The sequence below is a fragment of the Lissotriton helveticus genome, chromosome 8, assembly GCF_964261635.1.
Source record: "Lissotriton helveticus chromosome 8, aLisHel1.1, whole genome shotgun sequence".
Taxonomy (NCBI): domain Eukaryota; kingdom Metazoa; phylum Chordata; class Amphibia; order Caudata; family Salamandridae; genus Lissotriton; species Lissotriton helveticus.
In genome coordinates this window covers 1,704,244,146-1,704,366,041 of record NC_136069.1, presented here as the reverse complement: position 1 = coordinate 1,704,366,041, position 121,896 = coordinate 1,704,244,146, and the positions used below count along the sequence as shown (strand labels likewise).

Genomic DNA, 121,896 nt, shown 5'->3' with positions numbered 1-121,896 from the left:
TGCACTTACTACTTTGGGGATTCACAGAGTGAACTTACTACTTTCGGGATTCCCAGAATTAACTTACTACTTTCGGTATTCACAGAATAGATTTAAGACTACTAACTTTACGTCTGCACTCGGGCTGGAAATTCTGGGCCGGATGCGGAGCTTCTGGGCCGGAGGCGGAGCTTGCGGCTTGGAGGCGGAGCTTCCGTCTCGGAGGTGGGGGATGTAGCCATGGCTGAAATCTTCACCTCTGGGCCGTAAGCTCCGCCTCCAGGCCGCAAGTTTCGCCCCCAAGCCAGAAGCTCTGCCTCCGGTCCGGAATTTCCGGCCCGAGTGCGGACGTAAAGTTAGTAGTCTTAAATCTATTCTGTGAATACCGAAAGTAGTAAGTTCATTCTGTGAATCCAGAAAGTAGTAAGTTCACTCTGTGAATCCCCAAAGTAGTAAGTGCATTCTGTGAATAGCAAATAGTAGTACGTTTAGGATTTAGTCTTAATTTCATTCTGTGAATCGGGCCCTCTGTGTTCTTGTGCTATTTTGGATGAATTGTTTTGTTTAATTTCGTTAATTAATGTTTATGCTTTATATTACATTATTTGTTGATAGTATTTTTTGTTTGCTAATTATTTGATCATTTGAAAGGTATTTAAATTACTTTTTATATGTATTTAGAGGCTATTTTATTGTTATGACATTTAAATATTGTAGCTAGAAGATTTATTGATTTATGTACTCTTTAATTTATGTGTTGTTTCAATTAACATAGTTATTACAATATTTTGTAATATTGTCTTTATTTTGTGCGCTATTAATGTAGACGTTGTTGCGTGTTTTGATACTTTTGATGTTTTGAATATTCATGTATAGGTAAGAATATTTTTGTTAAGGATATTCGTGGTTTCGATATTAGTAGAAATTGATATTTTTAGCTGCAACATTTTAGTCATCTATATATGTGTTGTTGGTAATTAAGTATAGGATGGCAATATTTGTGTAAATTGTATATTTTTTCAGATATTGTTGTGAATCAATATTGTTTTCAACCATTTTGTCATTGATCCCAAATTTGTCACCTACCTCATTGTAAGTCTCTCAGTAGTTTCTTATCCCAATGTTCAAGGTGCCTTAGTTCTGACAATGTGATATAATATACACATGTTCCATTGGAAATGTGCATTTATGGACTAATAGATTAGCCTGCTTCTAAAAGTAGGTTCACGTGCTTCCTAAACTTTATCTGACCCATGCTTTGACAAAAGTGTGCTTGCATCACTAACATTACTTAAAGTTACAGAGATTAGAAGTGTTGAAAATGGTCTCTTATCTTGGCTTTTGAGAAGATTTTTATCTCACATCTCACTCAAACCTTCTTATCAGGCTGTGAAGGTTGTGTGAGGGGCACCCACAGCAGTATATTAGGGACCCTCTTGACTTTGCTCTTCACAGCTGAAAGCCTGAGTCTTAGGTTCATTCTGATACTTTGGACAGAAGTGAGAGCCATGAAGTTGCTGCTGCTCCTGGGGCTGGTGGCCCTCTCTGAGTGTGTAGTCAGGTGAGTAGTTACCAAAAAGCTTATTTTTGCAGAGTATTCTGCGGGAGAAAGATTGAGGTATTCATTCCCAAAGCACAGACTGAAAACTGTGTCACAGAGACTGAAGGACTGACATAGGGGGGGTCTCAGAAGTTGTTCAACTAAGGGCACATTAAAAGGGAGTTTGGCCATGGCTGTGCTGTGACATTTCTGTATTGCTGATCAGATATCCATGACATATGTAGGGTGTAAATACTTATGTTGCATATATGACATATTTTCAGTATATCAATTCATAACATACTTTTTTTGCTACTTCTAAGCAGATTCAGTAGCAAATGCTACTATTTCATTTTAATTGTTGTCATATGATGATTGATCATACTTGGAAGAACATGTGGCATAGTTGGTCCTTTGCATTCAACACATTAGAGCTCAGATTTACTAAAAATCATGCAACTTGGCACAGCAAGTAAAGTTCCTGGACTGCGTTACGCGAACAGGAAACAGCAGAGCTCTTCCATATCTACCAAGATGTGGTGCTGCTCTGCTCTGCACTTTTAGCTGCAGATACAGACACCCTTGCACCACAGTGCAAAGTTGCATGTGTTGTGGTGAGCATTGATTTTGCACAGGAAGGGGTCCCTTCCAGCACAAATGAAAAGTGGAAAAAAAAGATAAATGAAAACATTTCTCCTTGTTACACCTGCATCGGGGAGCACAGGATATTGGCACACACCTCTGTCTGCAATGTTTTTTTACATGAGGATGTGTCAGCACCCATAGTTGGTTGCATGGCAACACTCATGCACCCCCCATGGAATGCCACCTTGACCCAAACTACTTCAAGGAAGTGAAAGGCTCAGCTTTGCGTTACTTTTGATTATCATCCAAAGCAAATCACAATGTGTGTGGAATTGTAAATCCCACACTACACTTTGTGGCAGGTTTGCTTTTTAAAAAATAGCACAAACTAGAACCAGTGCAGTGATACACAGAGTTGGTTGGTTTACAAAAACACTTGATACCCAGAGCCCGACAGCGGAGATAGAGTGTATGGTGATATTTCTTGTGTACTTACCAGGCAGCAATTCATATTGTAGAATATAATTAATGAAAAATGTATATGAATGAAAACTTTGCATTTCTGAAACGTGCCCTAACTAGTGAGTTTTGGGAATAGTGATTATTTGTACAGCTCTGGATTTGGGGTTACCCATATTATCATTATTCTAAATCTGGGCAGAGATGTCGGCCACATGCATGTGTCCCACTGGGTCATCTTGCCAGACCATGATTTATCTGGGAAACATCCTTTACAATGCAACTTTTACCACGCAGTGCCTTTACGACGCAACTATTACAACGCATGTCATTACAAAGCATAGCGCTGGGGGGCGCTCTAGGATAGGGAATAGATTTAATTTACTATCCAACACCTTCCCTACTATCCACGGGGACTGGAGTTGGAATAGTAAATTAAACTATTCACTATCCAGCACCCTTAAGCGCTATGTGTTGTAAAGGCATGCGTTGTAAAAACTGCGTTGTTAAAGGCATGCATTGTAAAAGCATGCGTTGTAATATCATACATCCGATTTATCAGGCACAGAGAGCACCCATTGTGAAATGTGGTGCAGTCCTGCATATGTAGGACCCATGCTTCCCAAACATAGAGCAATTAGATCCTGTTTACTTTATATTTACACCCTTGTGGAGGTCACAGTGCTGTCAGCTTGGTATCAGCTGTCCCAGCAGGTGGTTTATCAACAATCCAGACCTAGTGTGACTTAAAAGAGGTCTGCTTTGATGGCCACCATTGCTGCAAGGCTTGTCTTGCTGACCCTTAAGGAGAACCTTCCCTAGGACTCATATCCCATTAAACACTGGACCGGTGAGTGTAGTGGGAGCTCCAGATCACCCTCTGAAGCAATGAGTGGCTGTTTTCATTACTGAGGCCACTTCCTCCTTCAAGGACATGATGGTCACATATTTAGGGACAGGTCTTCATCTCATGGTTCACATAGTCAGAGGAGGCAGCATCCTCGGCTCCGAGCAGGCACCTCTCCACTGCTGAACGCTCATGGTTGTGAGGGTGAGGGGCGTGGACCTGGCCATGCTAAAGGCTTGGATCATCAATAAATCAATCAATCCGCATTTGTAGAGTGCAGCAAATCACCCGTGAGGGTCGTCAGGCACTCCTATGCTAGCTGCTTCGAGGTGATCTGTTCATTCGAACAGCCATGTCTTGAGTCCTTTCCTGAATTGCTGGAGCGTTGGGGAGGTGCAGGGGAAGGTTGTTCCAGAGATTTGCCACCAGGTGTGAGAAGGAGCGTTCTCTGCTGTTGGCTCGATGAATCTGGGGAAGAAGCGTCCTCCATTGTTGGCTCGTGGATCCGGGGAGTGTCCATGAGGAAGAGGGAGGCGGACTGTAGGTGTCTGTTTTTGTACTGTGGTCCCACGTTGTGCACGGCCTCGTGTGCGTGGATCAGCATCTTGAACCTACACACATCTATATACTTGCTGATGCCCACGAACATACTGTTCCAACTATGGAAACACTTGTGAATTTAAAACTAATAAAGACAGAGAGAGGGTGTGTAGGGAGCACCCCCATATTTCATGTGATGTGGGGGCAGACAGCATCACAAGGGGAAACATTCCGGCTCTTCAGAAACCTTGCACCTGTATGAAGGCATAAACTACATGACTTTACAGGGGCCAGGAGGAGAGTTCCTTGAACCCGAGTCTGACTGACAGTCCCAGGGGTACTCAGAGGATGTTTAAAAATCACCAACCCCCTAAAGTCTATTCTGGATAAAGGAAGAGAGCTACATGAGTAGACTGGAATGCTTCAGCAGTACTTTGAAACAAAGGAACTGATTTACAAAGAAGACACTGTTGAAATACTTTGTGTGGCCCATCGCCCCTGTACCCTGCACTGCTGATCTGAGCTGAGGCAAGGGTTTTGTGTGGCCTCTCGGTCCCTGTACCCCTGTACCCCTGCACTGCTGATCCAAGCTGAGGAAGCTGCTTTGTGTGGCCCATACACTGCATCAAAATATCTATGAATATTTGTCAATGACATGGATGTTTCCACCTCGTGGTTCAAAGTGATACCATCATGAACCCTCACCTCACTCCTGACACCTATCTAATGTCACTTGAAACCCTTGATGGAAAACAACCCTGTTATTAACAGAGATCCTTGCACCTATATATGCCCATCACTTCATAAATACAATCCTGTCCTTCCTCAGGTTGAAGCTCAATGCCTGTTCTGCTCCTGCCCTCTCTGTCTTCCTCTTACTGTGTCTTCCTTCCCCACAGGATCCCTCTGACCAAAGGGAAATCTCTCCGGGATCATCTGAGGGAAGAGGGCAAGCTGAGCGATTACTTGAAGACGTACGAAGAAGAAGTGGCCAGTAAATTCTCACAGACCGAGGACGCTGTGGTCACCTATGAGTCAATGAGGAATTACTTGGATGTGAGTAAAAGAGCCCTTTTCAGCCACAAAAACCCTTCATTATGAGAACTGTCTGCAACATGCCATGATTGCATGCATGTTTTTTTTTCTTGTGGACCCTATGAGCTATAGTGTCTGCCCATGGACAATCAAAGGCCCAGAGGGGCCTAAGAACTTTGGGGAAGAGATGATGGGTAGAGGTGATTTACTTGTGTGCCCATTGTACCCTTGTATTTATAGGAGGCTGTAAAGATAATCACAAGGACTAGGTGGGTGTGTGGTGGGTCTGTGTTTGGTGGGGGTGAGTGTGTTGTGGGTGTGTGTGTGTGTGGTTGTTAATTGGGTATGTGGTGAGTGTGTGGTGGGTGGGTGTGTGTGTGGTGGGGTGTGTTTGTGTGTGATGGGTGTGTGGTGGATGTGTGGTGGGGTGTGGTGGGAGTGTAGTGCGGGTGTGTCTGTGTGTGGTGGGTTGGTGTGGTGGGTGTGTGGGGAGTACGTGGTGGGTGTGTGGTGGGTGGTCAATGAAGGTGCAGACTACACTTCTAACACATCTGCATGAAAAGTGACATAACCTCCATGTCTGGCTGTTCAGTTATGTTATAAAGAGAGAGAGGAACCCCTTGAATTTATCAAGGGAAATGGGGTATTGGACCCGAAAGAATAAACTACTTCCCTTGAGACATATACTACAACAAGCTAAGATATAGCTATAAAACAACCAATGATAGAATCACGAACTCATACAATTCTACACTTAAGATACACATACATTTATTGGAATGACAGAAATAAAAACAATTTACATTTGTACATCATACATTTCATAAAAAACAATTAAAATTTAGACTAATGAAACAATTTCTTGTGACCTGCACAATATGACGGACAGACAAAAGTTTGTTGCAAAACATAAAAATTGTGAAATACAAAGTGTACATTCAATACTGTAATTTCATCACTCCCTAGTCTTATAAACTCAAATTTGTATATCAACATGGGAGGAGGGGGTTTGAATTGTACTGAGATTGGGCGTCCAGAAATTGTTTTATTAGTCTAAATTTTAATTGTTTTTTATGAAATGTATGATGTACAAATGTAAATTGTTTTTATTTCTGTCATTCCAATAAATGTATGTGTATCCTAAGTGTAGAATTGTATGAGTTCGTGATTCTATCATTGGTTGTTTTATAGCTATATCTTAGCTTGTTGTAGTATATGTCTCAAGGGAAGTAGTTTATTCTTTCTGGCTGTTCAGTTATCCATTGGAACACTTTTGGATCATAAGACTAGGGGGCATATTACCAACAACTAGCGATAATTATAGCTATGTTGATTTAGCGGGGATATTTTTATCGCCGAGCTGCGGCGATTTTTATCGCTTAGGAACCTTGCTATTATCAAGGTTTATCTCCTAAGCGATAAAAATCGGCTGCAATGCATGAATATCGCTGAAAAGTCAGCGATATTCTGCATTACCGAGCTAATGCTCTTAGCCATGTTATCCACCTCCCATTGGATAACATGGCTAAGAACTGCTCTGGGCAGGCGTTAGCTTTTGGAGATATTCGCGCTTAGCGCGAATATCTCCAAAAGTTGGTAGTAGGAGATAGCGATGTTAGGGACTGTTTCCAGTCGCTAACATCTTGGCACGCCCACTTTGCATGTCATTAGTGATAAATATCGCTGACATGCAAAGTGGGCCCCAAGATGATTGCCATCTCCTACTACCTGTCGCTAACTGGTGTTAGCGACAGCTAGGTAATAGGGAGATAATGATATCTCCGCTTTCTTGGCTTCTAAAGCCAAAAAAGCGGAGATAAACCCCCTTGATAATATGCCCCCATGTACTTTTATGAATGTAGGGTACCTCTCTGGTATTTTAGCTGATAGGCTTAGAGCACAGAGGTTGAAAAGAGAGGTGATGCAAAAAAAGATGTAAAAAAAGAGATGGGTAGCATTGTTCACATACCCTCCTCCTTTTTACTTATCGTGTCTGACATTGAAACCAAACTGTGGAATCGGCTCTAAGGAAGAGCGTGTGCATGGTATGTTATTCTCTCAAAGAGCATACAATGCTGCCATAGGCGGACCGTGGTGTCGCCAGGCTTCAGTACACTCTATACACAGATGCAGGGGCTCATTTATTGGAAAGTCAACCAGTGAAGTGCAACAAATGACCTTTCTACACTGCCTGACAGTAGAAGGGCAGGTATATTCTGTATTTAAGGCAATGCTGCACATTCCTGTCCTTTCCCTTCCGCTTGCACCCTTTTGGCAGTCTAGTGCCAAAGCAGGCACCCATGCACCATAGTGCCATGGTGCCTGCATTGCATGCAGGATTGTTTCTGGGCAGAAAGGGTCAGTTTGCGGCCTAAAAACAATCCTTCGAGGCAAATTCACATTTCTATGTGTGCTGCAAAATGCAGCACAAATAGAAAGAGGAAGAAACTGGGAGAAACAGAGATATATTTCCTTGTTATTGCTCCCCTGGAAAGATGTGAGAGTTTTGCACATCCCCATGTTTACAAGTTCTTGTAAATCTAGAAATTTGTTAAAATCCTTGGGAAATGTGTGGGAGCACACGCAACACCCATGGAACGCCTCCTGTAGGCAGAGTAATTCAATGCAGTGATTTACGTTTGTTGCATTACTCCAGATTTTTGCAGCCACTCATAGCCACACTAAGTGGCTTTGCATGCCTTCAAAAATCTGTCTTAAATTTTGCATCGCTCTTGCACCACATTACATGGTGCAAGAGCGATGCAAACAGGTTCATAAATAGGCCCGTGTATTCATTTTATTTGCTGTTTTTGTAAAGAGCAACTGCCGGGCCTTAATTTGAATGCATACATTGCATTTATGTCCTTCCTTCATGTTGTCTCTTCTCCGTTTTCAGCAGCCGCCTCTAACAAAATGTAGTGGGCGGTGGGTGGAGCGCGGGAGGTAGGGCAGAGGGGGAATTACGAGTCAATAATAAATGTTTTTAAGTATCTTACTTAAGCTCCTGCTGTCCTCTTCCTGGGTCCCAGCAGCCCCTGGGGCAGACTCCCAGCCAATCCCTGTGCTGCACAGCAGTGCAGGGATTGGTCCGAGTGGGCTGAAAAGACACCCTGCTCACACCAGGGAGTATGTGGGAGTTTCTCCAGCCCGGTTGCAGAATGCAGCCAGGCTGGAGAAACCTAAGTGTGCATGTGTGTTTTGGTTGGCCTGAGACGGCCAGCCAAACAAACATGAGCACTACCGGAGTGAACAAGCCCTCCTCCTCCACCCTCCCATGCCCCTCCCCTCCATGCACATGCTGGTGAACCAAAAATAAAACCATGCTAGAGCATTGTTTTATGTTTCGTTTGCTGGCTCTGCGCCAGGCAGTGGGGCGAAGCTCCAAGGCCAATTGCAGAGGAGCCGCCACTGCTCTTCTCTGCAGTAACCCTCCCTAATGATCCTTAGAGCATCTGTATCAAATCTAATTCTCTTTGTGATGGGGCTATTACTTAAAGATGTATTAAAACATCATTTAAGCCTGAGTGATAACATCACCTCTAGTCATAGTTCAGACTCAGATCTGTGGACATGCCGGCCTGCAGACGAAACTTACCTCAATAGTACATCTTGCAATATTAAGTTTCGGTTTAGAGCGAGGACACTAAACGTTCCAAGGAAAAGGGCAATCTATGCCTTCGGGACCTGAGTAAACCCCCAGTCATTGGTCACTCTCAGGGGGGGCAGGCGGGTACAGAGGGCCTCCACCAGAGAAATAAGAAGCATTTTGATGCACTCATACCTGTTTCCGCTGACCTCACACCTGCAGATTGTCCGCCGCGGAATATGAGGCACAGGGACATCCGCTGGAAATGCACTATCTGCCAGAATTATATGAATGGTGATGGGGATGTTTTGAGCCTCAGAATGTGGAGACTTTACTTAAACCCTTCCCTGCTGATGACGAGGGCACACACTTCTCGTGTGCTGATGACGAGCTCAGCTCGTCATCACACCCACCCCTGGAAATCCCTCTGGTGCGGGCACCAGAGGGATTCCCTCTTCTCCCCCAGAGCCTCGGGAGCTGGGGAAGAGCTTCCACAGCTCCCGAGCCCCCCCCCCCCCGTGGTTTCCCTGAAATGACGATCAGCGTGAACGTCACGCTGACATCATTTCAGTGAAACCGAAACTAAAATGAGCCAGGAGGCTAATTTCAGTTTCCCTTTCTTCGTGCTCAGGGGGCTATCTCAGCCCCTGAGCACATAGAAAGACAGGAGAGGGGTCATTGGAAAGGGGAGAATCTCCCCTTTCCAATTGTACCCTTTCCCAGTGGATCCCTGCTTGGGGATCGCCACAGGAGGGCGATCCCAAGCACGGATCCGCTCACTAGACCCCAGGGAGGGGGGAGCGGCCCCTTGGGCAAGGACCTTTACTCCCCCAATTCTATTTGGCAATGTTTTGTCTTTTTGCCCCCCCTGGGGGGCAGAAAGCCCACTAGACACCAGGGATTTTACAATAAAATTAAAATAAGGATGGGGGCTGCCCAAAACGGGCATGCCCATGCCCCACCCCCCCACAATTGTTACAGTCTTTCTGCCCCCCCCCAGGGGCCAGATGGGGTATTGGCCCCTAATCTGTCCCTTTGGGGGGCGGAAAGCCCACTAGACACCAGGGTTTTCTTAAATAGGAAACGTAAGGGTGGGGGCTGCCCAAAATGTGCATGCCCACCCACTGAATCATTACAGTCTTTCTTGCCACCAGGGGGCAGATGGGGCATTGGCCCCTAATCTGCCCCTTTGGGGGGGGCAGAAAGCCCACTAAAAACCAGGGTTTTGTTTTTTTACTTTTTTAGGGTGGGGGCTGCCCGAAACGGGCACACAAATGCCAAACACCCACCCGCCACCATTACAGCCTTTCTGCCCCCCCCGGATAGTAGATGGGGGCAGTAGCCTCCAATCTGCCACCCCCGGGGGGGCAAAAAGCTCACTAGACACTCGGATTTCTAATTAATATTCGCCCAAAAAACTCCCTGGCATCTAGTGGACTTTCTGACCCCCCTGGGGAGCAGATTGGGGCATTACCCCCCAATCTGCCCAGCCGGGGGTGGCAATAAGCCCACTAGATGCCAGGGATTAATTTTGGGCAAATTTGAAATAGGGTGGGGCTGTCCAAAACGGGCATACCCAGGCCCCCCCACCCCCGCAACAATTACAGCCTTCCTGCCCCCCTGGGGGGCAGATGGGGCAGTAGCTCCCAATCTACCCCCACCCCAGGGAGGGCAAAAAGCCCAGTAGACACTAGGAAGCAGAACAGGCTAAAAATTTATTTTAAAAAAATTGTAGCGTTTGGTATTTACAAAAAAGCACCGAGAATTGTACTGTTTTGGGGTCATCCTAGTCACAGGCCTTTGGCCCACCCACACAAGTGAGGTATCATTTTACTCAGGAGAACAAGGGGAACGTTGGGTGGTAGGACATTTGATCCGGCACGGAGATCCCACGCAAAAATGTATGGAAAAGTGGGTTTTTTACCTAATTTTAAGGTTTGCACGGAATTCTGGGTAGGAAAACATTGGGGGACCCACGCATGCTATACCTCGCTGGACTCCCCCGGGTGTCTAGTTTTCAGAATTGTTTGAGTTTGGTAGTTTCACAAGATGGGCGCCGAGCCCGGGGCAAAAAACGCAGGTGACCCCCACAAAATAAGGTAGTTTTGCTGTAGGTCATTTTTAAGTCTCCACCGTATGATTTGGGCCTTTTCCAGTTGTAGCCACTATGCCTACCCACGCAAGTGAGGTACCATTTTTATTGGGACACCTGGGGGAACGCTGGGTGGGAGTATATTTGACGATCCACGCAGATTCCACAACTTTACCACACAGAAATGTGAGAAAAAAAGCAATTTTATTTGCCAAATTTAAGGTTTGCAGTGGATTCTGGGTAGGAGGATGATGAGGGACCCACGCAAGCCATACCTCGCTGGACTCCTCTGGGTGTGTCTAGTTTCCAGAAATGTATGGGTTAGGTAGGTTTCCCTACATGGCCGCCGAGCCCCGGGCCAAAAACTCATGGGAACCCCCTTGCAAAACCAGGTTGGTTTGTGAAAGGTAATTTTGATGTCGCCTGTTGCGGGTCCTTGAGCCACCCACGCAAGTGAGGTACCTTTTTTCTCAGAAGACTTTGGGGAACGCGGGGTGAGAGGAAATTTGTTTAAGCCACGCAGATTCCAGAACTTTCCACCACAGAAATGTGCGGAACATGCGTTTTTTTGGTAAATGTTTTAGGTTTGCAAGGGATTCTGGGTAACCGAACCTGGTGGGAGGCAGTCGAGTCACCCCACCCTGAATTCCCCTGGGTGTCTAGTTTTTAAAAATGTATAAGTTTGCTAGGTTCCCGTAGGTGCCAGCAGAGTTAGGTTTCAAAAACGACAGGTAGGCCCTTTGCCAAAAAAGGCCCATTTTTCACTGCGAAATTGAGTTGCAACCACGTTGTGTTTTGCTCTTTTTCTTGGCGCAGGGACTAGGCATACCCACGCAAGTGAGGTACCATTTTTCTCAGAAGACTTTGGGGAACGCGGGGTGGGAGGACATTTGTTGATCCACGCAGATTCCAGAACTTTCCACCACAGAAATGTGAGGAAAATGCGTTTCTTTTGTCAATATTTTAGCTTTGCAAGGGATTCTGGGTGACAGAACCTGTTGTGAGGCAGTCGAGTCACCCCATCCTGAAATTCCCTGGGTGTCTAGTTTTCAAAAATGTATAGGTTTGCTAGGTTTCCTTAGGTGCCGGCAGAGCTAGAGTTAAAAAACGACAGGTAGGTACTTTGCCAAAAAAGGCCCATTTTTCATTGCGAAATTGAGGTGCGACCACATTGTGTTTTGTGCGGTTTCCTAACGCAGGCACTAGGCAGACCCACACAAGTGAGGTACCATTTTTCTCAGAAGACATTGGGGAACGCCGGGTGGGTGGAAATGTGTTGATCCACGTAGATTTCAGAACTTTCCACCACAGAAATGTGAGGAAAATGCGTTTTATTTGTCAATTGCCTAGATTTGCAAGGGATTCTGGGTAATAGAACCTGGTGGGAGGCAGTCAAGTCACCCATCCTGAATTTCTCTGGGTGTCTAGCTTTCAAAAATGTATAGGTTTGCTAGGTTTCCCTAGGTGCCGGTAGAGCTAGGGTGCAAAAACTACAGGTAGGCACTTTGCCAAAAAAGGGTACATTTTTAACTCAAAATTGAGGTATGACCACGTTGCATTTTGCCCCGTTTCCTGTCGCAGGCACAAGGCCGACCCACACAAGTGAGGTGCCGTTTTTATCGGGGGTCTTAGGGTAATTCAGATTTGTAATTCAACTGTTATTACCTATTGAGTTTTTATGGATTTTTCCCTTCAAAATGAAAGACATTGTGTAAAAAAAAAATCATTTTGAAAAATGACCAATAATTCTCATGCTAGTATGAGTATTCCCAATTTTAAAAATGTGGAAATATATACTGTTTCTAAACTCTATAATTGGTACCCAATTCATAAATACATAGGTGTCTTTCATACCAATTTTTCCATGTATACATTTTCCCAGAATATTTGCTCTATACCCGGTACATAATAAAATACCATTGCTAGTTGCTGCTCAGTTTTTGGCTCTGGGTTGGTCGGGATCTTAGCGAAACTACAAGTCCTGTATATCCCCATATCCAGGAAGGTCTAACGGATGTAACGGTATATTTTTTTTAAAGAGTACACAACATTACAAAAAGTTACAGGTGAAAACGTTAAGACAAAAGGCTGTTTTTTTCAACTAATTTTCAATTTTTCCAATATTTAACTGTTAGTTTCTATAAAGAAACCTTCATGGATTTAGACAAATGACCCCTTTGTGAATTCAGAATTTTGTCTAATTTTCTAAAATGTATAGCTTTCCAGGATCCATTATTGCTTTCGAACTCATTCCTACCATTAACTGGAAGGAGGTTGAAAGCACTTAAAATAGCAAAAATAGGCTAAGTCCCAGAAAAATGCCAAAACTGTGTGAAAAATGTTGGTACTCTGACAAAAGACAGAGGCTTTCATTTGCAGCCCGTTTTCCACATTTTTCTGAAAAAAACTAAAATTTTACTGTATTTTGCCTAATTTCTGGGACCCCTCCAAGGGAATCCACAAACCCTGGGCACCTTTAGAATCCACATGATGTTGGAAGAAAAGGACGCAGATCTGGCGTGGATACCTTACGTGGTCAAAAAGTTACAGGGGCCTAAGCGCGCACTACCCCAAATCGCCAAAAAAAGGCTTAGCACAGGAGGGGAAAAGGCCTAGCAGCGAAGGGGTTAAGGAGCGAGGAAATCTCATTTGTGTATATTAAAAACTTTTACAACTAAGTGTGCATTGCGGGTGTGAGAGAAGAATATGAAGGTGTCACAGTTGTGCAAATTGTAATTTCTTTTCCCTTCATTCTCCTTCAGGTGGTCTATTATGGCACAATCGCCATTGGGACCCCTCCTCAGGTCTTTAGGGTGATGTTTGACACGGGCTCCTCCAATCTCTGGGTACCGTCCATCCACTGCAACAGTCCTGCCTGCAGTAAGTATGTGTATGAGCATGGAACAGTCAAGGGTCATACCTTCAATCCCTCATTTTATGTCACTCTTTATCAATGCAACTTCTTGAACTGCAGACACAACCACACATGCACACCAGCACATGCCCACACATACACACAATCACACACACAGCCACACACACACTCACACATGGACACACACATGCACACACAAGTGCAAACACACAGAAGCACACACATACACACACCAACACATGCACACACACCCCCACATATGCATGCACACATACACACACAAGTTCACACACACATGCACACCCATGCATACACGCACACACCCACACATGCATACACACACAAACACAGACACATGAACATATATTTCATGCAACAGAATTAAAAACAAGTTAAGCTGTGGTGCGTGCTTTCTTCTGCCTGGCAGCTGGCCCAAAAATGAAACATACACACATGAATGCATGCATGCACACATGCATACACAGAAACACACATATACATTATATGTAACAAAATGAAAACCAATTTAAGCTTTATTGTGTGCTTTCTTCTACCCAGCATCAGGCTTAACAATACGATGCAACACACATACACACACACGCACACATGCATGCATACACACACACACTCGCGCAGACATTCTATGCAACAGAATTAAAAACAATACATACTAGCAGATCAATGGGGAGGAAAAATACCATTTAGCAATTACACAAGAATTGTTGTTCAATAGGGGTCCACTAGAAGGTACGCGTGCATCAACAAGATTCACTTGAAGGCCTTGGAGCGAAGGGCGCTTACGGAGCCTGGTGGGGATGGAGCCAGGTCTGTTACCTTGAAGGGTGAATGCTCTACTAAGTTTTTCCAGTTGCATTAGCAATACTAGCTAGCTGATGTTTGATGTGTAATCACAAGAATGTTCTCACAAACAAAATATGGGGACAGAACTCATATTCAAACAATTTTCAAAGGGTCTAAGGGTCAGACTGGGATTCTGCCACAACCCAACCTGTATTTAGGACTGTACATTAATAACTTAGTAGTCACTTTAGAAGAAGCAGCATCCTCAGGAGTGCTACTAGAGACAGTATTGATTAGTACCTGCTCTACACAGATGGTCTTTCCCACTCACATAAAGCTCTTGAAAAGAGATGCCTATTACACAGAGCTGGAGCATAAAGTGCTGAAAATAAGTAAAACTACTACCAATCCAAAGCAATGGTCTTTAGTAAAATCCTAGGTAAAAGAACAAGCAAAACCAGTTTCTGCTTAAGGAGGACATCTGATCAATGAAACCTGGGGCCAGATTTATCAGGGTTGTGATCATAATCTTAGGCAGAACACAAAGGGGCATAAACAGAAAAGACAAATACATAACAACATTTTTGTAATTATCCGATACAGATACCGTTGTGATAAATGGAAACAATTGTATAGTGAAGAAGATTAAGAATTACGGAAAGAAAAATACTTTGAATTCTCAATCCCATTGGAGGCTAGACCATATCCTTATAAATTTAAGCCAAGACCTGGGGCCTCTAACTTTAGCTAATGCCATCTCCATTTCATAAATTTCCCTTAATAAGGCCCAAAATTCATTAATACTTGGACTCCTACTCTGGATCCAAGAACGAGCGATACATACACGAGCACAGGCTAATATAATAGAAGCCAAGGATTTATTAAAACAGCCTAGCTCTGAGAATATTCTCAACGCCAGCTCTTTGTCAGTGACCGGATTATCGTACTGCCCAGATGCGAGGACGAGGGTAATGCTAGACCAAAATTTTTTGGGACATGGAAAAAACATATGACGTAAGTCAGCGACAAATTCCTGACATTTCCGACAGTATGATTTAGTATTACTTAAATTAGTAGTCCATTTAGAAATTCACTCTGGAGTATAACAAAGCATAAATGTTAATCTAATTTGCTGAAGCTTCAAATTGACTGATGTTACTGCTGAATAAAATGTTTCTAAAGATTCATTCATCTCCTCCTCAGTTACATTGTAATTAAAGATCTGACTTAGTTTAGCTGCTATCTGTACACCATCATCAGTAACCCTCCCGATGAGTTTCTGATAGGTTTTGCCTATAAGTTCTCGTCTAGTAATGCCAAAGAATGCAGACAGAACCTCAGAGGGGCTAGGTAACTCTGTCAAACCTCGCCCCCGAATAAAATAATCCCTGGTCAGATGATTAAATACACAGAACCGAATCCACAAGTCAAGTGGTATGAAAGCCTGCTAGCACCAATTTCAGGTCCTTTGACTAAGCTCTGTATTCGCCCGGCAAATGCAGCCCAAAAATATAATTTAAAGTCTGGAAGTTTGAAACCACCCTGGGAAAGAACCAAATAGCTGTTCTTCAAAAGTTATAGCGGTCAAAGTGTTTACCGACATACTTGAAAAAGCAGCAATATCGTCCGCGTATGTGGTTAGTTTGAGATCCATCCCATTTAAAGTAACCGGGATTATATCAGCACTGGATAATAAATCCTTAATAAATGGCTCAATATAAATGGCGAATAGTAAAGGGGACAGCAGACAGCCCTTTGCACTACAAAACAAGCAGATGATTGGCCGTTTAGTTTGATTGCAGCTGTTGTGCTCCTATATAGCGTTCGTGCTGCCGAGATGAACCTTTGACCGAGACCTCTAAAAGACATTGTTGCCCAGAAAGCTCCCCAACTTACTCAGTCAAAGGCCTTCTCGGCATCCAGCATCAACATCCCCAACTGCTTGCCTAGTTGTCCTGAGACATTGAATGCCGCAATCAAAGTATTAATATGTGCAGCTGTGTCTCTTCCAGGAACAAAACCATGTTGCTGCTCTGAGATTAACCCGTTAGCCGCGGACCTTTTTTCGCGGCAGTGCGGCAGTTTGAAAGAGTGGGCGGGGCTGCGTCAGCCGTTGGACGTTCGCAGCACCAGCAAGTTAGTGCTCGTGGCGTCCAAAGGCCGACAGCAGCAGGGAAGGGGTTAATAAATGAATAATGGGGGGCAAAACTGTAGCAAGAATTTTAGAACAAAGTTTTGCATCGGCATTTAACAGTGCTATTGGCCGGTAAGAGCTCATATCATCTTCAGGCTTCCCCTTTTTAGGAAAAACAACAATATTCGTAACGTTCCTTGAAGGGGGAACTTGCTCACCTTGCATAACTGCATTACGTAGCTCGATGTAGGTTGGGGTTAATGTACTTTTGAAAACATTATAACATTCCAGCTGGATCTTATTCTCACTGACTGCCTTGCCAGTGGGCAAAGCTTTAATTGCTTCCTCGACCACCCTCACCCAACATCTTTTTGCAGAGGCTCGGATTGGAGAGAGTCCAAAACTGGCATTGCATCCTCTTTTATGTAAGCTGAAGCAATTTGTTGATCAAAGCAAGCAAAATCACTGAACAAGTCCGCATAAAATAGCCTAAATTGTTCTACATAATTCGTAGATCTAGTGTAATTCTAACCGTCCACCACTTTGATTGATTTGACACATAATTTAGCTCTATGATCTGCTATTTGATTAGCCAACAGGCGACCCACTCTTTCGCCGTATTCATACTGTTTAGTTCTAAATTTGAAGTATCTATTTGCAACATTATCCCTTTGCCTTCTCTTTATCTTGGCTCTGGCGTCAATAACCTGCTGATAGATCAGTTATTCAGTGACATCTTTTAAAGCAATAGCTGTAGCGTGTTGACGCTCCAGTTCTAAACAGCGCTTTTGTTCTTGCTCCAGCTGAAAGAAGTCCTGTCGATTTTGCTTATAATGTATTGCAACGTAGAGCCTCTTAGACAGGATTTTAGACAGTCCCTTACTATTGCAATAGGAGCCGTGCCCCTGATTATTATCAATGTACTGCTCAAGTGTGATTCTCATAAAATCAACATATTCCAATTTACTGAGGAGATGTCCAGGAAAGGTAAATTCCCTAATTGGTTCCTGAGCATTAGACTGCAACTTCACTGTTAACATGACTGGATTGTGATCAGATGTAATTTTGGGACATACCGTGACAAATGCATTTTTCCAAAATAGCCCTATTAGCAAATATGTCAATCTTTGAATAGTGCTTGTGTGGTGCGGGGTAAAAAGTATGACCTGGTATGTTTGGAAATAACCTCCTCCATGAATCTTCCAACTGATGTAGATGGAGCAGTTCTAGGACAGCCACCCTGGTTCTACACATTCTAACACGTGCAGTAGTGTTAGTAGTATCAATCTTTCAATCCAAAATACAATTAAAATCTCCCGTCACAATCTTTTCGCCAGGCCACTCGAGTAGCTCAGAACTTAAATGAAATATAACATCCCGGCAGTCAATATTCGGGCCAAATACCATACATATTGTAAACTTACGATCATAAATCATCATTTGCCAGACAACCATCTCCCGTTGGACTCAGCAAGTGATTGAAGAACAACAGCCCTGCATCTCCTGGACTTTAATAAAGCCACCTCTCGAATAGAAATACTTTGCGACGCACAGACAATAACGTCATATCCATTGTTTTAACAGAGCTTTATCCTTGTATGCAATATGCGTTTCCGCCAACCCTAACATATGGGGCTTAAATACATGCAGCTCTTTTTTTACTAGCCATCTCTTTCCAGCTTGATTAAGTCCTGCTACGTTCCAGCCCATGCATTTAATTTCCATACCCCAATTACATGCCCCTTTCCCCAGTGCTCTGCCGGTGTGAGATCCATTCAACTGTGGATTTTTAAATCCCCCTTCCCAAGACCCCTCCCACTTTCCCCTCCCACCCTACTCCTTCCCCATCCCTGTACCTACAAAAAGGAGTCGCCCCTTCCTTGCTGTCCCATGTTGACAGCATGCCGAAGACATCCTCTCAATCCCCCCACCACTGACCCCGTGACCACACCATACCCGACCCAGCACAGCCTATCAATATTATTATGGTGTGTCTTTTGACAAAAGAACCAATTAGAGTATCAATCAATCAATCAATCATTTGTAAAGCGCACTACATACCCGCGAGCGTCTCAAGGCGCTGGGGGTGGGTCGCTATTGATGGAACAGCCAGGTCTTGAGTATCCTCCTGAAGGTCAGCAGGTCTTGGGTCTGTCTTAGGCTAGGTGGGTGGGTGTTCAATGTCTTGGCGGCGAGGTGGGAGAAGGATCTCCCACCGGTGGTTGTTCTTCAGATGCGAGGGTCGGTGGCGAGTGAGAGGTCGGCGGAGCGTAGCTGGCGGTTGGGGATGTAGAAGGAGAGCCGTCTGTTGAGGTAGACTGGGCCGGTCTTGTGGAGTGCCTTGTGTGCAATGGTGAGGAGCTTGAAGGATATCTTCTTGTTGACGGGGAGCCAGTCCAGGTTTCTCAGGTGGGGGGTCATGTGGCCATGGCGTGGTACGTCGAGGATCAGTCATGCCAAGGTGTTTTGGATGCGTTGTAGTCTTTTGATGAGTATCATTTTAGAGTCTTGACTTTTGAGTCTTGAATCTGCAAAAAAAAATAGGAAAAAGGGGACCTCTCTTATAACACAATGATCACCAAATTAAGACTTGAAATCATTCCCTGCTGATAACTTGCCATCTTAACAAGGTTTGTTTAGTGTCCTGCTCATTAAAGAAGAAGTGTTGTCGACTGTCTTTTATAATCTTGAGACGAGCCGGTTCTAGCAGGAACACTTGTGAACACACCGTTTCGAGAGATCCATTAATTTGCAAAGCTTCCATCGTTTGTCCATTGTTACCTTACACAGGTCAGACTGTACAAAAATGGACATTGCATTTACCTTGACTGGAGACGATGGGCGCGCCGTAAAGTATATAGCTTGGCGTAGCAAAAAATTGCCCAGAGACACAAGAATAGGTCTAGCAAAGATTTAGCCTGACGATGGCAATCTGTGAGCCCGTTGAACTTGAGTCCATATCCCAGTCTGCAAGATCCGGAAAGACCCCTTGTAGAAGTGTAACCATAAAAGTCCATGGATCGTTGCCTTCATTGCCTTCTGGAATACCGAAAATCCGTAGGTTATGGCGCCTCTGCCGATTTTCAAGATCTTCGACCTTAGATTGCATTAGCATGATTTGGGAATCCTGTGTCTTCACCAGATTGAATGTATATGTGTTGGATTCTACCACGGTGGCTACTAGCTGCAGTAGATCTGTGGTAAATAAATAAATAATACCCTATTTTTGACTAGATTTATAACATAACAGGTAGCTCAATAAATAAGAGTCAAGATTCGAGGTAGTAGGAGTTTCTGCAGGTTTATTACAGCATAAGGACAGGATCAGGACAACCTGCATGGGAATAGGACAATAAGGCCCGGCAGCTGCCGGGGCTGGGTCTGGGATGAGCGCGCTAGCATTCAATAACAAAACACAGGCATATATACATAGCGCGAACACATAGCATTACATTGCAGTAGGCGTAGCAGTGGGTGGAGCAGTAGGCATGACGCGTAGCAGTCGCGAAAGATAACAGTAAAAAGAGGTGTAACTGGGAGTATACATAGACATGTGATGAAAAACGTAACAGAATATGTCATGAATGGGCGGAAACATAGGAGGGGGCTACCTAAGGAGCCGGGACCTCTAACCTAATGGTGCGCGAAAACTGGCAATGACGTGTTACTAGGAGAAGCTGGGGGCTACGAACTCTGTGTTAGGAGCAGAGACTAGAGTCTGGAGGGTCGGAGCGACATGTACCTAAACCCTATCTAGTATCTGATGTTTAGGGAACATGTTGATATGAACTAGAAGTCATGAGGGGAAAAGCTAACTTGATTCTAAGACTGGACCATGCATTATTCTACATGTAGTGCGTGATGAGGAATACTAAATGACCATTAAATACAGTATTTCTCTAACATGGGGACGAGAAGGCTAGACAATGACGGAAACTATTGATGCAGTTCAGTAGCTTAGGAATGCAGAGGAGGAGTACTGAACTGATAACTGGAACTATAACATACTTTTGGCAGACTCAGAGGCAGAGCCAAGCTGCACCGGGCACTGCGAGGCAGGAAGTAAGTGAAGGGTCGAGGATACAGGTGGGGGCTGTATCGCTCCTCAGCGAGGCTTTCAGGAAACAGAAGCTGAATCTGTGGTCCGGGCCCTTTCGAGGCCTGGAAACGAGGACTTTATTATGGAATAACGTGCACACTAAGAAACGTGGCAACATAACTTTACCTAGGCCTGATATTCGTAGTATTCACGAGGACTGGAAACTAACATACTAAAGGTGGACACAACTGGAATTGCGTCATTAATCGGACATGGGGAATAACATATGCATATTAGTCATGCACACATAACATATGATGGATGAGGCGTAGGGACACAGAACATGGCAAAATTTACTTTTCCACATTCCCTCCTTGTCACTACGTTTCCATCAGGAAACATCAATATTCATGATACCGTCTATCATTTCATACAGTACCATTTGCTCGTCTCGAATTGTCTTGGAACGGGATTTAGAACGGGGCTTGGGACTAGGAATACAAGAGGTAGCACACATGCTGCAAATCGCAGGGCCACATTGTATACAGAGGCAGCAGCTAAATATGATCGCTACTGCAATACCTAGAAAGGACAGGACTTTCCATCCCCAGGCGGAAATTATATTCCAGAACCAACCTGACCATGTCCAGGTGCCTGGATCTTGATGTAACAGATGGGCAATTTTATGGAGTCTGGTTATAGCTGAATAAACAGACGGCGCGTTATTTGGAATGAAAATGCAGCAACTAGATCCGATGACTCTACAGGCCCCGCCCCTATCGGCCAGTATGACGTCAAGGACGAGACGATTTTGCAAAACGACAAATCTCATAGCAGATTGTTCTTCGGTTAGGTTACCTAGAGCAGAGGCAGTCTCATTAACTACAGCTTCAAGGGTTCTTGTTAACCTACGGATCAGTTTACTATTCTGGACAGGTCCTACAAAGAAGAAGAAACCTTTATTGAAATCTGTATACTGTTCTAGAGTAGTTTCAGTATAATCGACAATTGGGGACTCCCTTCTATGTCTAATGTGTACTAGATGTGTGTTTCTGTGATAATCAGATGGGGCTAGGAAAACAGGTGGCAGTAGGAAGGCAATGTAACAGGTTCCCTCCCAATCGAGGGGCAGACGAACATATGCGGTTTGACCACAAACAAAATAAGAATGACGTGAAGCTTTGAAAACTGATTTCCCACTGTCACTATACTTGATAACAGTAGTACATTCACTATGTCCTACATGTACAGAACCATAATTACGGACACATAATTCGCCTTTGACTGGTAGTACTGAAATAGCAGGTAAGTCTGGAGTAGTATCAGACTGAACATTCAGGACCATGAAATTCGACGAATAATTACCTAAATTATATACTTCATTTTCTAGATCTAAACCTGTTCTGTGGGGGAGACCTTGCTTGTCTGGAAAACATGTACTGTTAAGAAAAGACATATCTGTTGAGGATGACGTTAACGTGGACCATGCTCCACACGAACCATTGTGTGAGAATGGATAAGGAAACAGTGGCAGAACTCCCTTCGGTGTCTGAAAAGGGGGGAGTCGACCACACACCCAACAATTAGTGGCATTGCTGGTCTGGTGTGAATAATGTAACATACGGATAAATGTGTTGTTGCGCATAGCGAGGCGGTAAGAATATTCGTGAGGAGGCAGATCACTAAACGTGTGCTCTACTGTAGCATTAGCAGACATATTTACATGAGGAACTAGTAAATACAGATAGAACGCATAGCTGGTGCAGGAAATCATTATGCTGAGAAATAATATGAAACTCAGAAAAACGATACATTTGATTGAACTTTGACTGACTCTCTCACTATGGGGGTCTATTTTATACATGTCAGAAACAATTTAACCGTTTCACCTAGGGGAGGACTTATACAATCAAACTGACTGACTTATTTTACTAGACCTTAATTTGAGCTTATACTCCTGTTGCGGAGTTTTCTCTAACAAGGGAGGGGTTGTAATAATGTCTTGTGCGGGACAGTCCTTTAAAACAATGTTCTGGCAATCTTTCGAATCCTGGAAATCCTTGGAAATGTTTCTGGAGACGGATTTCAATCCATTGAAAAGTTTTACATGAGAAAGATGGACCCACCCCTTCCTGCCTTCCAACTTGACGGCAGTTCGGGTGGTCAAGAGGACCTGACGTGGCTCCTTCCAACGTGGTTCCAGCGGACTTGATCTGTCGAAATTCCGGACCATCACAAGGGAGCCTGGAACGATCTCGTGCGGTGCCACCTCGGTATTGTCTGGAAAGGCGGCAGCAACCTGTGAACGACATGAGTTGAGGGCAGACATCAAGGAAGCTAGGTAATCTGTCAGCATATTACATGAAACATCGGTAATACTTCGGGGTCTAGGAGTACCCCACATGTTAGGGGGGCGGCCGAATACGACCTCATACGGGGACAGACCTGATCTGGAATGTGCGACCATGCGCATATAAAACAAAGCGACTGGCAGAGCTACTAGCCAGTCTACACCTTTGTCCTTACAGACTTTTGCAATGCGGATTTTCAGAGTCTGATTATGTCTCTCTACGAGACCGGCTGCTTCAGGATGGCGTACACAATGGAACTTCCACTGGTACCCTAACAAAAGGGAAACGTGCTTCATTAACTCTGAGGAGAATGGCTGACCGTTATCAGAATATACGACTCTAGGGAGTCCGTATCTAGGGAAAAATTCACGAACCAACTGCTTGGCAGTGGTCGCGGCTGTGTAATCTGGGACTGGATATGCTTCTGTCCACCTGGACAAAGCGCATACAACTACAAGGACATACTTGAAACCTCGACATCGCTCCATCTGAATATAATCCATCTGGAGGACCTCAAAAGGGTGGTCAGGGGGCTGGAAACCACCTTGTTCCACCGGGACACTTTTACCTGGATTAAACTGACAACATATCATACAGGTACGGACTTTCTGCTTGGCTGCAGCTCGTAAATGCTTGTTGAACCAAATGTTCTGGATACTGTCTAACATAGCTTTTTCTCCTAAATGTGCTGGACTATGTGCGGTATTGATAATGACTTGAACCATAGAATCGGGGAGAAACCATGTGGCTCTACCCTTCGTTAACCATCCTTGATCTGTCTGGACCCCTCCTTGTTCGGACCATTTCTTGATTTCATCGGGAGTAGCATGTAACTGAATATCTATGACATCTTGAGTAGGGTCCTTAACTGTCATGCATATAATCGGATCTGGAGTATGTGTCAGGTTAACTGGAATGGCTGGAGTCTGTGCTGTAAGCTTGGCTGTGCGGTCTGCTAGATCATTACCTTGAGAAATAATGTCTGTAACTTTCGTATGTGCTTTGCATTTCATGATAGCAATGGATGTCGGTAAATGTATGGCATCTAACAGGGCTTGAATAAGGAGACCATGCTGAATCTTGGTTCCATGAGAAGTCATGAAACCTCTCTCCTGCCAGAGCACTCCGAAGTCGTGTACAACTCCGAATGCGTAACGTGAATCTGTGTAAACATTAACTTTCAGGTTCTTGGCGTGTATACAGGCTTGTGTCAGAGCGACTAGCTCTGCTGCTTGAGCGGACAGGGTGTCAATACGGTGTGTCTCAATAACTTCAGTGTCAGTAGTCACTGCATACGCGGCGACTAGTTCTCCTGTACTAGTTCTCATACATGAACCATCTACATAAAGTGTCAGGTCGGGATCTGATAACGGAATGTCTGTCAGGTCTTGTCTTGGCTTTGTCGTAATGTTAACTACTTCCACACAGTCATGTGTGTCTGGATTTGAATTAACTGATGGCAACAGTGTAGCAGGATTCAGGACGTTGCAGCGTCTAATTTCTGTGTGTGGCTGGAACAGTGTCAATTCATAACCTGTTAAACGTGCAATTGTCAAGTGCTGAGTTTGTGTTCGGTTTAGAAGAACTTCTACTGAATGCGGGACTTGTACGGTCAGGGAATGCCCTAAAACTATGGAATCACTTTGTCTGATAGCTAGTGCTGTGGCTGCAACCGACTTGAGGCACGCAGGCAACGCCTGGGCGACTGGATCTAATGTGCTCGAGAAATAAGCACAGGGCTTGTATTGTCCTGCTTGATCTTGTGTGAGAACAGATAATGCTGTACCTTCGCGTTCAGTAACGAAAAGTGTAAAAGGCTTACTGTAGTTCGGTGTAGCTAGAACTGGAGCTTGACATAGGGCTTTCTTTAACTCATTGAAACTAAGTGTATGGTCAGATGTCCAAGGGAGGACAGTCGATACGGCTGCCTCCTGTGTTGTTAACTGTATCAGTGGCTTGGCTAGAAAGGCATACTGGGGAATCCATTGTCTACAATAAGAAGTAAGGCCGATAAAGGCACGTACCTCCTTCTGGGTTCTGGGCTGGGGAAGACTCGCTATTAACTGGATACGGTCGGGTGTCAACTGCCTACCCCTCTTGGACAGCAAGTGTCCTAAGTATACCACTTGCTGGACACAGAATTGAAGCTTCGAAGGTGACACCTTGTGCCCCATCTCGGCCAGAAAATACAGGACTGTAAGTGATGCTCGCTCGCAAGCACGTTCAGAACGGGCTGTGATCAGGAGATCATCGACATACTGGAGTAGGGCAGTGTCAGTTGGCATGTGAATGTTGTCTAGTTGTCTCTTGAGTGCCTGACTGTAAATACTAGGACTTTCCGTGAAACCTTGAGGAGCGCGTGTAAACATATAGCTCCTTCCATTTAAACAAAATCCGAAAAGAAACTGGCTGTCTGGATGAATTGGAACACTGAAAAATGCATTCTTGAGGTCAATAACAGTGAAGAACATGGCTTCGGAATCAATGGCTGTTAACAGGGAAGAAATGTCTGGAACAACTGGATACTGAGGAATAATACATTTATTAAGCTCTCGTAAATCAATCACTAATCGATATACTGGGGGTGCATTCGGATCAGTACGTTTCATGACTGGAATGATCGGAGAATTGCATACATTGGAGTCAGTTTCTACAACTACTCCTTGAGCCATGAGCTCGTCAATAATTTTGGATAAGGCTGCTACAGCCTCAGGTGGCAATCTGTACTGTCTGATTCGGGGTAACACTACACCTGGTTTGAGAGTCACACGATGGGGTGTGATTTGCATGTAACCTACATCAGTTGGACCTTGCGCCCATAAATGCTGTGGAACATTAGACAATCTTGAATCAAAATCTCGTAATACATAGTGACCCTTAAAGTCACGTAGGAACAGTCGTATTCCCTCTGGGGAACAGCAAATAACTGCACCTAACTCTTTCAGTGTCTTAATGCCTAATAGGTTTTCTGGACATGACTTAGTAAGTAACAGATCAGTAGTACGGGACAATGGACCTACTTCTAGAGTGACTGGCTTTGATATCTCGTTAACGATGGGTTTTCCTGAAAATCCAAGGGAAACATTTCTTGAGCCTGAGAGCGGAGCCCCTGGAACTTCGGCATGACTAATTGTGGTCCTACTTGCCCCTGTATCGATCAAAAACTTTCTGTCTTTCCCTAATACTTGACTGTGAACATAAGGACCTTCTTGATCTACAGGTATCTCGATGAGAGGCAAGCCTACCTCCCTCTCTAGGCTGTTTCATGAATATGACTGGTACTCTGGATACTCGGACTGTGCATACTGGTACATCTGCGATGTAACATGCTGTGTTGCAGCAATAGGCTGTGGTACTGTAACTGTCTGTTGTGCATTCTGTGACTGAGGAGTCTGTGAAACTTGTTCTTGTCTCGGCGGACGTGGTCTTTCTTTAGTCTTACCAGTAGCTATGTTGTGTTTCAGAACTGCACACTCGTTTATAAAATGACCTGGCTGTTTACAATAATTGCAGTTCCCTTTAACGGGAGCTGCAGGATGACTGGCTTGATTCGGACCCCTCTTCTGACTGTCTTGAGGAATAGATTGTGCAACTAGCACTTTCATTTTCGTGTCTTTCATACGTTTTCTCTCGTGTTCTTGCTCTTCTCTGATTCTATTCTGGTGATACTGGAGCATCTGGAGCATCTGGGACGGAGTATTTGCTTGCCAGGTGCTTTCGACTTTCAAAACTCGGTTTTTAATTTGTGGACTTGAATTCTCGACTAATTTGGTAACGAAAAGATGAGGGTATGACTCACTACTTGTCTTGAGACCACTGTTAATACTGAAACATTTTTCGAATCTAGAATAAAAATCACTAATATCTTCATCTTGTTTCTGTTTACAGGCTGAGATTGCATCCCAGTCTTCTTTCCTAGTTGTCAATAATCTGGGTAAAACTTGAATCAATAATTCTGGTAATTCTTTACATTTATCTCCAAGACCGGTACCTGGTACTCGTGCCTTGTCTTCAGCTTCTAGAGCTGTCCAATCGATCTTTTTCTCTCCCACCTCCCATTCTTTTTCTTTTAACTTTTCATACACCCCTGCGGGTAACAGGACCTTTAACATTTTAATGATATCTGGGTAAGTGTATTCTCCCATACGGAGCATGTCTTTTAATTCTCTATGGAACCCTGCTGGATCTTTGTCATGACAGGGAATTAATTTCTTCATTTCAAGAAGTTCCATCTTTGATATTGGAGTGTATACAAACACTCGTTGCATTACGCCACCCGCCCCTTGGACTGGGTGGACTTCTCGTAACGGATTCTGTCTGTCTATGTAGAATGGCTTATTTTCTGGGGGTGAGACATGAACGAAATGCGGGTTCAGGAACGTTCTATATTTGTGGCGCTGTTCTAGAATGACACTTATTAAATCGGTACCTAGACCTCTCCATTTATACTGGAGTAACTCGTTCAGGATATCGTGTAACGGGCCTGGATCAGAATGTTGACCCTCATACAGAGTAATGAGGTGCTGGATCATATACATACCCACCAGTCGTTGCTCGGCTGGGGGCAGTTTCAGAAACATTTGTGCCACTATTTCGTCTGGAAAAGTGGTAGAATCAGTAATCCATCGGACTGCTGATCGGGCTAGTTCTTGTTCATGCATGGTACTTAACTCACTATAACCGACTCGTGATTTCAGAATGTGATCGGTAGCTTGAAATACTTGTTCTAGAGAACCTTGTTCTGGTGCTGGATGATGAAAAACAGACTTGGGTTCTAGGCGTAAATGGCGATCTGGAAATCTGGATTTTCCTACATACGCTATTCTGGCGGGATTCTCGTTCTCTTCCTCTTCAGGATCAGAGATACTTTCTTTCTCGCTTACTTGTGCTGCTTTACGCTGTTCGTGTAACCTTACTATTTCTTTACGAATTTTCTTGTACATACTCTCCATGGCACTGACGGTCTTGTGCTTACCCTCGGCTATATTATCACTCCACCTTGTCAGGATTCTCATTTCGGCGGGATCTTTAGACGGGTAATCTTGTTCTCTTATTAGACAATTGATCAGGAACTTTAGTATCATGAGCTGAATCTCGGCTTTCCTTTGAGACATAATCTCGCCAATACTTTCTGGATCATCCCCTGTACGGATGAAACGATATATTCTGTCTAGATCTTCTTTCATATTCGGCAAGGTGACTAGATACTCGGTCACTCTCCTTACACGTAAAGAATATAAAACCATAGTATATTCGCCTGGAACTGGATCATAGACACATTCGTTAAGGGCTTGCCTGATTTCTGTGACAGACTTATTACTTTTAGGAGTACGCTGTGATGCTTGAGCATGTAATTCGAGTGCTGATAAACGCTTGTGTGGCGGCGGGAAATTACTGGATGCCTCTGGGGTCGCTTTTGGCAGGCCCTCGGCAAGAAGAGGATACATACCCTTAATGAGGGCATGCCTCTGTCTGTCTGACTGTTCGGCTTTGACTTGTTCACCTATCTCGATTAACTCTCTTTCTTGGGCTCGTTCTTGGGATTCTCTACTTAACTCTGACTTTCTGACTTCCTTTTCCGTTCTTTTATGAGCTTCCTTACGCCATAACTCGATGGCATCTTTCTGTGACTGTCTGGCTTTCTTTTTCCATAATGCTTCTTCTACTCTCATGATACATTCGGCATCCCATGTACCCGATACGGGCCATCTATACTTTTCTTCTAACTGTTTGGTATACTCTACCCATAAATCTAGATACATTATGGCGCTTATGCCATGTTTCTGATACATAAAGTGACCTGGACTGTCCCTAGGCGGGACAGGAACTGCTTCCTCTAACAGACCCTTTCTAGTTTTTAACTGACGTAACTTGGAAAAGAGCGGCATTCTAAACTTGAATCGGAACACAATACAATACACGAAAAACAATAACAATTGGGAAAACAATTCAGGCATACCACGACATTGGAAATACATTAAACAATATCATAACATAACAGTTCGAACAGAATACTACCTGAAAATACTGAAAACAGAAACAGAACAGAATTCTCGAGAACGGAACAGACTAGAGTTACTGGATGCACTGCTGTAACAGTACGGAACATACCGGTCCCATAAAGGAACGCATCAAGACCCGTATCCACCTAGGTGAACACTTCGTTTGTGGGCTTGGGTACCACCAACCCACAGACCAGGAGTCAATTTAGACTGACCCTGTCTAGATACTACCCCAGCAATGGTACTCACCGGGCAGCACGGAACGGAAAGCCTCGGACGGGACTGGACTACGACGGACTTCGGACTTCGGACTTCAGTTACGGGTGGGCCTCCGGATACCTCGGACCTTGGACTCTCGGCTTGGGCTCTGGTCGGGACTCGCCGCGTTCCTCCACCGTCTCGTTCGGATGCTGGACCGCCTCCTCCGTCTCCTCCGTGGGCCTGAGGGATACTTGAAGCAGAAATATCTGCACTTGGCCGGTATGGTTCCGTCACGGCTGCAGAGGGTCAGGGGGTCGGCGTGGCTTCACCGACGCGTGGGGAAAGGGCAAGTCCCTATTCGGGCGCCATTATGTGGTAAATAAATAAATAATACCCTATTTTTGACTAGATTTATAACATAACAGGTAGCTCAATAAATAAGAGTCAAGATTCGAGGTAGTAGGAGTTTCTGCAGGTTTATTACAGCATAAGGACAGGATCAGGACAACCTGCATGGGAATAGGACAATAAGGCCCGGCAGCTGCCGGGGCTGGGTCTGGGATGAGCGCGCTAGCATTCAATAACAAAACACAGGCATATATACATAGCGCGAACACATAGCATTACATTGCAGTAGGCGTAGCAGTGGGTGGAGCAGTAGGCATGACGCGTAGCAGTCGCGAAAGATAACAGTAAAAAGAGGTGTAACTGGGAGTATACATAGACATGTGATGAAAAACGTAACAGAATATGTCATGAATGGGCGGAAACATAGGAGGGGGCTACCTAAGGAGCCGGGACCTCTAACCTAATGGTGCGCGAAAACTGGCAATGACGTGTTACTAGGAGAAGCTGGGGGCTACGAACTCTGTGTTAGGAGCAGAGACTAGAGTCTGGAGGGTCGGAGCGACATGTACCTAAACCCTATCTAGTATCTGATGTTTAGGGAACATGTTGATATGAACTAGAAGTCATGAGGGGAAAAGCTAACTTGATTCTAAGACTGGACCATGCATTATTCTACATGTAGTGCGTGATGAGGAATACTAAATGACCATTAAATACAGTATTTCTCTAACATGGGGACGAGAAGGCTAGACAATGACGGAAACTATTGATGCAGTTCAGTAGCTTAGGAATGCAGAGGAGGAGTACTGAACTGATAACTGGAACTATAACATACTTTTGGCAGACTCAGAGGCAGAGCCAAGCTGCACCGGGCACTGCGAGGCAGGAAGTAAGTGAAGGGTCGAGGATACAGGTGGGGGCTGTATCGCTCCTCAGCGAGGCTTTCAGGAAACAGAAGCTGAATCTGTGGTCCGGGCCCTTTCGAGGCCTGGAAACGAGGACTTTATTATGGAATAACGTGCACACTAAGAAACGTGGCAACATAACTTTACCTAGGCCTGATATTCGTAGTATTCACGAGGACTGGAAACTAACATACTAAAGGTGGACACAACTGGAATTGCGTCATTAATCGGACATGGGGAATAACATATGCATATTAGTCATGCACACATAACATATGATGGATGAGGCGTAGGGACACAGAACATGGCAAAATTTACTTTTCCACAGATCCGTGACGTCAAAGAAAGCAGACTGACCTTGAATGTTACCTCTGCCAAGGCTTGCTTAATTTCCCTGCTCTCAGTGGGCCTGGACCTCTACCCTCTGAGCATACAGTACTTGCATAGTATTAGATAGCTACAGCTCCTCTCCTGTCTGCTCCTGATTTTTGACTATAGGATCTGGTTCTGACACAGTTAACGGTGATGGTGACACTGCGGAGTTTGATATTGGGGAGAAAACTGAAGATGTTGGAAGATCGCAGCTAATAGCAGATGCAGATTTTTCTAGGGCGTCTGCCTGGCCGATGTCAACTCTAACTCCCTCTGATAGTTCTGTTGGGGTGGTTGCCATACTGCTGGCATTAGATAGCCTAGAAATTATGTTTTTCACTTCACCTTTTGGAGAAACCCATTTACGCAAGGGACTAACCCCTGAGACGGTCTTGGCAGTACTAGTTGAAGCCTCCTTAAGTCACCCCTTTGCATCAATCACTTGTTGCTTTACTCCCCAGCTGCGGCCTTTACCACCTTTGCCACCTTTGAATGTCTCAGTAGTTTTGGGGCTTTTGACTCCTGCATTTTTCACCCCCCCCTGCCAACGGTGCTGTCTTTGCTATTCTCCCAGCTTTGAGCCATGTTAAACCACTCGGTATCGGGAGCCATGCGAGAAACATTGTAGTACAGCTTGAGCCAACCGCCCCTGCATTAGACACAGTGGCCCACATGCATCAAAGCAAAAAACGGCCGCAACCGGGCAGATTCTCAGAATCTGCCCCTTTGTGGCCGGTATTTTTGCATTTGGGATGCATCATCCCAAATGCAAAATGGGTTCTAACATTCGCAAAGTGATTAGGCCATTACTTAAAGTGTTAAACATGAAATTGGTTCCATATCGACTGTATGCATCTCCCACAAAGAATCACAAGGTAATTTCCATTCTTGATAAAAATGTATGCAGCTTGTACATAATTAATTACATCTATGTACAGCAACTCCACACTGTATTATAAGACTGGAATTAGGAGTCAAATCTTTAACATCACTCCACTATAGAAGCATTGTGAATTACTTCTGCGTATGTACAAAAGCAGACCCAACATCACTAAAACATCTAATATACCAAGAACTGTTAAATCTATATACAAGGATATGGAGTTGCACATCTTACTAGTGGGCTTAGAATCGTATGACCCACCTGATCTACAGACACTGGGGCAAATTAATTGATCAGCCACAAAATCCTCCTCCGTGATACCTTTACTGTTGAATAGCTGAACATAGAAGCATATAGACCCAGTATCCTTTACCTACTCTGTTCAGAGACTAGAATTTTTAGGGTACAATTTTCCCAGCTATGATAAAAAGAAATTTTTCAGGTTTAGTTTGTTTAACATTCCGATTATTGAGTTTGAAGGGAAATGGAACCCAGCTTTTAAAGGTAAAACAGCCTGTCATCTCTATGGTTTTGCAACTGATACCCTTTTACATATCAAATGTATCGGTTCTAAATTGATGTATTTAAGGAAAAAAATATTTACGCTCCATGTTTAATTAGATCAGGCCTACAAAGCCCTAGCTGTATGATTTTATCATCTATACTGATGCATTTAAAGATAAAGATTTAAAAGTGTATTATCTATTTGACATCCCGATTTTCCTTCAGCGATAATCAATCTGTTACAGAAAACCTGGGATCTTGCACATTTTGTCTTATTAGCACTTAATTGGACCAGGTAAGAAAAGTCAGTAGGACAAGTAAGATCAAAGGAAGAGGCCAACAATTGTGTGGTGGTCAACAGTAAAAATAGCAAGGCCAGTGCTTCAAAAGTTCACTCATGCTTCTTTATAAGTCATGTGAGTAAAATGATTATGTATGGATTAAGTTGCATGCAAACTGCTCTTAAAGTTTGAGTATAAATATATGTCTTATAAGGCGAGTGCATTTTAGAAATTGTATTTAAGAAACTAGTTTTTTAAGTAAATTTTAGATTAGATGGACTCATTGATTATGACCTAAAGGTAACTCTCATTCTTGAAATTGTACGCCCGCAGTTTAGATGCATTGAAAATGGCTACTTCTATGTCGCTGTTTAGAATCCTATCATTTTAGAACTTATTTACACCGTGTGTGATGTTTTATATCTATTATTGCAATCTTTGATTAATACAATAAACTCTACCTACTACTACACTGTGGTTAGTGCAAAATCAGGAGACCCGCTTCAGAGCTATGGTAAACAAGCTCCGTACAAGGCTAATAGGTTGGTAACTGTTATAGCAAAAGCGCACAGCGAGTAAGGGAAATAGTAACATCCACAGTAAATTCGGTGCTCCAGACAAAAATAGGTCGGTTACCACGACCTGTATATAAGCTCACAGAAGCTTAAGCAAAACCAAAAGAATTTATCGAGCACTCAAAAGTCCAATCAAATACTCAGTCTTGTATTATCTTGCAAAGACAGAAAAGTTTTATTCCCGAATCATTCCAATTATCGTCTTCATTGGATACATCCTTTACATCCTTCTGAGTAGTACAATCTTCATATAACATGTAGCCACGCAATCTTGCAGCCAACACGTGTTTCGTCTGGTCTATATATGACCTTAACTTCCTCAGGGCTGCAACCCAAACATAATGCAATAATTCCAGATTATTAAAAGGTATAATCGTAAATTCATAGTATTCAAGACATATTTACAATTAATACGGGAGAACATCCCAAACCTCGAAAGGTGCTCCATAGTATCAATGTACAAATCAGGAAGGGCCAGCCACCAAGCGAAGAACTAGCTAGAGGCACCACAGTGTAGTGGAATCTCAGTAGACCAAACAAATGAAATAATATCAGACTTAAATAAAGTCTAAAGGTGTGAAAAAGAAACATAGTAGTCAGATTAAGTCAAAAGAAAAAGAAAAACATGCTAGGGGGTCTCATACCTAATTTCTTCACGTGTAGATTGAAAGAGTATCAGTTCTAAAGTATCCTTTACGATGCAACACAAGGTAAAAGGTAAAAGTTATCTCGATATTTATTCGCATAGTAGTAACCTCTTTATACTCAAAATTCCACTCGTATCCTCTTACCTAATGTCCAAGGGACTTCACATAGTTTCTGAAGTCCGCCCTGCTCTCAATGTGCCAGGTGTCCGAGTTCGTCAGCTGCAAAACCGAGATGCCATATTAGCGTGTTACGCAAATAATCTAAGTTAATCTAAGCTAATGTCTATATTGACTAGTTTAAGAAGCGCGGCATCTTACCTATCGTACTATGTGTTGTACGTCGGTACGCGGTATCCCTTTCTGGCGTCCTAGTTCGGAGCCATCTTGCGTTTCTTGTTTATGTATAGTGAGACTAGCGGCCGCCATATTAGTGTAACCCGATCAATCACAAACAGTAGTTTGTGTAAATTAAATAGAGCAAATACATAATAAGTATTTATTCCTCATTAAACAGATTAACTGTATCATTTGTCGTGTTCGAAAATCAGTAATAAGGTAAATATATATTTATATAGTAAGTAGAAGCCACTGTATTAATATCAAGGTGGCGCTATATAGTTCGCGTAATTGAAAAGTAATTCTAAAGACACCGTTCGCAATAATGTAAATCTCTAATTTAATCGTATATTTGATACTAGCGCTCTGAAGGCATATTAAATTCGTCACCGCCATCTTGAGATGGTCTAAATTCGATTACATACAATATTAGTGAAGCGTATCTAAACAAGTATATCTCTATTTTTATTTTATGGTGCTACATAGTTCACGTAATTAAGAAATGATTCTTAAGACACCATTCTCAATGATTATAAAGCTTTGGCATCATCGTCTATTTAAGAGTAGCACTCAGAAAACATGAGAAATTGTCACCGCCATCTTGAAGTGGTCAAGGTACGAGTACATACGATAATGGTAAACTATGTCTAAGCAGATATATCTCTATTTTTAACAATTAGCGCGATCATAAGATAGCAAACGCAAGGATGAATATCTCGGGACCAAAGTCTCACATAAAGGGGACATATTTGAAGAAATTTAATATATGAGCCCCACTAGCATGCCATCAAAGGTGTAAATGAAAGCACAGCAAGAGAGTGGTTGAATAGGAGAGGTCATGGTTACATTCTAAAATGATTGACCATATATCAGTACATCCTTTTTCTTAGGGATCTAATGCATTCTCATAATTCAACATAATTATTGACAGATATCTGATTGAAATCGCCAGGTTCCTCATGACAGTAATATTTAGTACGGTATCCTTATTTGTCAGAATGTACATACAAAAGTATAATACATTAAACATTCGATTTGAGTACAACAGTTGAAGCAAGAATACATAGTTATAGTTTATAGCTGAACAGATTGGTATAAAGACACATTTTACTCATTACCAAGGAAGAATTCATATTCATGATCGACATTTAAACCCATTTCCACAGCTCTCAATTTTATCAACCAAGTTACTTCCTTCCTCCTCAGGGTTAATAGCCTGTTCCCACCTCGGGGGTCTGATTCAATATGATCTATACCATGATAGGAGAAGTTATGTTTATGGCTATCTGATTGATTTCTAATTAAATGGGCTGAGGTTGGGTACCGGGTATCCCCTTGTTTAATGGCTCTAAAGTGTTCTGACATTCTATCTCTAAGCCGTCTTTTGGTACTACCAACATATATCTTCCCACAGCTGCATGCAATAACATACACAACAAACGTTGTGTCACAATTTATAAAGTGTTCTATTCTATTTTCACCTGTATCATTGTAATTGAAGGTTACCACTTTTTTCCTAGCCCATCTACATGAAGGGCATTTCCCACATTTGTAGAACCCTTTAAATTTAGATAGCCAGTCTTTGTTAACAGCTCTTTTTGGGTAGCTAGGGCTCAACATACTGGCAAGTGTCAATCCTTTCCTGTACAGATGGCTTACTGGAGATATATGGTGTAATATCCTGATCAAGCTTAAGTAAGGGACAGTGTTTTTTGAGAATAGTATACAGTTTGGTACTTTCGGACGAAACACGTGTTGGCTGCAAGATTGCGTGGCTACATGTTATATGAAGATTGTACTACTCAGAAGGATGTAAAGGATGTATCCAATGAAGACGATAATTGGAATGATTCGGGAATAAAACTTTTCTGTCTTTGCAAGATAATACAAGACTGAGTATTTGATTGGACTTTTAAGTGCTCGATAAATTCTTTTGGTTTTGCTTAAGCTTCTGTGAGCTTATATACAGGTCGTGGTAACCAACCTATTTTTGTCTGGAGCACCGAATTTACTGTGGATGTTACTATTTCCCTTACTCGCTGTGCGCTTTTGCTATAACAGTTACCAACCTATTAGCATTGTATTGTGTTAAGAGTGAGCTGCCGCGAGGGAAACATGAATAGAGACAAGGAAGCAGAGGAACTATTTAGCAGCCTAATGGCAGGCGGATCTATAGGAGCTGCAGTTAGACCGCCTAGTACTTCTAAGAAGGAGGGTTTAAGTGCCAAGTTCAGAAAGCTAGAGTCACTCAAACGACAGGAGTTAAACAAATGGTGGGATGCTGCCACCCTGAAACAGTACCTTACAATGAATAGGATACCTAGGGGGCTACGCTCCCAGATAATACCAGCATACGAAGACCTTGAACCTGACTTATACAAGATTTGGGAGAAAGAATTAAATGATAGTTCACGCAATCTCATGAAAATACTAATAGATAATGCTGACCGGAAAATGGCAAAACTTTTGATTGAAATACAAAAAATAGAAGATGAGATTAAACTCATGAACCTTCCAGAAGCTACGATTAAAAACTACACAATAATGGATGAGATTCTATCTGAAGTTCAACTTGATATCAAAAGAAGGAAGGCTCGTAAGATTAAACGAGATGAAAGTGATTACCGGGCAGGGAGAGTATATACTTATGCCAAAAGATTTGATTATTTAATGACCAAAACGACTAATGTGAGACAAACAGGCAGCACCACACCATTAAGTGAGACAGAAGCTTCATCTAGTAATGTATCGAGTGATGAGAATGAGGATTTACCGGCTACTTCAACCTCAACAACAGAAACTAATTTTTTAGAAGAGGTTCAACGGTTACGAAGGGGGAACCGAGATACAGACAGGAACAGAAATACATCAGCAAGAGGACAAGGAGAGGTAGGAGAGGAAATGGGAGATCCAGGATCTCGAACAAAGAGAAGTCTAAGATCCTGGAAACAACAGAACTAGGAGACAAGAATGAAGTAAGTGATATTGAGGTCATCAACCTATCAGATATGCAACTTTCTAATGATATGATTTGTATCCTTAAAAAGGGTTTGGGATTCTGTCCAGCTAGGAGGCAAGATTGGGTAATGACTAAAATTGATCTATATAAATTTACTAGAAGACTGAAACTTAAAACATTATTTTCCAATATTTCTGAGAAACATTCAACTTCAACAAGGAAAGGGCTTAGTAATCTTACTATCCAATTAAAAGAGAGAGTGGCAAATGGTCACTGTGGTATCATTCAAGTGTTCTTAGCTGATACATGATCTTGTCCTCCTTGTAGTTAAGCATTAAACACTTGTGTATCCGCAGGAAATCACTGGAGTTTCGATCCCGCCAGTTCTTCAACTTTCAAGTCCAACAATGTAACGAGTGTCCTTCCTTATGGCATGGGAAGCGTGTCCGGAGTCCTGGGCAATGACACTGTCCAGGTAAGTGGACTGGAGATTGTGCATTAGTTTTGCAGAATATTACATGAGAAAGAGAACAGAAACCAGGGTATTGCCAGGAGGAGGGGCTGGGCCTATAAAATTGTCATAGTACTAAATGTATAAATATTCACATTACACATAGATAAAAATCAGGAAAAAAGACATGAAATAATTTGCACAGAATAACATGGTTTTACTTCAATTAAAAATTTTAGTTTAGAAACCTTGGGGCATATTTACAAGCGCCTTGCACCGCCGGTGCATCACTTTTTGTGACGCACTATCGTCACAGTGTGATGCTCCATATTTACAAGGACACATAAACTCACCCTGCGTACCTTTTCATGTCCTTGTAAATATGGCCCCTTTCGGGCATCAATTTGCCTGAAAAGAGTGTTCCATGGGTGTTCCCGTGGGTGTTCCCACGCAACACCCGTGGATTCTGCCGCATTCACAAATTTGCAACATTTTGTAAACTTGGGAATGTGTCAGAATCCTATGCCTCACCAAGGGAGGTGCAAGGAGCCACAGTGAGGAGTAATACTTTTATTTCCCCTTATTTTTTCTCCTTTCTATGCGTGCTGCATTCCAAAAACAATTATCGCTGCATTGGCGCATGGCATCTATTTGTGCACCAGCGCAGGGAGAGTTTGGGAATATGTCATATTCTTGTAAATATGACGTATCCCTTTGCCTGGAAGTAATGCAGTGTGGCCCTTCCAAATGGCTTGCAACACTGTGCTGCGTTACTTCCTTGTAAATATGGCCCCTAGTCTCTACTTTAATGGATACCTCAATGAGAATACAGTTATCATTTAAGGTTCTCGAAGGAGACTCTTAATCTCCAAACCTGACACTTTGCATCATCTACCTTTCTGCCATTTTATACCCAACCCAAGTAAGCGAAGGGGATGGGATCAAATATTCCTGTTTTCAATGACTGTGATGCCCCATGGCTGGGGGCTTCATCAAGCCGTGTGTTAGAAGGGATGTCCTGTCTGTCTCACTGAGTTACATTTCATGTACCTTCATCTTCTTTTCTTGAAGTAAGGTATTCACATATTTAAATTACAAAGATAAAGCTGAACTTTTTCTGACCTCTTTCTCCTTTGAGGTTGGAAGTCTTGTGGTCACCAACCAGGCCTTTACTTTGACCTCTGCTGAAGACAACGTTTTTGCCAATTTTCCTTTTGATGGCTTCCTGGGACTGTCATATCCCGATATGGTTGATGATGGAACGACCACCGTGTTCGACACCATGTGGAACCAGGGTTTGATTCCCGATGACCTATTCTCTATCTACCTGAGCAGGTAGGTGAAATTTCATCTGGTAATAGAAAAATAAGGTACAGTGTGAGATATCAATAAAAAAAAAGCATTTCCATTTAGAAATTGAGAAAAGAGTGACATTTTTTGCTTGAAAACTAGAATCCTGTCACTGAAATAAGACTACAAATAGGAAGTATATTACTGTTTAACACTTTGCGGTCACCACATTCTCTGCTATGCGGTGGCCACCAGTATGTTACTAGTGGGGGAAGCAGATACTAGTGCAATTCATTTTCAGAAGCTGAACATGTACTCAGAATACTCTAATTGAAGGCACATAAAAGGTACAAAACAAAAGAAGTATAATCAACTGGATAGACCTAGAGCATTGTTAAATTTGCTTGGAAACCGCATCTCCAGTTTAATAACCCAGAATGCTTCATGCAATAACCATCTCCTATGGCTTTCACCTCTCCTTGGGCCTTCGGTCATATGCTTAATCTTTATAGATACAAGCTGGCACTTGTCTAATTTCACCAAAGTGCTGCAGAGTCATCACAGTTCCTCACCATTTTGGAATATTGTTTTTGGTTTTATGAGCTTGCATTATTACATTGTGTTTTCTGGCCCTAACCAGCAAATCACAATCCACAAATATGTGTCTAGATAAGCTACCTACTCTCTCCCTTTTTGCCTTCACCCTACTTCAAAATTTCAGAGCAACCCACTTCCAGGACATGCCCAGCAAAGGGAAGACACAGACAAGGGCATTGCCTGTTTGAGCTTCATATGGCCTTGGGCCAGAACCCCTGTTCCTCTGAAACATATAAGGTATGATACAATCATGTGTCTTACCCTGAAGCCCATACTGCCAAGCCCCACAATCACACACATACCAAAAGCACTCAAACACTTACATAACATTCCCATAAAACAAAGAGCCAAACTCTTCCCTTTCTCCTCTCCTTTTTAATTTATACATTTTCCCTCTCATTTTTGCTTTACAGCAGATGGAGGTCACGGTTTTCAACTATACCGATGACCTCCAGCTTATTTTTAATCTTTCGCCCTCCCCGGAGTCCATTCACAATTTCCAATTGGTTATGACCTTCATCAGGGACTGGATGAGCTGTAACCACCTTAATTAAACCCAGATAAAACCGAACTGGTACTCACAGGTGGCGGCTCCAGTCCCTGGACCCCATTGTTTTGGCCCCTTTCCCTGGGTACCCCTCCTTCACCCTCTCCTTCAGTCAAGACACTAGGGATGACACTCAATAAATGTGTTTTCATCTTGTTTTCTGACTCTCCGCACTATTCGCAAGATATCCTGGTTTTTCTCCTTTTCTGCTCTCAAACTGATTCTTTTGGCCATGGTCTTGTCTCGCCTGGACTATGGCAACATTCTGTACAATGGGGTTCCTGCTTATGATCTTCGGCGCCTTCAGCTAGTCCAAAACCAAGCTGCCCGTCTTATTTTTGGTCTTTCTAAATCCCATCATGTCACTCCCCTACTTAAAGGCTTGCATTGGCTTCCCATCCGGGAACGCGCCCTCTTCAAGATTGGCTGTACGACCTTCCAGGCTCGTGCCGGAACCGCTCCAGCTTTCATCAATTCTGAAATCAAAATCTACACTCCTAGTAGAGAGCTGCGCTCCTCCACCCAGTCCCTCCTTTCTGTTCCTCGTTTTAGGAAGAAAAAATCCGGGGGCGTGAAGTTGTCTGTCCTTGCTCCCACCTTCTGGAACGCCCTCCCCTTCACCATCAGGTCTTCTGCCTCATATTTTGAGTTTCGCAAAGCGTTGAAGACCCTACTTGTTTCACAAGCCTTCCCACTCTAATGCCTTCCTCCTGCCTTCCTGGGTCTGCATCCCTAGCGCCAAGGATCCGCCGGGTAATTGTGCGCTTAATAAGTATTTTAACTTCAAATTCAACTTCTTACACATCTCTCTAACTACGACGCACCCTCAAACTACAGAACACCCACTCCAACTCATGTTTGTTAATGCTCCCTCTGCAGTACTCCATAGACCAGATATCACAGACCTCATCACTTCTCACAAGGTTGATACCTTCTTCAGAATCATGGTTCAATCTAACATCCCTGCACACCTTAGGTGTCCTTCTTCCCACAGGCTACATCACCCATCATGTGGACTGCACACTAAAGAAGGGAAGAGTCGTAGCTGTCATTCAAGAGTCATCCTAGTTCTTCACCCTAGGCTGTCGAGTGACACTCAAATCCATGGAGTTGCTGCTAAGAAATTTCCCACTCTCTGCAACTGCAGACTTCACCTACCATCTCTCCTAAAGGCCTCCTACGCAGAACAAGGCCTTCATTGATGAATTCCCACATCTCTTCACCACCACACCCATCCAATATGCACGTACCACCTCCCAGACAACATCAGATCAAAGCAAACAAGAGACACACTCTTCAGACTCATTGACATACTAAATGTGGCACAGCATGTTACACAATCAAGACACTCAAAGACCATATCTTCAACCTTGTCTTCTCAACATCCCCAATTGTCCAATACAAATTGCCCATACCCCTGAGTTTGTCCGACAACTTTGCCATGCCTATTTCTATTGTCAGCATCCTACCAACAAACTAAGCTCAATACAAAAGATAAGACCAAACTGTCTGATCCTTCAAAGACATCTCCACAGACAAGCTAATATTTGAACTCATCTCTCACCCTATCAATTCTGCGTCTGGGGCCACCACCCGTCTAAACAACTTCAACACTTTTTTGCAAAAGTGTGTGAACATCCAAGCCCCATTTAAAACCTTCAAGTGCAAGTCAGAGCCTTCAGCACCCTGATACTATAAACGCCTTTCTGGCAATAAATAATCCATCTGTCAACAGGAAAGAAAATGGAAGAGAGACAGAATCTCAGATGACCTCATGGTACTAAAGTCCCTCCGTGCACACACAGATGGCTCATCACATCAGTCAAAGCATGGTACTATGCCACCACCATCACTGACGCCACCAACAGGAGCAGAACTATTTTCAAAACAATCAAGCATTGATAAACCCCCTGCTGGACCTACCTATTCACCACTCCATGGAAAAGTGGAATGCCATCAACCTATCCTCCAGTGTAAAGTACAAAAGATCAAACAGCACATCAATGACACCAAGCCTGCTTCAACTCTTATATCTGGTCCCATCACGCATATAGTGTTCATCAGCAAGATCCTTGTAAAAACAGTATCAGGCACATGCATCAACTATTTTTGCCAGCGCAAACAGTGCGATTCGCAAAAATCATCAGTTTGTGCTCGCAAATAGGGCTTCTGCGATGCATTAACCTGTCAGGCTCTTGCAATATAAGAAATTGCAAATTATTGAGATTTCTTAATTTTCAATTGCATTTAAGGAATTGCAAATTGCGTTTCCTTAAATGCAAGGCATGATGGAATCGCAAATTGTGATTTTTCTAATAGGAGGCGCAAATTACCATCAATTTCTATTTGATGGTAATTTGTAAAAACTTTGAAAGATGCACTAACGTGCATTTTTCAAAGTTGTAGGTTCCACACACACATGCCCTTGGGCATGTGTGTGCGCAACATGTGTGCACAGATCAATTTCGGTGGTGCAACAGGGTATCCTTTTGACACCCTTGCACCCTTGAAATTGCATGCGCAATTTGGAGTACCTATTGGTACTCCCAAATTGCGCTTGCAATCTCCCATTCATTCCTATGGGCCTTCAGGCACCTAAGAAATGAAATGAGAAGGCATTCCTTAATTGTGACTCGCAATTTGCGACTCGCAATTAAGGAATGTTTGGGAATCGCTAATTTTATAGCGCTTCCTACATGCATAGGCTTTTGCAATTCCTTAATTGCGATTCCTTAATAATCACAATGAAGGAATCGCAAAAGCCTGCATTGAGGTATTTGCCTGTATATGTTCAACTCCAATATCACATTAATGGTAACAATCTCCTGCATTGCTGTTGGAAATTACCATCATTTGTACAGTATTTCCTCAGATTTTTCCCATACATGTTTTTGTTAGCCGTAGAACTCTGTGCACTTTACCCCTGCTAAACTGAGGTAAAGTGTTGTGCTCCACTCCCCCTTAAACATGAAGAAATTGGCATCTCCGATTAGTATATATAACTACGTTAGTATATAAAAACAGGGTGCAACCGGGGCTTGTAGGTTAAATGTCACAATTGCCTGCAGCACCCATTGTACCATCCACTACAGTGAAAATATATGACCCCCCATCTACTAGACCATCACTCAAATAGTGTTCATCTGCAAGATCATTGTAAAAACAGTATCAGGCACAAGCATCAACCATTTTTGCAAGCGCAAACGGTGCGATTCGCAACAATCGGCAGTTTGCTCCCGCAAAAAGGTATCCTGCGATGCATTATCCTGTCAGCCTCTCGCAATTTAAAAAATCGCAAATTATTGAGATTTCTTAATTTGTAAATGCATTTAAGGAATTGCAAATTGCGATTCCTTAAATGCAATCATGATGGAATCGCAAATTGTGATTTTGCTAATAGGGGGCGCAAATTACCATCAATTTCTACTTAATGGTAATTCGCAAAAACTTTGAAAAGTGCACTACAGTGCATTTTTCAAAGTTGTAGGTTACACACACTTGCCCTTGAGGCATGTGTATGCACAACATATGTGCACAGATCAATTTCATGGGTGCAACAGGGTGTCCTTTTGGTACTCGCAAATTACTCATGCAATCTTCGATTCATTCCTATGGTCCTACAGGCCCATAGGAATGAATGGGAAGGCATTCCTTAATTGCGACTCGAAATTTGCGACTTGCAATTAAGGAATGTTTGGGAATCGCTAATTGTAGAGGGGGTTGATAGCAATGGCAGACTTGTGCAGCATAGTGAGATGTCTCCTATGCGTTGCATACGTAGCTGAAATATGAGTTGTGTTTATCAAAGATGGTGCTGATGTGTTTACAGGGGTGATATACTGGGATGAATCGTGCCCCAAGTTTTGAGTGTTGATTAGGTCTCTTTAAAGGAAAAGAGGGACTGGAGGTGCAGTTGTGATGTTTCTTGGTTCTTCGCGTGGTGGTGTGGATGTGCACATGTGAGGTACATGAAAGGACCATGTCTACATGCAAGGTAACTCTGGAAACGTCATCAGTTGATTGTCTTATTGAGAAATGTTCTCTAATTTATCTTCACAGCTATGGAGAAAGTGGAAGTATGGTGATCTTTGGGGCCATTGACCCTTCATACTACTTTGGAAACATCTACTGGGTGCCAGTCTCCAAGGAGGGATACTGGCAGATCACTATGGAAAGGTACTCACATAAAAGCATAAATGAATGAATGGATGCTTTATCCTGCTGTTAGTTAAGAATACAAAATAAACCAAACTGCAAAAAAGTTATATTTTAAATTATGAAACACAAACAGCGGGATCTCGAGAAAATGTTAACTTAGTATGGCACTGGCCCAACACATTACAGACAACACATTGGGTGTATTGAATTAACTTAAAAAGATTCAAATACTAGTAAATATAACTCCTTCCTGGAAGTAGCCCAGAACTGCCCTATTGAACTAAAAAACCTAGGGCCTCATTTATGAGAAATGACGCACCGCTGTGTGAAAGCAGCGATGCGTCCTCCTTGTGACATGATTGATGCGTCACATTTACAGTATGACGCATCATGTTGCGAGGCGTTACAGATACATCAGTATTTCTGACGTATCTGTAAGCGCAAAAGTCATGCATTGCTGGGGTGTGTCACAAAAGTGACGCAACTCCAGCAATGCGTCCTTTCACATGGGGAAAGCCCCATGTGAAAGGGCTTGCGTCAGTCTTACGCCTGCTGTGAGGCAGGTGCAAGATTTTGACGCAACAGTGTCCTAAAAGTGACGCAGTGAAATCTCATAGATTTCACTGCGTCACTATAACGAGGCTTTTTGCGGGGGAGCGCCCTGGGGGGTTTCGCCCTAGCTGCATAGGCTACATTCGCATTATTAAAGTTTGAGCTATTGGTGTTGCTGTTTTTTTAGCAATGCCAATAGCTCAAACTTTAATAATGTGAGACCTATTGCATTGCAAATGCTTGTTTTCTGTGTAAACGCCAAGACAGGAGAGAAGCTCCTGTCTTGCCCGGGTAAAATTAGTAGTGAATTTAGATACTTAGGAATAGCGATAGTAAAAAACTTAGAAGATATCCCGAGGATCAATCTTAAGAGGATATCTAAGGAGATCGACCGATTGTTTTTAAGATGGGCAAATCTGCCTCTTACAATATATGGTAGGGTCAATCTAGTAAAAATGGTTATTTTGCCAAAGCTGACCTACCTTTTTAGCACAATTCCCCTTGAGTTTCCACATAAAGATGTAAGTCGAATACAAAGTGCAATAGGAGGTTTCATTTGATCTAACAAAACGGCTCAGCTTTCATGGAAAAAATAAAAGCGCAAGCTTCAGAAAGGGGGTCTGGCACTTCCTGATATACTTTGGTATTCCTTTGCTTTTCAGTTTAAAAACCTTTGGGCATTACTTTATAAGGCAGGGGATCTAACTGGGGGCGGATTTTAAGTGAGATGGTTGCTTTTGAAGGGGGTGGAGAGGGATTTTTGTATAAGTTTGGTGCGCCCAGATTTTTTAAAAAGGTTTGTTTGAAGTTTTTGACAGCTTTATTGAACCTGTGGTATAGGGTCAGGAAAATATGGGGGATAGGCTACTATTCTGATTTTGCTCCCATTTGGGATTTACCGAATTTACCCGATTGCAAAAAGGATAGCCTAGTACTCCCCATTAAGAAAGCTGGTCTTCGGATCTGGTCTGATCTGGTATCCGTCGATGGCATTCATCCCTAGGAGGTCTTAAGGCTAAAATAGGAGACTCTCTCTCAAGATTTAAATATTTACAACTGGCCTCCTGGTTCACTGCGGAGAAATCCAACATAGGTGAAAATTGGGAAATCGAGCTTCAATGCCAGAATACTCACCTCATAAAAAAGGAAGTTGGCTTCTGGTATAGGAAGATTCTGGAAGCGGATGAAACAGCTGTCCCACTACAACACGCAGTTTGGAACTCGTCAGCCTTGGAGACCCTGGCTGCCGAACTGTTTGAACCCTCTCTGCAGATGTTATACAAAAAGTGGTTAAACCCGCATCCTTACCCGCATGCGCGCTAGCGGTTTTCCCGCTGTGTGCGGCGTTTTTTAAAAACGCGGGTTACATGACGAGCTGAGCTCGTCATGAGCGTACGAGAGGCGTAACTCATGACGAGCTCAGCTCGTCATCAGCGTCGAAGGGGTTAAAAAAGATCCACTTTTACGTAATTAATAGGCTATATTACACCCCCAAGAAAATCGCTAAATTTGCTCTTCTTACATCCTCGAAATGCCCTAAATCCGATTCTACCCAAGCCGATGATACATATATTCTTTGAATGTGGGGCTTTAAAGGGGTTTTGGCAGAATGTGGACTGTGCGCTTGATGCTATTTTTTAGGCCAATTTTAAGCTGAATTTATCCATGATAATATTCGGTGATGATAACAATCCCCCAACCATATTGTCTGTAGCACAAAAAGGTTTACTAATGTATCTGATTCTTATTGCCCGGAGAGAGATCTGTAGACTATGGAAGGATCCATCCTCCCCGCATCACGAGAATTGGCTGCGGGATGCCCTGGCTATGGCTCAGCTGGACTTGGGGCATGGGCGTAACATCTGGGTCCAGCTTCTAGACTGGGGCAAAGAGATGAGGCTGATTTAAGATCTAAGCCCAATGATTATACCAAGCTTTGTACAAAGAAGCAGGCCTGGTAGGCCTATATCTAATGCAATAGCAGGAACCCTGGGTGTTTAAGATAGAAGGTCAGTTTCTTGTTTATATTTGCAGATGATTTATGGTGAGATGAGGATTAAAACAAATATAAAAAAATAAAGACAGCAGAGAAGCTAATAAATGCCTATGCGTGTGTTACTGAGTGGTAATAAGTCATCAGCGTAGAGAATACTTGACAGTTGTTGTCCACCCAAGCTCGAGCATGTGCTGTCAACTCATCTAACTCTGTGGAGAGATCTGCACTATATAAACAAGAGGGGTTCAACGCGCAGACTTGCTTTAAGCCCGTTGATGATCGAACTTTCTCTGATACATGAGTACCATCCCAATCTTTATCTTAACCCACATGTCAAGTATAGTATATAGTTAGCTGTAGATTTTTGGCCCTAGATAAGGCATGGTTCTCATGTGGTGTTCTTACCCAGAAGAGCTTGCAAACATCAAACTTTGGCTAAAAACACACATTCTCCTCTCATTTCTGGAAGGCAATCTTCTGGCATCTGAGGGGATCCACAAACTTCCTACACTTATCATTCCTCCAAGTCTCCAAATCAAAATGATACATCCCTTATGTGGCTCGGCTTAGTGCCAATGGCAGGAAAGGGCCCAAAATGTTACATGACTACTCTAAATTTTCCAGTGAAAAGTAAAACCAACCCATTTTATTTTACGATTTGGGTGGGTGTAGGTTTTCGGCCCTAGCTCAGCCGGCACCTAGTGAAACCAGCCGAAGCAGTCTGGATACAAGACACCCATGGAATTCCACCGTGGCATGACTTGCGTGGCTCACACCAGGTTTTTTCACCCAGAAGCCCTTTGGCTAAAAACATATATTTTCCCCACATTTCCGTAACTGACCGCATTGGAATCTGCGGGGATTCATACATTTCCTACCATCCGGCGTCCCCCACATCACCCAATAAAAAATGTACCTCACTTCTGTGGGTGGGTCTAGCGCCGACATTGGGAAAGGGTCCAAACCACAACTTGGACACCTCACATTTTTTAATGAAAACCAACCCTCTTTAGCAATCTGGGCAGCTGTGGATTCTGGGAAGTAGTTCAGCCAGTCTTTTCATGTATCCAAGTTTTCTCTTTTTTTTTTTTAAGTCTCTTGTTGCCACCTTTCAAAGCTAATATTCAGTAGAAATACTTTTTAGGACAGTGTCTGCTTGTTAATTCCTCGGGCCACAGGCAGCTATGGATGACGAAGGGGAACCATGTGAAATAGTGGCCAAGCTTAAAGACACACATGTATGTATGATCACACAAGAGTGCTGTGTACACAGATGATCTATTTATAGTAACATGTTAAACTTCCCAGTGAAAACCTAGTGACCTAGCAGAGTTTGTTTCTGTATCCGATTAGTAGGGAATGCAGTGTAGGGGAAGGGTTAACATTCTCAAATATGAATTGTAGGCTTGAGACCTTTTCATCAGATCTCATACCCTACAGAAGATCAATGCTTGAGGTTAGAATATAAAACAAATCTGGAGATAGTCTGAGGCACACTGAAATCATTACTAAGAATTACAACTAGACAACAAAACAGTATATAACAGGTTCTGCCAGGACTCCTGTTACTGGATGAGTTGATGATATATATATGATACTGTTTGAAATGTGTATGTACATGAGGTGTTTTATTATGTGACTTTATGTTCAGTGAGAAGCCCAGATCAGGTGATGGTGTCTCCCATACGAAGATGAGAAGCTCTGAAGATGGTAGATCTGTTTCTCACAATTGAGACTTGAGAGCATTTGAGTTCATATTTAATTTCCTCTTGAGAGCCTCCATTGATATTAGTCTCTTGCTTCCAACCTCAGTGTCTCCGTGAATGGAAACATTATCGCCTGCGACGGAGGATGTCAAGCTATGGTGGACTCGGGAACAACTATGATAGGTGGTCCCAGATCTGGAATTATAAATATCCTCAATGTTATTGGAGCATACTTGGACTCTAATCGGGAGGTAAGTGACAGTAGCTTCCTCTTTCAGGTGTAGGACCAAAGAATTAACAAACTTTTCAGCTGGAAGCCATTGTTTTATACAATGATGGCCAGCCCCTAAATTTAAACAGATTAACAATCAATCAGTCAATGAAAACAGATAAATCAATCAGAAAACCTCACTATAACATTGATTTTTTAATACAGTTAAACTGACCTGTTAAAAGCCAAATTCCATCTATATATAACAAGTTCATTTCTACTAAATTGCAAAGCTGATCTAGCGATTTAGTATTCAACTATATTATTGTTATATAGTCCCTGATGTCCATAAAAGCTAAACGTTTATGCAGAAAATGGCATTTGCATCAAGCATTTTGTTAATGAGAGCTCTAGACAGATTCTAAGTCTAATTATTTCTCAATAAATGTTTCATACTGCAAAACAATCTAGGGCACAACAATTTCACTAGAAATGTCCCACAATTCCTAGATCCCAGTAGCTGTATGGAAGAGCACAAACATTTCCAACTTGATATTTAATGCATTCAGGAAATCACAAAGGTATAGCCAATTTATGCCCGGCTGAAATTCAGAAAAGGATTCCTTACAGGTACAATGACTACAGAGAAATCAGCAGTCTTAAACCTTCTCAAAACATAGGAAGCGAACTTTCCAAAGCATGGTTTGCCTGGGAAGTTGGGGAAAACCTCGCTGCATGTTGGTCTGTGGAAATTCACAAACTCTTATCCATTACCCTACTATCCAGCAAATGGTTAGAGAATATAGCAGAATATGGTTTGCTTACTATTGTTACCCTCACTTTTTGCTGGTGTTGCGCTGGTTCTTGACTTTACTCTGGCTGTGGCCCTGCTAATCAGGACCCCAGCCAAGCTGCTTCCTCTCTAAATTAATTGCATGTACTTTAGGTACACTCCAGATTGATTACTGGATTATCCTTGTGAGTACTTAGTATATGGTACCCTAGGTACCAAGGGCATAGGTACCCCAGAGGTCTACCAGGTGCAGCAGCATGTATTGTGCCACCCCTGGGAAGCCTTCCAAAATGACACCACAGGTCTGCTACTGCAGCCTGGGTATGGTGGTGCATGCACCCCTTACTAAGATATAGGTTACCTATATCTACCTTTAATCACTGACACATATAATTCAGTCACTCTTATGGCAGGCCTTATCAATCCTGAAGGCAGAGTGCTTGGTTTTGTGTTAGAGGGTGCCCATGCACGAGCAGGACCCCTCTGCAGCTTTCTGAATCTTTTCTCTGAGGCTGTTCTGTGATTCAGTCACACCATATACTCTTAAGTGCATTATAACCTCGCTGTAAATATTAACTTTGGACTTGCTGCATGGAAACATGTCGTGTTTGGAGTAAAACACTTTGGAATCCTACCCCCGCCAGTCCTGGTGGCGGGGGTAGAATTCCACCCTTCTAGAGGGAGAGACATGTACACACTAGTCTGACCAGTAATAGTTTAAAAGAACCCTAGCATCACAAAATGGATGCTGCTGCCACAGACACAGGTCTGACCTCCTGCTGCTGGACGAAACTCTGGCAGGGGAGACCTGGACAATGAGTTTCCTGTCACAAGGAGGTGTAACCACTTCCCAGACAGGCTTTATTATAATGGGGGTGGGTGGGTGCATTCAGAGAAAGCTTTTCAGACAATGCTGGAGGCACACATGTTGTCCTTGTACATACCCCAGTTCAAACCGGATGCAGGGGCATGGTGCGAAACTGGATAAAGGGAAAAAGGTGTAACCGCCCCTCTCCCTAGACCCTCCCATAGGTGGGTCCCCAGAGTATGTCCAACCCCCTATCTTAGTATAAGTATGGGACCCCAGTCCTTAGGACTTCAGATTACACCCGAATGAAACTCTGCAACATATATCCTGGTACTTCGACATTCTACTCGACTAGGAGATGGGGTCAAGGAGTGACTCCCCTGTTCAAACAGGCACCAATGAAGCATTTGCCGGTCTGCATCTTCAAAGCTCCCGCTGCCCGAACGAGGGATGTGGAACCGGTACTCCTGACACCGTGCATATTTGCTAAGTGCATTGACTTTCTGAGTTTTTCTGAAGTTGTGCTTTGGGTTACTTGTAGCCCAAGCTCCAAGCATCATTTGCACTGAAGATTGTAGGCCTACACTCAACAAGTGTTCTGTGGGCCTGCTTCTTGCATTTCTGCTTGAGGATCCGTCGTGATCCCTAGTCCGTTGACTGGTGGTTACCCTCGAAGATAACTCTACTTTTCATTGGGCTTCCCTAGTTTCTCCAGGTGTGCCCTGACGCCCTACCAAGTGGTGAGTCACTCAGACCTTGCTGGTCTGCACCGTAGCCTATCTCTGCTTTATGTGCGGGTTGCTGTTGCCAAGGCTTTTTGGGTCCAATCCAGGCACCAACACCGCAGCACTCGACATCCTTCATGGGACAGCTCAAATCCACCTCCTGGTCATCGTCAACATCCCTAGGACCTCGTGGCTGAAGACTCAACCTTCACCTTCTTCACCTGCAAGCACCCAACATCGGTGGGCATCCGCTCATCGCCTTCGTGGTCACTGGCTAGTGAACCAGACTCTGTCCCCTCTGCTTTCAGGTTCTTCACATCTCCGATCCAGGCTTTAATCCCTTCGGACACTTTCCTCTTGGATGCCAGCAGCACTTTGCAGCAGATCACCATTGATAACGAAAACGAAACCTGACACGAAAATACATCTATGCACTCGGCTTCTCTTCGTGAGGTAACTTAAGTATTCCGGTGCTCCCGTGGGTGCTGACTGTAGAATCTCCTAGTTCTAAAGGGGTTTGCTCCAAGTCCTTTTCTAAGTGTCCTTTAGAAGTTAATGGTGATTCGTGTCTGTGTTCACACTTTGCATGCGTCAACCGTGGGGCCCCTGTGTCTCTACCTTGGGTGGTTCCTGGTGGCCCCAGTGGTTCTAGAGGCTCTAGTCCTTGTATCTATGCAAATCGTGGTTCTTATACCACTTTATTGATATATGGTTTGGTACTCCCCTAGGGTTCAACGTATATTGTGCTAATTTACTGTGTGCTAAATACGTTTAACTGATGTACTTTTGCCTCTAGCCTCATAAAGGGCCATATGTATCAAGCCCAAATGCGTTCGGGCGTTTGCGAATGCATTTTCGGTAAATGGTATGTATCACACAAATCTTCATGCAAAATAAGGAATCGCAAAATTTGCGATTCCTTATTTTGCAATTGCATTTAAGGAATCGCAAATTTTGCGATTCCTTAAATGCAATGTATGAAGCCCAAAAAATGTGCAAAATGCCCTTAAGGAATCGCAAATTACCACCAACTTCTAGTTGGTGGTAAGTTGCGAATTCCTTGAAAAATGCACATTTTTGCATTTTTCAAAGTGCCATGTGACGCACATACATGCCCTTAGGGCATGTATGTGCACCACATGTGCACCTATGCTTATTTCAGGGGTGCAGCACGGTGTCCTTTGGACACCCCTGCACCCTTGAAATTATTCTCAATTTGCGATTAGCAAATTGCGAATGGAAAAAAATTGAGAAAAAATTCCCATTCCTTCCTATGGGCCTCCTGGCCCATAGAAATGAATGGGAAAGTATTCCTTAATTGCGAATTTGAAATTTGCGAATTCGCAATTAAGGAATATCAAGAAATCTCTAAACAAATGCCTTTTTCTTGATACATACCATTTTGCGATTCTGAAATAGCGATTTCTTAAAAATCGCTATTTCAGAATCGCAAAATGGTTCCTTGATACTTATGGCCCAAAGAGACTAGAGGGATGTGTTTAGAATAAATACATATCTATATATATAAAAACAAATGTATGTCTGTCTGTCTGTCCTTTATGCATTACTACACCATTCATCCGATCGCCATGAAACTTTGGGAAGTTGTTGAGTACACTCCCATGAAGGTTCCTGGCATATGCATTACTACACCATTAATCCGATCGCCATGAAACTTTGGTCCAATCCCACAGAAATCAGACTCCGATGCTGACCAGGTAGGTGACGCTGACCTTGACCTGAATAATGTAGCTCCTACTGGAGATGGAGATGGAGGCCCTGTGGGTCCCTTCTTTGTCCCCCCAGGAAGAGTTGGAGGTGTGCCTAGAAGGCCAAGATCTCCATCACAGGAATCTAACCATGTTGACACATCTGTAGGGACATCTGTCTCTTCTCTTAGGAGGACACCTCCCAGGAGAAGAGGTAGCATCAGATGAGACTTGCAGAAGCTCAGCTGAGGATAAGGAGACAAAGAATAGCCTTAGAAAGGGAGTTCCTGTAGCTTGAAAAAGCGAGAAAAAAGATGGGACTAGAGTCCCATGGTGGCAGCAATTTCCCTAGTGGTAGGGAAATGTCTTATGACCATAGAAACAAGATTTTCCCTCCCAACCAGAGTGGGGATGACATCCACAAATGGATAACTGCCCTGGAAAGGGCCTGCAGAGTACAGAAGGTCCCCCAGGAGCAGTGGGCAGCAAACTTGTGGCTCTCCTTTGCAGAAAAAGGTAGAGACAAGCTCCTCACTGTCAGAAAAGAGGATGCTGATGATTACAAAGTCCTGAAGAGTGCTCTCATAGATGGGTTTGGCCTAACCACTGAGCAGTATAGAATACAGTTCAGAGATAGCCAGAAGATACAGACTCAGGATCGGATTGACTTTGTAGATTGTGGTACTAAGGCTCTGGAGCGCTGGTTACTGGGCAGTAAAGTGTGTGATTATACAGGATTATACAACTTGATTATGACGAAGCAGATCCTTAATAACTGTCAGAATCAGCAGTTGCATCAGCACCTGGTAGACTCAAGTCTGACCTCTCCCCAAGAATTTGGAAAGAAGGCAGACAAATGGGTCAGAACCAGGGTGAAGCAGAAGGTACAGAACCAAGGTGGTGACCATAAGAAGCAAGATCCTAATAAGGGTGGGGAGAAGGGTAACGACCAGAAGTCTTCACAAGGCCCCCAAAAAACATCTAATGGTGGGGATTCCCATTCTTCCAAGAAGAAAGGCCAAAAGAAACCATGGTGTAAAGTCTGCAAGCAGAACAGCCATTGGACTAGTGATTGCACTAGAAATAAAGATTCAACTCAAGCCACCACTGCCTCTAAGGCAACAGTTAACCCTAGTTCAGCTCCAGTTGGTGGTACTCAGCAGAAGGGTGTAGTAGGGTTAACCCTGGGTTCTGAGATAGACTCTGGCCTAGTCAGAGTTCCAACTCGGGCTGTACTGATCTGTGATGGAGGCATGGACATCACCTCCTTTGTGAGTCCCAGTAACGTGGGCAAATACAGACAGCAGCCTTTGATAAATGGAAAAGAGGATATGGCCTACAGGGACACAGGGGCAAGTGTCACAATGGTGACACACTACCTTGTGGACCCTGGACAGATCATACTTGGTGAACTTTACCAAGTGACCAATGCTAGCAATGTCAGGACCAACCATGACCTGGCAGTTGTTAATTTCTCCTGGGGAGGAGTAACTGGCCTCAAGAAAGTTGTGGTAAGTTCAGACCTCCCTGTTGAATGCTTGCTTGGCAATGATTTAGAGACTTCAGCCTAGTCTGAATCGGAGTTAAGGACCTATGCAGAAATGTTAGAAATATCAGCACATGTGTTTGCTGTGACTAGGTTACAGCCCAAAATGTCTAAAACTGAACAGGCCCTGGAATCTGAAATAATGGACCAGGTGCCTTACAAGAAAAGGAGCAGTAGGGTAAAGTGCCTTCCCCCTGACTCAGAGTGAGGATCAGTCTCTTGAGGGAGATGATTGTACTCCTGAAGAAGGAACTGTCCCAGATGAGCTTGAGCCTGATTAGGTTGAGTTCTTGGGGACAGGGGGCCCTTCCAGGGTAGATCAGATTCAGGAGCAGCTGAGCTGCCCTTCTCTTGAATCCCTCAGATAGCAGGCTGCTGCTGAGGCTGCTGGGAATGCTAGTGGCACTCATAACATTTATTGGGATGATGGACTCCTGTATTCAGAGACTAGAGATCCCAAGCCTGGTGCAGCCAGGAGGTTGGTTATACCTTTGAAATAATTCAGGGGCTTCCTATTGACACTAACCCATGATATTCCTCTAGCAGGACACCTGGACCAAAACAAGACTTGGGACAGAATTGTCCCTCACTTCCATTGACCCCACATGTCTGAAGACACAGAGGAGTTTTGTCGCTCCTGTGTCACCTGTCAAGCCAGTGGCAAGGCAGGTAGTACTAAAAAGGCCCCCCTGATACCACTAACTCTGGAGGGGGTTTCCTTTGAGAGGGTAGGGATTGGCATTTTTGGTCCCATGGATCCTCAGATAGCATCTGGGCACAGATTTATCCTGGTGGTAGTGGACCAAGCCACTAGGTACCCAGAGGCACCTGTAGTGGCAAGAGCCCTCTTTGGAGTGTTCTCAAGAGTGGGCTTCCCTAAGGATGTAGTTTCTGACAGAGGTGCAAACTTTATGTCTAGCTACTTGACTGCAATGTAGAAGGAGTGTAGAGTGAATTACAAATTCACCACACCCTATCACCCACAATGCAATGGTTTAATTAAGAGGTTCACAAAACCTTAAAGTGTATGTTCAAGTGTCTCCCAGAAAAGCTTAGGCGGAGATGGGACATCCTCCTACCCTGCCTTTTATTTGCATACAGGGAGGTTCCTCAGAAGAGGGTTGGTTACAGCCCTTTTGAACTTCTGTTTGGGCATCCTGTCAGAGGTACATTGTGTCTGGCGAAGGAACCTCTCAAACCCCCTAGTGGACTATGTACTTGGTCTCCGTTCCATGATGGCTGAGTATATGAAAAAGGCAACCAAAAACCTTGAGGCTAGCTAGGAATTACAAAAAGTCTTGTGTGACCAAAAGGCTGTACTGTCCGTTTACCAGCCAGGACAGAAAGTGTGGGTGTTGGAGCCTGTGGCCCCAGCAGCTCTCCAAGACAAGTGGAGTGGCCCCCATACAATTATTGAACAGAAGGGAGAGGATACCTATTTGGTAGACCTTGGAACTCCCAGGAGTCCCCATAGGGTGCTTCATGTCAACAGACTGAAACCTTATGTTGACAGGGCAGACATGGGCTTGCTCATGGCTACTGATGAAGGACAGGAGGAAGAGTGTGACCCTCTCCTAGACCTGTTCTCACAGAACCCTGATGATGGGTCAGTTGATGCTGTAGCCTTGGCAGGCAGCCTCACTGCTCAGCAACAAGCTGATTGTAGACAGTTGCGCAATCAGTATAGGAACATGTTCTCTCTGGCTCCAAGTCAGACTACCTGGTGCACTCATGAAGTGGACACTGGGGACAGTCTGCCTGTTAAAAAGAAGATATACAGGGAACCTGATCATGTGAAGGACTGTATCAGGACTGAAGTCCAGAAAATGCTAGATTTGGAAGTTATTCAACCCTCTCATAGCCCTTGGGCTACTTCAGTGGTCTTGGTACCAAAACCTCACACCCAGGGTGGTAAGAGAAAGATGAGGTTTTGTGTTGACTACAGGGGTCTCAATGCAGTCACTAGGACTGATGCCCATCCAATCCCAAGAGCAGATGAGCTTATAGATTTGTTGGCCTCAGCCAAATTTCTGAGCACATTTGATCTTACAGCTGGCTACAGGCAGATCAGATTAGCTGATGATGCAAAAGCCAAGACAGAATTTGTCTACCCCTAGTGGACACTATCAGTTTGTTGTAATGCCCTTTGATTTGAAAATGCACCTGCCACTTTTCAAAGGTTGGTGAAAAAAGTCCTAACAGGCCTGGAAGGCTATAGTGCAGCCTATCAAGATGATATTGCTGTCTTGTTTTGTTTTGGAGGCGCTGTAGAAAGCAGTCCTAACTATCAAGGCTACTAATGCCAGATAGGGCAGAGTCAGGTTGTGTACCTTGACAACTTTGTAGGTGGAGGCCAGGCTCAACCATTGCAGAGCAAAATCCAAACCATCATGGACTGGGTTGATCCAACTTCCCAGACTCTGATCAGAGGTTTCTTGGGCCTGACTGGGTACTACAGAAGGTTTGTCAAGGGGTATAGTTCCATTTTGACACCCCTGAATGACTTAACATCTATAAGAATGCCAAAGAAAGTTCAGTGGACAGTTAGCTGTCAAAAGGCATTTGATGTCCTGAAGCAGGCCATGTGCACTGCACCAATTCTGCAAAGTCCTAACTACTCCAAAGAATTCATTGTCCAAACAGATGCATCTGAGTTGGGGGAAGGGGCTGTGCTATCACAATTGAATGATGAAGGTCAGGACCAGCCAGTAGCTTTTATTAGCAGAAGGCTGACCCCTAGAGAGAAACGTTGGTCAGCTATTGAGAGGGAGGCCTTTGCTGTGGTTTGGGCTCTGAAGAAGCTGAGGCCATACTTGTTCGGCACTCACTTCACTGTTCAAACTGACCTTAAGCCCCTCTTATGGCTAAAACAGATGAAGGGTGAAAACCCCAAACTTTTGAGGTGGTCCATTTCCCTACAGGGGATGGACTATACAGTGGAACATAGACCTGAGAGTAACCATGCCAATGCAGATGGACTCTCCATATATTTCCACTTAGACCGTGAAGAATCAACTGGTCAAGGTTAGTTTAGTGTCCCTGCGTTTGGGGGGGGTGGTTGTGTAGGAGAGTAGGATCTGTTTTCTAAGGCTACCTCCACTTTTTGCTGGTGTTTCACTGTTTTTTTACTTTAATCTGGCTGGTGCCCTGCTATCCAAGACCCCAGCCTAGCTGCTTCCTCTCTAAATTGATTGCATGTACTTTAGGTACACCCCAGTTTGGTTACTGAGGTACCCTTGTGAGTCCCTAGTATATGGTACACTAGGAACTAAGGGGATAGTTACCCCCGAGGACTACCAGGGGCTGAAGCATGTATTAAGACACCTCTGAGAACCCTTCCAAAATGGCACCAGAGGACTGCTACTGCAGCCAGGGTAAGGTGGTGCATGTACCCCTTAGTAAGTTATAGGTTACCTATATCTACCTTTAATCACTGACACATATAAACCTATCAGTCACTCCTATGGCAGGCCTTATCAATCCTGAAGGCAGAGTGCTTTTTTTGTTTGAGAGGGTGCCCATGCATGAGCAGGACCCCTCTGCAGCTTTCGGATCTATTCTCTGAAGCTGTTCTGTGATTCAGCCAGACCATATACTCTTAAGTGCATTATAACCTTGCGGTAAATGCTAACTTTCGAATAGCTGCATGGAAACATGTTGTGTTTGGTATCAAACACTTTGGAATCCTACCCCCCGCCAGTCCTGGGGCGGGGGAAGAATTCCACCCTTCTAGAGGGAGAAGACATATACATACTGGTCTGCCCGGTAATAGTTTAAACAAGCCCCAGCATCACAAAATGGATGCTGCAGCCACAGACACGCATTTGACATCGCGCTGCTGGACGAAACTCCGGCAGGGGAGGCCTGAACAATAGGTTTCCTGTCACAGGGAGGTGTAACCACCTCCCAGACAGGCTTTAGTGTATTGGGGCTGGGTTGGTGCACTCTGAGAGTGCCAGAAAGTCTGCACTGGGGGCACATTTGGTGTCCCTGTGCATAGTCCAGTTCAAACCGGTAGCAGCACTCAGCCCTTATTCTGGCGCGAAACTGGACAAAGGAAATGGGTGTAGCCACCCCTCTTTCCAGACCCTCCCATAGGTGGGTCCCCAGAGTATGTTCAACCCCTTTTCTTAGTATAAGTAAGGGACCCCTGGCAACAGGACTTTAGATTACACCTGGCAAAACTCTGAAACAGAATCCTGGAACTTTGACGCTCTACTAACGATTAGAGGACAGAAGAATCTCCTTTGGGGTCAAGAAGTGACTCCCCTGTTTAAACAGGTACCAATGAAGCATTTGCCAGTCTGCATCTTCAAAGCTCCTTCCGGACTCCGAAGTACCTGCAGCCCAGGAATTGGATTTCTAGACTTCGCTAAGGCCGAACTGAGTCCCCAGCAAAGCTGAAACCCTCAGCCCTCATGAGTGGCGTGGATCCAGAATACTGGACACCGTGCACATTTGCTAAGTGCATTGACTTTCTGAGCTTTGTTGAAGTTGTGCTTTAGGTTACATGTAGCCCAAGCCCCGAACATCATCTGAACTGAAGATTGTGGGCTAACAGTCTACAAGTGTTCCGTGAGCCCGCTTCTTGCATTTCCTCTTGAGGCGCCTTTGCGATCTCCAGTCTTTCAACTGGTGGGTCCCCTCGAAGGTAACTCTGATTTTCCTTGGGCTACCCTTGGGTTGCTCCAGACATGCCCTGACGCCATACGAAGTGGTGAGTCACTCAGACCTTGCTGGTCTGCACCGTAGCCTATCTCTGCTTTCTACGTGGGTTGCTGTTGTCAAGGCTTTTGGGTCCAATCCGGGCACCGACACCACAGTACTCGAATCCAGCTCCTGGTTGTCGTCGACATTGCCGGGACCTGGTGGCTAAAGAGTCAAGCTTCACCTTCTTCACCTCAAATCACCCAACATCGGTGGGCATCCGCCTATCGTCCTCCTGGTCACTGCTAAGTGACCCCGACTCTGTTCCCTCTGCTTCCAGGCTCCTCTCATCTTCGATTCAGGCTTGGATCACACCGGACACTTTCCACATGGACACCAGCAGTACTTTGCAGCAGATCGCCATTGAAAGCAACAACAAAACCCGACACGAAAAGACACCTATGCACCCGGATTACCTGGGTGAGGTGACTCGAGTACTCTGGTGCTCCTGTGGGTGTTGACTCTAGAACCTCCTAGTTCTAAAGGGGTTTGCTCCAAGTCTTCTTCTAAGTGTCTTTTATCCTTAACCTCTTCAGCGCGGCGCGAATTTTCACGCTATGCTGAAGGTTCTAATGAGCCTATGGGCTCATGACGGAACCGTTCCGTCATGAGCACAGCTCAACCGACGCTCATGACGGAACCGTTCTGTCATGAGCGTCAAAGGGGTTAAAATTCCAACTGCGACTTTGCCCATAGAAGTTAATGGTGATTCGCAGCTGTGTTCACACACTGCACGCGTCCCCCGTGGGACCCCTGTATGACTTCCTTGGGTGGTTCCTGGTGGCCCCAGCGGTTCTAAAGGCTCTAGGCCATGTGTCTATGCAAGTTGTGGTTCTTTTACCACTGTCTTAATAAATGGTTTGGTACTCCTCTAGGGCTCAACGTATATTGTGCTAATTTATTGTATGCAATTAAGTTTACTGAATGTACTGTTACCTCTTATACGAGACTAGAGGGATGTGTTTAGAATAAATACTGTGCTGTTAAAAGCACTTGCTGCACTTTTTGGCTATGAAGCATAACACAATACAATGCTACACTCAGTACACAGTGCACTTCTGCACCTCACAACGTGCAGGATACATGGAAGATAATAAAGGGAGCTTTACAACACTGGCTTTTTGGTGACTCTAATGTCTTTTCGTGTTTCTTGAGACATTGCCAGTTACCTTGGCATTTTTTTATCTTTCCAGTTCCTCCCTGTTATTTTCCAACATTATTTATCAATATATAGTTAAAGAAATCATTATATTCCAATTGTACTTGAGTTGAAAAGCACAAATTAAACTACACCGGGGGCTAACAAGCCCCTTGCGCTGCTGGCGTGTCACTTATTCCCATGTTAAAAGTGACGTGCCGGCAGCGAGAGGGGCTTGTAATTAAGCCCCTGGATCTGTTCCATTCACTGAACAGTAAACCCTAAGCCAACTATAAAGGACTTTTGGACATATTATCAAGGACCGGTGTTAAAATTATCACCGTTTTATCGGCAGAAAACTGCAGATAAAACCGCGATAATGGGCTTGATAATACGCCCTTGTTAATTCCCATAGAAGCACATGTTAACATCAGAACCTGAGCTTCTATGGGAATTAACAAGGCCTATTATCAAGCCCATTATCGCGATAATTTTAACACCGGTCCTTGATAATATGCCCCTTTGTTCTCTGAAAATCACACACTTTCGAGAACACTTGATATTCCGCAGCAGGCTCTTCTCTGTCTCACACTAAGGAGACAGCATCATTCTTTGTATCTGGATTATGGAATTATCCTTTGTCTTTCAGATTTGTAAGTTTGCAAAAAATGTGACATGACAAAGATCCAGGCGTTCCCATGGTGGACATTACTTGGTTTGGTCACATAGGGATGAAATGGCATCAACTGCTGTCGGTGGTGAAAAGCAATTCGGATTATGAGCACCTTGATGCTATGATAATTCTCAGAGACTATTGGATAGGGTTCATCTGCCACAGTAATATCCGCTTTGACATGCCTGATACCTGCAGAAGAGGCAAATTGTATTTGACAGCAGAAGGGAATAGGATTTTTCTAAACAACTTAAAGGAATATATCCAGGTCTACCACTAAGTGTGAACAATGCACTAAGAACAAAAAGGCTCTTTTCAGAGCCATCTCATTCTCACAAGTATACATCTTATTTTTATTAAAATCGTTCCACAAAGTTTTTGGGGTACTGCGTTACTCTCACAGTACTGTGACACCACGGCAGAGTTTATTTGGCCATGCACAGCTTGGGTGTTGACCTCGGGGCTTGGCTTGCCCAACCCAGCCATGGGCGCCCAACACCCTACTGTGCATAAAAGAGACCCCCATTCAGCTTTACTGATTTTGAGACAATCTGACAGCATGTCAATTCAGAAGATGTAACCAACTTGCTGTCACTGGTCCAGATCCTATTTCTGTCTAATAGTTTCCCACTGGTACATATTGATGAATTCAGAAGCCACTACTTTTCATTCAAGGCAGACAGAGCTTCATGTGTTTTCACCAGTGACAGACTATTCCCAGGGCCCCCAGGGCCCGATGGAACCACCTGCTCGCTATAGCAACTGAATCTGAATCTAGGATTTAAAAGCAAAGAGGCTATCATACTAGAAACCGACCCTTGTTTCATGATGGCCAGCACATTTTTCAATTCCAGGTTTGATGCCAGCAGTTATATACATTTTAATTGCATCTGACTTGCCATTTCTAAACAACTTCAAATTATTAACATTACCTTTCTGTTGCCACAAGATATCTATGATATTTGCATCTTACTTATGATAAAATGTTCTCTCTTCTTCTTAAACTTTAGTTTAGTGTTGACTGTTACACTATTAGTGATTTACCAGACTTGTATTTCACTATCAACGGGAAGCCATTCAACGTGCCTGCCAGAGCCTACATCAACCAGGTAGGAGACAGTCAAGCCCTTTCCATCCTTTCAATCTCCTTACACCACTCTCCTCTCAGACAGGCTGGTCCACAGCTCACATTACATGGCTGCTTTCTCCCAAATCTATCCAAAGTTGTTACTATCTTTGTCTCTTTTCATTGCTCTTTGGTTAATCCACTCACACATTCCTGTTCTTTCTCCTGCTTGCTAATTTCTGTTTCTCCTTTTTCACATATACTTCTATCTATGGTGTCTCACCTTACCTCTCTCTTCTGTTTAGTAAATCTGTGTTCTGTGTCATCTTACAACTATGCTGCGTCTCCTCCATCTCTTTCCATTCTGCCCTCTCCCACACCTTTGTTCTCTGTTAATTGTCATTTCTCACTCTTCTGGTTTGGGTTTTCCCATGTCTTTCTGTGCTGTCCCCTCCAATCTCTGTTTGTGTCTCTCCTTTCTCCTTCTATCTTAATGCTCTATTTTTCCTATATCTATATTCCTTTTCCTTACATTTCTGTTTTTCATCTCATCCCTCTATTCTTTCTCTACTTTCTCTATTTTCTGCTCTTTCTATATCTTTGTTTTTGTTTGTTTCCTTCTATACCTCAGTTCTTTCACTCTTCTCATTGCATTATTAGTGAAATCTCTCTGTATCTTGTCTGGATCCTCCTATCTCACTGGTCTGTCTCTACACATATCCCTGTTTTCTCTGCTTCATCTCTGTGTTGTCATCACCCTGTGTTCAATATCATCCTATCTCTGTGTTCTTTTAGTTACCATCTCTGCACTGTCTTCTTCCAATGCTCTCTGTTTTGCCCCATCCTACATCTTAGTTCTTTCTTCTCTTTTGTGTCTTCTCTATCATTGTTTACCTCTGCTCTATCTCAACACTCTGTTTTGTCTCGTCTCATAACTGTGCTATCTTCTGTCACTGTCCTCTGTTATGTATGTTTTCATCTTTATTTTATTATTGTTCCCATGTCTGTGCTCTGTACTTCCAGTTCTGTTTGCCTGGTCCCCTCATCTATGCTTGTTCATTTTCCTGTCATCTCTATGTTCTGTATCCTGCTATCTCTTTTATGCCTACTCCCTTCTCTGTCTCATTATTTCATTCTTCTCTGTGTAATCTCTCTTTCAGCTATATTGTTTTATACCTCTATTTCATCGTCTTAAATATTTTTCTGTGCTGCTCCCTTCTGTGCCTTTGTTCTTCCTTCTAGCTCCCAGTTTTGTTCACCCTGACATCACTTCTTCCTCCTACCATAATTCTACACTTTCTTCTAATTCCCTATTCTTTTCCCCATCTCAATTGTTTTCTCGTGTGTGTGTTTTATTTCTCCTCATGTTTCTTCATTACATCTCTTCCTGAGTCTAAATTGTGTTTCCTCTAAGGTCAGTTTTTTCTCCTAGATCCATGTACTATCACCTCATAACTCTTTACTCTGTCTCCCACAACCTCTTTGTTTTGCCTCTGCAAATCTATCTCTTCTGCCTTTCAGCATCACTGCAGTCTCTCACCCCCCTCTGGTTCACAGCATCTATCTCTTCTGCCTTTCAGCATCACTGCAGCCTCTCACCCCCCTCTGGTTCACAGCATCTATCTGTTCTTGTGTTACCTTCTCTGTGCTGTTTCTTTCCATCACTCCATGTGTGGTCCATTCATATCTCTCTTTTCTTTATCCTCCTATGTCAGTGTTCTGCCTTCTTCCATCTTTCTGTCCTCTCTATCTTATTCTATCTCCTCTCCTTCCTTCCTCTCTGTGCTGTCTGCTGTTACATCTATTTTTTCTTCTTCTATCTCTCTGTGCTGAGTCTGCTGTGCCTTCTATCTCCGTTTGGCCCTCTCATTAACTGTACAATAAACTTACTACTTATCTCCTTTCTCTGTTGTTCTGTTCTATCGTGATTCCATCTCCTTAAAACTCCTATATTTGATATACTTTCTTTCTGTCCTATCTAGTCATCTATTTCTGAGATCTGATTCAATCTCTCCCCTGTATCTATTTCTCTGATCTGTCTCACCCTATTTCTCTTTTCTATTTTCTCACATCTCTTCGATCTGTTTGCTCCAATCTTTCTGTTCTCTCTTACAATCTTTCTGCTGCCCCCATCCATCTCTCACTTGTTTCTCACCCCTTTCCAGACATCTGTCTGCTCCTATCTCACTGTTCTGTTTTCAGGCATCTATCTCTGCTTTGTCTTACTACCTCTCTGCGCCTCATCTATGTGTTGTCATCTCTTATCTTTCTATTATGTGCCCACTTTCTCTGTATTCATCGTTTTGCTTCTCTCATTCATTTCTACTCTTTTACCTGTTGTACATTTTATCTGCGTTCAACCTCTTCAATTCTCTCTTCTCTGGCCCCTCCCACATCTTTGTTGTGTTTCCTTCTAGCTCTTTGATTTTACCTGCATACATCTGCCTCTCTCTCTCTCTCTCTCTCTCTCTCTCTCTCTCTCTCTCTCTCTCTCTCCCTCTCTCTCTCTCTCGCACATGAACAAATTCTAAATACACAAGTTTGATTTTGTAAAAGATTTTTAAGACCTTGAAAGTTTTTCCAAAGAGTAAAAAGCGTACATCAGACTGTAAATGGGGGGATGGTCTCATGTACTTACACAAATGGCCCCAAGTTTGTTGGGACATCAGGGCGAGATTTCAGCCAGCAGAACGGGCGGGGGAAGACAGTGCAACATGATCGTCTGCCCACCCTCAATGGAGAGGGTCGGCCATCGGCATGTTGGAGAGATGATTCTATTTTTGTGGTGGAGTACCCTGTCTGTCAAATTCTAAATAAGACCCACAGTCTGATCCAAACGAGGCATAAGAGGGACAAAATGCCTAAGCAGCCTTTTTGGACAATGGTTACTATATCTTGACAATAGTTTGTACAGAGCACCCTGCTTGAATCAATGTGAAATTGTCCATTTAAAGAGTTCTACACAAATGCCTGGCCCTGACACTGACACATTCAAGAACAGATTTTGTGCATGAGCATGGAAAAGTAAATATCACTTGATATCCTGCATGACAGCAACACACATGACAGGGAGTAAATCAGCTGTAAATAATCAATGTATTAAATCATGAAGTTGATCTTGCTAATAGATCACGCTCTTTCTGTCCTCCAATAGAAAACCTGCACCGCCAACTTCATAGTGACCCCTTCCAACATGCCTGAACTCTGGATCCTTGGAGATGTCTTCATGAGGGGGTACTACACCGTCTTTGACAGAGCTAACAACAATGTTGGCTTTGCCACCTCCGCCTGAATATAGCACCTCTTCAAGGACGGAGACTATGGAGTAGACAGCATTGTAATTTTAAAAAGTATCACTGTGTATAGTTAATATGGTCTCAAATGAATAAACAGCCATTTTGAAGCATAAATTCCTTCTTCATTTGTTGCGTCTGTTGAAAGATGGTGGTTGAACTTAACCCAGAAATGCACAAAGATGCAGCAATGAAACTCCACTCTCGACGGTGCTGAAGATGCCCACAGTATGACATGTTTGATCATCATCAGGCCAGGCCAGTATCATGTCACAAGTGCCTGCAGTATACCCAAGATGTGCAGGGTTACACTGGGATCAGCTGCAGACATCCACTGTATGACTACAGATGTCCACAGTATGACTGGAGATTTTTACAGACAGCACAGCATGACTGCAGATCACTGTAGATGTCCAGAGTATGACTACAGACGTCCACTCTATGACTAAAGACGCCCACAGTATGACTACAGACATCTACAGCATTACTACAGATGTCTACGTTATGACTACAGATGTCCACGTTATCACTACAGATGTCAACAGTAGGACTGCTGATGTCCTCAGTATGACTACAGATGTCAGGAGTATGGCTACAGATGTCAGGAGTATGACTACAGATTTATACAGATGTTCATAGTATGTATGAATACAGATTTCTACAGTATGAGTACAGATCATTGCAGATGTCCACAGTATGACTACGGATGTCCAGAGTATGACTTAAGATTTCTACAGGCATTCAAATTCAAATTCAAAAAGCTTTATTCGGTACATTTCACATGACTATAAAAGCATACTAAAAACATATATAAAAAAGAAATATATATTATTTGCACAGTCACTATTAATTTACAAATACAGTCCATGTTTCTATAAGGAACCGAGAAAACAATTATTTCATTCAAATCTTATGAATTCATAAATCTTAAAAAATCATCTTGCATGGTACATAAAGTGCATTCAATTATAAATATCACACATTATAAATATTGTGCATTATGTTATCCATCTTCAGTTCTCATAATTTTCATAGGTTAAAGCCTCCAGTTGGGAATAAGTCTTTCTTTTCTTGATAGACATTTGAATGAAATTACAAGCAGCATTCAAAACATTTTCATCCTCCAAGCTACATATAATATTAAAAGCTTGTTTATAATGATAATATGTATCTGCTTTAAAAAGCGGTTTTAACGCGAGTTTACAAAAGTCCCGATAAAAATCATAAATTAGTAAAAAATGCAGCGTGGTTTGGGGAGATTTCCCATCACATGGACAATTTGGTAATACACGGTACCTTCTCCTGGTCTTTGGGAACACAACTAAGTAATGGAGGGTGCCAAGTCTTAATCCGGTCAGAAAGAACCAATGCTGGACATTTCTTACTGTAATAAAGTAGGATTGTATGCTCATAAAAAAGGGCTTTCATGATAAGAGATAATACTTTGTTTTGTACTATGTTCACCCTCCCTTACTAGTTCCATAGCAGTAATAAGCATTGTATTCAGTTCTTTCTTGCCATATTCTGAATAGACATAGGTTCCTTTGGCTCTAGGTTTAGATTGCAGCTTTTTAGTAAAGCTTGTATATGATTAAGCCACAAAATGTTCCTACTATTATCTAGGGCCAAGCAATCAAGTATTATACGCTTAGTGAACCTAGCTTCTTCTCGTGCCCAAATCCAATGCCATAATGTTAACCCAGCTGTTTTTATAAAATCGCTACTATAAGGGACCGACACTTCTCTATGAACTAGACAATGTGATGTAGAACTTGGGATTGCTAACAAACAATTTAAAAACAAATTCTCTTGTGTTTGGAGAATGGCAATATTAGCTCTCCCCCATAATGCTGCACCGTAGCATGCACTAGAATTTTCTTCACTTCTATATAGGGTGAGCATTACCCTTATGGGTTTATTTCCTATTTTTTCCTAAGAATCTTAGAATGCCCTCTGTACTTCGTGTGAATTTCAAATTTGATAAGTTAATATGTGAGCCCCATGTATCATTTTATTAAACAATAAACCCGAATAAGTGAAACTTAAAACTCTCTCAAACGCAGTGCCATCCACATAGTGCTTTTTAATCCTTTTTCTAATTTTGCCACAAGTCATGACAAAGGTTTTGGCTAAATTCAGTTGTAGATCCTTTTTCATAAAATGGGCACATTTTTCAATCAGGCATTGCAAACCGTTTGCCGTCCTTGAAATAAGGACAGCATCGTTTGCATAGAGGCGCACTGGAGTGGGGCGGGGTCCTACTTTCGGTGCATCAGCTTTAAGATTCTGTAGGCGGCAATCAACATTATTTATATATAGTGGGAATAAAAGGGGTGCTAAAACGCACCCCTGTCTTATCCCACATGTTACCCTAAAATCAGGCGTGCAGGCTCCCTTTAAACCGAATCGGACTCTGGTCAAGAAAAAAGTGTAAATCTGGGATAAATAAACATCAATATCCTTGGGGGCACCTATCTCAACCAGTGTTTGCCACAATTTTTCTTGATTTACCAGGTCCAACAAACAAAAGGTGTAAGGACCCCCCTTTTGCTAGGGTGTATTTACCCACCAAAAGATCCAAGTTTACACATTGTTCTATTGTCCTGATACCTTTCCTAAACCCATACTGGGCCTCTCAGAGAATGTTTTTCTCAGTGGCCCAGGTCTCTAGTCTTCCCAGCAAAACTCTCCGCATTAGTTTCGATGTAGAGTCAAGGAGCGATATGGAACAATAACACTTGGCATTTCCTCTATCCCCTTTTTTAGAAATGGGGACTATAATACTTTCAACCCAAGATGTAGGCAGTTTTCCATCGAGGGTTGCATTAAAAAAATTCAAGAGGATAGGTGACCAGAATTCAATGTCATGCTTAAATACATCAATAGGGAACCCATCAGGGCCAGCGGCTTTACCACTGGCACTTTTGTTAAGCGCTTCTTTAATTTCTTCTAGAGTTATCAGGGATATCCCTATGTGTTCAACTGTTGTACAATTTTTCTCCACCTTTTGAGGGGTATTTATCCCTCCTGGATTAAAAATGCCTCCGAAAAGAGTTGTCCAATCCTCCATTGGCACTAGGACATCTATCTTTACCACTGCAGCATCTCTAAAGAAAGGATAATTAATTGTTTTCCAAAATAAAGTAGTATCTCGAGTTGCTGCAGCTTGAATGAATTTGTCCCAGGCATCTTCTCGGATCTCTGTATTCCTGGCATTCAAAGCTAGATTATACTTTCTCCTTAATTCTCTTATTTCGGAATTATTCCTATGTTTAATTTTTAAAGTGCTTTTCAATTCCCTGATCAGCCTTGAGCATTCCTGATTAAACCATCTGGGTTCTTGGTTATGCACTTTGTTCTTCTGTTTTATTTTTAGGTCATCAGCTATTTCAGTGATGATGTTAGAAAAAACACCAATAATATCTGAGTTAGTTGATGAGCTATCTAAACAGGTGTCAATGTCATGTTGTTTTTTCCCTGTAAGATTTTCCATAAACAGAGGGATTCACTCCTGACCATTTTAATGAGACTCCATTGTTACCTTGGGACACAATATGTTCTTTCTTCAGCTACCTTCCCTCTTTTAGCCCTCAATGTATATATCTTTAGAGTCAGGACTAAAGGGTGGTGATCGCTAAATAAGCTTGCAGAAACTATAAGGGAGCCCACTAAATCCTTATGTTGTTCTGTAACAATGAAATGGTTGATGGTTGAAGATGATCTAGCCCCTACAAATGTATAGGTGGGCGATTGCTCATCTACATCCTATGATTCCAAGATTACTAAATCATATTTATGGATGGTAGAATTTATAGCTTCTCCATAATTATCATGGGGAAAATGCAAGATTTGATCTCCATAATCACTTAAGTGTCCACATTGATCCCCAACCATGACTCCGCATTTTTCAATGTTAAAGTCTCCGGCCCATATAAGCATTCAATCACCCCCTGTCCCTGTCAGAAAACCATCAAGATCCTTTTCTAGAGAATTGATTACTTTGGATCATGTGTTATCGAAAATGTTGTTATAGAAATGTATTACAACAATGGACTGTTTCCCTTTTACTTTAAAATAAAATACTTTATAAAATTGCGATACAGTAAATGATTTTGTTTAAACGAGGGAAGAAGATAGCGAAATTGCGACTGCAAGGCCATCTTTTGCACGTCCCATTCTAGATGGTGTGGCAATAGTGCATATAGTTTGGTAGCAATTTATAAAAAATTATTCAGTATGCCATGTTTCTTGAAACATAATTAGAGCACCGTTCTCAAATCTTTTTGGCCATTCTTCATCGTTTAATTTAGTTTTTACCCCTGCCACATTCCATGACATTATATTTAAATTGTCTTGCAAAAGTTGACAAACACCAACCGCTTGTCTAGTACTCGTCACTTCCCTTTTACAAGCTAATGACCATTGTTCCCGGGGTATCTTTCCTACACAATCCTCTTTGGCGGACAACCTACTCTCTCTTTCATGAAGTGTCTTGTTATACTTAAAATTGGCTTCTTGGTCATCAGATTTCAACTCAGTGACTTCCATTTCTTGTCAATCTATATCACTACAGAGACTTAGTGGCATAAATCTGTTTGGTGTGGGGGTAATCCCCCTTACTTCAGACATTCCTAAAGTGTTGATTTCACTATGGCAATGTTCATTTTTTGGCCTTGAAAAATATCCAAGAGGGACTGCGGTAACACAATCGCCTGAACATATAAAGGGTTCTGCTATATGATTGTAAAGCACATTTAACAAGTTACCAACCAAATCCCTGCTACAAAAGTTCACCACCACACAGTCTCCTTGACAAGTTTTCCTTGAATTCCCTACCCAGCTTACACTTCTCAGCATTATAATGTTTTGCTGTAGTAGGTTAGTATTAAATTTAGACGTCTTAGAGATCCAGTGCACCACCTGGCTTTTTAGTGTATCATATGATTCTTTCTGAGCCCCCCTCACTGTGGGAAAAATTTTCAAAATTATCACATAGGGGGTTGCCAGTGGGGGTAAATGTAATACTTCAGCTGAGTTATTAGTTAATAATTTTTGCCCATCTGTCATTTCCGAATTATTTACTTTAACTGTGGTTTTGAAGCCATCTTTGTCCATTCTTGATCTTTGACCTAGTGGAATGTCGTTTTGATATGGTGGTACTAGAGCTATAGATCTTAACTGATTTTTCTCCCTGCAATTTGAGTCCCAGTTTGTATCCCAGAGCAATCTTTACGTGTCTCAGCAGATGGCTTTGTTGTCAATGTTTTTTCCGATATATTTAGCAACGATAAATCTGCGACCAATTCCAGGAGATACGTGACATCCTTCCTCACTAGATCTATTTCTGACGTCGGCATTCAATACTGTCCATTTTCCCATGGAGTTTTTCGAAGAGGTTTTCTGAATTTAATGATTTTTTTGGCCTAATTATCATTTAGTATACACCCTTCATGTTTTGCTCCTTTTTGACTTTTGATTTGGACTTAACATTTTTTTGCTGATTTGATGTCTATATTTATTTTGCTTTAGACGGTTGTTGTTTCAGTTTTTTGGCCGGTGGAGAGACCATTTCCAAGGAGTCGGACAGTACAGAAATTTCTAGTTGGGTTGTCATAATGCAGGCATTTGCCATAACTCTAGTGTTCACTATAGAACTTTCACAATGGCTAGAGGATATAGATTCAGCCAAGGAAACCTTTTCGCTTCCCTTATCAACATCCTTTGACGTAGAGCGGGCCGAGACATGTTGTGTTCTTTCTGCCTCTAGGTACGACTTTTTCATTACTGCATCTAGGGCATCTTTTGTGGCTGTAAGTTTTTCTTCAACCTGGCTTATTTCATTATTAATTACCCCCACAGCACTTTTCAAAAAGTTTGTTATAAGGACATTTTTAGTACTAGTCTTCCCTTTATTTGGCACTAATTTGCCGACCATTCCTTGTCTGAAATGTCCTGCCCCAGAAGCTCCTCCCATTGCCCCATGTATCGGGGACGAGGCGACACCGCCGAGGTAAGTAGAAGCTGGTAAAGGAAGGAGACGACACCCTTCATGGCGGAGGTCCGAAGGATGAAAGCCTCAAAGGGTGAGGGAGGTCTCGTAGCTGCTTTGAGGACCTCGGGTGACATGGCCCAATGTAGCAGCTGGACATGGTGGAATCTTTCCGACGGTGGGACACCATAGTCCCTCATACAGTTAGCAAAGGACAGTGGAGTGTAGCCGTGAAATAGGTGGGTCAGAGCCCTACATCCCCCCTCCCTCCACACCCTGAAAGGCCCCTCCTGGAGCGCCGGCCGGAATGCCGGATTAAAGTGTATAGGCGTGAACGGAGATGGAAATGTGGTCCAACGGTCATCAGCGGCCAACGTATCCCAGACCTTCAGAGTGGTACTGGTGGGAGTACTAATGTAAGCGTTTTGGGGCCTGTCTTTCTTGGGCTTCCAGGCAAGGTCCCAGATTGATCTACCTGCGACACTCCTGTCCATGTGCAACCAGTGTTTCTCCGAGGCTTGTTGGGACCATTCTACCAGTACTCGTAATTGTGCTGCTTTGTAATACAGATGCATATCGGGAAGACCCACACCTCCTTCCCCCCGTGGTCGACGCAAAACCGTGAAAGAGAATCGCGCTCGACCCCCTTGCCAGACAAACCGGAGCATTTGAGTTTTAAGGCGTCGAAAGAAGTCTATGTCCATAGGAATAGGGAGCGCCTGGGAGAGGTACAGATATTTGGGGAGGAGGATCATCTTAATGGCGTGAATTCTGCCTAGCCATGATAAGTATTTGGGCTTCCACCGATCCAAATTCTCCCGGGTCTTTGCCAAGAGCGGAGGAAAGTTCACTGAGTACAATTTCCCAATCGTGGGCGTCAAATGAACCCCCAGATATACGATGGAGCCGGAGGCCCAAGCCAACGGGGTGAGAGGCCGCACTTGATCCACCTCCGCCGGTGAAAGCGGGAGGTTTAACACATATGATTTGTCATAATTGACCTTGAAGCCGGCCACCTCCTCAAAGCGCAATAACACTTCTCGGACATGTGGTAGCGAGCGTGCCGGGTCCATAATAGAGAGCAGGACATCATCCGCAAATAGGGTGATTTTGTGCTGCTCGCCGGTAAAGGGAAGACCCTGTAGCTCCTCGCGTTCCCGCACCGCTAATGCTAATGGTTCAATGCTCAGGGCAAAGAGTAGGGGGGAGAGAGGACAGCCCTGTCTGGTGCCGCGGGAATGTGAGAAAAAGGCAGATAGATGACCGTTCACTGCTACTCTAGAGCGGGGGCTGCAATAGTTCGCCTTCACCATCGAGATGAATTTGTCCGAGAAACCAAAGGCAGCTAGAGTGTGGAACAAAAAGCCCCAATTCACACGGTCGAAAGCTTTTTCAGCATCCAGGCCTACTAATACCGCCGTTATCCGGAACCTATTACCTTTTTCTATCAAGTGGACAATCCGCCTTGTATTATCATGGGTCTGACTCCCCTTAATAAATCCAGATTGTTCCGGATGTATAAGTGCCGGCATCAGATCTTGGAGCCGGCCTGCAACGATCGAGGAGTATAGCTTGGCGTCGATATTGAGGAGGGCTATCGGGCGATACGAAGAGCACTGAGTGGGGTCTTTCCCGGGTTTAGGTATAATGGAAATTACGGCCTCAGCGAGCGAGCCGGTTGTAATGCCAGAGTCAGCCATGTCATTAAAAAGGGAGACCAGACAGTCGCACACTTCTGTGGCATACGTCTTGTAAAAGAGGGCGGTGTAGCCATCTGGTCCCGGAGCCTTATGGAGTTTCAGGTTTTTAATGGCATCGAGCACCTCTCTACTAGTGAACGGGGCAGTTAGTAGCTTGTTCCATTCTTTAGATACCTGCGGTATGGGCAGACCCCTTAGGTATTCCCGCTGGTCATTGGAATCGAGCGCGTCACCCGAATAGAGTTCCGCATAGAAGCGGCCAAAGAGAGCAGCCTTCGCCTAATCACGGTGCTGCAGCTCACCCATCGCGTCCTGAACCCCTCCTATATAATCCCGATCCCTCTTGTCTCGAAGTTGGCGAGCCAGGTGTCTCACCACCTTATTCCCGTGAGAGTAGGAGAGGCGCCGCAATCTCAACAAAGTGATTTCCGCTCTATTGTTGTAGTGTGCCCTCAATTTCCCCCTAACCGCCGTCAAGGGGCGAAGGGTCAATCTAGAAGGATTTAATTTGTGGGCATGCTAAAGGGCTGCAAGTTCTAACTCCAACTCCTCTCGGTCCTTTCGCCGCCTCAGATTGAGGTTAGCATTAAGAGCTAGGCAGGTGCCCCTAATGGACGCCTTAAAGGAGTCCCAGATGGTGGCTATGGACGTATCGGATACAGGATTGAGAACAAAAAATTCCCTGCTAGCCTTCCGTTACTCCTTGCTTGAGGTGTCGTCCCTGACTACAGAGGCCGGGAAATTCCACTTTCGTTGTCCGTCACCTGCAGGCGAACAGCGCAGTCCTAGCACAAGTAAACTATGATCTGAAACTGATAGCGGGAATATACTAGAGTCGAGGACATCTCCCCTGAGGGCTTGACTTAGAAAAATGTGGTCCAGGCGGGAGTAGGAGTGGTGGACATGGGAGAAAAAGGTGTAATCTCGGGACAGGGGGTGCATGGAGCGCCAACCATCGAGTAAGCCCATTTCACCAATAAGCCGTTGTCTCTCAGCAGAAAACAGGCCTGCATCAGCCCTTTGTGTACCGGAGCTATCCATTTCTCTACTCCACACTAAATTAAAGTCCCCCAACAGAAACAAGTGTCCCTCAGCAAAGTCTCCCACCCTCCGCAGCAGGCCCTGAAGAAAGCCATTCTGACCCGTATTGGATGCATACATCACCACAAAGGTGCTCAGTCTAAGATGGACTAGGCCCTTCACCATCAGCCAACGGCCCTCCTTATCACTATGTACATCCATAGGCTGAAAGTGCAGGGCCCCATGAAAGAGAAGAGCTACTCCCCTATGTTTCGTGGAGGCAGACGACCTATATATGAGGGGGAAAAGTTTGTGCCGGAGACGCATCTCATCCCTACGGGCTAAGTGGGTCTCCTGGAGACCCACGATATCAAGCTGATGGTCAATCGCGTACTTCCATACCTTCTGACGTTTTTGCGGTGAGTTCAGGCCTTTGACATGTCCCAATACTAAGAGGCATCATTAGATAACAGACCCATTCCCTCTACATCTGCACCACCCCTCTCCTCCCCATCTCCCCATCTTCCCCACCATTTGTAAACACAGGTAATGCAATACAGCCTCCCAGATATCCCCCCAGCACCCCGCAGTCAAAGAGTACATGTCTGGAGCCGGAGCCCCGGGAGCCAAACGCACCCCGTCTGCAGATACAACAGTCACATGCCCTAGCACAAAATACACAGCCAACCATACATTCCAGTCACCACCACTACCCCCGCCGCACCCCCGCTTCCCCATAGCCCCAACAACCCCCTGGAATACCACCACCTCCCCCCAAAGGAACCCCAGTTCGGCCCCAAAAACAGTAGAACAATAGGAGAAAAAAGGAACATGGAGGAACAATGTTCTGAACATTTCCAGTACATAGAGGAAAGTTCCTCCAGGGGGCGAGGACGGGACGCCACAGGGAGCGCCCCGTAGGCCACAGACTGGGGTGTCTTCTCAAAAAGTACAAATTTACCCATGGTACCTGCAGATCCGTGTCCCTCCGGCGCCAAACGACTGTTGTCTCAGGACTCAAGCCGCCCCGGAGCCATGCTGGGATGTCGCCACCGAGGCCGAGGCCACAAAAGCCACCGCTGCCCCCCTCTCCTGTAGACTGGTTGCACGATCAGGTCGCCTCCGATCCGACTCCCGTCCCACTCTATGCCATGAGGAGGACCGCCGTTGTCTCCGCGATGGTGAGCTTCCGCTCTCTGAGGGGGGGGGGGCCGCGTCATCAAGGCCCAGGAGGTCCTTCGCCGCCTGAAGAGATCGGATCTGTGCCAATCTATTCTGCCATCTAAAAATGATGCGGAAGGGGTGGCCCCAGGAGTAGGACACATTATGCTCCCGCAGAAAGGTGGTCAAAGGACGAAACTCACGCCTCTTCTGAAGTGTCGACGCCACTAGGTCCTGATACAATTGTGGGTGGTGGTCTCGGAACTGTAACGATGGAAGCTCCCGTGCCTTCCGAAGAATGCGTTCTTTCAACTGGAAATCATGAACAGAGACCAGGATGTCGGGTGGGGGACCCCCTCCACATCTAGGCAGACCAACCCTGTGGACCCTGTCCATCTTGATGTCATGTAGGTCCTCATCATCCAGGATCTGCAAGAAGAGTGCCAGAACATAGCCCCGGAGATCACCCGATTCTCCGTCCCAGGGCACTGCACGTATGCGAATGTTGTTCCGGCGGGAACGATTCTCCAAGTCTTCCGCATGTGCTTGAAGGTCCAAATTCTGCTCCGTGAGCCGAATCACATTCTGTTGCAATTGGTGGACATCGTTCGCCACACTGAGGTCATGATCTTCCAAAGTAGCCACCCGCTCTCCGATACCGTCCACGTCTCTCCTCACCTCACGAAGGTCCGAAGCCAGTTGAGAACGAAGTTCAGAGATGTGTTCCTTAATGGAGGCAAAAAGCTCCATCATAAAGGCTTTGGTGGCGGGAGCTTTGTCGTCCCTCGGTTTAGGCGAGACGCTAGGCCCAGGGGACACCGGCTGCTGGGATCCTTTGGAAGGGCCATCTTTACCAGGCTTCCCTTTTCGCTGCGAGGAGGACATCGCGGCACCGTCGCTCGCACGGGTATGCAAGGCGAGGGGTCACTGTCCGCCACCCCCGCAGCCCACAGGCCGGATGTCACACCGAGACTGTCCAGAACCCCGGTCCAGGAGCAAGAGGTAAGGTCCGGCGGTCCACCCGGTCCGCACCAGCAGGAGGGACCCAACTCCAGCCACTCAGGAACTCCAAGCGCCACATGTACACCGATCCTCAGTTCGGACCCACCACTCCGTGTTCCCAGTAGACGCCTCACTCCAGGCTACTGGGAGAGGGCCCTCTCCTGGCCGATGAATTATGCCGGGCCCCTAGTCAGGGGCGCCACCCAAAGCGTCGGGCCGTCTCCGCCGCCTGCTGCCTCCAAAGCGTTGACCACCATCCAGCCACTGCCCTGCCCCACAGACAGCAGATCCGCCGCTCCTCCCCTCCTCTCACCGCCAAAGTGCCCACCAGGCAGGCCGCGTATGGTCGACTCCCTCCGGTCAGGTTAGGCCCAAGCGCTCTCGTCGGGCAAGTCGAAACTCCTGCAGCACTAGCCCCCGGCCGCCGATGTTCACCCGCAACTGGGCGTAGTGGTCCCGCTATTGGGTCGCAGCAACAGACCTCAATGCGACGGGCAGCGGCCTGGTCCGCGAGGGCGGGCCCACCAGGCCCCAAAGCCCCGGCCTCCAGCAGTCAGCGGTGCCGCGCCTCCGCGCTCCCGGGGCCGGCAGCCGTTGCCAACGAGTCTCCCCCTCCAGCTAAATACAGGCGGCCCGTAATTCGATCTCCACGATGTCCGGCTGAATCCGCTACCAGCCCCAGCACGTAGCGTCACTCGGAATGTCAGCTCCGGCCCGGGGAGCAGCTGCGACGATCCGCACTCTCCAAGGCACGCCCGTCAGCCTCCCGGCCCTCCGGCAGCTCCGCAGGCCGCTTCGCCGGGCGCGATGATTCCTGACTCGGTGGGTCAGCTGAAACCACCGGTCGGCTAGGCGCCGCCGCGGGAAGCTTACAGGCGGGCAGCCACGGGTGTGCGACGGCCCGGGGAGGATGCTATACAAAGCTGTAGTTGTCGTGGTGCCAGAAGGACTCTGAGACACGTCCTACTCCGCCGCCATCTTGGCCACGCCCCCCCGACCATATACTCTTAAGTGCATTATAACCTCTTGGTAAATGCTAACTTTCGAATGGCTGCATCAAAACATGTCGTGTTTGGTGTCAAACACTTTGGAATCCAACCCCCCGCTAGTCCTGGTGGTGGGGGTAGAATTCCACCCTTCTCGAGGGAGAACACATGTACACACGTACCTGACCAGTAATAGTTTAAAAGAGCCCCAGCATCACAAAATGGATGCTGCAGCCACAGACATGAGTCGGACCTCTTGCTGCTGAATGAAACTCCGTCAGGTGAGACCTAGACAATACGTTTCCTGTCACAGGGAGGTGTAACCACCTCCCAGACAGGCTTTAGTGCATTGGGGCTGGGTGGGTACATTCATTGAATGCTTTTCAGACAGTGCTGGGGGCACACCTGGTGTCCCTGTGCATACCCCAGTTCAAACCGGTTGCTTGGGGCACTCAGCCCCTGCTCTGGCGTGAAACTGGACAAAGGGAAAGGGGTGTAACCACCCCCTCCCTGGGTCCTCCCATTGGTGGGACCCTAGAGTAAGTCCAACCCCTAAACTTAGTATAAGTGTGGGAACCCAGTTCTTAGGACTTTAGATTATACCTGGACAAAACTCTGCAACAAAGATCCTGGAACTTCGACATTCTATTTCGACTAGAAGATGGAAGAATCTCCCTTGGGGTCAAGGAGTGACTACCCTGTTCAAAGGCATGAAGAAGCATCTTGCCAGTCTGCATTTCCGAGGCTCCTGCCAGACCCCAAGTATCTGCAACTCAGGACATGGACTTCCAGATTTCTCAGAGGAGGACATGAGATCCCAGCAAAGCTGAGACCTATAGCCCTCACGAGTGACGTGGAACCGGAACTCCTGGACAACGTGCACATTTGCTAGTGCATCCACTTTTCAAGTTTTTTTGAAGTTGTGCATTGAGCTACTTGTAGTCCATGCCCGAGCACCATCTGCACCAAAGATTGTGGGCCTACACTCCACGAGTATTCCGTCAGCCCGCTTCTAGCATTTCTGCTCAAGGCCCCTTCGCGATCCCTTGTCCGTCGACTGGTGGGTGTCCACGAAGGTGACTCTTATTTTCTTTGGGCTTTCCAGGTTGCTCCAGGTTGCTTCCAGGTTGCTCCAGACATGCCCTGACTCCCTACCAAGAGGTCTCCTTTCATTTGGCCATTCACAAGATTATACACTGGTAAAACAAGCTGCTTTACATTCTTTCAAGACTTAGCCTGAAGGCTGCTCTCCACAGCTACCACTAGGATAGCTTTCTATAAGGTTGTCTTTAACCTACCATGAATAAGAGTCGTTTGGACAGGTGCAAGGTTCCCACTAGAATAGTGGACAGCATAAGCCAGGCCAACTTCTAACATTGGTGTGCAGGGTGTGGGATTCCAGTTTGCCATTGTTTTACCAGCTAATCTCAAGTGTTTGATCATTTTAAAATCACTAAAGGTACCAGAGGGACATATAATACAAGCTTAAATACAGTAAGTTCTACTGAACTTATAGTTGTGTGTCAAGGGATTAAGCACAACCTTTCTACAACTCAAGAGAGTTTAGTAGGTACCCAACTAGAGTAGGTAGTGCATACACCACACCTCACTAGTTATGTCCTCAGGACCTAGTGTCTCCTTGCCAGATGGCAGTAATTTACTGACATCTAAGTATGACACATTCCCTTTCTCTGAGTTAAGGGCTCTGTGCACAATGAGACAATTGAAGTGTGGTAAATAAATAAATAATACCCTATTTTTGAATGTATAAATGAATAACAGATAGCTCAATAAATAAGAGTCAAAATTCGAGGTAGTAGGAGTTTCGCAGGTTTATTACAGCATAAAGGACAGGAACAGGACAACCTGCATAGGAATAGGATGGCAGGGCCCAGCAGCGCTGCTGGTGTCAGGATCGGGACAAGGGGAACGGATGACTTCTTTTAATAACAGTGCATTAGCATATATACATAACGCAAACACATAGCATTACATTGCAGTAGGCGTAGCAGTGGGTGGAGCAGAAGGTGTGACGCGTAGCAGTCGCGAAAGATAAGGGTGAAAAGAGGTGTAACAGGGCGTATACATAGACATGTGATGCAAACGTAACAGAATATGTCATGAATGGGGCGGAAACCATGGAGGGGGCTACCTGAGGAGCCGGGACCTCTAACCTGGCGGTAAGAGAGTTCATGAGGAGGCAGATCACTAAACGTGTGCTCTACTGTAGCATTAGCAGACATATTTACATGAAGAACTGGGAAATACAAGAAAAATGCATAACTGGTGCAGGAAATCATAATGCTGAGAAACAATATGAAACATAGAAAAACGATACATCGAATTGAGTTTTGACTAACTCTCTCACTATGGGGGTCTATTTTATACATGTCAGAAACAGTCTAACCGTTTCACCTAGGGGAGGACTTAGACAATCAAACTGACTGACTTATGTTACTAGACCGGAGTTTTAGCTTGTACTCCTGTTGCGGAGTTTTCTCTAACAGGGGAGGGTTTGTAGCAATGTCTTTTGCGGGACAGTCCTTGAGAACAATATTTTGGCAATCCTTCAAATCCCGGGAAATGTTCTTTAAGACGGGTTTCAGTCCATTAAATTGTTTTACATGAGAAAGGTGCACCCAGCCTTTGCGACCTTCCAACTTCACGGCTGTACGGGTGGTGAGGAGGACCTGTCGGGGCTCTTTCCAGCGAGGCTCCAGCGGACTTGATCTGTCGAAATTCCTCACCAACACCATGGATCCTGGAACGATTTCATGCGGTGCCACCTCGGTGTTGTCTGGAAATGCGGCGGCAACCTGTGAACGACATGAGTTGAGGGCAGACATCAAGGAAGCTAGGTAATCTGTCAGCATATTACTTGAAACATCGGTAATACTTCGGGATCTAGGAGTACCCCACATGTTAGGGGGGCGGCCGAATACGACCTCGTACGGGGACAGACCTAATCTGGAATGTGCGACCATGCGCATATAAAATAAAGCGACTGGCAGAGCTACTAGCCAGTCCACACCTTTCTCTTTACACACTTTGGCAATTCGGATTTTCAGGGTCTGGTTATGTCTCTCTACGAGACCGGCTGCTTCTGGATGGCGTACACAATGGAACTTCCACTGGTACCCTAACAACAGGGAAACATGTTTCATCAACTCAGATGAGAATGGCTGACCGTTATCAGAATATACGACTCTAGGGAGTCCATAACGAGGGAAAAACTCACGAACCAACTGCTTGGCAGTGGTCGCGGCTGTGTAATCTGGGACTGGATATGCTTCTGTCCACCTGGACAAAGCGCATACAACTACAAGAACATACTTGAAACCTCGACATCGCTCCATCTGAATATAATCCATCTGGAGGACTTCAAAAGGGTGGTCAGGGGGCTGGAATCCACCTTGTTCTACCGGGACACTTTTACCTGGATTAAACTGACAACATATCATACAGGTACGGACTTTCTGCTTGGCTGCAGCTCGTAAATGCTTGTTGAACCAAATGTTCTGGATACTGTCTAACATAGCTTTTTCTCCTAAATGTGCTGGACTATGTGCGGTATTAATAATGACTTGAACCATAGAGTCGGGGAGAAACCATGTGGCTCTACCCTTTGTTAACCATCCTTGATCTGTCTGGACCCCTCCTTGTTCGGACCATTTCTTGATTTCTTCGGGAGTAGCATGTAACTGGATATCTATGACATCTTGTGTAGGGTCCTTAACTGTCATGCATGTAATCGGATCTGGAGTGTGTGTCATGTTAACTGGAATGTCTAGAGTCTGTGCTGTAAGCTTGGCGGTGCGATCTGCTAGATCATTACCCTGGGAAATAATGTCAGTAACTTTCGTATGTGCTTTGCATTTCATGATAGCGATAGATGTCGGTAAATGTATGGCATCTAACAGAGCTTGAATAAGGAGACCATGCTGAATCTTGGTTCCATGTGAAGTCATGAAACCTCTCTCCTGCCAGAGCACTCCGAAGTCGTGTACAACTCCAAATGCGTAGCGTGAATCTGTGTAAACATTAACTTTCAAGTTCTTGGCGTGTATACAGGCTTGTGTCAGAGCAACTAGCTCTGCTGCTTGAGCGGACAGGGTATCAATACGGTGTGTTTCAATAACTTCAGTGTCAGTAGTCACTGCATACGCGGCGACTAGTTCTCCTGTACTAGTTCTCAGGCATGAACCATCCACATAAAGTGTCAGGTCGGGATCTGGTAACGGAGTATCTGTCAGATCTTGTCTTGGCTTTGTCGTAATGTTAACTACTTCCACACAGTCATGTGTGGCAGAATTCGAAGTAACTGATGGTAACAATGTAGCAGGATTTAAAATGTTGCAGCGTCTGATTTCTATGTGTGGCTGGAACAGTGTCAATTCATAACCTGTTAAACGTGCAATTGTCAAGTGCTGAGTTTGTGTTCGGTTTAAAAGAACTTCCACGGAATGTGGAACTTGTACTGTCAAGGAGTGTCCTAAGACTATGGAATCACTTTGTCTGATAGCTAGTGCTGTGGCTGCAACTGACTTGAGGCACGCAGGCAGAGCCTGGGCTACAGGATCTAATGTGCTCGAAAAATAAGCACAGGGCTTGTATTGTCCTGCTTGATCTTGTGTGAGAACAGATAATGCTGTACCTTCGCGTTCAGTAACGAAAAGTGTAAAAGGCTTACTGTAGTTCGGTGTAGCTAGAACTGGAGCTTGGCATAGGGCTTTCTTTAACTCATTGAAACTAAGTGTATGTTCAGATGTCCAAGGGAGGACAGTCGATACGGCTGCCTCCTGTGTCGTTAACTGTATCAGTGGCTTGGCTAGAAATGCATACTGAGGAATCCATTGTCTGCAATAAGAAGTAAGGCCAATAAAAGCACGTACCTCCTTCTGGGTCTTGGGCTGAGGAAGACCCGCTATTAACTGGATACGGTCTGGTGTCAACTGTCTACCCCTCTTGGACAGTAAGTGTCCTAAGTAGACCACTTGCTGGACACAGAATTGAAGCTTAGAAGGGGACACCTTGTGCCCCATCTCGGCTAGGAAATACAGAACTGTCAGTGATGCTCGCTCGCAAGCACGTTCAGAACGGGCTGTGATCAGTAGATCATCGACATACTGGAGCAGGGCAGTGTCAGTTGGCATGTGAATGTTGTCTAGTTGTCTCTTGAGTGCTTGACTGTAAATACTAGGACTTTCTGTGAAACCTTGAGGAGCGCGTGTGAACATATAGCTCCTTCCATTTAAACAAAATCCGAAAAGGAACTGGCTGTCTGGATGAATAGGAACACTGAAAAATGCATTCTTAAGGTCAATTACAGTGAAGAACGTGTCTTCGGAGTCAATGGCTGTTAATAGGGAAGAGATGTCTGGGACAACTGGATACTGAGGAATAATACATTTATTAAGTTCTCGTAGGTCAATCACTAATCGATATACCGGGGGTGCATTTGGATCAGTACGTTTCATGACTGGAATGATCGGAGAATTGCATACATTGGAGTCAGTTTCTACAACTACTCCATGAGCGATGAACTCGTCAATAATTTTGGATAAGGCTGCTACAGCCTCAGGTGGCAATCTGTACTGTCTGATCCGTGGTAACACTACACCTGGCTTGAGAGTCACACGATAGGGTGTGATTTGCATGTAACCTACATCAGTTGGACCTTGCGCCCATAGATGCTGCGGAACATTAGACAATCTGGGATCAAAATCTCGTAATACATAGTGACCCTTAAAGTCACGTAGGAACAATCGTATTCCCTCTGGGGAACAGCATATAACTGCACCTAACTCTTTCAGTGTTTTAATGCCTAATAGATTTTCTGGACATGACTTAGTAAGTAACAGATCAGTAGTGCGGGACAATGGACCTACTTCTAGAGAAACTGGCTTTGAAATCTCATTTACGATAGGTTTTCCTGAAAATCCAAGGGAAACATTTCTTGAGCCTGAGAGCGGAGCCCCTGGAACTTCGGCGTGACTAATTGTGGTCCTACTTGCCCCTGTATCAATCAAAAACTTTCTGTCTTTCCCTAATACTTGACTGTGAACATAGGGACCTTCTTGATCTACAGGTATCTCGATGAGAGGCAAGCCTACCTCCCTCTCTAGGCTGTTTCATGAATACTGCTGGTACTCTGGATACTCAGACTGTGCATACTGGTACATCTGCTGTGTGACATGCTGTGTTGCAGCAATAGGCTGCGGTGCTGTAACTGTCTGTTGTGCATTCTGTGGCTGAGAAATCTGTGAAACTTGTTCTTGTCTAGGCGGACGTGATCTTTCTTTAGTCTTACCAGTAGCTATGTTGTGTTTCAGAACTGCACACTCATTTATAAAATGACCTGGTTGTTTACAATAATTGCAGTTCCCTTTAACGGGAGCTGCAGGATGACTGGCTTGATTCGGACCCCTCTTCTGACTGTCTTGAGGAACAGATTGTGCAACTAGTACTTTCATCTTCGTGTCTTTCATACGTTTTCTTTCGTGTTCTTGTTCTTCCCTGATTCTATTCTGGTGGTATTGGAGCATCTGCAACATCTGGGACGGGGTATTAGCTTGCCAGGTACTTTCGACTTTCAAAACTCAATTTTTAATTTGTGGGCTTGAATTCTCGACTAATTTAGTAACAAAAAGGTGAGGGTATGACTCACTACTTGTCTTGAGGCCACTGTTGATGCTAAAACATTTTTCAAATCTAGAATAAAAATCACTAATATCTTCGTCTTGTTTCTGTTTACAGGCTGAGATTGCATCCCAGTCTTCTTTTCTAGTTGTCAATAATCTGGGTAAAACTTGTATTAATAATTCCGGTAATTCTTTACATTTATCTCCAAGACCGGTACCTGGTACTCGTGCCTTGTCTTCAGCTTCTAGAACTGCCCAATCGATCTTTTTCTCTCCCACCTCCCAGTCTTTTTCCTTGAGCTTTTCATACACCCCTGCGGGCAGCAGAACCTTTAACATTTTAATTATATCTGGATACGTGTATTCTCCCATACGGAGCATGTCTTTTAATTCTCTATGGAACCCTGCTGGATCTTTGTCATGACAGGGAATTAATTTCTTCATCTCGAGGAGTTCCATCTTTGTAATCGGAGTGTAAACAAACACTCGTTCTAGTTCGCCACCCGTTCCTCTGACTGGGTGGACTTCTCGTAACGGATTCTGTCTCTCCATGTAAAATGGTTTACCTTCTGGGGGTGAGGCAGGAACAAAATGCGGGTTCAGAAACGTTCTATATTTGTGACGCTGTTCTAGGATGACACTAATTAAGTCGGTACCTAAACCTTTCCATCTATACTGGAGTAACTCGTTCAGGACATCATGTAACGGACCTGGATCAGAGTGTTGACCCTCATACAAAGTAATGAGGTGCTGAATCATATACATACCCACCAGTCGTTGTTCGGCTGGGGGCATTTTCAGGAACATTTGTGCCACTATTTCGTCTGGAAAAGTGATAGAATCAGTAATCCATCGGACTGCTGATCGGGCTAGTTCTTGTTCATGCATAGTACCTAACTCACTGTAACCGATTCGTGATTTCAGAATGTGATCGGTAGCTTGAAACACTTGTTCTAGTGAACCTTGTTCTGGTGCTGGAGAATGAAAAATAGACTTGTGTTCTAGGCGTAAATGGCGATCTGGAAATCTAGATTTTCCTACATACGCTATTCTGTCAGGATTCTCGTCGTCTATCTCTTCAGTATCAGAATTACTTTCTTTCTCGCTTACTTGTGCTGCTTTACGTTGTTCGTGTATCTTTATTATTTCTCTACGGATTTTCTTGTACATACTCTCCATAGCACCGACGGTCTTGTGCTTACCCTCGGCTATATTATCACTCCACATGCCACCCAGTCGGGTTTTCGTCCCCATCTCAGCACAGAGACTGCGCTCCTTGAGGTTTCAGAGACTGTTAAAGGTGTTCTGGACTCGGGGGGCAAAGCCATGCTGGTGATGTTGGACTTGTCGGCGGCTTTCGACACCGTCCCCCATGACGGCCTTCTCGTGAGACTTTATGAGATAGGTCTGAGGGGGACGGTGTTCAGCTGGTTTTCCTCCTTTCTAGCTGGCCGCCGGCAAACGGTCTGGGCCTCGCCAGATTCCGCCGCGATGCCGCCTTTGGGAGTTGGGGTCCCTCAGGGCTCGATTCTGAGCCCGACCCTATTTAATATCTTTATGACTCCTTTGGCGGCGTTGGCGGAGTCGTTTGGGGCCCGGATCGTATCCTACGCGGACGACACCCAGCTCCTCTTCTCATGTAAGAGAGGAGGAGATTTTGACGGGGAGAGTATCCGGGATTGCCTTGGGGCTGTTTTTCAGTGGTTCCAACTGAACAGCCTCAAGTGCAATTCCGAGAAATCGGAGGTACTCTTCTTTGGGTGTGATACTGATATCGAGCCCAATTGGCAGGCCTGGTGGCCCATTGACATGTTTCCTCCGTCCTGTTCCTCCAAAATGGCCAAAAATTTGGGGGTCAAGATGGACAATGGGCTTTCTTTAAAATCTCAGATTTTAGGGGTGTCGGGCACCTGTTTTGGCCTCCTCAGGATGCTGCGGAGGTTTCTTCCCCTGTTGTCGGAGGAGCACAGGAGGCTGACGGTACAGGCTCTTATTGGATCCAGGTTAGATTATTCTAACATCCTCTACTTGGGCCTACCAGAATACTTGCTGCAGCGGCTCCAAGTGGTGCAGAACGCGGCCGCAAGAGCCATTTTTGGCTTAAATAGGCGGGCAAGTGCAACGGGGCTGTTGAAGACCTTGCACTGGCTTCCAGTCCGGAAACGGATTGCCTTTAAGGCTCTGACCCTGGCCTATAAGGCCCTCCATGTGGTGGGGGCAAAATATCTTCAAAAGAGAGTGACTTTTTATCATCCAACTCGCTCCTTGAGGTCTGAGTCTCTATTCTTGGCGGTCGTCCCGCGAGTGAAGAGAGCACGCGTGGGTGGCCGCTCTTTTGGTTTGCTTGCACCGCAGCTGTGGAACTCCCTGCCGCTCTCTCTGCGGGGAGCAACCAGCTTACTGGCCTTCAGAAAGGATCTTAAGATGTGGCTGTTCACTCAGTAGACCTTTCCTTTCTGGTCTTCATTGTTTTGTCCCCCTCTTTTAACGTGTTATGTTATTATGATGCAGCTCTCCTTTACCAAAAGCGCCGGGATACTCTTTTTGAGTCGCCGCGCGCTATACAAAAAAATTAAATAACATAACATAACATAACATAACTCCACCTTGTCAGGATTTTCATTTCGGCCGGATCTTTAGACGGGTAATCTTGTTCTCTTATTAGACAGTTAATCAGAAACTTTAATATCATGAGCTGGATCTCGGCTTTCCTTTGAGACATGGCCTCGCTAATGCTTTCTGGATCATCCCCTGTACGGATGAAACGATATATTCTGTCTAGATCTTCTTTCATATTCGGTAAGGTGACTAGATACTCGGCCACCTTTCTTACGCGGAATGAATATAAAACCATATTATCCTCGCCTGGGACTGGATCATAGCCGCATTCGGCAAGGGATTTTCTTATTTCTGCTACAGTCTGATGTCTGGGCGTACGCTGTGACGCTTGTGCATGTAATTCGGCTGTCGTTAAACGCTTGTGTGGCGGCGGGGTTTGAGGAGTACCTCCCCCTGCGGCCCCTAAACTAGAGTCGTCTACTGGGGCTCTTCGTCCTGGCAGAGTGGGAAATGGAAATGCAGGCTGGACTTGTATGGCGGGCTGGACCGGGGGTACCGTAACAGGTACTCCGGTGTCTGGAGGAGCGGGAAGTGCCTGATTTACAGGGACTGGCGGAGCGCGAACAGGATTTGCATATTCTGGGACTGTGTCGTCCAAATAGGACGAAATAAAAATATCAGCTGCGGTCTGTTTGTGACGTAGCTTGGTCGGAACTAATGGTGGCGGGAAATTACTGGATGCCTCTGGGGTCGCTTTTGGCAAGCCCTCGGCAAAGAGAGGATACATACCCCTATTAAGGGCATGCCTCTGTCTGTCTGACTGTTCGGCTTTGACTTGTTCACCTATCTCGATTAGTTCTTTTTCTTGTGCTCGTTCTAAGGATTCTCTACTTAATTCTGACTTTCTGATTTCCTTTTCAGTTCTTTTATGAGCTTCTTTGCGCCATAACTCGATGGCATCTTTCTGTGACTGTCTGGCTTTCTTTTTCCATAATGCTTCTTCTACTCGCATGATGCATTCGGCATCCCATGTACCCGATACGGGCCATCTATACTTTTCTTCTAACCGTTTGGTATACTCTACCCATAAATCTAGATACAATATGGCGCTTATGCCATGCTTCTGATACATAAAATGACCTGGACTGTCCCTAGGCGGAACTGGAACTGCTGCTTCCAGCAGACCCTTTCTGGTTTTTAACTGACGTAATTTCGAAAAGAGCGGCATGACTGAACTATAATCTAGACACAATACAATACACAATAAACACGATACTTATTCCCCATTCATACCACGACATTAAAATACATGAAGAACATTTAAAAATAACGGTTCGAACAGAGTACTACCTGGAATACGGAACACAGAATACATGAATTTTCTCGAGAACAGAACTGACTAGAACAGGAACTAGATGCACTGCTGAAACAGTACGAAACTTACCGGTCTCATAAAGAGACACGTCAGGACCCGCATCCACCGAAGTGGATACTTCGTTTGTGGGTCTGTGTACCACCAACCCACGGACCAGAGTCAATTAAATTGACCCTGTCTAGATACCACCCCAGTAACGGTACTCACCGGGCAGCAAGAACGGAAGGCCTCGGACTGGACTGGACTGCTACGACGACGGACGACGAACTTCGGACTTCTGTTACGGGTGGGCCTCCGGATACCTCGGACCTTGGACTCTCGGCTTGGGCTCTGGTCGGGACTCGCCGCGTTCCTCCACCGTCTCGTTTGGATGCTGGACCGCCTCCTCCGTCTCCTCCGTGGGCCTGAGGGATACTTGAAGCAGAAATATCTGCCGGTGCGCAGAAGAGTTCCGTCACGACTGCAGAGGGTCAGGGGGTCGGCGTGGCTTCACCGACGCGTGGGGAAAGGGCAAGTCCCTGTTCGGGCGCCATTATGTGGTAAATAAATAAATAATACCCTATTTTTGAATGTATAAATGAATAACAGATAGCTCAATAAATAAGAGTCAAAATTCGAGGTAGTAGGAGTTTCGCAGGTTTATTACAGCATAAAGGACAGGAACAGGACAACCTGCATAGGAATAGGATGGCAGGGCCCAGCAGCGCTGCTGGTGTCAGGATCGGGACAAGGGGAACGGATGACTTCTTTTAATAACAGTGCATTAGCATATATACATAACGCAAACACATAGCATTACATTGCAGTAGGCGTAGCAGTGGGTGGAGCAGAAGGTGTGACGCGTAGCAGTCGCGAAAGATAAGGGTGAAAAGAGGTGTAACAGGGCGTATACATAGACATGTGATGCAAACGTAACAGAATATGTCATGAATGGGGCGGAAACCATGGAGGGGGCTACCTGAGGAGCCGGGACCTCTAACCTGATGGTGCGCGCAAACTAGCAATGACGTATCACTAGGAGAAGCTGGGGGCTATAAACTCTGTGCTAGGAGCAGAGACTGAAGTCTGGAGAGTCAGGGCGACATGTACCTAAACAGTATCTAGTATCTGATGTTTAGAGAACATGTTGATATAAACTAGAAGTCAGGAGGGGAAAGGCTAACAGACACTAAGACTGGACCATGCATTATTCTACATGTAGTGCGTGATGAAGAATATTAAATGACCATTAAATGCACTATTTCTCTAACGTGGAGACGTGAAGGCTAGACAATGACGGAAACTATTGATGCGGTTCAGTAGCTTAGGAATGCAGAGAAGGAGGACTGAACTGATAACTGGAACTATAACATACTTTTAGCAGACTCAGAGGCAGAGCCAGGCTGAACCGGGCACGGCGTGGCAGGAAGTAAGTGAAGGGTCGAGGATACAGGTGGGGGCTGTATCGCTCCTCAGCGAAGTTTCAGGAGACAGGAGCTGAAAACTGGTGTCCGGGCCCTTTTGAGGCCTAGAAACGGGGACTTTACAATGAAATAACGTGCACACTGAGAAACGTGGCAACGTAGCTTTACATAGGCCTGATATTCGTAGTATTCACGAGGACTGGAAACTGGCCTATTAGAGGTGGACACAACTATAATTGTGTCTTGATCGAACATAGGGAATACATATGCATATTTAATCATGCACACATAACATATGATGGATGACTCGTAGGGACACAGAACATGGCAAAATTTACTTTTCCACAGAAGACTGGCAAAGGTGCCAACACCCAACGCCTCAGAGACGTATTGCTGTTAGATGACCAGAAGAAGGCTTCAGAGCCTGAAAGGGTAGGCAATGGGTTGGGAGCAGCAGATGAGGAAATTCCCAGTGGTCCAATGGCACAGGAATCAGACTCTGATTCTGACCAGGCAGGTGAGGTATACAACCTTTACCACGCATTTTTTACCACGCACTACCATTACAACGCGGTTTTTACCACGCATACCATTACAACGCATTGCGCTGGGGGGCGCTCTAGGATAGGGAATAGGTTAATTTACTATCCAATAACCTTCCCTAGTGTCCACGGGGACTGGAGTTGGAATAGTAAATTAAACTATTCACTATCCAGCACCCCAAAGCGCTATGCGTTGTAATGGTATGCGTGGTAAAAACCGCGTTGTAATGGTATGCGTGGTAAAAGTATGCGTTGTAATGTCATACATCCGGCAGGTGACAAAGTCCTAGACCTAGACAATCCAGCTCCTACTGGAGATGGGAATGGAGGCCCAGTGGGTCCCTTCTTTGTCCCCCCAGGAAGAGTTGGGGGTGTGCCTAGAAGGACAAGATCACCTTCAGTAGAATCTAGCCATTCTGACACATCTGTAGGGACCTCTGTCTCTTCTCATAGGAGTGACAAGAGAAGAGAGAGCATCAGATGAGACTTGAAGAAGCTCAGCTGAGGATAAGGAGACAAAGAGTAGCCTTAGAAAGCGGAGTCCCTTGAGCTTGATACAGCTAGAAAAAAGATTGGACCAGACAGCTGAGCACTAGGACCCACGGGTCAAAGACACTGGGGACAGGACACCGGACACCACATCCGGTCAAGGGGGCAGGGGGCAGGGGGCAGAACACCGGAAGCGGGGACAGGAGAAGGACGAAGTACATGAGGCTGTAACAAGATAAGAATGAAGGTACCTGCCTGAAGACATCGAGTGTCGCGTGATCATTAAGGGGAATCCCCAGGGATATTACAACTGGCGACGAAGGTTCGAAGAGGCCACGTGTGTTGTTTACTTCAGATCGCCCGCATCGCGATCAAACCAGGAGCCCACCCTGGATCGCGTCCGTCATGCCCAAAGTGAAGAAGATTTGGCGCTGTGAGGAAGAGCAGCGGCGTGGGTGCCCACCCCGACCGCTGCGAAAAGAAGATCGCCTGTGCCCGGTAAGCACTGTGTGAAAGAGCGCGAAATAAAAGAGAGTCTCGACGGCCATTTTTAAGTCTGGCGGAATCAATGAATCAGCGCGCAGGAAAGACGGGCGGCCATTTTGAGGTCAGGCGGAGCCCGATTGGTCGCGAAGTCTCACGAGAGTCTCAGCGGCCATCTTGAGGTCAGGCGAAGGAGCCAATCAGAAGACAGAAAGAGCCGGCGGCCATTTTGAAGTCAGGCAAAAGCGAAAAAGGTTGCAAAAAGGCCGAAAGAGCCCCAAAAGTAAAGAAAAAGGTTGCAACGGGAGCTAATAACAAAACAAAGAGCAAGGAAGAGCTCCAGATGGAAAAAAAGGATGAAAAAGGGCCTGAAAGAGCGTAAAAGAAACAAGTGCCATAAAGAGCACCACGAGGCGGAAACAAAGACAAGAAGCAACAAAGAGAAAGACATAAAATACAGATATGGCATATCCAAGACAGAGTGCCCAATATCGCAGACCCCTCCCATTCAATATATCAGAACCACAAGTAGGTATAAGATGGGAGCAATGGATCGCAAGATTTAAAAGATAAATGGAGGCTGCTGACGTAGTAGAAGCCAAGAAACTGGGCCTGTTTCTAAACTTAGTGGGTGATGAAGTGGATGAACTGTGGATGAACTGTTAGTAACATTACCAGCAAGTGAGACATCAACATACAAAAAGCCTGACAGAGAAATTTAAGCCTCAAAGAAACATTGATTTCGAAAGATACACCTTCACCATAGCTTTCCTACATACAGATGAGTCGCTGGATGACTTTGCGACGCGACTAAGGAAGCTAGTGATGCACTGCGAGTTCGACAAGTATGACAATGAGCAAGCAATTCGCCTGCGAATCATCGAAAGGTGTCGTGACACCGAGTTCCGCACACCAATCTTGAAATAACCAACATCCTGTCGCTAGCAAGAGCAGAAGCAAGGGCAAAACTACAATCAAAGCAAATGAAAAGGCGAATTGAACAGGCGCACCGCATGACAGACAACAACCACGCCGGAAACTGGAAGAAAGGACAAAATGAACATACAACAAAGAAACAACAAGAGTCACAGTGTTACCGATGAGGCTTGGAATTTCCACATAGAGGCACATGCCCAGCGTTTGGTCAAACTTGCAGAAAAAGCAAACGGAGCAACCATTTTGCCAGTGTGTGCCAAGGAATGCAGTTCAGAAATGAAAGAGGAAGACCAGGAAAACCGCGGATGGCGACAAGCAGGCATGTCAGGCACATCGAAACAGCAAACAGAAGCTCATCAGTAGAGTCAGTAGAGTCAGGAGAGGAAGAAGAAGAATAAAAAGTGGAGCGACTTTACCTCATGTCCACAGATGAAGGCACAACTGAGGAAAGCATTCGCCTGGTGGATAAGAAAACAATCAAAAAGACGGAATCTGTGACAATAGGCGTCGGACCACACAATGGAAAATGGATGGAAATAAAACCGGCGCTATAACCATCAAGAGTTGAGGTGTTCACCTGGGGTTCAAGGAAACCAGTAACAAACCTAGGGAAGTTCACAGAAAACATAACATACAAGAACCAAACGCTAAAAGAGGAGATTCATGTGCTGAGAGGGGACATTTCAGCACCATGCCTACTGAGCAATGTCACAGCACAAGTGATGAGTCTGCTCGAGATGACCTACAACATGTCAGAAAAAGGAAGCATTCTAAAAGAATATCCAAAATTACTGAAAGGACTAGGAAAACTAAAAGGGCGACAAATTACGCTACATATCGACAAAATGAAAACAACGGTAGCTTAACACCACCAGCGAGTACCAATGCACCTACAACCACAGGTGGAGGAAGAAATAGAATCACTATTGAAACAGGACATCATAGAGTCAGCAGAAGGGCCAACGCCCTGGGTGTCGCCAATAGTGGCCGTACCAAAGGAAAACACATCAAAGATCAGGATCTGTGTCGACATGAGGATACCGAACATGGCAATTGAAAGAGAAAGACAGCCTGGAACGCACCTTGATGACATGATCAGCTGCCTGACAGGAACAAGACGATTCTCGAAATTGGACTTGTGCAAGGGAAATCACCAGCTAGAGCTGGATCCGCAATCAAGATACATAACAACAATCTCGACACACCTAGGTTTGTTCCGCTATAAACGTCTGAGCTTTGGGATATCGTCAGCAGCAGAAATATTCCAAGAAACCATCAGACAAGTAATAAGATCAGTAAAAAACAGTCTGAACTACAGCGATGACATCCTGGTGTTCGGCAAGACAGATGAAGAGCACAACGAGGCGTTGCGAGGAGTATGCCCCCAACTAGAACAGGCTGGCCTCACACTAAATGAAGACAAGTGTGAACTAGGACGAGATGAACTGGTGTTCTTTGGACACATTTTTTCAAAAAAAGGAATGCAGCCAGATCGCAGCAAGGTAGACACGTTGGAAAAAGCGAAGCCACCAAGCGATGTCGCTGAAGTCCGGTCATTCCTTGGTCTTGCCATCTACTGTGCAAGATATATCAAAGACTTTGCGACAGTAAGTGCACCTCTTCAGGAACTGATAAAACAAGGACAGATTTTTACATGGACAACAGAGTGCAGCAAGGCCTTTGAAGAAATAAGAGAGGCCGTGACTGCCGTAGATCATCTAGCATATTTTGATCTACTGTTGTGTACCGAACTAACAGTAGACACAAGCCCAGTAGGATTGGGGGCAATACTGGCGCAACACAGACCAGGAAAGGACTCGCCAAGATGCGTAGTGGCCTATGGAAGCAAAAGCCTGTCAGACATTGAGAGAGCATACTCTCAACCGGAGAAAGAGAGCCTGGCAGTTGTGTGGGCCTGCAAACATTATCACATGTTTATATATGGGAAACCATTCACGATAGTAACGGACCACCAAGCTCTAATCACAATCTATGGAAACCCAAACGCCAAGATACCGCCAAGAATAGAGAGGTGTGGAATAAGGCTAATGGACCATAATTTCAAAATAATACACAAGCCTGGCAAAGAACACAACCCAGCTGACTATATGTCCAGACATCCATTGCCACACAAAGCCGAGGCCAAGACAATGGCAGAGGAATATCTAAATTTCATCTTGAAGCACAACACGCCAGCCTCCATAACAATGTCAGAGTTGGAACAGGAGACGAAATGAGACCCCACCATGCAAGCCATCCAGAAAGTGACCAGACAACATAGGTGGAGGCACATAAACAACAACAGCATTCTGGATGAAGGGGTGATAAAGGAGGAACTGCCAGCATTCAAGAAGATTAATGAAGAGCTCTCAGAGACCGAAAATGGCATGCTGATGAGAGGAACAAGGATAGTAATGCCCAGCACGCTGAGAAAGCAAACAATTGAATTGGCACACGAATCACACAGAGGAATAGTGGCAACTAAGAAAATGCTGAGAGAAAAAGTGTGGTTCCCGGGGCTAGACAGCATGGTTGAAGCGATTGTCATGCGCTGCCACATCTGCCAGGTGATGGGGCCACCACCAAAACCGGAGCCACTTCAAATGTCTGAACTACCAAAGGCGGTGTGGACCGAACTAGCGGCAGATTTCTATTAAGCATGGGCTGAAAATTTGTTCCGCTCGCGGAATTTGCAGATTTTCCGCGATTTCGCAATCCGCGAATCTCGCGAAATCGCGGTAAAATCCGCGAATCAGCGGGGACGAATTTTCAGCCAAGCACTTACAGGGTTACAGCAGCAGGTGCAAAAGTTGAAGCTAATTTTTTGAACCTTTTACAAATGGGTTACAAAGAAATTAACTTCAACTTGGGCACCTGCTGCTGTAAGCCAGTAAGTGCTTCCTGGTGCCTCGTTGCCTACTTGCAACTATTCTCTGACCCTGCTCTGACCCTTGAAGCAGGGTCAGAGAATAGTTACAATTAGGCAATGAGGCGCCTGTCACGAACATTAAACCTCAACAGGAAGAACTGACAGATATAAAAACAAGCATTTGCAATGCAATAGGTCTCGCATTAGGAAAGTTTGAGCTATTGGTCTTGTAAATGACAATTTCTTTTATTTATTTGTTGGTTTTGAAAATAGCTAAATTAATAGCTGTGTCATTTTCAATGCCAATAGTTATAACTTCCGCAAATGTGACACCTATAGCATTTGTAATGCAACATGTTTTGTATTTACATGACTTAGCTGTATTGATATTACAAATTACAATGGCTTTTAATTTTTTTAAATAATTAATACTTAAATAAAAGTGATTTTAATTTATAATGGCAATAGCTTAAACTTTTGTAAATAACTTTGTGAAGATTATGTTCAGTGTATTTTATTGTGACGAAAATCCAAGAACAGAAGTGAAATATTAACATCATTTTGTGACATTTGTAATAAAGTTTGAAACGTTGAGAGAACATATTTGAACCAGTTGTTGTTGAATGGTTGCGCAGATTGATGCTGGGGTGGCGCTGAGTGGTGCTGTGGTGATGCTGTGTGGTGCTGTGGTGGTGCTGAGTGATACTGGGATGGTGCTGAGTGATGCTGGGGTGGTGCTGAGTGTGATGTGGTGGTGCTGAGTGATGCTGTGGTGGTGCTGAGTGATGCTGTGGTGGTGCTGAGTAGTGCTGTGGTGGTGCTGAGTGATAATGTGGTGGTGCTGAGTGATTCTGTGGTGGTGATGAGTGATGCTGTGGTGGCGCTGAGTGGTGCTGTGGTGGTGCTGATTGGTGCTGTGGTAGTGCTGAGTGATGCTGTGGTGGTACTGAGTGATGCTGTGGTGGTGCTGAGTGGTGCTGTGGTGGTGCTGAGTGATAATGTGGTGGCGCTGAGTGATGCTGTGGTGGCGCTGAGTGATGCTGTGGTGGCGCTGAGTGGTGCTGTGGTGGTGCTGAGTGGTGCTGTGGTGGTGCTGAGTGATGCTGTGGTGGTGCTGAGTGATGCTGTGGTGGTGCTGAGTGGTGCTGTGGTGGTGCTGAGTGATAATGTGGTGGTGCTGAGTGATGCTGTGGTGGTGCTGAGTGATGCTGTGGTGGCAATGAGTGGTGCTGTGGTGGTGCCGAGTGGTGCTGTGGTGGTGCTGAGTGATGCTGTTGTGGTGCCCGTGGTGGTGCTGAGTGGTGCTGTGGTGGTGCTGAGTGATAATGTGGTGGTGCTGAGTGATGCTGTGGTGGTGCTGAGTGATGCTGGGGTAGCGCTGAGTGATGATGTGGTGATGCAGAGGGCAGAAAGGCACAAAAAGCAGTCTAACAGAGGACAGAAGGGCAGAAAAACAAGGGAAAAACAAGACTAACAGAGGGCAGAAGGGCACAAAAAAGGAGTCTAACGGGGCAGAAAGGCACAAAAACTAGTCTAACAGAGGGCAGAAGGGCACAAAAAACGAGTCTAACAGAGGGCAGAAGGGCACAAAAACAAGGGAATAACAGAGGGCAGAAGAGCACAAAAAACGAGTCTAACAGAGGGCAGAAGGGCAGAAAAACAAGGGAAAAATGAGTCCAACAGAGGTCAGAAGGGCACAAAAAACAAGTCTAACAGGGGGCAGAAGGGCAGAAAAACAAGGGAAAAACGAGTCTAACAGAGGGCAGAAGGGCAGAAAAACAAGGGAAAAACAAGTCTAACAGAGGGCAGAAAGGCACAAAAAACGAGTCTAACAGGGGGCAGAATGAATCCCGTCCTGCGTGTTTGTCCACGAAGATGCCACCTTTTTGTGCAATACCTCTACTCAACTGGAGTACTTTCTACTGTCTAATCAGTAAGTGCTCCCTCGTTGGCTAAATGTATAGGGGCAGATTTACAATAACTGGCGCATCCCCAGGGATACGCCAGTTCTTGTGCGCCGCAGCTCCGCCACCCATGGTGTGCCGCATTTACAATGCGGCGCACCATGTGGCAAAAACGGCACAGATGCGTCACGCATCTGTGCCGTAAAAGCACCGCATTGCCGGAGCTGCGTCACGCTTGCGACGCAGCTCCAGCACTGCGCTAGGGGGCCCTATCTCCCCAATGCTGCATCAAACCTTGCGCCTGCTTCAAGCAGGCGCAGGGTTTTGACGCAGCATTGGCCTAAAAGTGACTAGGTGAAATCTTGTAGATTTCACTCAGCCACTTTTAGGAGGCGTTCCTGCGCAGGAACGCCCTCCCCTGCGCCGGAACGTCTCCTGATGGCGCAGGGCTTTACAACGTGACGCATCTCTCAGGTGAGTCACGTTGTTAATACCCAGCACCATGGCTCATCGTTTGTGCTGCCGCTGCGTCACAAAAGGTCTCGGTAGAGGGTGGCAGTGGTGAACCAGAGGGTGGCAGTGATGAACCAGAGGGTGACAGTGATGAACCAGAGGGTGGCAGGGGTGAACCAGAGGGTGACAGTGCTGAACCAGAGGGTGGCTGTGCTGAACCAGAGGGTTGCAGGGGTGAACCGGAGGGTGGCAGTGGTGAACAAGAGGGTGGCATGGGTGAACCAGAGGGTGGCAGTGGTGAACCAGGGAGTGGCAGTGGTGAACCAGAGGGTGGCAGTGCTGAACTAGAGGGTGACAGTGGTTAACCAGAGGGTGGCAGTGGTGAACCAGAGGTCCTGTGATGAACCAGAGGGTGGCAGTTGTGAACCAGAGGGTGGAAGTGGTGAACCAGAGGGTGACAGTGCTGAACCAGAGGGTGGCAGGGGTGAACCAGAGGGTGCTGTGATGAACCAGAGGGTGGCAGTGGTGAACCAGAGGGTGGCAGGGGTGAACCAGAGGGTGGCAGTGGTGAACCAGAGGGTGGCAGTGCTGAACTAAAGGGTGACAGTCAATCAATCAATCAATCAATCAAGGCATTTGTATTGCGCGCTACTCACCCGGAGGGTCTCAAGGCGCTTGGGGGGGTCCGCTACTGCTCGAACAGCCAGGTCTTGAGTTGCTTCCTGAAGGAGAGGTGGTCTTGGGTCAGGCGGAGGTGGATGGGGAGGGAGTTCCACGTCTTGGCCACCAGGTAGGAGAAGGATCTTCCTCCCGCTGTGGCTCTTCAGATGCGGGGAACGGCGGCGAGGGCGTGGCTGGTCGATCGTAGCTGGCGGGTTGGAGTGTAGAAGGTCAGGCGGTCGTTGAGGTATCTGGGGCCTTGGTTGTGGAGAGATTTGTGTGCGTGGGTGAGGAGTCGGAACGTGATTCTCTTGCTGACGGGGAGCCAGTGCAGGTCTCTCAGGTGTTCGGAGATGTGACTGTGTCGGGGGATGTCCAGGATGAGTCGTGCAGAGGCGTTCTGAATGCGCTGGAGTCTTTTCTGAAGTTTGGCTGTAGTTCCGGCGTAGAGGGAGTTCCCGTAGTCCAGTCGGCTGGTGACGAGCGCCTGGATGACCGTCTTCCTGGTTTCAGTGGGGATCCACCGGAAGATCTTCCGTAGCATGCGTAGGATGTTGAAGCATGACGAGGAGACGGCGTTGACTTGTCTGGTTATTGAGAGGGAGGAGTCCAGGATGAAGCCCAGGTTGCGTGCGTGGTCCGTTGGTTTGGGTGCACTGCCCAGGGCAGGGGGCCACCAGGAGTCGTCCCAGGCGGAGGGTGATGATCCCAGGATGAGGACTTCCGTCTTATCTGAGTTCAGTTTCAGGCGGCTGTTCATCATCCACTCGGCTACGTCTTTGATCCCTTCGTGTAGGTTGGTTCTGGTGGTTGCTGGGTCGTTGGTGAGGGAGAGGATCAGCTGGGTGTCGTCGGCGTAGGAGATGATGTTGAGGTTCTGTTGGCGTGCGATGGCCGCGAGGGGGCTCATGTAGATGTTGAACAGCGTGAGGCTGAGCGATGATCCTGTGGTACGCCGCAGATGAATTCGGTGGCCTCTGATCTGAACGGGGGGGAGGCGGACTCTCTGGGTTCTTCCGGAGAGGAAGGAGATGATCCACTCCAGTTCCTTTTCCTGGATTCCGATGTTGCTGAGGCGCTGCACTAGGGTGCGGTGGCAGACCGTGTCAAACACCGCGGAGAGGTCCAGGAGGATGAGTGCCGCTGTTTCCCCGTTGTCGAGCAGGGCTCGGATGTCGTCTGTGGCTGCGAGGAGGGCGGTCTCGGTGCTGTGGTTGGCTCTGACACCGGACTGCGAGTGGTCGAGGGATCCATTCATCTCGAGGAAGGCGGCCAGCTGTCTGTTGACGGTCTTCTCGATGACTTTGGCAGGAAAAGGAAGGAGCGAGATGGGGCGGTAGTTTTTGAGGTCGGTGGGGTCCGCTGATGGTTTCTTCAGTAGGGCACTGAGTCCGGCCTGCTTCCAGCTCTCTGGGAAGGTGGCGGTGTCGAAGGAGGTGTTGATGATGTCCCGGAGATGGGATGCGATGATGGAGTCGGCATTGTTGAAGACGTGGTGAGGGCAGGGGTCGGTTGGTGATCCGGAGTGGATGGAGTTCATTGTGCGGATGGTGTCTTCGGTGTTGATCGGGGTCCAGGCGCGGGGGTGGTGGTGGGGGGCGTTGGTGTGGTCGTAGGGTGCGTCGGCTGTGTGCTGAAACTGTTGTGTATATCTGCGATCTTGCTGTGGAAGAACGAGGCGAGCGAGTTGCAGAGGTCTTGCGATGGGGTGATGTCGTTGTTTCCGGCGCTAGGGTTCGAGAGCTCTTTGACGATGTTGAAGAGTTCCTTGCTGTTGTGGGCGTTGTTGTCTAGTCGTTCCTTGAATGCGTTTTTCTTGGTGGTGTGGATCAGCTAGTGGTGTTTTCGAGTGGCGAGCTTGAGGGTGGTCATGTTGTCTGGTGTCGAGTCTCTGCGCCAAGACGGGGGGGCTTCAGTGGAGCGAGGTCGTCTGCGCAGTTGCTGATCCACCTTGAGAGGTTGTTGGCAGCTTGGTTGGGGTTCGCTGAGCTGGCGGGAGGCTTTTGGCTCAGGGATGTGGCAAACTGGTCGGCTGTGATCTTGTTCCAGCTTCTGCGGGGAACCTGTTGCGGGTGGTGGTGGAGCGTGGTCCTTCTGAAGCTGAAGTGGACGCAGCTGTGGTCTGTCCAGGGGAGTCCGGTGGCGTGGCTGAAGGAGATGTCCTTGCTGGAGAAGAAGACGGGGTCAAGCGTGTGGCTGGCGTAGTGGGTGGGGGTGGTCACCAGTTGCTTGAGTCCGAGGTTGTCGAGGTTGTCCAGCAGGGTGGTGGTGTTGCGGTCGTTGTTGTTCTCTAGGTGTTGAGGTACCCAAGGAGGATGTAGTCAGCGGAGGTGAGGGCGTGCGGGCTGATGAAGTCGGCGATGTCTTCGCTGAATTGTGTGTGTGGTCCCGGGGGTCTGTAGATGAGGGTGCCTCTGAGGTGGTCTTGGGGTCGGTGTGTATCTGGAAGTGCAGGTGTTCGGCGGCGGTGAAGGTGTCGTCGGGGTTGGTCGTGATGCGGATGGTGTTCTTGTGGACGATGGCGATGCCTCCTCCGGTCTGGTTGACGCGGTCCCTCCGGGTGATCGTGTATCTGTCCGGGATGGCGATGGCGATGTCGGGTGCTGAGGAGGCGTTCATCCAGGTTTCCGTGAGGAGGGCGACGTCTGGGGATGTGGAGTCGAGGAGGTTCCAGAGTTCGACGGCGTGTCTGTGGACGGAGCGGGTGTTGAGCAGGATGCACTTCAGGTAGTTGCTGCTGGTGCTCAGCTTGGCGGTTGCGGTGCAGGTCCGGATGCAGGAGAACTTGCAGGATTGGCAGGTGAAGGGTCCGTGGGTGTGTCCTGGGGTGGCTCGGTGGCAGCCGGGGGTCCGCCCGGTGTTGAGTGCGTTGAGGGTGGCTGCGTCGTAGGTCCGACGGGTGGGCTGGCATCTGCGGGGACAGGGGTTCTGGCGCTGGGCGCGGTCCAGGCACGGACAGGCACAGACGGGCTTACCTTTGGCGCGCCTTCGGTGCACAATCGGCGCGCCCGCTGCGCAACAATGCTGCGCGTACGCATGCCCTCTGCCATAAATGGAGAGTGGGGGGGCTGGGCGAGGGAGGAGCAGCTGGGAGGCGGGAGCGGGGTGGCGAGTGGGGGGGGCGTGCGGAGATGCTGGAGGGAGCGGGGGTGGGGCCGCGGGGGAGCAGCGGCAGGGAGAGGGGTTGGGCAGGGAACAACGATGGACAATGGGACAAAAAGTTACAGGGCAAACACGAGAAAAACGAGAAAACTGCAGCAAAATAATACAGCTTACAACGAGAAAAACAAGCAGGACAGTGGTTAACCAGAGGGTGACAGTGATGAACCAGAGGTGCTGTGATGAACCAGAGGGTGGCAGTCGTGAACCAGAGGGTGGCAGTGCTGAACCAGAGGGTGGCAGGGGTGAATCAGAGAGTGGCAGTGCTGAACCAGAGGGTGGCAGTGGTGAACCAGTAGGTGGCAGGGGTGAACCAGAGGGTGGCAGTGGTGAACCAGAGGGTGTCAGTGATGAACCAGAGGGTGGCAGTCGTGAACCAGAGGGTGCTATGCCCATACACGACCGCATGGGTAACTTCGCCGTGCAAGCGGCCTGCAAACACACAAAAAGCCCCGCGAACACGCAAAAAAACAAAAATCCGCAAATTCGCACAAAATTGCGGATTTTGCAGATTGCGGATTTGATTTCGCGTGAATTTGCGGAACGCGAATTCGCAAATTTCACCCATACTTAATTTCTATGGACCACTAGAGACAGGGAACTATCTACTGGTCATCATTGATGAGTTCTCCCGGTTCCCAATATTGAGACAAGTAGCATCAACGTCAGCAAATGCAACACTACCAGTGATGGATGATGTGTTTGCCGCATGGGGCTCACCCCAAACACTAAAGACTGACAATGGCCCGCAATTCTCAGGAGAAGAATTCCGAAAATTCATGGAATACCTTGGAATCAGACACCGGAAGATAACGCCTCTGTGGCCACAAGCAAATGGAATGGCGGAACGATTCATGGGGACCATCAAGAAGGCAGTCCAAAGACCAAAATTAACACAAATATCAATAGGACAGGCACTATGCCAGGTACTGAGGGACTACCGGACAGCCCTCACAGTTCCACAGGCCGATGCCCGGCCCAACTAGTTCTAGGACACTCGAGCAACACCAGGCTACCACAAATGGAAGCAACGATGAACGCAGACCGAAGCGACATAGCTATCAAAGATGGAGAAGCGAAGGCAAAAATGAAGGCCTACGCAGATCAACGGAGGCATGCCGCCAAACCAAAAATAAAAGAAGGCGACACAGTAGTAGTGCGGCAACGACAACAGAGGAAATCAGACAGCACATTCTCGAAAGACCCGCTAACTGTGATGGAAGTAAAAGGACCGATGATAACGGCGGCAGCGGGGTGGTACAACATCACGAGGAACAGTTCGCATTTCAGAGAATTGAAGACCGAAGAAGAAGAACCTTTAAAAACAACCACAACGGCAGCGAAGGAAGAAGACAATGAACCAGGGAATGAAAATGACACAAGACCGAGAAGAACGTGCAAGAGACCGCAGAGACTTATTGAAGAGATGTAATGTGACCAGATCTCTCTCTCTCTCTCTCTCTCTCTCTCTCTCTCCTCTCTCCATCTCTCTCTCTCTCTATCTCTAGCTCTCTCTCTATCAGCACTCACTAGCAGTGACCGCAGACTACGTTATGGAAAATAATTGTTTGCAACAAAGGGGGAGATGTTGTGACCAGACAGCTGGGCACTAAGACCCACGGGTAAAAGACACTGGGGACAGGACACCGGACACCACATCTGGTCAAGGGGGCAGGGGGCAGAACACTGGGAGCGGGGACAGGGGAAGGACGAAGTACATGAGGCTGTAACAAGATAAGAATAAAGGTACCTGGCTGAAGACTTCGAGTGTCGCGTGATCATTAAGGGGGATCCTCAGGGACATTACAGTCCCATGGTGGCAGCAACTTTCCTAGTGTTAGGGAAAGGTCTCATGAACATAGCAACTTAAATAAGATTGTCCCTCCCTATCAGAATGGGGATGATATCCACAAATGGATAACTGCACTGGAGAGGCCCTGCAAAGTACAGAAGGTCACTCAGGAGCAGTGGGCAGCAAATTTGTGGCTCTCCTTTCCAGACAAAGGTAGAGACAAGCTCCTCACTGTAAGAGAAGAGGATGCTGATGATTACAAAGTCCTGAAGAGTGCTCTCATAGATGGGTTTGGCTTAACCACTGAGCAGTATAGAATACAATTCAGAGACACCCAAAAAGCGCACACTAAGGATGGGGTTGACTTTGTAGATTGTGCTACTAAGGCTCTGGGGGGCTGGTTACTGGGCAGTAAAGTATGTGATTATACACGGTCGTATAACTTGATCATGATGGAGCAGATCCTTAATAACTGTCAGAGTCAGCTGTTGCATCAGCACCTGGTAGACTCTGATCTGACCTCTCCCCAAGAAGGCAGACAAATGGGTCAGATCCAGGGTGAAGCAGAAGGTACAGATCCAAGGTGGTGACCAAATGAAGCAACATCAAAAAGGTGGGGAGAAGGGTAAAGACCAGAAGTCTTCACAAGATCCCCAAAAAGCTTCTAATGGTGGGAATTTCCAATCCTGCAAAAAGAAAGAAGGCCCAAGAAAACCATGGTGTAAAGTCTGTAAACAGAATAGTCATTAGACTAGTGATTGCACCAAGAAAGATGCAACTCCAGCCACCATTGCCCCTAAGTCAACTGTTTCCCCTAGTTCAGCTCCAAGTGGTGGTACTCAGCAGAAGGGTGTAGTAGGGTTAACCCTGGGAACTGAGATGGGCTCTGGCCTAGTCAGAGTTCCAACTTAGGCTATGTTAGTCTGTGATTGAGGCATGGATATGTCCTCCTCTGTGAGTCCCAGTAACCTGGGCAAGTACAGACAACCGCCTTTAATAAATGGAAAAGAGGCTTTGGCCTACAGGGACACAGGAGCAAGTGTCACCATGGTGACACAAGACCTTGTGGACCCTGGACACATCATACTTGGTAAACTTTACCAAGTGACCAATGCTATCAATGTCAGGACCAACCTGGGGAGGGGTAACTGGCCTTAAGAAAGTTTAATGCTTGCTTGGCAATGATCTAGAGACTTTAGCCTGGTCTGAAGTGGAGTTAAGCAACCATGCAGAAATTTTAGGGATCTGACTAGGTCACAGGTAAAAAAGACTAACACTGAACAGGCCCTGGATTCTGGAAAAGTGGACCAGGTGCTTTCCAAGAAAAGGAGCAGTAGGGTTAAGGCAGTGCCTTCCCCCTGACTCAGAGTGAGGATCAGTCTCTTGAGGGAGATGATTGTGCTCCTGAAGAAGGAACTGTCCCAGAGGAGCTGGAGCTTGAGACTGATCAGGTTCAATTCTTGGGGACTGGGGGCCCATCCAGGGCAGATCTGAGTCAGGAGCAGCTGTGCTGCCCTTCTCTCGAACCCCAAAGACAGCAGGCTGCTGCGGAGGCTGCTGGGAATGCTAGTGGCACCCATAAGATGTATTGGGATGATGGACTCCTGTACTCAGAGCAGTAGAGACACCAAGCCTGGTACAGCCAGGAGGTTGGTTATACCTCTGAAGTTCAGGGGCTTCCTATTGACATTAGAACATCATATTCCCTAAGCAGGACACCTGGGCCAAAACAAGACTTGGGACAGAATTGTCCCTCATTTTCACTGGCCCCATATGTCTGAAGTTTTGTCGCTCCTGTGTCACCTGTCAAGCCAGTGGTAAAGCAGGTGGCACCACAAAGGCCCCCCTGATATGACTACCTTTCGTGGGGGTTCCCTTCGAGAAAGTGGGGTTTGACATTGTTGGTCCAACGGATCCTCAGACAGCATCTGGGCAGAGGTATATCCTGGTGGTGTTGGACCATGCCACTAGGTACCCAGAAGCAATTCCCCTTAGGACCACTACAGCACCTGTTGTGGCAAGAGCCCTCTTGGGAGTGTACTCAAGAGTGGGTTTCCCTAAGGAGGTAGTATCTGACAGAGATGCAAACTTTATGTCTAGCTACTTGACTGCAATGTGGAAGGAGTGTGGAGTGAACTACAATTTCAATACACCCTATCACCCACAATGCAATTGTTTAGTTGAAAGATTCAACAAAACCTTATAGGGTATGATCAAGGGTCTCCCAGAAAAGCTCAGGAGGAGATGGGACATCCTACTACCCTGCCTTTTATTTGCATGCATGGAGGTTCCTCAGAAGGGGGTTGGCTGCAGCCCTTTTGAACTTCTGTTTGGGCATCCTGTAAGAGCCCATTGTGTCTGGTGAAGGAGGGATGGGAGTTACCTCTCAAACCCCCTAAACATGACATAGGGGAAAATGTACTTGGTCTCCGCTCCAGGATGGCTGAGTACATAAAAAAGGCAACTAAAAACCTTGAGGCTAGCCAGGAATTACAGAAAGCCTTGCATTAACAAAAGGCTGTACTGCCTGTTTACCTTCCAGGGCAGAAAGTGTTGGTGTTGGAGCCTTTAACCCAAGCAGCTCTCCAAGACAAGTGGAGTGGACCCCACACTATTGTTCAACAAAAGGGAGAGGTTACCTATTTAGTAGATCTTGGAACTCCCAGGAGCCCCCATAGGGTGCTTCATGTCAGACTGAAACCATATGTTGACAGGGCAGACATGGCTTGCTCATGGCTACTGATGACGGACAGGAGGAAGAGAGTGATCCACTCCCTGACCTGCTCTCACAGAACCCTGATGATGGATCAGTAGATGGAGTAGCCTTGCAGGCAGCCTCACTGATCAGCAGCAAACTGATTGCAGACAGGTTCTCAATCAGTTCAGACATATGTTTTCTCTGACACCAAGTCAGACCACCTGGTGCACTCATGAAGTGGACACTGGGGACACTCTGCCTGCAAAAAATTAGATTTACATGCAACCTGATTATGTCAGGGACAGTATCAGGACAGAAGTCCAGAAAATGTTAGATTTGGGAGTGATTGAACCCTCAGATAGCCCTTGGGCTAGTCCAGTAATCTTGGTACCAAAACCTCACACCCAGGGTGGTAAGAGAGAGATGAGATTTTGTGTTGACTACAGGGGTCTCAATGCAGTCACTAGGACTGATGCCCATCCAATCCCAAGAGCAGATGAGCTGATAGATATGTTGGTCTCAGTCAAATTTCTAAGCACATTTGATCTTACAGCTGGCTACTGGCAGATCAGATTAGCTGATGATGCAAAGACAGCATTCTCAACCCCTAGTGGGCATTATCAATTTGTGGTAATGCCCTTTGGTCTGAAGAATGAACCTGCCACTTTTCAAAGGTTGGTGAATAAAGTCCTAACAGGCCTGCAAGACTATTGTGCAGCATGTCTAGATTATATTGCTGTCTTTAGCTCCACCTGGGGGGATCACCTGGTACACCTGAGAAATGTTTTGGAGGCCCTGCAAAAGGCAGGCCTAACTATCAAGGCTACTAAGTGCCAGATAGGGCAGAGTCAGGTTGTGCACTTGGGCCACCTTTTAGGTGGAGGCCAGGTTCAACCATTGCAGAGCAAAATCCAGACCATTATGGACTGTGTTGCTCCAACTACCCAGCCTCAGGTAAGAGTTTTACTGGGTCTGACTGGGTACTATAGAAGATTTGTCAAGGGGTACGGGTCCATTGTGTCACCCCTGAATGACTTAACTTCTAAAAGAATGCTTAAGAAAGTTCAGTGGACAGTCAGCTGTCAAAAGGCATTTGATGACCTGAAGCAGGCCATGTGCACTTCATCAATTCTGCAAAGTCTTAACTACTCCAAAGAATTCATTGTCCATACAGATGCATGTACACACATACCTGACCGGTAATAGTTTAAAAGACCCCCTGCATCACAAAATGGATGCTGCAGCCACAGACACAAGTCTGACCTCTTGCTGCTGGACGAAACTCCGGCTGGGGAGGCCTGGACAATAGGTTTCCTGTCACAGGGAGGTGTAACCACCTCCCAGATAGGCTTTAGTGTATTGGGGCTGGGTGGGTACATTCATAGAATGCTTTTCAGACAGTGCTGGGGGCACACCTGGTGTCCCTGTGTATACCCCAGATCAAACCAGTTGCATGGGGCACTCAGACACCTGCTCTGGCGTGAAACTGGACAAAGGGAAATGGGTGCCCTCCCTGGGTCCTCCCATAGGTGGGACCCTAGAGTAAGTCGAACCCCTAAACTTAGTATAAGTATAGGAACCCAGTCCTTAGGACTTTAGATTATACCTGGACAAAAAATCTGCAACATATACCCTGGAACTTTGACATTCTATTTCGACTAGAAGACGGAAGAATCTCCCTTGGCGTCAAGGAGTGACTCCCCTGTTCAAACAGGCACGAAGAAGCATCTAGCCGGTCTGGATTTCCAAGGCTCCTGCCAGACCCCTAAGTATCTGTGACTCAGGACACAGACTTCCAGACTTCTCAAAGGCCGACACGAGATCCCAGCAAAGCTGAGACCGGCACCCCTCACGAGTGACGTGGAACCGGAACTCCTGGACAGCGTGCACATTTGCTAGTGCATCCACTTCCCATGCTTTTCCGAAGTTGTGCATTGAGCTACTTGTACTGCACGCCCGAGCATCATTTGCACCAAAGATTGTGGGCCTACACTCCACGAGTGTTCCATCAGCCCACTTCTAGCATTTCTGATCGAGTCACCTTCACGATCCCTGGTCCGTCAACTGGTGGGTCCCCACAAAGGTAACTCTTCTTTCCTTTGGGCTTTCCTGGTTGCTCCTGATGTGCCCTGACTGCCTACCAAGAGGTGAGTCTCCCAGACCTTGCTGGTCTGCACTGAAGCCAATCTCTGCTTTCAGCATGGGTTTCTGTTGCCAAGGCTTGTTGGGTCCCATCCAGAATCAGACACCGCAGCACTCAACATCCGTTGTGGGACAGCTCGAATCCAGCACCTGGTCATCGTCGATGCCTCCTGGTCCTCGTGGCTGAAGAGTCAATCTTCACCTTCTTCACCTGCAAGCACCCGACATCGGTGAGCATCCGCTCATCGCCTTCCTGGTCACTGGCTAGTGACACAGAGTCTGTCCCCTCAGCTTTCAGGTTCTTCACTTCTCCGATCCAGGCTTGGATCCACCCGGATGCCAGCAGCATTTTGCAGCAGCTTTCCATTGAAAATGACGACAAAACCTGACACGAAAAGACACCTATGCACCCGGCTACCCTCAGTGAGGTAACTCGAGTACTCCGGTGCTCCTGTGGGTGTTGACTCTAGAACCTCCTAGTTCTAAAGGTGATTGCTCCAAGTCCTCTTCTAAGTGTCCTCTTTCTTTAAAATTCCAACTGTGACTTTCCCCTTAGAAGTTAATGGTGATTTGCCGCTGTATTCAGATACTGCACACGTCCCCCGTGGGTCCCCTGTGTCACTACCTTGGGTGGTTCCTGGTGGCCCTAGCGGTTCTAAATGCTCTAGGCCATGTATCTATGTCAGTCGTGGTTCTTATACCACTTACCTAATATATGGTTTGGTACGCCCCTGGGGCGTAACGTATATTGTGCTAATTTACTGTGTGCTAAATAAGTTTACAGAATGTACTTTTGCCTCTAGCCCCATAAAGAGACTAGAGGGATGTGTTTAGAATAAATACATATATTTTATATATATACCTGTTGTGGTTCTCCTTTCATTTGGTCATTCACTAGATTATTGACTGGTAAAACAAGCTGCTTTACATTCCTTCAAGACTTAGCCTGAAGGCTGCTCTCCACAGCTACCACTAGGATAGCTTTCAATAAGGTTGTCTTTAACCTACCATCAATAAGGGTCATTTGGACGTGTGCAAGGTGTCCACTAGAATAGTGGACAGCATATGCCTGGCCAACTTCTCACAATCACCAGTCGGTGGATTCAATAATGGATTAGTAACTGCCTTCATCTCAATGGCAATGTCAGGCCTGTTGGTGTTAGCTGGGGCCAAAACAGAATTTCTCAGCATTGCTGAACAAGGGACCGCTGGAGTCATACTAAGAAGAATCGGCCACTCATAATTTGACATTGTCAATGGAGATGTACCTGTTATCCTTGCAACCAGGAAGTGGAGGTAAAATGACTGTTCTTATACCCTGCACGCCAAGCACTGGAACCAGTGCACGATAAGAGGGGCCGAGCTTCTTCTTGTTCTCCACCTTCTCAGGGACCAGGTCACCGACTCGAGGTAGCTAGCCAACTACCGGAATCTGAAGTGTGCCGTCAGTTGTGGAGGGCAAGTGTTCCTTTGCAAGACTGTCTCGAGTCTCTTGTAGGTTCTGTAATACAGCAGAATAATCATCCACGTCAAAGAGTGTGGCAGAAGCCGCCATGTCTAGACCCTCATGGTCCGGGACACACATTTTTATGCCAAAGAGCATTTCGTATGGGGTCCGCCCACTCAGAGACCTTCTAGGGAGATTATTAATTGCACATTGTAGGCTATACAAATGGGTGAACCAGTTCCTGCCAGTACCTAAAACCCTAGCTATCAAGGATTGCTTTAAGCCACAGTTCATCTGATCCACAACAGAACTGCCCCAAGGTCGGTATGGAGACGAAAATTTTACCTGCACCCCCAAAGACCGCATGGCTTCTTTGTACGCCTTAGAAGCGAAAGCAGGACCTTGGTCAGAATGGACGGTGCCACAGGCAAAAATTCCCACAAAGACACACAAATGCCTGATGACAGTTCGAGCATCAGTGGAGTGGTGTGGCTCACTGGTTAGAGGCGGCAGACCCGGAAGCAGAGGACGGCCCGGGACCAGGGTTCAATTCCCGACGCGGCAGGGTCGTGGACCAGTGTCAGCGGACTCGATAATTCTCGCCTCGGTGCCTACTCTAACCAGGGATCACACTCGGCAACTCTGGGCATTAGCTTGCCTCATCTCCACAATGGCCCCCCACAAACGCCGGGGATGCCGGGTTTCACCTTGGAGATACCCAGTTGGGACCATCTCACAGGGAAAGCCAGGACGGGTTCCCCAGCGGTCTATAGCGCAGAGATACTCCTTCGGGAGTCGATTCTAGCGCTTTAGAAACCCACAATTAATTAATTAATACAATTAATCAGCGCTGCGTTGTGGCCAGACCCATAAAAAGCGTGTGCACGAATCCTCTGCAACTAAGATAAACGTATACGCAGTATTAGAAGAGAAAGGACCACAGTGATCTAAATAAACACACCCAAGTGGTTTATTAGATATGTACAACTGTGTTTGTGGTGGACGCGTAGCAGTTGAAGGTTTATTCTGCTGGCAAATGTCACAAGTAAGGACATAATTGCGAGTCTGTTTGTACAATCTGCGCCACCAGTAACATTGCTGCAAGATAGAGACAGTCGCCGAAATGCCAGCATGAGCCAAGACAATGCCCTCGTGAGCGGCTGTTATCAAAGAAAGCCTATGGTCCGCGTTGGGAATCAATCTGTCACCAATATTGTTAATTCTCACATGGGGAACTTTATCAGAACTTAAAGTATTTAGAAGAGAAACCACTAGTGTAATCACTTCCCTTCTCTGTTGCGGCAATAGCTGCCAAGATATCATCATCAATCTTCATTTTGGATCTTGTAACTGTATGAATTACATTTATGAGAGGGTGACGCTCTTTAAGTTCTGCAACTCTAACCCAAAGCATTTTGTGTTTGATTGTGCTACCTTTGGAATCACAGTAGTCATTCTGAGTCCAAAAGAATAAATTGTCATCGAAAGACTGAACACAGTAGTAAGAGTCACCTACAAAAAGAGTAGTCACACGGTGATCAGCAACCTCTAGTACAAGGACACAGGAGCAGGATGAACAAACTCATACTGTAAGAACTCCTGAGTCTGCAATGAGGGATCAAAAATAAACGTGACATCCGGAGACGTCTGTGAAGTAGCCCATTGTCTCCAACAAGGATGAAAAGCTTTTGAATTTGGCACACTGGCTTTCGACACTGCCTCAGGGGCAGGATATGGGGTAACAACCAACATGCATTTTCCTTGTGACAGCGCTCTCTCTTTAAGAATCGCTATCTGCACTGCCGTCAAAACTTTCTTGCCAGTAGCAAATCGGACTTCAGCCGATGTGTACATGTGTTACTTGGAAGCAATAGGGACTGTGTCTCCTTCATTAAATGTCAAAGTATGTGAAACCCACTGCGCCTGGCACAATTCTTATGTAAATGTACATGTATTTATATAGCGCAAATCACCGACACGGTATCTAAGCGCTTGCTTAGGGAACCTGTCCTGGTATTCCCCTGTGAGATACCCCGGCAGGGTATCCACAAGGTGAAAGCCAGGCATCCCGCCGCGAGGGGCCGTAGTGGAGATTAAGCAAGCTATTGCCCAGAGTCGCAGAGTGTGACCCCGTGACTCGAGTAGGCACCGGAGCGAGAATTGTCGAGTGTGTGGAATTTTTTGAGCCCGAGACCCGCCGAGGCGGGGAATCGAACTCTGGTCCACGGCTGATCTCAGCTTCCGGGTCTGCCACCTCTAACCACTGAGCCGCGCTTCTCCCAGGTTTGTGTGGTTATCATGTGTCAGTAAGAATTTAGATTCAAGAAGATCAGCCTGCAAAGATTGCAGTACAGCTGAATGTTCTGGAAGCCAGCAAGATTTGGTAAAAGTAGGTTGTATCTAGGCATAGCGGCTTGATACGCTGGGCATAATCGGGAATGTAAGTACGCCCGAAATTTAGAAAACACAGCAAAGAATGTAGTTTTTGCAGCGTTGATGGAGCAAGCAAACATGCGCATTTTTCCTGGAAGTGAGGTGCTAAACCTCGACCTTCATTGTTGAGCTCATAGCCCAAAAACAACACTGTGTACTCTGCATTGTGTGATTTTGCAAAGTTAAATTTGTAACTGAAGTCCACAAACATAACAATGATGCGGTCAACGCGACACAGATGCTGCCATAATTCGTCGTCAGTGAGATATATATCATCAACGTACGAGTATGCATCAGGGTCGAGCCTCTCTAACAGAGAGACCACACCAGCGGAAAAGACACCTGGGCTGTTTTTGTAGCCCATGGCCAATCTTTTGAACTGCCTTTCTTTACCGCCCGAGGTAAAAGCTGTCCATTGACTATAAATCGAGGACAGATTTAGGCTAAAAAAACATTGGAAATGTCAAGTGTGGCTTTAAACCTTTTTTTTACAAGACTATGGACCAGGGCAGAAAGTGGGTATTCTGTACAGTGCATGTCCAACAAGGAGAGTTCAAATGTCGATAATCCAAAACTAGGCGGTACGACCCATCAGGCATGATCACAGTGAAAAGAGGATTATTCATGGGAGACACACTTGTTTCAATTACACTTTGATATTCCAATTGTTCAGGGATTTCCACAACGGGAGCTCTCACTACTAGCTGCATAAGATATTGGGGTTGTGGCTGTGGCATTGACTGCAATGCAATCTCGTGTCTGGGTGAAAGTTTATCCCACCCTACTTGAGTAATGTACAAAGCTGGCGCAAGCGCCTGAGCCCACTGTTCTTCAAAATTCTGCACCTGCTCCTTGGGCACTGTCTGTGAGAAACTTGGGAGGATTACCGCCTCCCCTCTTCGAGCGGCCAAAACGAAAGGTGGGGCCCAGCCTGTCTCCGCTAACAAAATGTCATATGTTGAAGTCAGATTTTCTCCAAAAATCGCTTTTATTTTAAGTTGTATGTCACCCTCAATTATAAGGACTATTTCATATAGTCTGTCAGCGGGAGCCACTCTAGTGTCAACTGTATCTAAAGTGCCGAACGTTTTAGTTGCTGCCGCCTTTAGATACGGACGCAGTGCTTGCCGCACTACTGTAAACTCCGCTGCGCTGTCTAGCCGCGTTAGTGCCCATGTCTGGCTCCGAAGCTGTGTTCTCACTATCAGTGGCATACCTCGCTGTTAACGCAGCAAATTTCTTCTTCTGAAACTGAGGTCGCTGACTTTGAAAGTCATCCGGCTTGCCTTTACCATCAGCCGGACGGGGCTGCTCACGTCCTTGTGGGTCACCCCAACCTCTGCCGTATTCTCCTCCACCTGCTAGCGAGACCGATGTTTCCTGTGAAGAACAAGAAGAACGTTGATCAGGAACCTGAAATCTATCAGGGGACCTAATTCTCGCGTGGTCACGCAAATCATATGTGCGCTCAGTAGACACTGGTATTGGTGGTGCAGGACGCGAACCTTAAAGGTCCATAAGAGGATCATGCTTTATTTTTTGTTATTTCTCATCCATTGGAGTTTTTTTTCTTCATACAAATTACGTTTGGGAGTACTTTGTTCATATGAAACTAAATGATGTGGTAGTCTGACCAGTCAACAGGGGGGTCTCCATCTACTCCCAGGCCAAATCACTTACTAAATGTAATAGAGCAAACAATTGTTTGTAAATGGGAGACAGAGGCCTTGCAACGCTAGGAAGTGTCAAACTTTACCACACTTGTCCGACTTTTGAAATACAGTTAACTCTCCCCTTTGAGCCATTAGGACCTACCTTAAGGGTGACTTATAAGTATTAAAAAGAAAGGTTTGTGACCAGCAAATGGTTTATTTTGACAGGTCGAAACAGCAGTTTTAAACTCTACTATAGAATGCAGTCGCAGGCCTGAGACATTCATGATAAGGCTGCCTAAGAGGATGGCACAATGAGTGCCGCAGGCCCACTAGTAGCATTTAATGTACAGGCCCTTGGTACAGTCAGTACCATTTACTGGGGACTTACAAGTAAATAAATAAGCCAGAGGTGCAATCCAATTTTATCATGCTTAAAGAGAGGGTACAAGTACTTTAGCACTGCTTAGCAGTGGTAACCTCCACACAGTCCTAACGTCAACCAAAGCAAATTCAACACAAGCAGTCTGGAGTTCCTAACCAACTGATTCACAGTCCTGTGTTTCTCGAGGGATAAGCCAAATTATTGTGTACTGCAGAAGATTGACATTATCAAAGCTATCCAGTAGATCAACAAGCTAGATAGTACAAAACACAAATTATTTTGGACTTTTCATGATTTAGTCTTATAGCAACAAGGATTCCACCTCTGCAGAGGTGCAATTTAGGGAACATCCCATGGTAAGGAAATTTCTTAAAGGATTTTTCAGGGCAATTGTTAGAAATTGGGTTTCTGGTTGACAGAGGTATGGAGCATTCCCGAGCAGGAACCACAATCATAGTCAGGCTAGGTCAGATACACGCCCTAAATGACCTGTGCACAACATTTGGTAGCTTGGCACAGAGCAGTCAAGCTCAACTTAAGAGGCAACCTGTAAAGTATTTGTGCATCAACTCAAACATTAACACAGGGAAAACACCGCACAAAAGATACCACACCTGGTTAGAAAAACAGAGATTAATTTAATTTAATGAACATAAAAAGACCAAAATGACAAAAATCCAATAAGTAGAACCGGTTATGAATTTTAAAGAATAAACTGAAATGTAGTGATTAAAAGCACAAATCAGCAACCAGGGCTATCTGGATGTGCTAGACTGGTTCAAATCCAACAGTTAAAGCTGATTGTGATGGATATTGGCCAAATATAGTACCAGAGAAGTCTTGCTAAACTTTTGCTTTTGCCTTTTCAAGAATTGTGCCGAGCATCCTGTTTGCAGGAAAGCTGTTCGCCAGGACCAAGGACATTATTGCTGATTGTGGCCCGTGGGGTGCGAAGAGCTTATGGGCATAACAGATGGACAGGCTGGAGTCTCGTCTTCAGAAGCAGCGATACTTGCTGTGCAAAGAGACAAACTTGCAGTCGCGCGCGTTCGATGTTTCATTCCAGAGTGAAAGGGGGTCAATTCACGTTCCTAAAAGAGCCCAAAGCTCGACTTAAAGAGTATAAAGACCACTTTCAAGGGCTCAGGACCTGAGAGGCGCCTCCTGTGGGCTAGGAGCTCTTTGAAGATGGTTCCAGGAGCTGTGAGGAGTCTGTTATATCTCTAATGTTCAGATCAGGAGGCTAGCAGACTAGCCTTTGAGTCACTCTAATATTCTGGGTTCAAGGTTAGTTCCAGGTCTAGATCTTCTTCCCCTAGCAAGAGGGCAGCAAGCAGCAGAACAGCACAGCCAGGCAGCAGGTACTTCAGAATAGCAGTCCAGCAGAGTGACAGTCCTTTCAGCAGCACAGCAGTCCTTCTTCATGTCAGAGTATCCACTGGTCCAGAGGTGTACTGAGTTGGTGGTGTCAGGGGTCCAGTACTTATAACTAGTGGTGTCATTGTAGTGCGAGAAACTTTAAAAAGAGTCCTTTGAAGTGCACAGAGTCCCTGCCCTTCCTGCCCTGACCCCAGACTCACTACGGGGGGGGGGGTGGGGGGGTGGTGTGCAGTCCTTTGTGTGGGGACAGGAGACAACATTTTCAGGTGTAACTGTCAGCCCCTCCCTCCCATCCTGCCCAGGGTGGCCCATCAGGATGTGGATTACCCATCAGTCACAACTAAGCTCTCTTTGTATTTTGCTGTCTAGAGGGATTGCATAAAACCCAGCTGTCACTCACCCCAGATGTGTATTCATAGACAGGCAGAAGGAACCAAATGGTGAAAGTAAGAAAATGCCAACTTTCTAAAAGTACAAAAAAACAGCTGGGTTGCACTCTTAAGTAAACAAAATATAGTCAAAAGTTGGCTTTTTAAAGTGTGCACCCTGGGTAACTATGATGTGTTCCTTAGACACAGGATGCACTACTGTAATCCACATCAATTGTGTAATCTGTTTAACCTATACAAGGTAGATGATGTCAACAATATATAACAACAAATCCAAGACTATGTATAATCAATGTGTGAACAAAATGTCCATGGCAAAATGAACACTTGGACGCTGTGACTTGCTCAGTCAGTTTAACATTCAAACCAGATGCGTCTTGAAAGAAAAGTCTTCTCAGTGAGATTGAGTCCAATATTAAAATATAAGCATCTAATAGTGCGCCGATCTCAATGCATTTCGGGCATACACATATGCCATTCATCAGGGGAATCTACAAATGGAAAATCAGTCACACAAAATTTAAATATATATAATTCTGTCTTCAAAAATTCACTTGAATTTTGCAGCAGATTGCAATGGTCAGAATGTCATCTAGGCAATCAAGTGTCTGTGTGGATTATACTACGACAGCAAGATCTAAAGGATACTGAGCATACTATGTCCGTGGGACTTCAATCAGGAGGCAAGACAGCAAACCCTTGAAGTCACTCTGGTTAAGTGATGTGGGTCCAGTCCTTCGCAACAAGGCAAGTAGGGCAGCAGGTCAGCACAGCAAGAAAGCAGTTCATCCAGAGCAGCAGTCCAGCAGAATGGCAGTCCTTCAGCAGTACAGCAGCCCTTCTTCCTGGCAGAATATCCACAGGTCCATAACTGTACTGAAATGATGGGGTTAGAATTCCGGTTCTTATACCCAGTGGTTCTTGTGGAGTGGGGGAGGCTTCAAATGAGGAGTTTAAAGTGCACAGAGGTCACTTTAGGGGGTTAAGCAGTCTTTGTGTGGGTTGGGACACAGACTATTCAAGTCTAAGTCTGATGATATGTTCACCTCCCACCTCCCATTCTGCCCAGGATGGCATATCAGGATGTGGATGGCCCACCAAGCCACACCTAGGCTCTCTTTGTGTGTTGCTGTCTAGAGAAAATGCACAAAGCCTAGTGCATTTGATACACGCTGCAGACCCACAGGTCTAAAAACAGAAAAATGCAATTTTTCTAAAAGTGGCTTTTTAAAAATTATAATGATAAATTTGGCTTTTCCAGCAAAGAGGATGTATCATTACAATTCTATAGGTAGTAAACATGATAGCTCTTCCTCCTTCTAATTGGGAAAACCATCCAAATAAGAGTAATAAGGAATTCCCAGTGTTAACCTATGAGAGGGGGTAGGCCTCACAGTATTGAAAAATTAATTTGGGAGTGTTTCACTACCAGGACATGTAAAACTGAATGTTCCACCTTTCACTTACATATCACCCTGTGTGAACGTTATAAATTGCTTGATTTTAGGGACTGATCTGAAAAACGACTAGTAAGGCAATATATGGCATGATGATGGAGAGTGCCGTAGCAAAGCAAGTCATTGTGATAGCTGCACTAAAGGATGTTATAAACTCTGAAAAATGTATTGTTATATTATAATGTTAGTTCCTTTTTCAGTAGATTTTCTCAATAATTTGTAGGATTTCCTTTCATTCACATCAATATATTAGTATATTTTGGTTTTACTTTGTTTGGTGAGCTACTATTCAAGGTGTCCAGTTCTGTGGCTTGGATATAATTGAAACTCTAAGATGTGACATGTTTGACATTTTGCATTTGCTTGAGCCAGCTCCCTGTGTTTCCATTCTGCCGCCTGCCGTGAAGACGCCGGTATTGATTCTCTTCCCCGCGGGTGACATCTGATTTAGTCTCAGCGCCCTTTAACAATGGGGACGACCACAGCGTGCACCAAACATTTTGATTAATCCTTGGATTTCCACTGCCTAACGTCCCCGGGCCTTTTTTGATTCTCGTCGCAACGCGATTGGTAATTAATAAGATATATCCCAAGTCTTGCAACAAGGGGGGGTAGCTGAACTGTTCCTATGGAGAGAGAAAAATAGGTTGGCTGGCGTGACCAAAGGTGTGTGTGTGAGACACCTTGGGGCATCCATTTTGTTGGATGTAGTTGCCTCACACACCCAGAAGGGTGTCATGCTTCATCATCGGCGGTTGCTCCTCGTCGGGGAGGCGGTGCAATCCCCGACGGGCTCACCTCAAAGAGGGGCGCTTTGGCGGAGATCTTTTGTATCCAACTGCCTTATGGTGGAGTGGGGGTGTGTGGGCAGGGTAGCAAGTTAGCCTGGTGAGGAGATTAAAATGTAGCAGGGGGTGCCGGAAACCACTTTATTCTGGGGGTCCCCCTACTGCAATTAAAAGCGTGAAGCTAGCTCGCTAGGGATCAACAGGTTAGGTCGAGTGACCCTAGAGGAGACTAGAACAGGAATTGGTCGACATGTTTCTCGCACTGGGGCTATTACCCGCGATTCATCAGGACCTTGAAAAAGTGAAAATAAATAAAATCAACAACATGCTAGTGTCATGTGTGTGGTGTTGATATAATTTACCTCTGTGGATAATCCTATGCCTAATGGTCGGGGACTACTTGCCACATGAGGGATCGGCGGGTCAGTACAACGGGGTCGAACCAGTTAAGTGTAGCTCAATCTGCCCGTGTCCGTGTGGGTGCACCTACCCATCTCCGCCGAGCTCGGATATCCCAAGTCTTCTCATGGAGTTTTTCCCACTTTGATACCAAGATGATGAGCATCAAATAATTAGGTTGTTAGTCCCAATACCCATCCTGATGAAGACCCCATCGCAAGGGTTCTACTAAGTCCTGCACCATCTGAGGGTCGAAACGTCGACAACTTTTTCCTGCTTTCCAGCCCCCCATCTGAAAATGTTACATGATTGTATTACGTGGGGCATGTGATTTTAGTGACTATCTTGATTTTTGATCATCCGAGCATTTCAATTCATGTGTAAATGTGTCAGATTGTGTTCTGATTTTATTGTCACTTCCCCTACTTGCACTATCCTCACTATATCACCTTCCCTGATTCTTGGGCACTATTCAACCGTTTCAAATTGATTATTGTTGGATACTATATGCTGGTTGTGTCTACTCTGTGAATAAAAATATTGTAGACTCATTAAGTGCAGCAATATTATTATTTGAATCAAGGTAATCAGTTTCTTCTTACTGGGACCCCTCTCCTCTTAGTACCCTGTGTTTTCAGGCAGCATAAAACAGGGTAATCCCTTTGACTCAAATGAATGCAGCACTTAAGGGTGTCATCGTGCAACTCTCAATGTATAATAAAACTCCCATTCTGCTGTGAATCTTAACATGAACCTTGAAGCAACTTCCCAATGAATTAGGAGTTGGCCCTCTGCATGATTGACAGGCAGTCATGACTGTTACCTAACTGCACAAGCTCATGATTATGTTGCAAGTCTATGCCCCAGATTTGCAAATGCTTTGAATTGTGGTTGCATTACTTTTACATACAAGAAGGGGCTCATTCATAAAGAGCCCCTTCACTCATGGCAGAGGACCCGCAGTCATTGGGGGGAGTCCCAGGCCCTTGGTGGGGGCTCTACAATGGGTAACTACAGTACCGAGGTCCTACCACGGCTGCGGTGCCTCTGCCACAAATGCAGAGATGCCACCACGACTGCGGACCCCCTACCAGGAGTGTGCAGACTCTACCATGACTATGGGGTCTCGGCCCAAGTCTGGAGACGCCACCATGACTGCAGGGCCTCTGACTAGGAGTGCTGAGATGCCACCATGACTGCGGGGCAACCGCCACAGGTGCGGGGATGTCCCCATGACTGTGGGGCCTCCACCACAATTACGGAGACTCCACCATGTCTGCGTGGCCTCCACCACAAGTGCAGAAACTCCACCCTGACTGCGGGCCCTCTGTCACGAGTCCAGAGATGCCACCATGACTGTGGGGCCTCTGCCACAAGCGCAGAGACTCCACCACAAATGTGTGGCCTCCGCCACAAGTGTAGACACTTCACCGTGACTCCGAGGCCCCCGCAACAAAGCTGAAGACTCCCCGGTGACTGTGAGGCCCCAGCCCAGAGTGTGGTGACTCCAACATGACTGCGTGGCCCATGCCACGAATGCTGAGACTCCAGCATGACTGCAGTGCCTCCACCATGAGTGCGGAGACTCCACCATAACAGCGAGGCCTCCACCACAAGTGCAAAGATGCTACCATGACTGTGGGGGCTCTGCCACGAGTGTGGAGACACTACCACAACTGCGGAGGTCTCCACCACGAGTGGGGAGACGCCACCATGACTGCGCGGCCTCTGCCACAAGTGCAGACACGCCACCATGAATCTTCATTTGTGGCGTTTTGCTCTTTCTGTTTGTTCTGCACAAGGTTGCACATGTGAAAAAAGAAAAAACAAGGAGAAATAAAGCATTTCTCCTCGTTTTGCCATCTTAAGACCAGTTTTTTCCTTCATTTTGGTGCTGCCTCCTATGTACGCCACCCTTGTACATAGGGGGGGGCGTCAAAATGAAGGAGTATCGCGGTGGAACACCCACCGCAACACCCACTGCCCAACCCTTTCACGCTAACCATAGCTTGAAAGGGGGCCCTATGTACACGACAGTGTTAAGCCACGTTAAGTGGCTTAACGGTGCTTTGTACATAAGGCAAGCCTCCAATCGTCACCACAACGTACGTAAAAGTGATGTTGTGGTGGCGATAGGGGCTTGTTCAAATGCCCCTTACATTTTTTAAAGGGTTGTTTATGTGCAGGAAAAGACACCTTCCTGAGCATAAACAATCATTTGTGGCGTTTTGCTCTTTCTGTTTGTTCTGCACAATGTAGCACACATGGAAACAGCAAAAACGAGGAGAAATAAATAATTTCTCCTCGTTTTGCCATGTTGAGACCAGGATTTTCTTGGTCTTCATTTTGGCGATGCCTCCGATTTGCGCCTCCTTTTTAAATAGGGGCAGCATCAAAATCAATGTGTGTTGCGATGGAACGCCTACCACAACACCCATTGCCCACCCCTTACACGCTAAGTATAGCGTGGAAGGGGGCCTAATTTACAATGCAGCATTAAGCCACGTTAAGTGGATTGATGCTGCCTTGTAAATAAGGTGAAGCCCGTATCAACACCACAACGTCTTTAAAAGTGATGTTGTTTTGGCGATAGGAGCTTGTAAATATGCTCCTGAGTTGTCTAAGTTCACAGTGGAGACGGATTGTTGCCTCAGATTATCTTGTCCTGTCACAGCAAATGCGGCACAATCCCAGCTGGGGTGACATGGTGCACTGTACATTGATGGGATTTAGACATTTATAATTATTATTTTCTGAACAACTGAATCCCATTTTATGTATTTGTAGTTTTGGACATGGGTGGGTAAGCGATTTGCCCAGAATCACATCATTTTCAATCAACGTCGGTAGCTGTCAAGTATACCTATAGATTTATTTCATGTACTTTTTTTATACAGGAATAAATGTTAAGCAATTTCATTTATTGTGTGTTTGTTTAGTCATTACATGTAGATTACAACACTAGGCCCCTAAAATCTCTTACATGGATGCGTTACTTTGTGGGAGTGATGCGAAGCAATGCTATGCTATAACACTATTTAGAACAGCAGTGGGCAGAACTCACATAGTTTACTTCACGGAATTACATGAAAACTCATGAAAACTCAGCAGCATTCCAAAGAGTCACGCGAATGGGCCAAAATCTCCCTGTCATCCTGCTCGCACAGATGTTTTGCGCCGGGAGCTTGTTCCGCGTTGTAAAATCATCACAAATGGTGCCACGCAGTGCACCAGAGGGTGCGGCATCTCAAGTTGGTTTTGTTGCTTATGGGTTAGATCTACTTCGCAAACAGCAGCTTCCTCACCTTGAATGGTCGCAACATCCCACATCGGGAAAATCTCTCCTGGTGCTCTCCGATCACCTACAAATCATGCTAGGGAACTCCAATTCTCGATCGCACTCTCCAACTGACCATTGGCACACCGGAAAACGAAATTGTGGATGCCAGAATTTTAGCAGGAACTCCGTGCTACATGCGAACGCAGAGTGGCCAAAACTGCGCCAACTTTTTATCTCTCACCCCTAGTGTAAAGTACAGATAGATACTTGAAAAAGGGAAACCTAGTTAGAGACCTTTATACCCACATTTTTTCAGGGAAGTCAGGGAGTGCTTCTTGGGGGGTGTTTACCTCTATATTATGGCCACCTCAAAGTCGTTCACACGTGGTATGGCTGCTTCTAGAGGGGTACGTCTATGTCATGGCCACATCAAGAATGTCCAACGTGGTATGGCTGCTCCTTGGGTGGGGGAACTTCTATGTCATGTCCACATCTAGGATACCCACATGTAGTAAGTCTTCTACTCGCCCAAATTGTAAAGGAGACCATTTGCTGGACATTTGTCAAGCAGCCACTTGAGCTGATGCCTCCGACTTTGTTTCCCACAACATGTTGACTGTAGGGGATCAGCAATCCTTGGAGTATGTGAATGCATGTTCAGAACATGAATTCACATAGAAAGAACAGCCATTCAGTGCCACAGCGCGAATGCTCCCCATTGTAACTTGACTGTATGAATTGGTATAATCCTAATTGACCCAAGAAACATGATAGGAAAGTCGAATTTAGTATGCCTGAGCTCCGAATATTAAGTTGCATCTTTTAGTGAAGAATATTGTTATATTCTGTGTTTGAAAATACCACTTTTAGGAAGTAGGTATTTTCTTGCCTAAGCCTTCCAGTGTGCTCTGCTGTTATGTGTATTGGATGTCTGGTTTTGGAGGGACGGGGCAGGCTGAGCCCGACTTGGATTGAATACAGAGATCTGCAGTTGGATTCTGGGGAGGGGTGTCCCTTTGATCTGAGCAGGGCTGTGCCTGGCAAGGTGAATGATGTCTCCACCTCCCACTGTGCGTCTGCGGGGGCATAACACAGGCCCCCGCAGCCCCCGCGTTGTGGGGGGGCTCGCTCTCCAGGGGGCCCCTCACTCAGCCGGAGCCAGGAAGGGCGAAGCAGCCGAAGCCTCTTCATTGTGATGATGTGCTGCGCACGCCCGTAATAAATTAAATTGCGCGCAGCTGCAGTCGGGCCACAGAAAATCTTCTTCAATAATTACATTGTGCGCTGAGCATGTCCGGGCCTTAGCAGGGCCTCTGAGGCAGACAGAGCTCTTCATTAATGTACCGCCACTCTGATGAACTACTTGGACCACGAGAGTCCCACTGAAGCTTGGAGGGAGGGGGGAGGGGTGTGGTGGGGATGGAAGGTGCGGACGGTTTCGAAGCTCGGCATCTCAATTTAAGTGAACAACCCCTTCTTGG

The 121,896-nt window shown here is 45.5% G+C and overlaps 1 protein-coding gene across 1 annotated transcript; it reads left to right on the top strand.

The window, feature by feature from the left end:
- The first annotated feature begins 1,446 nt into the window (after positions 1 to 1,446).
- Positions 1,447 to 64,959, top strand: LOC144772154 (pepsin A-like). Its single transcript, XM_078656302.1, has 9 exons — positions 1,447 to 1,540; positions 4,850 to 5,006; positions 13,426 to 13,543; positions 37,233 to 37,351; positions 38,466 to 38,662; positions 43,821 to 43,937; positions 48,280 to 48,424; positions 61,494 to 61,592; positions 64,704 to 64,959. Exons 1-9 carry the CDS (start codon positions 1,488 to 1,490, stop codon positions 64,839 to 64,841), a joined length of 1,143 nt encoding a protein of 380 aa, XP_078512428.1. The 5' UTR covers positions 1,447 to 1,487; the 3' UTR covers positions 64,842 to 64,959.
- Positions 64,960 to 121,896: the final 56,937 nt, after the last annotated feature.

Bases quoted from the DNA above. Each gene is read 5' to 3' on its own strand.
- LOC144772154 (XM_078656302.1), top strand. From the start codon at position 1,488: ATGAAGTTGCTGCTGCTCCTGGGGCTGGTGGCCCTCTCTGAGTGTGTA. The intron at 38,663-43,820 runs GTAGGTGAAATT...TTATCTTCACAG, and splicing joins TTCTCTATCTACCTGAGCAG to CTATGGAGAAAGTGGAAGTA. The intron at 43,938-48,279 runs GTACTCACATAA...TTCCAACCTCAG, and splicing joins TGGCAGATCACTATGGAAAG to TGTCTCCGTGAATGGAAACA.